Genomic DNA, 119,885 nt, shown 5'->3' on the forward strand with positions numbered 1-119,885 from the left:
GGTTGACGTTCTCTGTTGACCATAGATACTTCGTTGTACTCACTTGTTCAAATTTAAGTTTGTTCTACGAAATCGATCGCTGGCACACCAATCACCTCGGCCACGCAGGCCTTCAGTACGACTGTTGGATTATTACAATAAGACTACAGAAATTCCCATATGTTTACCAATTAGGCTAGGACAATGGTGTTGCAGAATGGTTTCATCAGTGGCATGTGGACGAGCTCTTCTTGACAAGATTGGAAAATGAGGGCAGGCACCTCCCTTGCGTGATCATATATATTTAAACGACATTTTCTGTCTGAAATGATATTAATGACAGTGTTAGCGTTAAAGGTGTACTTATTTCATGATTTGTTTTGTTGTTTTATAACGCCATAATAAAGAATTATTTGCTTATGTACCATGGCAGCCAATCTTACAGGTGGAGGGAACCTGGAGTAAATCGTCTTCAGTGAGTTCCTGGCAAACTCTCCCCACGTGTTACATATGTCATATTGATGTGATTAAGTACAAGTAAAATAACTACTAGGTCATCATCCCTTTATGGTTGTGTTTGAGCTGATGACATTATCGAGTTTGAACGTTTGTTTCTGTCGACAGATAGTGTATCCCGCTTCTCTCTTTGCGATTGTCGCTCAGCACTAGAGGAATACGCCATGTACTGTTTACTGTTCTGTGTCTGATGTCTTCTGCATGCTGCGCCAGTGATGCAACAGTACGAATATGCCTATAGGTTATAAATCTATAAATGATAATTCATTTAGTACGCTATCATTTTCAGCCAAGTATGCATTGTGGATGTCGGAATGTCATTAATAATGAAATAATTGAGCAACTGAAGTTCATTCATTTGAGACATCAGGTCAGAAGAAGGGGCCGGTTCTACAAAGCCGTCGCTGCACTCTGTCGTTCTGTAGGCAACATATAGCAACACAACAACCCATTATTTTGTTATCAGTTTAATACTGATTCTTCATGCACAACCACACACAATTACATTAGCTCGAACTTTGAAAACACGGCATACGGATGGGAGCTTAACACAACACACACGTCTGAACATGTCACCCATTCTGACACAGCACCATTATGAACCAATATAGTGTGTGCACTGTTAAAACAGGAGCGCGTCGTGTAATAGACCGTTCAAATAAGTCCACGTTAGTCTACTAATAAGTGAATAATAATAACAACAGGATAGTACCTTTAGAAGTAACTGTAAATAATAAATTCTCACAAGCTTCCGCTGGCAGCGTTTATCAGCTTAATATGACGAAGAACATTACTATTGTTATCATTAGACAGGTATTGGTCCAATGACAACGAGAACATACGTATATGTAACACAGCAACGACTTTTACACGTTGCAGTAATGCACATAAAGACACCATGTCCGATTATTTGATCTGTACGCTGACTGTGCAAACAGCAGAATCAGTGGTATCCGCTTCCCTTTTTGTGAACTTAACCAGATGACGGGCAAATCCCCAAGTTTCAAAAAACGATTTACGAAAATTCTCACCAAGAAACATGTAGACAATAAAGTTAACGGCGGAATTAACTATGACAAGGGTTCCAGAAATAGTCAGCATTGTAGAATACAGATAATGTTCCTTCTTGTTAAAGCCGTAGGAAGGAACCACCTTAACCAGCAAGTTACTAACAATTCCCGGAATGGTACAGACGATGAAAATGGCGGATATTGCAAGGAGAAGACGAGTGAGTTTATACTCTTCCTGTTGATTGGTCATGATAGTATTTCGGTATCTGGCTGATGTTCTGAGAGAAATAATTATTGCAACGTTACACACAAAGACAATAACCAACGGTAAAATTGCCGTGAAAATCTGACCAGCCAGTCCGTAGTAAGTGTAGAACAAAGGCACCGATCGAGAGAATTCACTAGGCATCATGACCACTAACGGTTTACCAGACGACCCGACTTCTGAGAGGAACACATTAAACCGAAAAAGATTAGGGATATAGAAAATAATTAGGCCGATATATATCAAGCATACAACCGTCCAAGGATACCTACTAAGACAAATTTGCTGAACTTTAAAGGGAAACGTAATGGCAAAACATCTTTCCAACGATAAAACAATTGTTAAGAAAGCGGATATCCTAGTTAAAAGGAGTTTACCGAACAGCTCTGCCGGAGAAAACAGTGCCACCCTCATGCGTCCTCCCACCCAAGGATTAAATTCATCCAAGATTCTTTGTACTGAAATCAGAGCGGATAGCGTCAGCACGAGGATGTCGGCCATGGATAAGCTGATCAAGTACACTCTAATGGCGTCCCTTGGTTTCTGGTTGAATAGTGTTCGCAAAGACAGAATATTTCCGACAAGTCCTAGGCTGGTAAGAACGGGGACGATCACAAGCGAGGATATCGTCTGTATAGACTGCGATGTCTCTTTAGAAACAGACCCTGTATCTATTATATTGACCAGTCCGTTACCATCCGCCGCGATGCCTGCTATATCAGCCGTCCCGTTGCCAGAAATGTTCGCTGGCATGTCCACATACCTGCCAGAACAGTTGACCCCAAGGTCAGACGTATTGCTCCAGACAAGCCCAACGGTACAAGCGCCTGCCTTCATAGATTCACTTAAGTCATTTGCTTCCTGGATTTGTTCAAATACAGTTGGATTCCCATTAATCAGTAGAGCACCAGCCTGCAGCATTACCCAAAATGTCTGCCCGAACAGCATGATTATGTTTCGGGGTTTTTGCCCAACAAATAAGACCTGAAAATAGGCGTGTAAATCAGTTATGTCGGCTGTCTTGATAAATTTTATCGTAAATCAGATTATTTGCATTTTGACACCAATGTACTGAATAGCAGTAACGTTTATCATGATGTTTTGCACCAAACAACATGCACGTTAGACCCTGACTTAAGTAACTGTAAACTGCATTTTACTCATCACGAAAATTTTCCTTTTTTGAAGTCTATAGGTGAAGGAAGCCAGGGCCCAGTTTCACAAAGCGGCGTACGACATTTTTGTATCGTACATTTGTCGTATATGGTATTTCGTATATCAGTATTGTCGTAACATTGTCCTATATGTGTGATTATCGTACACGTACATCATCTTTGTGAAAATGGACTTCATGTTCATTGGTGTAGGAAACCTGGCCTTCAGGTTTATAGGTATAGGAAAGAACCCGGCAGAGCACAGGGAAAAAAAAGCGCACGTAGATGTACTCGATCCTGGCAAATTTCCCAACATAAAAACATTGTAAAACCAGCCACAGATGGCTGCAAACAGGCGACGTTACTGGTGAAAGAGCCAGAGGTCAGAACGTTGGTTCCGTGCATTTACTGAGGAAATGACAATCCTAGAGCTGAGAATTCCCGTTGGCTTTATGTGATTTGCCCATTGTTTTAAATTATTGAGTATCCTGATGATTAATAGTATAATCAGAAATCTGCTGAGATACTTCAGATTCTTTCTTGAATATGTGCTCAGATCATTTGGAAGCGGACTTTGGTATTCGGTTTTTCAAAAAGTCTAAATGGTTAAACGCACTGTAGTATGTCACTGAATGAGTTGAAAAATAACATATACAATATATAATATAGAATTGAACACTTGGAATGAAAAAATAATGAGGCATTTCTTACCTTTTTACACCAGGTTGCCTTTTTCAGATACTGCCACTATTCTTAACTGGTGTCTTGCAAAAGATCGCATGAGCATATGAAGGCATTTTTAACTCAAAAGACCGAAACGCCTTTGAAGGCTTGTGCTTTGTGCCCTGCAGCAAGCATCTGTATAAGAAAATCTCAAATTTAAAAAGCTAGAGAATAATACACCCTACACGTCAAAGGCGAGGTGTCAGAAATGATGACGGAAAGGCGTAAGGATGTGGTCGATCGTCTGTTAAGCATCAGCTAATTACCCGCTACGTCTCCTGCTGAACAATAGGTGAATGTGCACAAATAACAAACCCTTATAAATTCTTTAATCAACTCTTCTTGACTTATTGCCATTTTCATATCTCGTACTAATTAACCCCCATTCTCGAACTGCATTGAAAAAAAAATCCCAAAATTCAAAAGTATCACGAATAATAGATCCTACACGAGTTCACGTGTTGCACATGACGACCAACTGGAGTTGGCATTTTGTTCGACGTCAATGGCCTTTAAATTACCTGTGGTTTTTCTGACGGGGCGCGAGATGGACGTGGACAAGCAACAAAACAATATGCTATCTTTTATTAAACTCTTATCCACGATTCATCGTATCCAAAGTGGAAAACTTATCTTCACGGAAAATATTTTTTCTCCAAAATCTTAAAAAAAAAATAACCGCAAGAAAAAACATATGTCAGCTTTGTTATAGACAGTACATTATATTTTCCCAATAAAACACTATAATTTCCATGTGTTATTCCCCTTTTGTTCGGTGATTTAAAATTTTGTGCCATAAATATACCACGGAACACAGTTTTTAATTGATTAAAATATATTTTAAGGCAAAGAAAAACAAAAAGCTTAAATGAAAGTTTAAAAGACCTTTATATTTCGCAGACTCCCACTCTAACCTTCACGTAGGAGTCCATGAACGCTTCTTATCGCTAATTGTCACTAAAGCCTTGAGAACAGCGGTTGCCGGGAAAATTTATGCCCAAGGCGGGTATTAGCGCCAATGACAAACAATATCTCGCCATCAGATCTACAGGTAATTAAGGCCCGTTGACCACGAACATGCGAACTCTAGCTGGTCGTCATCTGTAATCTCCAACAAAGCAGATATAAAGGTTTATCGCACATATAGAAATACCGGAAATGAATATTTTTCATCATTGAAAAGATAGAATTTTGTTGGAGAAAGCTTAATACAGGAGCTTTTAATGAAGGCCATTGGTTAGAAAAGAAATACACACAAATATCGGAAATGAATGTTACTCACCGCTCAAAAGAGAAGATTTTATATTGGAGAAGTCAGTCAGAAATTTTAACTTTTACTGAAGGCATATTTGGACTGTTGCGGTGTAGGTCAACTGCCGGAAATTGTCAAAATTTTACATAGTAAGCAGAACATAGACTTTTATTGGACAAAATTAAAGGAAGTACATCATTAAAGTTGCGTAAACAAGGGAAGAAGGGAATGTAGAAATTATCAAACTACAGAGAGGCGACTGTGACGAAATGTATAGGCGAAGGGAACATTAACAGTTGCATTCATTTATTTATTTATTTATTTATTTGATTGGTGTTTTACGCCGTACTCAAGAATATTTCACTTATACGACGGCGGCCAGCATTATGGTGGGTGGAGCCCGGGGGAAACCCACGACCATCCGCAGGTTGCTGGCAGACCTTCCCACGTACGGCCGGAGAGGAAGCCAGCTTGAGCTGGACTTGAATTCACAGCGGCCGCATTGGTGAGAGACTCCTGGGTCATTACGCTGCGCTAGTGCGCTAACCAACTGAGCAGTTGCATTCATGTGTTGTTACGTTGGACCGGATGTGAAGCCGAGAACTCCTGGTTTATTTAACAGTTACATTGATAGTGCCTTTCACTGTGTTGTCACGTTGGATCGGATGTGAAGCCGAGAACCACCAGGTTTTTCATCAGGTACATTGATAGCGCCTTTCCGGTGTTGTAACGTTGGATTGGATGTGAAGCCGAGAACCACCAGGTTTTTTATCAGTTACATTGATAGCGCCTTTCCGGTGTTGTTACGTTGGATCAGATGTGTTGAAAAGGGCCAACCGTTTTTTTTTTTACCTGGGTACATTGAGAGCGCCTTTCTGGTACTGTTACGTGAGATATGATGTGAAGTCGAGAGCCACAGATTTGTTGGATGTGATATGAATAGGTGAATGCACATCAACGAATGTATTTATGGATCCATAGGCCTATGTATATGCATTCTTAATGATAAAATGTAGCAGTCTAATGTGTGTTAAGTAGCAAAAACCCTATATGAGGTAGAGAGGTAGCGAAGCAAGATAGGGAGGCAGCGAGGTGAGTCATTTTGCTACCTCGCTGCCTTGCCACTTCGGCATCCGACGAAAAAAATTAGGAACTGAGTGAATCTCACACTGCGAACGAAGCGAGGCAGCGAGCTAGATAAGCGATGCATCGAGGTAGAGAGGTAGCAAGGCAGCTTCGCTTCTTCGCTGCCTCGTTTACCTACTTCGCTGCCCTGCCACCTCAAACGCACACAGTCAGGGACTTAGTGAATTTCTCACTGCTTATCATTGTTGAGGGCCAGTCGTTATTTTCGTTGTCTTATTAAGTATTACTTTAACCAGCACGGCTACGTCATTCAAATTTCAGCATCCGAGCAGGTTATGACTCAAAAGCCTCTCTCCAATGCGGTCCCTGTGAGTTCAAAACTAGCTGAAGACTAGCTCTGACCGGCTTTCACTCTGGCTTCCACCCCAGTCGTACACAGGGATGTCTGTCAGGTTGGTCGTAGGATTTCCGAGGGCTCTGTCTGGTATCCTCCCACCATAATGTTGGCAACCCTCGTATAAGTGAAATATTTTTGAGTACGGCGTAAAGCAACAAATCAGTAAATAAATAAATAACTTTTTTTTAAATAAAGAATAACACAAATTTCAGACTCCTACCACCAGTCAGTCATGAAATAAATATGGCGTAGTCAAGATTTATGGGATGAACATTGATGGATGCTCCCCACATCGCTGCCTCGTTACCTCCCTGTTTCGCTCCTTCGCCCTTTGCAAAGGTCGGGATAGCGAGGAATCGAGGTAGCAAGGTATCGAGACAAGGCAGCGAGTGAGATTATGTTAACCTCGCTACCTCGCTGTCTCGCATCGATACCTCTCGATACATCGATACCTATTAGAAAGGTCAAGGTAGCAAGGTAGTAAGATGTCCTCTGTCGGCTTCCACAGTTATGTAAACATTTATATACGAACGGAGAATAAAAGCCTAACTGAGGAAAACTGAAAAGAGGCCGGGTTTCTGTTACGTGCGAGATATTTGTCGATTATGACAGCGTCATGGCTTTGGTTTTAATCTCCACGCTGTAGTCCTTCACATTCTATCCGGTTTGTTTTCTCATCCTTTAACTTTACTTATGTCGTAAAAGAGAAGTACTCGAAGATGACTTTAACGTCAGACAAATAACCAAAGCTCTAAATCCATACGCGAAAATGTGAAGTCTGCCAGCCTAAATTCAACATACACAGAGTATACTTTTAACATTTTCTATGTTTTTAAGGTGTGACGACTTCGTCTAGATTGTAACCAAAATAAACTGCGGCGGTGTTGGATTACCAAAGTGTTGACCCAAATTTAGTAACGTTGGAACATGTAAAGCACAAGCTTTCGCTAGTAAGTGACGAAGGTAACATATACACTACCAGCGAGAGCTTGTGCTTCACGTATTCCAACGTCATCAAGGCACTATCGACATTGTATATTTTTATTGTAAGATATAAAGACTAATATACGACTACCCACAAATTCCGGTTAATTCTTTGGTAATCCATGATGTTGAGCTTAAGCAGGCTAAGAAGAGACAAAACAGTGGATCGGATTCATACTCACGAAATCCTTGATTAAACGGCTAATGAAAAATGTTTATCCTTGGGTAATTCTCGATCAGTTTAGACTCGCCTCTGACAGAAGGCAAACCTGGACCGATATGGTATTATCTTAATAACTATGCCAGAAATTACATTTCTCATACTAAACCCAAACAGCCAGTGCCGAATTGGAGATTTCAATTAAACATAGCCCGTCAGTACATGGGAAGGACTGCCAACAACATCCGGATTATCTTGGGTTTCAACGGCCTCTTCCCGATTTCCTCCCGCCTCCTCCCACGTATAAGGGCAATATTCTTGAGTATGGCGTAAAACACTAATCAAAGACATAAACAAATCAAACATAGCCTTTCTGTGTGAGAAACAATGTTAGCATGAGTATGAATAAATTGATAGAAAGACTATCAAAGACTAATGTGCACTGACTACTCTATTTATTTCTCTATTTATGTGTGAGAAAACAGTACATCGATTGTCTTTTACAGAATACAATATCAAAACTAGCACAACATATAACTGCTTTCTTGCACTGCTTTCTTGCACTGAATTGAATCAAGGGCCATTCCATAATCACATCACTCTCTCAACAGATTCCTAAATGCCAACGCATATGCATGTTTGTACTCCTTTAATCGCATGTGATTCTCTGATCAGACCCTTCCCCAGAGTGTCTTCGGCATGATATTTAAGTGACACAGCATTATAAAGATGACGTTAGTTACAAATGAATGGTTGGTGTTCTTGACGTTATTTCTATTAACCATGTACTTTACGCATCATTCAACAACAGTCGCCCTCGCCCTGTTAGCACGCCAGCGCGGCACAATGACCCAGGAGCTTCTCACCAATGCGACCGCTGTGAGTTCTAGTCCAGCTCATGCTGGCTTGCTCTCCGGAAGTATGTGGGAAGATCTGCCAAAAACCTGTGGATGGTCGTGTGGTGCCACGGGTTCTGCCCTGTTTCCTCCCACCATACTGTTGACGTGCAATTATAAGTGAAATAATCTTTAGTACGGCGTAAAACACCAATCAAAGAAATAAATATAAGTGGGATAAGGGTCTCGGACAGTATTGGTAACGCCATATATATACACTATTTCGTACATAGTGAAGAGGGTAGTTAAAAAGGTAAGAAATTTGTAATCAAACATATAGGGAAAGACATACAGGGGTATACTAGCATGACTAGCTGGTTATATCCAGCCCATGCGCTTAAAACCCTTGTCAAGGCCTTGTATCAAGACTATCAGTAGACTGTGTTAAATCTGAGTCACTCTGCATATGACTTCGCAGGCACCGGGCGAATCCCCAAGTTTGGAAAAATGCTTTCCGGAAATTTTGACTAAAAAACATATATATGATGAAGTTGACGCCAGAGTTTACAACAATTAGGCTACCGTCAATGCCATTAATGGTACTGTATAGGTAATGATCCGATGCATTAAAACCGTACGTTGGTACTAATTTGGCGACTATGTAACTGACCGATCCAGGGATGACACAAGCCAAAAAAATAGCTGAGATAGCAAGGAGAAGACGTGTGACTTTGTAGTCCTCACTCTGACCGGCCACTATCTCCTTCCGGAATTGGGCAGATGTTCTCAGTGAAATAACAGTGATCAAATTACACAGAAGGACAATAAACATTGGAACAATTCGAGTTATTATCTGACCAATCATTCCATAAAAAGTGTAAAAAGGTTTGGCAAATTTACTAGGTGTTATAACAACAAAATCCTCACCGAACGATCCGTTCTCCATTATCGATATATCATAGCAGAACAGGTTGACAAAGAAGAAAGCAGTTAGGAACAAGTACATCAGAGCCACTACTTTCCACGGGTGACGGTTGAGAAATATGCCTTTGACCGTAAAAGGTAGTTTAACAGCAATAGTTCTTTCTACCGATAAAATAATCGTTAGAAAAGCAGTTGCTCGCGTAACAATCATGTAAGCAAAAACGTCCAAAGGCAGAAAACGAATGGCTGTTATTTTTGCTGCTAATGTACGATTGAACTTCTCAAGCACTTTGTTTACTGACACTATTGCCGACAGAAGCAATACTAGAATATCGGTTATTGAAAGGACAGATGAGATACACTTTGATAGCGTTCCTGGGTTTCTGGTTGAGTAAAGTTCTTAAAGAGAGAATGTTCCCTATGAAACCTAGAACGGTAAAGCTAGGGATGAATACGAAAGTGACAAAAGTAATAAAAGACTGATACGTTTCTTTGCTGATCAGTCCTGTATCTATTAGACTGTTTGGATTGTCTACATCCGTTACGGCGTCAAGCTCTGATGTCGTCACATTACAGGACATGTTCGTTGGCATATCGGTGTCACTGATTGAACAGTTAAGACCAAGATCAGATACATTGCTCCAGGGAAGACCAACAGTGCAGTTCTCCAGCTCCACAGACAGACACATATCAATTTTTGTTGGAGATTGTCCAAACACAGCCGAATGTCTCCTAGGGTTGGAAAGTAGAATTGCAACGAGCAGCATTGTCTGAAATCCCTTCTTGAAGACCATGGTTACTTCCGGATTTGGTGGTCGTCACGGTGCCTGGGCAAATGAAACTAAGTCTATCAAATGTTTCACATGTTTTTTTTTTTTTTGTTTTTTTTTGTTTTTTGTTTGTCTTATTGCTATTATGAGTTTGCATAAATCTTTATGACGAATTTTTAGTTCTGTGATGTACTGCATTCACTACAACAACTAAAGTTGCAGTTAAAACACAGCTGAACATGTGAGTCTAATGTGTAATACAACGCAATAAAAAAAATGTAACCTCCTATTAAAAAAATACATATTTAGCATAGTAACTAAAGTTTTATTGCAATGATGTATCCGAAATTTTAAAAACCAGAAATTTAATTTCAGACCTTTCTCCGGCTTTTCTTTATTTATTTATTAGAGTAAGATTTATTTATTTATTTAGTTATTTGACTGGTGTTTTAAGCCGTTCTCAAAAATATTTTACTTAGACGACGACGGCCAGCATTATGGTGGGAGGAAACCGTATTGGTGAGAGGCTCCTGGGTCTGCCTCCTGGGTCGCTGCGGTAGCGCGCTCACCAACTGAGCCACGGGGGCCCCTAGAGAGTGCGATTTAAACATCTGACTTAACAATAGTTCACTCGTAAAGAAAACCTGGCAGAACCCAGAGAAATCCACAAACCCTTTTCCAATATACATGACAAACGGCCGGACTTCAAGCTGTAACCAAACCAGCAGAAGTTATATTCGAGCACGTGACCTCATGGTCAAAAATCTGTGCATACACTATGACGCTACAGGGTCTTAAGAATACTAGTGGAAACAACGTTCTGTGGAGTAAAAAGCGTAATGTCAGGCACGTCCACAGAATCTCTTGCAATGATACGTTGTCCTAAACATTGTCAGATTTGTTTTCTACACTGTGCGAAAAGTGTTAACCAAAGGGTTAAAGCCGAATGATAACATTATAGCAACAAAGTCAGTCGATACGGGGATAATGGCTTAGATATGAATTCGTACTTTAACTAACAATTTTTCTTGAGGATAACTGTGGTCGACTTGTTTTTTTGCAAATAATCATTTTTCAGACTTAAACATATTCTATTTCACCGTTGCATTTACATTTGAAAGTTAAAGTCACTTAAATATAATATGGATACAGAGTGTGTTAAATAACTAAACAGCGTAGTAACAACTTTTTAGAATTGAGCTTTTTACCTTAAGTCAGTCTTTCCTTTCGGCTTGTTTTCTTCACGTTGGCAAGACGCTGTCGGAAAAAGCGGCACTCCTCGAGATGGTAAGTCTTGATATACTACTTGATATCTCATCTCCTTTGCCCCCAGTGGCCAACCCAGCAAAGTCAGCTTTCTCTTCGACCAATCACATTTCCTTATAGTAATCTTAATATTAAATTGCCTTCAGCATACCACATTGCGCAGCAAGGGGCAGTAACATTAAAGTGCGGGATGACTGAAAGTGTAATGATGATACATTCTCTTGATGGACTCTTGTTCCGGATAAATTATATGTGCTGAAAGGGAAAACGTCAACACCATGGCGTCATGAAACTACTTCCCTACATCCAAATAAATAGAAGCCAACGCTTTTGGCAGAATCAGCTTTCTTTTGCTGCTTTATAGGACCTATGATTTTTTATGGCAGTGTCCTTGTGTTCGGTCGTGTACAAAATGGTTGATGTCGTTTTTTCTTTTTGTTTCCCATATTTATCTTTTACAGCCCATCGCTTCTGGAATTTTGTCCTTGGTATGACAAAGTGCTACAGTTTTCCGCTGTTGATTAGGCTAACGCTTATACATTGATACTTCCTCCTTCTACATGGTTGTTTGTTGGAAGCACTCCACTTTCCTGCGCTATTAACCGGCACGCCGTCATATAAACCAAAAAGCTTTTGACAGGATCTACTTTCTTTTCATGCTTTACAGATCTATGAATCCCTGTGCAAAATGGTTGATGATTTTTTCCTGTTTCAAATATTTTTCTATCACATTCCATGGTTTCTGGAATTTTGTCCTTTGCGTGACAAGGGGTACATTTTCCCTCTGTTCGTTAGGCTATGCTTATATATGGACAAATCCTCTCCCCGCATGATTGTCAAAGCCGGTTGTATACCCCAGGCATTTTCTTCCATTAATAACCGGCACACCGTCATATAAGTAAGTATAAGCCTGCCAGATATAAACACTCCTAATCACCACCCTGTAAATTGTTTTAATTTACTTGATGTACAGGGAAATAAACGAGAGAGGCGGGAGATCGGTCTTCACTTCATTTATTTACACCGCCGAGAGTGATAAACTTTGACAATTAAAAGAACATTTCAGAGGTTGACTTGGTCGTGCGCAATCAGCCACATTGGTACCACGGGCATTTCCATCCTCACAAAGCTTGCCTCTGCCATTTGTCCGCTGCTCATAATTAATCCGCGCACGTCACATCAGCACATTATATCCACCACGAACTCTTTGAGTAAAGTCCTCTTAGCAATGGGGGCCTCCGTGGCTCAGTTGGTTAGCGCGATACCGCATCGTAATGACCCAGTAGTCTCTCACCAATGCAGTCGATATGAGTTCAAGTCCAGCTCATGCTGGCTTCCTCTTCGGCCGTATGTGGGAAGGTCTGTCAGCAACCTGCGGATGGTCGTGGGTTTCCCCCGGGCTCTGCCCGGTTTCCGCCCACCATAATGCTGGCCGCCGTCGTATAAGTGAAATATTCTTGAGTACGGCGTAAAACACCAATCAAAAAAAAAAAAAAATCTTAGCAATGTGCCAGAGAACATTGGCCCCATATTCGTTCGGATGCACATACATAGGACTTCATGAACTTTATGGCTCCGATACACCCTGTGCTGTTGTTATCATTTGTATTTTTAAATGCTTTTGTGGGTTCAGTCGTAGGGTTTTTACCGCCTATCTTCCGATTTCCCAATATCCAACCCAACCACCCCACACCTCGTATAATGAAGTGTTTCTTAATGGTGTTTGTTTGTCTATAATATTAGAATTTAAATCGACATTATTGTTAATCCCATCGTGTTTTACTTTCCCAGGAGTCTCTCACCAATGCGGTCGCTGTGAGTTCAAGTCCAGCTCATGCTGGCTCCCTCTCCGGGAAGGTCTGCCAGCAACCTGCGGATGGTCGTGGGTTTCCCCCAGGCTGTTCCCGGTTTCCACCCACCATAATGCTGGCCGCCGTCGTATAAATGAAATATTCTTGAGTACGGCGTAAAACACCAATCAAATAAATAAATAAATGAATAAATGTTTTACTTTCTAACTGTCATATTTTCTGTGCTATCTTGGCCGTTAGTTCCACACCCAAGAAACTAATTTCGTTACCTCCATATCCATGTGTGCACTTTTAACTTGTAGAAGGAAACAATACCAAATCGGTGCTGTAAACTGATAATTTCTTGACCCAAAACTTTATTGAAACTACCATACGCTTGAACTGAGATCATTTTGGCTATGATATCAAATCCTTTCAGTGGAGAAATCTCTTACACCTTGTAACAAATATATTTTACAGTCTGTTCATTCCATGGGCTTAATGGGACACATAGAACTTACTTGTCAGCTAGTATAGCAGAAAGTGGATAATAGAGCTGGTACGAGACCAAAAACTCGCCACTAGTTCAAGTCAGTATGATCTAGAGACCTAAGCATCCAAAAAAAAAAACATAAGATATCAAACTTTCTTCTTGTTCAACGTGTCTCAATAAATACATATAGTAATACATCCTGACTGGAAAAGAAAATTAATTCTAACCACGAATAACCAACCCTAATTGACATTCACTACTACATCTAGGTGTAATGCCTACATAGGACGTGTCTAAAATATGCATGTCACCCCTGAGAAGGAAGCTCTAAGGGTGAAGTACGACATTCGTACATCACTCATCATGGCAAGACCCATCTCTAAAACAACCCAAAACACCAGTCATCAGTTTCCAGTGATGCACAGAGGTCATTCGATATTCTAGGCATGACATCCTAATGAAATTTCAAACTCATAGTACCCCGATAGCACACTTGGTAGAGCGTCCGCTTCGGGAGCGGTAGATTCAGGGTCAATCCTGGATCGAGTCACACCTAAGTTGGGGATAGTGCAACTACTGGTTGACCCCTATCAGTATAATGGCTCGGGCAAGCGGCTAACTCGCATTCGGTAAGGCATCTCAGTGAAGCAGCACTAGAGCTGTGGAAATCCGTCCTACAACAAGGAGACATGCTACAGTGAGTATTCTTGATTATCACACAAAACTAATGTCGACATATTGAAATACCAATATGAAGACTTTGCCTTTTGTCGGAGTATACTTACTACTCTACCATATACCAACAATTATATTCGTATTTTGGTTTCCACATCAATATAGCTTACAGTAGGCGATTTTTGCAAGGTTAAGTGCCATTGGAAGACAAAGCAGTGGTGGGCTGGTGGTGGGGGGTGGGGGTGGGGGGGGGGGCGTATGATATCAGTCCACGAAGCAAATCGGATTTACAAGCTTATAGCGAAGAATAGATCTTCGATACTAAGCAATACTGATCAGTAGCTCGTTACTAGGAGTCCTGTGGGAAATAAAAAAATCCTGAGTTGAAGAACGCAAGACAGAAATGCATCTTTCATAATTTGGTAGCATGCTGTATGCACATGCTGAAAAGTTGATGCGGAACGCAGCAAACCTTTTTGTCCGTTTTTGTCAGCAGAACATATCTAACATTAGGATCTTCTGACAAAAACCATTGGAGGACTATGGCCGTGTATATAATTATAATCAGCCAATCCCTAATCGTATCACAATATCCCGTGAGTGCAAATGAACACTTGACGCATATACTGAAGTCTGCATTGTAAGAAAAACTAGTGCCGAAAGTTGTTTATACTTGCTAGCTCCCTCAGTTAGACCTATAATACATACTTATCTCGATGAATTTCCCTTGTTCTTGGCTTCCACGCTATTTAGCTATCTATATACTTCATGGCCTACCTGTAGGTTCATATAACCCCGCGCTCAATAACCCTCCTAAAATATTGTACGCATATCTTTGTCATTCGTTTTCTAGCTGCAGGAACCGTTGCTCATAATTATTTTGACCCTTAAGTACATTCTTGTATATATGAAAGTAATAATAAGTGTTTGGCCGCATTCTGTATAGTGGACTATCTTTGAAAAGTTTCAGTGGACCGTTTTCAGTATTCTGGATGTGGCATGCATATACGGTTATGTATACACAATTCTCCAGCAACCGAGAATCTGGAATATTTACACGTGTGTGTTATTCGCCATTTTATAAGTGCTCCATACAAATACACTAAAACTTAATGTTAACTGATAAGTTAATTTTGACAGAAACTATGTAGTCTGAGCAGTAGATTGTTTTGTTAAATATAACACATACATTCTATTAATTCAACATAAAGATTCTGTCAGACTAACAGGATATTATGTTGAATATATATGGCAGAATGTTGTTTTTTAATAACAGAATACATCCTAGCATCACTCCAACAGACTTTCTGTTAAAATTAACACATTAAATTTGTGTTAAAATTAATTTAAACTATCACTCAATATCTCAATAACTCGAACATTTTCTCATTATTTGGTACAAACCCTGCCAATATCTGAACACGCGAAAGAGCAACATTGTGTGAAGATCACTGAGTTAAAACGATTAAAATATCTGTCACATACGTAGTATTCAACGTAAGTTTGGTAGTGTGAGCAGCTGACGGGTTCTGACTGACACCTCCTATGTCTTGAACCTCTCAACCGCGGGGACAGGAATTTAACCGGTTTAACTGCTCGTGGGGTGTATGGTGACAATAGGGTTAAGCCTTCGACGGTGGCCAAACCTTCGTTGAAGATCACTCGTCTTCCACCATTGCGCATGGTACGTGCATATCTGACGGTCAGTGTAACTGGCCAAAGGTCGGTGGTTTATATGCACTGGCACACCGACTTCCTCCACCAATAATAATGACCCCATCGTGTAAATGAGACATTCCTGAGTATGACGTTTCACAACAATCAAATCAGACTAAAATCACTCACTTGGATAAAATGCACTAATATACTATAATGTGTTGACAACCACGACACATAAAAGTCTAATGCAACAAGTGGAGATGCTTAGAGCTGAAGGCATCATGGCGTAGTAGACGTCTATATAAGTACCAACATTAGAAAAGAAAGTAGCGAGTAATACAGCATACGTGTGTCAAAGGTGAAGTCAAAAGTGACGTGCAACAAATTAGAACCGTACGAAGAAACTCCTATTCTACAACTGCATTCACGAAAAAAATCCAATCTTAGCAAATTGCGAATAATGTTTATATATTTCATTTTTCACTTACATCCTGGGGATCAGTTTTATTACTGGTGAAAACCGGAGTAGCTTGGGTAAATTACCGCCGGTGTATGGCAACTAACTGACAAAGCTCACCATGTATAGCTTATAGGCTTGTAAGCCGTAGTGGGGAACGACAAGTCGTCTTCAAAGAACGAATTAAGAATGCGCCAAACGAACTAGGTCGAGCACTTGTTGTCACCAAGACCCTAAGAACAATGAGAGCGGGTGAAATCTACAAATTCCCGGTCCAAGTCTGGGATTCGAACCTCCACCTGATGTGCTTAGTGGTTACTCACTGAGCCACGTCCCGCGTGCACGTGAATAATGCATCCTGTACGAGATAGCGTGATTTCCTTCTTAAACGATTTCACATTTTGCTGAAAACTTTTCAAGTGGTCGTGTCAATGCTACAAACATGTTATTGAAGGAATTAGCGTGGTTTGCAAAGCAAGATGAAATGTTGTAATTGTCGAACTCGCAACAGGAGATGGCATGTTGTCATTCTTCAATCGGCTTGAATTACCTCTATCTTAATTCCTGATTACCCGTGGCTTTTCTGTTCGGGTGCTAGATGGATGTGGAAAACAGCAAAGCAACGTATGTTCTTTGATCAAATATATCTAGTCGCATACTAATAAACTCCCATTCTAGAACTGCAGTAAGAATAAAGGCACTTATATGTGTTTGGGATTCGTTGCCTACGATGTCAAGAACGTGTCAGTGAATATAAAGGGAAAGTTGAAAATACCATTCAGTTGTATGGAGTTAACTGGGTAAGTATATCTAGGTGCCTTTTGCTATTGTATATGTAGCCACTAACACAAAGTATGACAAATGACTGATCATGATTCAATGCTTCAAAAAGTGAAAAAAAGATTAATCGCGTGTAGCTATTGCATGCTAAATCTTACAACGCAAGTGTCATGTATCTGTATAAATTTGAACTCTTCCGCCACGCATTCCACGTTTAACATCCTGGTCGGGTAAGGCCATGAAAGCTCCAATCTTAATAAGTGATACCATATACATACTTCTCGCTTCTATTATCCTCCGGATCAGTCCGCTGTTTTCAGTCGGTCGCTTCATCGTACGATCTCATTGGAATGAAACTATATTTTTCCAAAACACGCCGGAAATGAAAATCTCGCAAGGACACCAGTTATCGGCCAATCAAATTTCTGGCATTGACAATTTGAAAATGACAGAAAAACAAGCAATAAAATTACCCCCCAAGGAAACAACGAGTATTTGCTTCCGCCCTCCTCCCTGCTTCAAGAAATCTCACGCGTGAACTTTAGTGCTTGTCTTCTTACTCTGATTCAAATATTTTTAGGCCATAATTACTAAGAATAGCGTTGAAGTAACGAACTGATAGTCCAGGTACGATATTCTGTGGTCAGTGTAGGACTATGATATGGAGGAACATGCATGTAATACTATGCAGGATATTAATTTATTAAGGCTGTGAAATGTTAACCATTTCCAAGGTATTAACTGACACCATAACCGTATACACCTCGGTTGTCATTTCCGTGAGTACGGAAAATTCTTTTCTTTCGCATTAGCGACTCGTTCCATCTGTACAACATGAGTGCAATGTATTCCGTTTTCACACGAAACGATATCACAAAGGCAGGAATGAACAAATGGATATGTAGGCCTATAGCTTGACTTTAGACGGGTAAGGTTCCTCAATGGCCCAAGTGTAAAATTTTGCATTTGTTGTGTGTGTTGAGGTAGAAGGTGGGTACGTTTTGGAAGGATGGGGGATTGGATTGGGCTTAGTTACATGTTGTACCGACCTATTGGGTTGTACATGCAGACAGGCAACAGCTTTAATCGCATGAATATATACAGGCCTTGTTTTATACCAGTAGCAGGTGAGCTAATATATTATGGACGCTGATTAACAGGATCTACAGACCTGTGCCGTATCAATAATTTGTGAGCTTGCACTGATACTGGATCAGTTGTCCATGTTGACACAATATTGAGCCGGTATTTACTGGGCTCACAAGGCTCAGAGGTGCTGAATAAGCCCTCAGTGGCTGTGAAATGTTGTACCAGTACTTGCTGAGCTCACACGGATGTTGAATAAGTTCTGGATAGATATACAATGTTGTACCAGTGCTTGGTGAGCTCGCTTAGATGCTGAATAAGCTCTCGGTGTCTATGCAATGTTGTACCAGTGCTTCCTGAGCTCGCACAGATGTTGAGTAAGTTCTCGGTTGCTATACAATGTCGTTTCAGTGCTAGTTGAACTCACACGGTTGAATACATTCTCGGTTGCTATACTGTGTTGTACCAGTGCTTGCTGAGCTCGTCCGGATGCTGATCAAGCTGATCAGTGGGTATACAATGTTGTACCGGAACTTGCTGAGCTCACACGGATGTTGAATAAGTTGCCAGTGGCTGTACAATTTTGTAGCAGTAGGCTACTTGCTGAGCTAAAGCGGATGTTTAATAAGCTGTCAGTGACGACAGTGTGGCAGTACCAACCCTTGGTGAGCTCAGATATCATGGATGCTGGTTAAGCTGTTCATAGCTGCACAAACTGTGCTGTACATCACTTCGATGCTGAATATTACGTAAATCAAAAGTGCATACGACAAATCTCTCGAGGTTAAATAATCTGTATGTTGTTTGTTTCACCCGCAAACTGGCTCAGTTCAGCATGCTATCCGATTAATTACCTAAGGTAGATCTACGTCTTAATACAAACTGACATCTGTGTTCCAATGCGCGTTTCATTTCCACGGCAGAAGAACGAAGTTTATTCAGTTTTTCACTAATAAAGCCTCCCTGTTGAGTTGCTGTCAGAGCACTTCAACTCAGCCCTTACCATACCGGAAACTGCATCATGCACGTTATGTATTGGAATCAGCGTCAATAAATTTCTACTGGGTACAAAAGGTCATCATGCAGAGTGAATTATTAAGATATTATGCAGAAATCTCACTGAATTATGTTTATTTTCTATATATCACGCCAGGAGAGATGAAAAGAAATATTGGAAAGTTTATAATCGGTGAATGTACAGATACTTTTTCCAAAAGCCTTAATAAGTTCAAAGTAGGCCTATGTGTGTCAATCGACGTCCATTATTTTTCAGTAAAGAATGTGTGTGTAATCATTTCCAGAGTATAAAAACATCCGCACACAAAACTGTATCTTTTGAATGTGCATTTCTCAATTCACCAAACCCTTATCCTTAACTATTTATTCTATTTTACACAAACGTCTTCAAACTATTCACCCTTTTCCTTTATCAAACTTTCCTGGGGGATAACTCGTGCCTCATCAAAAATTTCCTTCACGAAACTACGCCCCGAAAACCCCAGATTCCACGGCTGATCTTCCTCTGTCAAAACCTTTCCTCAGCAGGCCATTAATTCCTTTGCCTCAACACTGCCTTCCGTCACCAATGCCTTCCCTCATCAGTGCCTCTCCTCGATCTCCACTGCCTTCCCTCACCAAAGTCTTCCCTCACCAATGACTTTCTTCACAAAGGCGCCCTCTCTAACCGATCCCTTCCCACAGCTGGAATAAAACCCCAACTGGAATAAAGTTACAAGGGACGGCACGTGTTAAATTTACACGTGGTTACGTGCGACCATTTGCCACATTTACACTGTCTTCGTTACTGTGGTTTTAATCTCCATGTTGCAGTCTTATAGGACTGGCTTCCCAGGGCAGTTATCTTAGGTCTACACCCAAGACTCAGTTGGGCCAATAGGCTATCTTCTCCTGCATGCACTAGGTTATTTCAATTTTTAGAAGTTAACGTAAGATTTTTGTGAAATACTTTATTGCCCATTTAACATTCTTGACGCAGACTTAGAGCACTAAGAGTTAGTATTATTAAAACTGCGTCCACAAGGAAATAGGGTGGCTGATCGCAACCATATTTGACCGTTGATACTTTAATGCCCATTTAACATTCTTGATGCGGATTTAAGCACTAAAAGTTAATATTGTTAATACTGCGTCCACGGGAAAATATGGTGCCTGATCGCATCCATGTTTGACCGCGACCTTCGCACCCTTCGCATCTTCCGCGGGGCCACGAAAATCGCGTTCAGTTTTGGTAAAACCATGCTCGGTTCGGTTTTTGTTGGTGGTCATTATCTGCCACCACACTAACTTATAAATTCATGTATTTCAGATAGTGTTTTTTTGTTTTTGTTTTTTTTGTTTGTTTGTGTTTGGGTTTTTTTTTTAAACATATGAGGAAAATATATATTGTGGTCTGTCATCTCTGTGAAATTACGTTTCAAAAAGGCAAGGTACTAGTGCCTGCGTAAACGGAAGTTTACATGACGAGTACTGTTGACCACATGGCTGACGTGTTGAAATGTGGAAGAGACAAATCACCAATGTTCGAACTGATGCAATTTTTCCATGTCTGATACTGTGTGGAAGAGCCTGGCATCTCGCTGATCACAACCAAGCTGTCCTGGTAAGTATTTTGTCTTGCGGTTGTTAGTTATCCGTGGTAAGTAAGGCTTTTCATGTGGTCTCTGTTGAATGTTGTTGTTGCATCGCTTGTACTTACGCTAACAGTAACAGGCAGTACTATTTATAGTGTTTCTGTGTTATGCATGGTGTTACCGTCCATCTCTAAACGGTTGCCGTGTTGGAGACACATATTTAAGGCTGCTGGACAGAATGTCAGGGCCATATACTGCTTCCTAATTTTGGTACCCTTCTAGAAAATACCTTGGGAGACACTTACGAAATGATTTAGAAGTTGAGTGATTAACATCACACATTTTCTACATTCTTACATCGTGTCAAGCATGGCATTGACAACGATGTTAACCCCCGAAAGACTCCTTTTGTTGAGTTGGCATAGCGTCGTTAGAGTCTCGACACTTACAATATTAATTTTGTAATTGTTGTTGAACAAGTCTTGCACAAATAAAAGACAACAATCTAAAGCCCTGCTTTCTGCACCCACTGCACCGCCACCATATATCCCTACTAGATTTTTAAGAGATTTATTATAGCCTTGAAGGCTTCCCTGGTGTACGTTCCTCGGCAGATATTGCCATGTTGAACAGCTACACACACATCCTGCTTCATAGTGGAGTAGTGGGAAGATGGCGGCATTCACCAAGGAGCGTATACTGTGGGAGCCTTCATGGCTATAATAAATCTGTTCTAAATCGAGTAGGGAGGTATAGTGGTGGTGTGGTAGGTGCGGACATCAGGTAAACATCTTGTATATGGGGTGAAAAATAAAAAACTAAACATATTAACCAATGTAGTATTTGTTTGTTTATTTTATGTTGTTTTTTCTTCCAAGTTAGAAGAACGATAAAGAAAAAAAATAACAGCAACAAAAGCAATAAAAATCAAGCTAGGACAGAAGTTAAAATTTCACTTATGACAGACATTTAGTGATAGTCCCAGAGTGTTTGAACTCTGGTATGAAAATAAGAAACGTGATAAATTACTCTTGCAGATATAAAAAAAAGCATAATCTCTACTACTCTCAAACCACAGTAATGTCCTTCTTTTGTGATTTATCAAGTTGCTGCATTATGTTAAATAGTTGATTTTAGATTACCCTAAGTCCTCAACTTTTTCCCATATGAAAGAGCAACTTTCAGTTCAGTTTTTGCATATTTTTAATTGATTTTGGAGACAAAACAACTTTGGTTGGGTTGGCCAATTCCATGGCTTCACGAAAAGTATAATTTTATCAGTCCACACAGAATAATGCCTTCAAAATGTGTTTGAATAAACACCTTGCAAACATGCGAAAAGTTTGAAGAATTACGGTAATTATGTGGCGTTTATTGTAGGGAGAAAATTGATAGCAACAAATTTAAGGTAGGTCAGAACTTAAAATTTCAAATTACATCGTGGTACTCCCAAAATGTTATGTGTAAAAATATGAAACATGATAAATTGCTGTTGTAGATATCGGCCAGTTAACTGTCAAAAAACTGTAAAGCACCTGTAATAAGTTACAACTAATCAGTTATCACAACTGAGGAGGTATAGACAGTAAGTTATCAAGGTTTTCAAGTAATGTTTTTATTTTATTTAGGTATAGTATTCAGAACTTATCAACTTTGGACTATAATGGTAAACACCATGAAGATTTTCCTCACAGTGACACTTGTAATGTTCAGTGTTCTGTTCTACAAGATCTGCGTGGAGAGTGCCACATCCCCTTCAACTAACAATGGGGCTTTGACTGTGGTGCCAGACCAAGACAGTGGTGATGAAGGTATTTGCTTTGTGTTTTGTGAGCTCACTTATTTACTTAGTTCATTTTGTATAAAACTTTGCCAACAGCAAGACTGTTGAATAGCAGCAGAACATTTACCATGCTGAATGCTAATGTGTTTCAGTATGGTATGTGAAGTCGTGAGGCGCATACAGTTTACCGTTGTAAAACTCTTTGCTGTGAAGTTGCTGAATTTGCGAACCTCATCATGTAAGATGTACAGTACACGTGGAAAATATGTAAATTCTGTTTTACCATGCTCATTTATGTGCTCCTCAAATTTTATATTGAATGAATGAATGATAATAGCTTAACCCCACGTCGGATTTATATTGATAAATACATTACTCTTGTTAGCATGTCTTATGGCTATGTGTCCATATTTTGCTGGAATGTAGATACAACTGTCTTCTGTCTTTCAATCAAGCCTGCATTTCAATGCCATTTGGTAATTTTCCAGATGATGGAGTGACTGTGAGTGAAGAATTATCAGAAATCGAATACAGTGATGAAGTGTTCTATCCAACTAAAGACTGGCAGAAGGTCAAGAAAGGTAAGCACTTTATTTAACAGCTTTTCAGAAGCCAAAGTTTTAAGACGTGATATTGGCTCATGATAACATCTTGAGCTTGCAAGTTGACATGAAGTATCACGACTTTTAACATTGTGACAAGTATACCCATGAGTATACCAGAAGTCAGTGATTCAGCAGTTAACAAGAAGACATGGAAAAACTTCTTGTAACATCTTTTGAAAACAACTTCCCCACTTATGAGGCGAAAATGACTAACTAGCAGTTCACCTAACGCTCAGCCATTGTCCCAAGCCAGACCCGGACCCTTTTTTTTCCATTGTGTGAGTCATCATATCGATTTTGGTTTGAACAGCAGCAAAGCATACATGATAAAACAAAGTGCATTAGCTGATGTACCAGTATTATTTCAAGAAACATTGTTAATAGTGCTTTTCATTGTGATAATTTTTAAATACCAACCTGTTGCTTAGATATACATGTACAACCTGATATATTGAAAAACTTCTCGATGAAAGATCAGACCGTTTAACTTGTTTTTTATTTTCCTCGTCTGCAGTTCACCCACCTGATGGCAGGGAACTGCACAGATGGTTCATAAACACACAGATTCACGCATTTGTTCCTTTGTGTTTATAGGTCAAGCTGTTCCATCTGGCCTTCATGTAAGACTAAACCTAGAAACCGGTGAGAAGGAGGCCAAGCTGATGGAGGGGGATGATGGGATGAAGTACTGGAAAGAAGGGGACAGGCAAGGTCAGTGCCAGGTTGTAGTACATCAGTATGTGTTTACCTGCATGGTTAGTGTGCCAGTTAGTGTGCCAGCATTGTGCATTGACCCAGGAACCTCTCACCAGTTGATGTTATTGTTGTCAGTGCAAGCCTAACTCGTGCTGGCTTCCCTCTCTGGTAGTGCGTGGGAAGGTCCGGCAACAACCTGCGGATGGTCGTGGGTTTCCCCCCCACACTCTACATTGTTTCCCATCAGAAGCAGCTAAGCTGTTTTTGATATTGTGACCTGAATGGTGAGAGTTGAATTGGGGCGAGAACTCATCAGCTGATTGAACCAGCAAAGACCGAACAGCCTGTTTGAGCCCAGGCCAAATTTAGACCAGTTAACATTGCTGTTGTTAACATTGGAACTATTGCTTTGATATCACACTTAACATTATCTTTCTTTTTTCTGATAACCTGAATTGAAGGTATTTTGGTGTAAAAATTGTGATGTAAATTAGACCATGAATGTTATGACAGCTCAAAACAATCCATTTGGTTTACCCCCTCTTTTAACAGTAAAACCACCGAACATGTAATAAATTTTCATTTGAGAGTTGCATGTATTTAACATAAAGAATGTTTTAATGATGTGTATTTAAACAGGTATGGTCAATCCTAAAAACAAGTTTTTTTCAAGAGATGAGCTGAAGCAAGCCCTAAAGGATTTCAAAGCTGAGGCTGTTGATGAGGAAACTACAAAGGTAAGTCATTAGCAGTTGGGCACTGAGTATATGTTAAATTTGCTGACTCTGAATAAAGTTTATGACTGGTTGCCATTGTATTGTTGCCATGGTAACAGTGACAGAATGATGTGGTAGGAAAACCTGAAAATAATTTCATGTATTTGTGTTCATTTATCATATGTGATATCAGTTCATGCCAATGATCCACTGTTGTGATACTGATGTATTATAGACTTAACCTTCGGATTTGGATTTATATATCTAGAAAAGGCTGTGACATGTCTGGGGTTCGAGATAATTTTAAAAGTTGCTTATGAAAGTGAGGGAGTCGGGGAGTATGGTATCTTTTATCCTGTGTTAACAGCTGATAACTACACGAGTATGATAAAAGTGGGGAGGGAAGTATATTCATGGTGAATTTTAAGTGATTTTAAATGATTGCAGGTATCTTGCACCAGCACCAGTCCAAGCGCTTAAATCATGTCTATCAGAGGATATAGTATGTGAAATATGTGAATGAATTGCTATATGGTTGTTCTTCATTTTAACTTTATTTAAGAGGCGAGAAGAAAGTGTGAAGAAAAAGTTCAGGAAGTATGAGGACCTGAAGAAGGATTTGGCATCCATGAACATGGACATTAAAACTGACGGTGAAATTATAACAACTTTGGTGGAGAGGTTGAAGCAGGCTAACACAGAGATAAAGGAAAAACGTAACACCTTAACAAACCTGGAATTTTATCTGCATCAGGTTGGTAGTTTGGTCGACATTTATTTATTGATTGTCATAAGTGGTGATTGCCCAGAGGAAAGCACTGCACCTCACCGAGGGCCTGGTGACATATCACAAGTATTGCATTTGCCACTCACGTTCTTTGTTTATGGGAAGATAACTTGATGATGTAGCCCATTACTGGGTGATGTAGCCCATTACTGGGTGATATAGCCCATCGCTCAGTGATATAGCCCATTACTAGGTGATGTAGCCCATTGCTTGATGATGTAGCCCATTGCTTGATGATGTAGCCCATTGCTGGGAGATGTAGCCCATTGCTGGGAGATGTAGCCCATTACTGGATGTAGCCCATTGCTCGGTGATGTAGCCCATTGCTCGGTGATGTAGCCCATTGCTGGGAGATGTAGCCCATTGCTCAATGTTGTAGCCCATTGCTCGATGATGTAGCCCATTACTGGGCGATGCAGCCCATTGCTTGGTGATATAGCCCATTGCCTGGTGATGTAGCCCATTACTGTGTGATGTTGGTGATTATTCGGTTAGGTAGCAAATTAATTGCTGGGAGATGTAGCCCATTACTGGATGTAGCCCATTGCTCGGTGATGTAGCACATTACTCGCTGATGTAGCCCATTGCTGGGAGATGTAGCCCATTGCTCGATGATGTAGCCCATTGCTCGATGATGTAGCCCATGACTGGGTGATGCAGCCCATTGCTTGGTGATATAGCCCATAGCTTGGTGATGTAACCCATTGCCTGGTGATGTAGCCCATTACTGGATGATGTAGCCCATTGCTGGGTGATATAGCCCATCGCTCGGTGATGTAGCCCATTACTAGGTGATATAGTCCATTGCTTGATGATGTAGCCCATTGCTTGATGATGTAGCCCATTGCTGGGAGATGTAGCCCATTGCTGGAAGATGTAGCCCATTACTGGATGTAGCCCACTGCTCGGTGATGTAGCACATTACTCGGTGATGTAGCCCATTGCTGGGAGATGTAGCCCATTGCTCAATGTTGTAGCCTATTGCTCGATGATGTAGCCCATTACTGGGCGATGCAGCCCATTGCTTGGTGATATAGCCCATTGCCTGGTGATGTAGCCCATTACTGTGTGATGTTGCCGATTATTCGGTTAGGTAGCAAATTGCTGGAAGATGTAGCCCATTGAATTACCATTGAGTTACTCTCACAAAGACAACATCTATAGAGCACTATGGCCATTTTGGGTGATTGGTGGTGGAGCTGTCTGTAGTGTCACACTTCGGATAGACATCTGCGTTAGTATTGTTTCCTTTTGTGGTCACTTTATTCCTCATAAGCCACTTTATTCACATGAACGAAATAAAAAATAAAGACATATGTTACATGTGTATATATACACACATATTACAGTGTATTAATAACATGTTAACCTTGGTATTCTCTAAAGTGATAATATAAATATTATAGAACCTATCTTTTGAATTCGTACATGTTTTTGCTCTTGTAATGTGCAGTGATGTTGATATTTTGTTCTGCAGATTGACAACGCTGTGATGTTTTGTGACATGGGAGGTATGGCACCTCTAGTTAGACTTCTCAATCACACTCACAAGGACCTGAGGGCAGAGGCAGCTTTTGTGTTAGGCTCTGCTACACAGAGGTGAGTCTGGAATTGTACCTCTCAGTTAGTTGAGGGATTACCACAGAAAAGCCCTTGTGATTAGTGGCCCTCACTTTATTAGTGAGGGCCCTTCCTAGCCAAAGGGTTAAATATGGTAACCCTGTTCTGTGTATTGCATGTATTGCAAAGTAGTCACGACATGTGTCTAATGTAACATCCATTGTAAAATATAGTGAAGAGATACATCAGACAGCACCATGGTACTTAGCATTGGTGTAGTGTTGTAGCATTTTTATGTTTTATTTATTTATTTATTTGATTGGTGTTTTACGGCGTACTCAAGAATATTTTACTTATACGACGGCAACCAGCATTATGGTGGGTGGAAACCGGGCAGAGCCCGGTGGAAACCCATGACTATCCACAGGTTGCTGGCAGACCTTCCCATGTACAGCCAGACTAAGTTAGTATTTAACTTAGCCTCAAGACAATTTCCCAGCATGCAACATGAATGCATCTGCATTGCCTCTCTATTGTCCTTAGAGTCATGTACAGTTTACAAATTCACTGAATTATAACATAGTTTTCTTGCTTTGTAACTGTACAAGTAGAAAAGCAGTCCTCATCTGTTGGTGTGCTCTGTTGACAGTAATCCGAAGGTACAAGTTCAGGCTGTGGAGACTGGTTCCTTGCCCCAGCTCATCAGGCTGCTGTCAACTGATGAAGACATGACTGTCAGAAAACGTGTTCTTTTCTCCATATCGTCTCTAATACGACAGTTCCCATTTGCGCAGCAGAAGTTCCTGCAGCTCGGAGGGCTAGCTGCTTTGTCACAACTTTTCTCTGAGAAAGGCACGGAGAAACTACAGCTGAAAGCTATCACCCTATTGAATGATCTCTTACTTGAGCAGGTAGGACAACTTTTTGTTTTTTTTTCCTTTCCTTATTATTATTATCTGCCTTTTGTCAAAATATATTACGGTAAATGACCTATTGTTTTGCACATGAGTTACTGTTGTTTACTTTCTCACGATCTGAGTTTGTGCCAAGATGACAGAAGAGAGTGATTAGCTCTGGCCCATTTCATTACCCTGCATAGCACTTGACAGCTCTGGCTTCTAATCAAGTCACTGACAGTAATGTGTGCAGGTCTCCCGAAAAGTAGGCCTGCATATTCATGTCTAAATATACCCGTGAATGAAATGGCAGAAAGTAATAAGACAGGCGATGTCTATTACAAACCTTTAAATTCCAAACACTGGCTGAAAGCATGACCACTCCAAACAAGGAATGTACATGCACAATGTACACTGCAGATGAACCGATTATTGGGTTTAGGCCTACGTGGAAGTCACCCCACACTGTTGTCTGGTGAATGGTTGTCTGCTGAGAGCCCTTATTATTCAACGAATATGTGTACGAATGTATTTGAGCTAAAATGAATTTCACTGAGAAATATCTGTCATCAGCTTACCTGGTGGGGTATTATTGACTTGCTTTAAATTTTGTATCTTTATAGTGGCAAGTGGCAAAATTACAAGCAGACTTGTTCAGGACATGCAGGTCTTTTTGGTCAAGCATAAAATTTTGACCAAAAAAGTGCATTTTTGGCAGAAAATACAGATAATGTACTACTTACCACTATGGACTTACATTCTCCCAGTGGGACAACATCCTACCTTGCAAACAAACCTGAAGACATCTTCCAGAAATCATTAGAACTACCACAATTTGGAAAAATGAGCAACTTAATCATAGATGAAATCTTAGGTCATTTAGGGTAAGGGAAGCTGACATTCAACTAACAAATCTTGTAGGCTCTTGGTAAAATGATTGTGTTGATTATAGACTAACGGCTACAGCATGTTTCAATTCACTGTCAAATGAAGAAGCAGTACCTTAAGTTTGTTATATGGAATGACCTAGAACACACAGTGACATTGGTGGAGTTGAACGGCAGTGTTGATCCATTTTTATGTGTTAAATGTTCTATGTGTTGGCAGAAACATATTAAGGAGATGAATCCTGATGACTCCAGTGTAAAATTAAGAATCGAGCAGTACAAAGAGTAAGTAGAACTTCATATAAAAAGATTAAGTTGCCTACTCTGGTGATAGCTGTGAAAACAGCTTTGTTTTTTGGGGGGTTCAGGGTGGGGAGGTGGCGGGTGCAAGGCCCCCCCAAATTAGTCACACTAACCTGGTTCCGTATTTCCAATATGTTCATCGGTGACTTTAATTCTGCATATTTCCGACTATTGAAGAAAAATATGCATAAAATAGAGGGATTTATAAGGCATGTAAAATATACCTCAAAAAGGAAAATTCTTTCCTCATTGTTTTGGCATTTCTTTCTTTATTTTCCTTAAAACCATACTCCTTGTTTTATAGTACCGTTTAGTGCATCCTTTTATAAACTCTGCACCAACTATGTGTTATTGTTCTGTACCTTTACAGAGTGCCGCTGCTGGAGACAATGTTAGAGCAGGGTTGGTGTGAAATGATTCCAAGGCTTCTTGACGCGTCTGAGCATGATGTACGGGAGAAGGTGCTACAGGCTATGGTCAACCTCAGAGACCCGTGTAAACACAGCTTTTCCAAATCGTTTCACCGCTTACAAAAACTTCAGGCAGAATACAAGGAATTGGCAGAAGAAGAGAAGGTTGATGGAGCTGATGATGAATACTTCACAACTTTGCTGAATAGTGTTAATTCTGTTATTGTGAAGGTGGCAGAGAAAGAGGAGTTGTAGACAGATGATGTGTGCATGGGTGTATGTTGTTTGTGTGTGCATGCTTGTGATAACATATTGTTATGTTTCATCCGTCTTTGCTGCAGATCCTTGCTGGTCAAGTGATCAAGAGTGCTATCTTTGACTACTGAGGTTGACGTTTCAAATCTAGCTCCTTATATGTTGGCCATGCGATTGACGCGTCAGGAAATTTGACATTTACATAGCACTGAAGATTCTTTAGTTTGCCTATTTAGTGATACATGGCTCCGTTTCCTCCACCTTGCCTAAGTAGTTTTGCATGTGATATGAAAGTTACATGGAAATGCATAAATAATTTACTGCAACTGACATTCCATTTATTTGTCACGTGGGACTTGTATTGTCAATTCCTTAGTGAGAATGTACATTTACATGTAGGTGCTGTGGACTAAAGATATATGGTTTCCACCATGAATTTTTTGACCATTCCTTCTATCCTTCTCTACATTATCTGATCTTTTTATCTCAAAGATATACTGGTAATGTTGTTTTGCTAGGAAAAGTCATGCTTCAGTATTCTCTTGCGTTGACACTGACCAGCCATAAAGGTGCACTTCATTGTGTTTGAAGTTTTTGTTTATTTATTTATTGTACATAAGCATCCATTTCACTTAGATTAATGTATCATGCTCAGTCGCTTTGTAATATTTTTATTTTGAAATGATTGTACAAAAGAATATGTACATTTTTACGAATTTTCGGTATGAAATAATAGGAGAGTTTCGAGTTGGTACTCTTTTGTCATCAAAGGTAAAACAATCCTACTGTGTCATGTGACATGTGAAAAATGTTAGGCAACCTTTGTTGACATCAGTTTACCGATCACTTGCCTCACCCTGTTCCAGAGGCATAATTGACACCTCTTTCCTTTAGGAACTTCTCATGTTCACCAATATTTAGCATCTCAATTTTCTCCATCATTCATGTAGGCTAAATTACATTTCATAAAACTTTTTTTCATGTGCCAATGTGATCCAAAATACATACATACAAATACACAGCCTAACATTTTTGACAGATCACATAATGCAGTTTTTCTCGCGTTATTGATAAATCAGTTCGAACTCGAAACTCCCCTTTTCATGCTATTAATGTTTAATATATACCAAAACTGTGTTTAAAGAGGAACACTTAGAACTGCTGTCCCTGTCAGGATAACATATTGACACATTGTGAATGTAAATATTAAAAATATATGAATAAAATGAATTATGGTCATCAATATGTTTGTTTGTTTTTATAGATCGTTTGATCCAGTTTGTTATTTAGCCAGTTCAAGATCCCTGTATGCAATACAAAGAATGAGTAAAACAATGTATCTTAAATAAACACAATTATAAATAAGAATCCGAAGTTACATATACTTCTGTCTTTCCTAATCTGATGTGCAAGAAAATGTGATGTTGCTCTAAATGATGAAACAGAATGAAACTGATCTAAAATTTATCACAGATCTGTATCTGAAGTTTCTCTATCTTGACCTCCGCGTGACCATCTGTGAGCTTCTGACAGACCTTGCTGAGAGGCTCGTTGGCGTGGTTAACACATCAGCCACGGAGACGACTCTAAAATGACTGGTTAGCGCTCTGGATTTTGATATCAAATCATGAATGTCCACACTATTGGCTTCCATAACCATTGAATAGGCACCAGAGTGGGAAGGGCTGTTAAGGTGCATACGATTCAATCACTGGGACATACCAGGTGCAGGTTCTAGCCAGCCTTGAACATGGAATTGATTTATTTATTTATTTATTTGATTGGTGTTTTATGCCGTACTCAAGAATATTTCACTTATATGACGGTGAGCAGCATTATGGTGGGAGGAAACCCGGCAGGGCCCGGGGGAAGCCCACGACCATCCACAGGTTGCTGGCAGACCTTCCCATGTACGAACATGGAATTGAACATTCCTCGTACTCACTGATGGTGAGTTCTCGTGGCCGTTTGTGCTGTGTGAGGTTTATTGAAGACACCTCAGGTTCTTTCCACTAATATAGAGTGCATATCCATACATTATTACATGTGGAAAACTTAATTGTCAGTCACTAGCCAAAGGGCAATGGTTTATCCCAAGGTCAAAAAACCCACTACCGTCGTTATAAATTCTTGAGTAAAGTAGTACACAATAAACACACAAATAATTGAGGAATAAAGGCCAATACCTCCAATTTTTTATGACATCAACACTTCAAAAAATGTACAAATGTGTTCATTTTGATTATAGGATTTTAAACTGGAAACGGCAAAGAGCAGTCATGTTTAGACATGTAGTTCACGTCACCTGATACACTGTATTTCAGAGTCATACTCTATTAATACATTCTAACTCCTCCATCCAGCAGCCTGGTTACTCCACCCAGCAGCCTGGTTCCTCCACAGAGGTAATCTAAATGCTGATGTATAAGTGAAAAATTCCTGAGTACAGCGTTGAACAGCAATAAAAGATATATACTCAGCATTGTCTTCAGCAATACATTGTATGTATCATTGCTTTAGGTTGCCTGTGTTGCAGTATGAGAGGTTACATGTTTGAGATAATACAGTAATAATAATACAATTGAAAATTTGTGCAAATATACCCACTCATTTCACCTGATGTTCATAAGTGTCTATGGTAGGATCATCATACCTAAGAATTTATGTCAAAAAGTCCGTTTTCCAAAAATTTTAAAGGTACCGCTTTTAGTTTAACCCATAATTAAGGATGGCAGCCCCCAGAAAAGAAACGTGGGTGTTGTAATAATGTAAACAGTGTGAATTCTGCGGATGGTTGGAAGCCAGAAACGTGTGATTTAACAGTTGTTTGGACTGGCTCAGCAGCTCTTTAGGTAAAGTTGCTTGTCTCAGGTTGTCCCTCTACTGAGTTTATAAATTTTAAACAAACTGATTGTCTGCTTCTGCTGGTTCAACAACAACAACAAACCAAACAGGAATACATTGGAGAAAATCGCTCAGTTTTTTCACCATCATTATGGAATTAGGAAAATTTACCATGAGAATGATGTGTCAAAATAACAAAATAACATGCTTCAGTATTCTCTTGCGTTGACACTGACCAACCATAAAGGTGCAGTAGTTGGTTAGCGCGCTAGCGCAGCGTAATGACCCAGGAGTCTCTCACCAATGCGGTCGCTGTGAGTTCAAGTCCAGCTCATGCTGGCTTCCTTTCCGGTCGTAAGAGTGAAGGTCTGCCAGCAACCTGCGGAAGGTCGTGGGTTTCCCCCGGTCTGTGCCCGGTTTCCACCCTCCATAATGCTGGCCGCCGTCGTATAAGTGAAATATTCTTGAGTACAGCGTAAAACACCAATCAAATAAATGAATAAATAAATAAAGGTGCAGTACATTGTGTTTGAAGTTTTTATTAATTTATTTTGTTGTACATAAGCATCCATTTCACTTAGATTAATGTATCATGCTCAGTCGCTTTGTTTTTCTCCATCATTATGGAATTAGGAAAATTTACCATAAGATAAATGTGTCAAAATAACGACGACAATCATGACGATTTTAAGGCCCTTCTCATGGGCCTTTCTCATCTACTATAGTAGCCTGAATTTTCTGACTAGAACTTAGAGATACTCTGCGGCCGCTAAGGCACAATGTAGTGCAGTTCCAGTCAGAATATCCATACTCGTGCACATCATACTCTTACCATGCGCCTGCAGGTTTTACTCAGGCAGTCACAGAGTATGTAGTCGTAGTTGCGGTACTGTCTGAAAATGTAGGCCTACGTGTACTTATTTTGTGAATTTATGTGGTTGTCATGGATCGATTATGAGTCGGCAAGACTCAGAACAGGTTAGTTGATTATGGGGATCATTCAGTTTACATCGATTTACGCTAGGAAAATTTTAATGAGAGTGTGACTTCGTTACTGTCAGTCTGACACCCATGGGGCTGTTTCTTGTGTAAGTCTCGCAACACTCTCCTGTTGCTCAATCTGAGAGTCCATCTGGATGGACAAAGGTGAAAATATTGTGTAAACAATGTGGTAAACTTTACTTTTTAATACTTCAAGGTGTCGTGAGTCGAAAAGTACTTTTTCTGGATGTTCACAATGTACATACAGTAATTGCATTTGTCCTCACACTGAGAATCAGTCATTAGCTTCAGTGTACAACCTGATAGGAATGGATCAAATCAAACTGTCCAAAACACAACAGAAATGAACCTCTCAAGAAAAAAGGGCATGTCTTTTAGATCCTTGACATCAGTTATCGGTCAATCAAATTTCTGTCTGTGAGAGTTTGAAATGACATCAAATCAAGGAGGCAGTGAACAATAAGATTGCCACAGAGGAAACATCAGTATTTGCATACATCTCACCCCAGCTGTGTAGCTTAAACGTCTCCCCTTGTGTTAAACTCCTTTAGGTTGTAATTCTACATTAAGAATTACTTTGAAGCAATGGACTGATACTCAGGCTATATTTTATGATATGCAGATTGTTCAGCTGTCTAACATACTACATATATCATTCGGTATTATTTCAGGGTTTATAGCTCCCATTGCTGTTCATTTCCTTATATATTCATGTTATCTTTAATCTGTTTGTCAGTGCATGCTGCAGGGAAGTGAAAAGCTGTTGAATAGGATGTGTTGAATATATAATATGACATATTTCTGACTCTATAAAGACCTATTTGAATTGAGAAACACCCACCTTATCTATACCTCGTCATTAATGTCTTGCTGCGTGAAACAAATCAGAACCCACCTTGTTAAGCTGGTTTTGATAGAAAAGGTTAGTTGCCTAAATGGATCATATCAGCGTACCCTGTTATGGAATGAGCAGTTGACTAGCATTAACACAGAGGTGGCTAAGGGGATAGAGCATCATCCTTGATGTTCTTATAAACTAGAGACCCATGTTCAAACTTGAGTGTAGTCAGACATGCCAAATAGACTACAATCTGTCACCTTGCTACTTCTCTGACTTATCACGAGGGGCTTAGCATTTGTACATGTTAAAAGGGTATTGAGGACGTACTGGTCAGCGTGTCATCACTAGTCTGTGACAACTGACATTAAGACATGATTGATATATGGCGGGTGTCATATTGAGACGAAGACCAGACAAGCAAATACATATGTACATGTAGAGTGCTGATCACCAATCAAAAATTGCTCGAAATCCATGCAGGAGTCTCTTTATTTACATGTACCTGGCATTTTTGCCTGTCATTTTTCCACTACCTGTAAATCATACGACCAGCACAAAAGCACGCTATTCTTTAGGAACAGTGTAAATGCCATGAATCAAACAAACATTTGAGCACATTATCCTCGATTTGAGGAATGCGTCATTTATGTGCATCTTTTACATGTTTCTACATAACACTACAAAAGGTTACCGGTAATAGAACGCCTCTTGGTCTTGTTCGTTTTATGCAATGCTTTGAAATCCAGTGTAACACCAATGGTGATTTGCTTTTGTACTTGCAATTTCTGTTATAATTGCTTTCATTTACATGAACCTAAGACCATTGGTCATGCCCTATGTTTTGTACTACAGTTCCTAATTTTTACTGTATTAGAAGTCCTGCTTTGCTTAATAATAAGAAAGTGTCCAATTTGATGGCGCTTTTCTATATTTACTTTTTATTTGACTTGGTTGGGGTTTAATGGTTTGCTAAAAAATATTTCACCAACATCAGGAGAGTCAGATTTATTAATAAAGGAGAATGGAGTGACCAAAAAGTTGTACATTGTAGAAGGTTGGGGTCCATTTCGCAAGGACATAACTACCACGGCGATTAATCACACATAATGTTTCCATACTGTATCCTAAGCACTGATTAGCACTGATCTACTGTCACTCAGTACCTCATTGTTTGTAGTGTGACTGTTCTGCGGTAAAACATGCGCAAATTTGCTTTAGTTATGACAGGCCCCTATAAGATTTCATGTTATTTTGCTCCATGGACTTAGCTCCCAAATTAGATGAATGAGAGTTCCTGAAGAGCATGAAAAATAAAAAAGTTCAGGCCCTGGAAAACCTTTAAAAATAATCCGTTTTGTTGAAAAGTTCAGAATTGTGACCAGAAATATTTTTTTTGTTTATTTATTTGTGTTTTTAACAAGAGCTGCAATATTGTAACACAAAACTTTTAATATTTGCTTTTAGTATATAATTTTAATATAACTTGTAATATACTAATTTAGAATCTGCCCACCTTTGGTAAATTCAGGACTGCAGCAAATAAATGACAGACTTTGTGTAGTAGAAACTTAAAGTGTTATTAAAATTTCTACCCGATGAAAAATGCATGAGTGTAGGTTTCGTTCTATAACTGTTAGTGTTTGACAAATTTTGAGCTGTGTTGGCCTTGATATGTTGTGGGATTTTCAGTCACATATAATTAACCCCCAAATTCTTTAAAAAAGGCCTTGAATTTGGGGCATGGAAAAATGTATAATTTCTGATGAATGTAGGGTAAAAGGTAGATTCTAAGAAGGTTTTCCCAACAATGTGTTTGTACTACAAATACATGTCTATTGTATGAAACATCTTTTATGGAAAGTGGTAAATTTGTTGGTGTTGCCTTTGTCTGTCTTTTGACCCACTTTAATATTCAGCTGTTCATTATGAAAAGCAGTTTTAGCATTCCATACTCTTTACCACATGAAGAAGACAGCACCTTAAACTTTGCAACTATTTTCATGGTAAATACAACAGATTCATAGATACTGGTAAGTTACACATATTATTATGTGTATGACATTCTCATTGTTACACTGTATGTCCGATTTGATAGAGGGGCAGTATTTTTGGCCTTTGTAAAACTTTTAAAGTCAAATCACACATGTTGTTTTGTTTACTTCCCAGCTCTCTCGTTGATAATTCTCCTCTGCCAGTAGAAGACATGAACTTCAAACTCCAGCAGTGAATTAATGGGGCGTGTCAAACATCTATTGAGGAGGAGCGACAACTACTGGAGAGGCCAGAAAATTTCTGTCACAATAGACTCTTTCAATGAAAGATATCAGTTGCTAGTGTTTACCCCTGACATGAAATCTATAATCTTGGCTGTTTGAAACACAGCATGTTTGGTCTTGTTGACAGAACCAGTCCCTGGTTTATTACATGTGGAAATTAGGCAGGGCTTATCTCACGGACGTTTTAAGGGGGCAATTACTCTGTGGCCTGACACCAGTGCCACTCCAGTTCTGTACCAGGCACATTACCTGTACACTCAGACACCTGTCCACTTATAAGCATGGTGCTTCTCCCTGGGGTAAAGCTGTTTACCTGAAGAACGACTACTTGAGGAAAGTCTCATCATTGATCAACTTTCTCAGGTGTGCTCACCTTCATATAACACCTACTATGGCTAAGAGTAAATTTGAATATGTGAAGTCGTTTGAGGCTGATGACAGCTGTCTTCCAAACACCTGGATTGTTGTTCGTGTGGATGGTAAAAATTTCCACAGGTAAGCCTTGCTGGTTGTTTTGTTTAAGTTTTTTTAAAATCCAGCGAATAATTTATGGTTCACGCTGAGAATGGCTTGTGTGCATATGGCATCAATGGGATTTTCTAAACTCTTTCTTTTAGACATGTACATGTACATGCAAGTTGGATCAGTTCATTTCTTATAAATGTTTTTATGGTCTGAATGGTATACCCTGAATACTCAACAAATTGGACCAGTAAAGAATAACTTAATATGCAGATTTAAAGCATAATTCTCAAGATTTCAAAGACTAAAGTGTATCATTCAGCTAAATTTGTTTAGATCAAAGAAAAGATCCACTAATATGTCAAAATATGCACAAATTCCTTTCTTGAATCTGTTGAGGATTTAGGGTGTAGTTTGACAGGAATGCTATAACTGGCATGCTCTGTTATTAATGCGAATATTTCTCTCGCGCACAGATTTTCCGACTCTCACAATTTCATCAAACCAAATGATGATAGGTCCTTGGGTTTAATGACGAAGGCAGCACAGTCTGTGATGGAGGAGTTCAAGGGGGACATAACTCTGGCATACGGACAAAGCGATGAATACAGCTTTGTATTCAGGAAACACACAACCACCTACAGCAGGAGATCTAGGTATGGTAGACACTGTAACTGTATCCATATCATCATTGTAGGTATTCCTTTTGAATGCTTTAGGTGATTTTGTCTGAACATTGTAACTTTGAGTTATTTTGTCATGGTATTTAAGTAAGACACTACTAACCTCTGGCAAATGACAGACACACTTTCCCATTTGTGGCCTGCTTCACATTGGCAGAAATCAAGCATTCATTGAGGGCTTTTGTCTGCTAGACCCTGTAGCCCGTTTCACCATGGAGGTATATATGGAAGGAGGAACAACTCAGCCGCTATGCCTTTCTACTCTGAATAAACCCTTCCGGATTGAGGCAACCGTTGATTTCCAGTGTATGACACCATGCCTCATAGGGCGTCGGCGAGCAGGGCTTAGGGTGAATTGCCTGAATAGGGATCCCATCATACTTACTTTCTTTGATTAAAAAGCGTCATCTCCAAATTCACAACAAAGATGTAGTAAGGTCATATTTGTGCGTTTAAGCAGGCATTTTAATCACATGTAGGACTATTGTATAGGAAGATATAGTTTGTAAAGGACAGCGATATTTATTGAGCTATCGGGAACATTGTTTCACTATTTTCCGACATACATAGTGCAGGTAACATTAGTGTGTGCCATTTACCTGATGCTGATGGATTATGGGCCCCGGAGATCAGTTTTTAAAAAATGATCATTGAAAATTGAGAAAATTGCCCATTTGAAATACATGGGCCTTTTTCAAAAATATCCAAAATTGGTCATGTTTGAGTTCCATAAACTCACATTTCCGCACAACTATCGATCCATAGTGTAGAAAAATAAGGTCGAGGAAATACTTAACAAAATGTGCACCTTTGGCAATTTAGGGCCCCATAAGCGGTTTCTTAACAAGTTTGATTCTTGTAAACACTACATTCCCATATTTCTTGAAAAGCACTGCTGCTCACCATAGGTGTGCATGCACAGTCCCCACTAATTTTTAAAACTGTAACTCACTGAAGAGGAGTACCTGTCGTGAACACACCGCTCTGCTGAACGTTTATTCGTGTCCGTTACCGGAAGGGAAAAAAGTTATTAAAACGATGTAAATTCTTTATAGTAGAACTGTTTGTAAATATGCTTAAAAAAACACTTTTCTAGTGTTTGGACACAAATAAGCAAAGTACCTATTGCATTGATGACAGGCTTGTATGTACATGTATGTATACACGTAGTATCTTCATTTACTGGGTAAGAATGTTAAAATGTAACAAATCAGAAATTGTTGTCTTCATAAGGCATAGAAACCCTGCAAGTGCGGTCATTACTATTCAACTACTGCCAGCATGTTATTTATTTTTAAACATGATATTCTCAAGGAAATTGGCAAAGTGGTTTGACTTCCATTCTGTTGCGGTGGTGAGCCAGGGACACACAACTGGGTGCATTCTGAGTACCTTTTACCCGAGTTGTCAAACACCGCTCTAGAGTCTCAAGAGTACACGCGCAAAGACCTATCACAAGGCAGACAGGCTAATCCCATATTAAAACAAAGCCTGAGTCCAGCTGTATAGGTATCGTACGCTGAACACATGAAGAGCCGGAGTTGTTCATCCTTCTGTATATATACCTCCATGGTTTCACGAACATTACTTAAATGTAGCCGTGAAGTAAACCCTTAACCTCCATGATGCCCTAGTTTTTTAGATATACGAAGTGCACTTACCTAAGGGCTGATTAACACTCAGGTACCCTTTATGAAGCTGACACTTGAATATATTGGATGCAGGGAATCTTGAAACTGTGGGAGAACCCACAAGATTGAACCCACAACGGTGATGCACAATGGGCAAACAGTTCAAGCACACAGTCATGCCTTGCTCCTTCAAAATAATGGTGAAAGCAAACAGGCCTGTACTGCAAGCTTTCCATGTGTTTTTGTAGGAGCCTGCAGTATGATCAGTAAATACATTTGGAGTAGGGGATAAAGGAAGAGGTAAACACAGAGCATATATGGTTAATATGGAGGATAATATCTAAATTTAAACTAAAATTTAACTTTTACATTGTTGCTCACTGCCCTTGCAGGTGGCAGGTGGTATTAACCAATGAGGTGTTTGAATGTACCACCTGATGGTTCAGCAACAGTTGCAGCTTTAGATCAGAAAGACTGTCAGAAACCTAGCAAAGGGTGGCGATTTTTGCTAGTATGTGCCCAGTTCCCTGCATTATACATCTGACTTACCTCAACACATAAGCTGAGTATAAATTCTGGAATGAAACAACTGTCAGATAATACAAAAATAAACATTTCCTAGTTTGAAGGGTTTCTAAATGACATTGTTTTGTTTTTTTTCCTTGCAGCAAACTGATGACAAACATTGCCAGTTTGTTTGCATCGTCATTCGTGTTTTACTGGCCGCGGTACTTCCACAGTCTGCAGTTACAATACCCTCCCTCATTTGACGGGCGGGTGATTGTCTACCCATCTGAGCAGAATCTTCGGGATTACCTCAGCTGGAGACAGGCTGACTGTAAGTATCAGTTTCTGTCCTCCACCAAACCGTGGCAAAATTCTACATGGCCAAGAGAAGCTATAAAACTGCTTGATGGTAACTTCCAGCAGGCGCTGTCTGTTTGTCACACATGTCGCTATGGTAATTACAGTCAGTTACAAAAACTTTGTTGAACTGGATCTTGATTGCTGCAAGACAATTGAATCCTTTCTTCGATTTTGCCACAAAAGTGGTAGTCTCTTGCATTAGTCCCCCTCACAGCTGCAGGATATCCCGCTCACTGCTACAGGATATCCCGCTCACTGCTACACCTATCCCAATGACTACTAAGTGTACATAACCACCCTCTCCCGAAAGCAAATTGTGGGTGTGATTTCACATACTCTGTGTGCTCTACACTGCACAGTTGCCTCACTGTCCACAAGACTTGTTTGCTTTGACTTGTATTCAGTTTTTCATGTGGTAGTCTGCTGGCTGGCCGGATCACTGTGAGGCATTCCCACCTCTAATCCCTAAAACCATTCCTGGAGTCTCCATGGCCAATGTGCTTTGCATGCAAGCCTGGCGCAATGAACCAGGAGCTTCTCACCAATGCCGTAAATAAATAAATGAATAAATAAAAGTAATCTTTTCCTAGATCTATATGTATTAGCTTCCTCTGCACTTATTATTAACACTGATGGCCTGCTACTCTGCCCAGTCCTCAAAGTCACCATGTGTCACCCAACTGTCACCCATTGTTTTGCCAACTAATTTATTAGGTGTGGATAATAGCTGAAGACATGGGGTCCTGAGGCAGCACTACCAGTTTGTGGTGATGTGACCTGCTTGTGACAAAGAAACAGTGTTCTCATATGACTGAAATAATATTCAAAGCAATATGAAAAAACAAGGAAACAAAATGAAAAACAAATCATGTCACCCATATTATATGTACCAGTTCATGTTTACATGTAATAGGTTTGCTCTCTTCTGTTGTAGGCCACATCAATAACCTGTACAACACCTGTTTCTGGAAGTTAATCCAGGAGCATGACCTGACTCCAGCACAGTCTCAGGAAAAACTCAAGGTTCCCTTCTATCTTCAACTGTGTAAACATAATATGAATACCTATGTCCTTTTCATGATGAATGAAATACATTGTTAACTTTTTAAATTATCTGCAGCAAAAATACATAGCACAAGAAAACATGAAAAAGAAAAGTTTAACTGTTAGCCGTTATAAACTTGACATTAAAGACTAACCTTGTCTGCTTTCCAGGTTTTCCTTCTTAAGTTTGTCTTGTTGGAATGAAAGTTATGGGGTATGTATGTTGATATTTTTAGGGAACATTATCAAGTGACAAGAATGAGCTGCTGTTTAGAGAGTTCAACATCAACTACAATAATCTCCCAGAGATCCACAGGAAAGGCACTGTGCTGATCATGAAAAAGGTAACCAATGTATACAGGATTCAGTTAGCATTAGCTTTGGATGTTATATTTAAAGTGATCAAGGCAGCTCAACAAAATTGTTGGTGCTGCATACCTGGAAATATGCACTCTTTCTAGCATTCTTTAATTCTCTACCATTTCCTGTTAATTATTATTCATTACACCACAGCCTCTGACAAAACGATGTGAACTTGTTACAGCTCATGAATACGTAGACGTGTTTGATTGATAACTAGGGCATACAAGTACGTGTAATTTAGTGCCATTCTGAATTAGATCAGGTTTTTGAGATTATAAACCTAGTGTGTTGCCTACAGGAAGTAGCAGTTGGTTACAACCTGGTAAGTTATTGAGAGGTTGTACGAAATGGTTTATGTAAACTAGGTGGGCTCCTGTTGGCTTAGATTGTTAGAGCTGTGGCTTGCTGAAACTATCAGACTGTTGACCCTGGAATCCATCTCTTGCTCCTTCATCTGTGGTTTTGAGCCAGGAGGTTTGTCACATAAACAGTGGCTTACTTCGAGCGCTCTGGTTTTCTACACTCAGAAACCTGACCACCAGCCTGGAAGTGAAGAATTCTTGGAGTATGTCAATAAAATAAATGAAAATAAACTTGCTTTGTTACTGAAATCTTGTACCAGTAGGTCATAAACCCAGCATGTTACTAAAAGTTAACCCGGTTTATGATGGAAAGCTTGTACCCATTGATCTTTCCCATCAGTCAATCAATACTACACGTAATTTCACCAGTCATAAGCATTTATACTGTAGCAAATACACCTGTAGGTCTACTGCATATCCAGGATATGCATTGGTTTAATACATCATATGTCTGAATTATTTATTTATTTGATTGGTATTTTATGATTAGCATTATGGTGGGAGGAAACCGGGCAGAGCGTGGGGGAATCCCACGACTGTCCGCAGGTTGCTGCAGACTTTCCCACAAATGGATGGAGAGGATATGTCTGTTTGATGTCATGGTGCCACATTTTCTTGAGCTTGGCATGATAATTAACATTGCGGAGGGGATTAGCATGCCAGAGCGGCACAGTGACTTAGGAGCCTCTCGCCAATGTGGTTGCTGTGCGTTCAAATCCAGCTCATGCTGGCTCCTGCCTGGCCTCCAGCTACCTGCGGATAGTCGTGGGTTTCGCCCCAGGCTCTGCCCGGTTTCCTCCACCATAATGCTAGCCACTGTCGTATAAATCAAATATTCTTGAGTAGGCGTAAAACACCAATCAAATACATAACACTGTCATGAGAAGGGGTGACAGGATTTCAGGCAAGTGGGATCCATCCACTGAAAAAAGCATGTTTTGAAACTTTCACATTGACAGCTTGCACCAAGAGGTTTAATATAAACTGGTTTGCTACTGAGAGTCTAGAACTTAACGTGCTGATGCAGCACAATGAATGGGAAGTCTCACATCAGTGCGATTTCTGGGGACTAATGTTAAGGTAATATTGATATGTTCTAAAGGAAGATGTTGCCAGTGAACGTCACAGATCCGGCCCTGGTTCATCACCCAAGGACCGTCGCAAACAATCGTCACGTCTCCATATTCTGCAGCTACACTGTGATATCATAGGCTCTCAGTTTTGGCAGGAACATCCGGAGATTCTCTCAGATACAAAGAGGTGACAGTGCTGCGATATGGCCTAGGACATTATTCTGACAGGCAGCAGTGTGCCCGCTTCGGGAAATAGCACTTCTGGTCCCACTATGGCTGGCCTCTATTGCCAGATCTTCACAGTGCTACACTTGAGGTGTAGTGGATAACATGATTTCCCATGCATTCTTAGTGGTAGGAAAATGCATGTCCATATACCTATTCACAGCCCACAAAACTTTTATTGACCAATCAGATGTTAGGGAATACCACAGAAACTTAAGTTTTTACATTTCAAAAGAACTACATTCTCAGATATGGGGAGAGAGGTTGGCTGTGTAAAATGTTGTCAGTGGTGGTAGGGGTGAGAATTTGTAGAATAAAAAAGTTGTATGCAGCATGTAAGTAGTCTATGTACCTGGAATTTTTAGGAACAGTGATGTGTATTTTACACAACTGGAAATTAAACATTGAATGTGATTCTGTTTTCAGTCATTTAGATGTGTTAAACACTTAATACATGTGCATTTGTTTTGTTTTTTTTCTTACATTCCAACCACATTATATATTGGCATGATTAGGAATTTTATATTTAGGGCATAAAAGAGCTAGGTATAGATCAGATTTACCCTAAATGACCTAAAAATTTGACCACAAAAAAGCTTTTTACTTCCACGCTAAAACATACATTTTCCCAGTAGGACATCATCCTACCTTCCAAACACCTCTCTAAAGTCAAGAGAACTCTTAGAATGTGGAAAAATCAGCAACATAGTCATGGATGAAATTTTAAGTCATTTAGGGTATTTGTCATTCAGAAAGTGGATTAAATAACAGTGTTATCATTATTAGGGATATATTACAGCATATAAGTATTTAGAATGTGCAATCCCTAATGACAATAATTCTGTTAGCTTTAATCTTGTTGCCACCGTACGAGTGACCGTGCCTGTGTTATTTCATATACTTAACTGAAGCTATGTGCTACAGCTTTGCATCTGTTGTTTATAATAGTGTTGTTGGCATATTCATATAGTGTTAACAGATTTTAAATAAAATGTAAATTTTGAGCTTTTGACCAGTATTTCACAAGAATGTTTGGTATGTTAAGTGCACTTTCTGAAGCACATGAAGGCCTTAAAATGATACTTTTGATGACAATCCTTAAGTTTTTCTGATAAGAAATTAATCACATTTCACAAAAAAAAGCACATCTAAAGTGGCCCTATTATAGGGATGAATCAATCCAAACGTGTTACTTGCAAAATGATAAACTTTAAGTGAAAGACAGTAATCTTGAATTTTAAGGAAGACTTTACACTGTACACAGTAAAAAGCGATTTAGTCTGTACATATGGCACAAGTTCAGCCACATACATGTATGGTTGCAAAGTTCAACTCCTAGTCAAAATATTTACTGCACAGTAAAGAACATGTTTAGAAGTGAGTGGGCAATTGTTGTTCATGCCATCACATGCTCTTAGTCCCGTACCACCATGATCGCCATCCATCGTACTGAACTGCCACTTGGTTCATGGCTTCACACCAGAACAAATTACACATCAAATTTGTGCTTAGAACTTTCCAACCAATTTGAATAAGTTATCACTGTTCTTGTCCACATATTCTGTTTTTGTTCACAACAGTTCATCATACTGAATTGAAACTGGGTATATGGCTTCACCATAACAAGTTACAGATCAAGTTTGAGTTTCGGACCCCTTTTCTTTAAATTTCTCTCTCTTAAACCATCAAAGCATAAAGTTCAACTTCATTGCTTGCATGAAATACAGCTTAGCAAAGCCTAAAAAACTCAACAAAAAATAAATAAATAAATAAATAAAAACCCCATAAAAAACACTGACAGAAAAGCCACATGATTCTTCCACATGTAGTACGTGTAATTGTATTGTACAACTGCTAATGAAATGTACAACTGTCATATTTTATATACACTTGTCATTTTATGCATGTCAAACACTGACCTCCACACACATCAATCAGGAAACAAATGAAGCAACATCAGCACTTTGATCCTGCCTTTTCAGAAGAACATATACTTGCAGTATAAAACAAGCACATTTCAGCACTTACACAATCAGGACATGTATTTACATCTTGTTTGAACACCAGAAACGTCTCTGACACTTAAATGCTCAATTGCTGACTGATGCAATTGAGAAAAGCATTGTTAATAGCGTCAACGGGTATTGCACGTGTACAAATAGGGGCAAGGGTTAGGATATTTAATGTATTATAAGCATAGAATTCCCAGTATTTCCCAGTATTTACATTCCCAGTATTTATATACATACCTCAACGTTCAGGAATTGTTTTTGCTCATGGCATATTAACGTAACATGGCCTTCAGTCTTTTAACTGGACTTTATCACCATTACCATGTGACTCCTGTTGTCCAAAAATAGGCAACAAAATCACATTTCAAATTTTAACTCAGTTCAAAACTGGCATAAGAGCTACTGACTGTGGAACAGCTTCAGGCATGGGAATTCAGGTTAGCAGAGCAATTTAGACTGGCTCAGTTTAGACCACAAGCCATTGACCACTGATGTCATGTGCTCTCTGGCTTAGCCACGGGTCTACATCAGAGCAGCTGTTAGGTATATGTACCAGACCAATTGACCAACATCATAGAAGTAAAATATTCTTCAGGATGATGTGAAACGCCAGAATTGTTCAAGACAATGGTTAGCAGAATCCAATGTTCCTGGTTAGCCAGACTCATTCTGAAGATTCTGGAGCGTCTCCCTCAGGCGAGTGAGGCGTGAACTGAGGACGGCTGGGTCACTTCCCGGCTGACTTCGCCCCATCAGCCGCAGCAGCTGGCTGTACTCGGACTCCGTGAACTGTGCACCCTTCTCAGCTATGTCATTAATGATTTCCTGAAACAAAACAACGTAACAGAAACGTACGACATGTCAAGTGTTACTATAAGGTCTTGTGATTAGATGCAAAATGGACACAGGTTAATACCAGTGGTCAACATTTCTCATGTCCAATGTCCATGCTGAACAAAGTACATATACCAGTATACTATTAATGATCCATACAAATTGATGTTGATGCTGGGCGCAACGACCCAGGAGCCTCTCACCAATGTGGCCATACGTGGGAGTGTCTGCCAGCAACCTGCAGATGATCATGGGTTTTCCTCTTGCTCTGCCCAATTTCCTCCCACCAAAACGCTGGCCGCATTCGTACATGTGAAATATTCTGGAGTACACCAGTCAAATAAATAAATAAACAAAATGATGTCATCTTACACCCTGGCCCTTCCTTAAGGAATAGCATATGTTAAAAGTTGGGATGTCAAAAATTTGTCGGACTTACCATCCATCCAATTTACATTATTGACATTATATTTGTACAGCTGGTTGTTTCAGCTGTACAAAAATGTCTGCATTAAGTTGAATCCAGGAAAGGTCGCTAAAATACTGTACAATGATTTTATATTAACTGTTAAAATGCATGTTAATACTAACATCTGGAGTAGAGTAGATGAGCTCGTAGAACTGCCGTGCATGGTCCAGGTCTGCCTCTCTGGACTGAGTGATGTTGGTCAGATTCTGCTGCACAGCAAAAATGTTACGACACCTGTGAAATGAAATCCAGATATCCACATAACTCATCAGCAGACAAACACACATCTGGTACAATAAAAAAAGTATTTGCAAGATGCTGACCAACATTTAAAATATAGATGTGCTTTACTGTAAAGTCCACAAAGGACATTTCAATGGATGATGAAACATCATTAAAACATACTACATGTAGCTGGTTGAAATAAAAACAATCTGAAGCTATCAAAGAATGTCAAAATTTCACTGCATAGGATTGGAAAGAGGATTACAATTACCTGACAACCGGTGTATTCTCTCAGAATCTGTGGCTTGGAGGAACATGTTGATACAGGCTGCTCACTACCTGCATTGTGTTCTTGATTATCACATTATTTTGTGTTTTATAACAGACATACCCAAACTGATCACAAATTTCGTACACAACTAACTTGCCCATTTTTCCTGATTCTGACATTTCTGTTGATTTTAGACAGGTCTTTGCTGCCTTCTCCTTCAATGCTTTCTAATGGAATGATATGACTTATGTTCAAACCTGCTGTTGGACTTACATTTTCTTCACGCCATTTTCGTTTATTTTCTTTAAGAACTGAACACTGTTGATGAGGATGGAGGCCACAAGGAAGCCCAGGCTCTCAAAGATGTACCTATACAATATAATACACAAGCAATTCATAAAATATTTGTAAATACACATGAGTAGAAAAGAGTACAGACATTTACAACAAATATTTAGACGTAAATACAATTCATGTATTATACACAAAATTAATTTCCTTCAATTTTCTCAGACAATTGTGTTTATTGATTCATAAGTGCTCTGAGCACATCTCAGTTGCTTTCTATTTATTTATTGGCATTTTAATGCCGTATTCAAGAATTTGTTGGATGCATAAAATTAGACAAAATTGTGCCAATTTTTTAACATTAAACTAAAATTTTTCACTCATTAGAAATTACTTTTTCATTCTTTTTATTTTTTTGACATACCTGAACTTTCTGGGCTGTAGACTTTGTGTTAAAACCTCCTCCACACTGGAGAGATCCTTGTTCAGTTTTAACACATTAGAATCAGGATCCAGGTCATCAATGGCTCCAGCATAATTTGACTAAAACAGTCATCACACCTGATTAGAATCTCATGGCACTGTCATTAACATTATCAACAGAGGTTCGAGTGAATATGTGCTACTTCAGCAATCTGTTTCAATGCACTTGAAGGTTCAGCTGGGAGAAAAAATAGCTACCCAATATTTAATGCAGAGATAAGGAATAAAGGAGATACATGTACATAAAAATACAATACTTCTTGCACATTAAACTTGCTGAAAATACATGTTTACAGCTGTGATAAAGAACAAGAGACAAATCAGTTCCATACTTGCATAACTTGTTTTTAAAAATATTTCCTTCAATCTTTACAGTATTCTTGTTTAGGTTGTACTGGGATATGCTAAAGTTAATGGTTGACATGTCCACTCACTTGTTTGGCCACTGGGAGAAGGTAATAGAAACAATGAACTCTGACCTCCAGATGAAGCAGTAACAGACAAATCTCAGCCAGATTCTGAAAATCTTGAGCTACATTTTTAAGAGACCTGCAAGAATTAAACGCAAGACTATTAAAGCACCCTTTTAAACTACTGTACATGTACTTCATCATATGCCTGTAAATTCGATTGTTTGAGGAGCTCTGTTGTCATTTTTTCATTTTGTGTCACTTAATGACGGGCTTCACTTTCCAATACCTGAGGACAATAAAATCAGTCTGACCTGCACTTTTTACACAAATTACAGTCAATCTGAACTAACAATGGAAACTGACACATTATTACTGGCCTGTTAAACTTGCTATATTATTAAAGCACTCACTGTAATGCCTCTTGAGACACTGGTGGTATATCCTACAAAACAACAGAGATAAAACGCATACATGTATGTGGAGTTATTTCAATATTCAGATTTATTTAAGGATTGACTAGTATTTTTAGGTTTATTGGAGTATGAACAAAACACACTGTGAAAGCTATACGAGTCCGCATAGTGGTTCGGATGAAAGGTACTACATACACACACCATACTGCCTGTGAGATTAATGAAGGTGTATACAGTGGGGGTATGGTATACTCACAGAATGATTCTCGTCTGGACAGGTGACCCCATTTCTGGTACTTGGGGACAAACTGGCTGCAAAGGAGCGTAATCTGCTGCAAAACCATTCCTGCAAAGAAAACATGACATCCAACAGGATGTTAGGTTACCCTGCTAAAGTTAACTGTAAACAAATCTACTGTGTAATTTGCTGTATTTTTCATCTGAGTTTAGGATACAAAAATGCACTTTCAGAAGCAAATATAGGTCTTAAAACTTTCCGACACGACCAGTTACATTTTTGTAAATTAATCAAACTTTCCCCAAAAAACTCTTAAGTGTCTGAAAAAAGTGGATAAATCAATCTAAATCAACAAAATCTGTCATTTAAAAAAATTCTCAATATTAGATGAAATACATCACTTATCAACTGACAGCTTTAGTATCCAATCAAATCAATTGCATATCAAGACTATTTCAACTATAAAATGTGTATGATGCCAATTTATATTACTAGAGGAAACTGGGCTGAGACAAGGAAAACCAGTGATCATGAGTTTAGTGATCATGACAATGGCTCTTCAAGGCCTTCTCCTGACGATGCTAGAATGGTATGATGATAAAATTGTCCACGATAAAATTGTCCAGAATCAATTGATTCTGGTCCAAAATAACTGTGACATCATGGACAAAAACACTGTGAACTATAAACAGTCTCACCTGTAAGCGACACTGATATTTCTCACTTGATCAACAGCTGCTTTTCATAAACATCAATACATATATTATCATTACTTTGGATTGTTCTTTTTGGGCTCAATTGTACATGTATACTGATACCAAAACCACTTTCTATGAGACAAGTTGGAAAGGTTTGTTTGTAATAAAATCTTCCTTGGGATCATCACTTGCCAGACTTTCATGAAGATTTGCAACGGTTCTCATTTGTGTGATGTCAGTGATGATCTCATTCTGAGGAATCAAAGAGTCAGCCGAGGATAGATTGCTGATGAGGATCACAGACTCTTTGGAGTTCAGGGCACGCATCTCCTCCTCAGAACAGATGGTGCGGTTCAACTCCTGACCCTCTGTGGGCTGTAGAGACTTCCAGCTGGGCAAAGACCTAAAACATGTACCAGTGTAACAAAGACCTGAAACATCTATCAGTGTAACAAAGACCTGAAAAATGTACCAGTGTAACAAAGACCTGAAACATGTATAAGTGTAACAAAGACCAGAAACATGTATCAGAGTAACAAAGACCAGAAACATGTACCAGTGTAACAAAGACCTGAAACATGTATAAGTGTAACAAAGACCTGAAACATGTATCCTCACAACAAAGATCTGAAACATGTATCAGCATAACAAGGACCTGAGACATTTATCTGCATAAAAAAGACTTAAAACATGTATCAATGTAACAAAGATCTGAAACATGTATCATTGTAAAAATACATGAAACATGTAAATATGAGGTCATGACCCATGGCCACAACATACATGTAATGTGTGCTACATTTCTTTCTTGGCACAGCATTATGTTTTTACACAAAAAACATGATCTTGCAAATTAGCTAAACATTCTGTCACAATAACTGTATGATGAAACAAATACTCAGTTGGGGAAGAAATTGCTGGATCTCCATGTAACATTACACCTTATTCCTAACTGATTCATATCCATACGTTTTATTAACAATTAAATAAGAGTTGTGTTTGGATGCAAGTACTCTATGTTATTTCAATGATTTAAGACTGGCCAAGTGCAACAAAAGATTAGACTGATGCAATTCAAAAAAATATTTATTAAAGTCCAGTGTTTGTAATAGCAATATTATGAATAGCATTAATATCCAAGGTAGTTTAAGATCTTCATCAGTGGTTCATTAAACAAGACTTAACCTGGATAAAGCTGTGTTTCAGTTTACCTGAGAAAGCGGTTGATGTCATCATCTTTGGCCCACATAGCACTGATGATCCTCTTCTCATCCACCTCCAGCTGTACAATACCTGTGGGCAAGACATGGAAATATCTAAAATACCATCAAAACTTTGACATAAATTGTTATAGACAAATATATAGGACTTGATTTTCTGGCGCAGATGTCTTCAGACAACAGCCACATTTTCACAGAAAAAAAAATGCAGGAAAATAAACCTGTTGGAATCTTAACATTGCCTTACAATTGCTTTTCTGCACAAAACTGATATAAAATCGTTCTCACCATCTACATGTACCCTAAAGGGTATTATTCATTTTATCCAGAGGGTCTTTAAAGTGAAAATCTGAAACCAGGTTTTGTACACTGGATAATGTTACCTCTATAGGCAGAGTGGCATGTTTCCCTGTACTCCTGCAAGATGTTACAAATCATGTTCAAGAACTGGTCAGCATAGTCAGGTAGATCCAACATCAGCCCGTGTAACTTCTGAATGTTCCTATCCACAGTCACTGTGCTCTGTTAGCCAGGCAAAGTCAAAGACAAAATAATTATGATATTAATATATTAATATACCTATGGGTCATAGGTTACTTATGCTTATCAAAATCAGTCTGGAACCTTCCAGTAAGTCCATATATGGATGAAATTGAATTTATTATCCAAAGAATTTGAAGAAAATGGCTTCTCTGCTCAAGAGAACATAAATGCTTCACCAACTTTTATAAACAAATATGCGGTCTCTAAATTTTTTTAAAACCGATGGAGACAAACATGGTACCACCATTACAATAATCCTCTGGTCAAGCTGACCCAACAGTAAACATGGCAGAATGTTAAGTACATCATACAGGTACATGTACATACATAACACATTGTAAGACTTACCTGTAACAGAGGTCTGGTCACTCCAAGCTCCTTCTGGGTTTTCTGGTCAATTGTGTTTCTGAGAGCATCAAAGCCTGTAAACCAATGATGGTCAGTTTTCTAACAACGATTCCAAGTTTTTCATGTACATATTTGTACTTCACAGCACATGAACAGCATAAAGGTACGCTAATACACCCATTTATTAATTCTGATTCTGAGTTAAGTAACTTTTGTTTTGTACTAGAGATGAGGCTGGTATTTGGATTTCAAGTATGACTCAAATTTTAATTCCCTTCTATGAAAACTCAAGTGGGCTAGGTACTTTTTTCTTTTTGCTCGGAGTCAGATCTTGTTTTCAACAAGCATAGTCATGACGATTTTGAAGGTCATCCCAACCATCAAATGTGGTATTTTAAATAATATCAATATGTGTTGGACATGTCAGACTCTGCATTTATTTGAAATGTATAAAAGAATACCAGCAGCACTGTGGTGAGTATAACCCCTGAGAGGAATCTTCATGGGTGTTGACGATAGGTATAGGTATGTGGTTACCATGACAACCCCGCAAGTGGATGAGTATGTCCAACACAAATGGAAACTTTATGAGGAAAATGGAGCTATTGCCCAGACACGGAATCATATCTATTTATATAGAATATACAGGGGAAATGGCAATCTGGTAACCATGACAACCGTGCAAATAGACAAATGTGAGTTGCGACACATCATCATCTGTTTACGTATGTATCCACCAAAAATTAAATCTCTATGTCGAAAACTGATGGAGTTATAGCCCGGACATGAAATCCTATCTATTTACATAGTATATATAAGAAAATGGCTATCTGGTTACCATGACGCCTGCACAAAAAGACAAATGTGAGTCTCGACACATCGTTATCTGTGTATATATGTACCAAGAGTTAAAACTCTACGCAGAAAACAGCTGGAATTACAGTCCAGACACTAATACAGACACACAGACGGACACACAGACAGACGGACAGACAATCGCTATAACATAATACGCTCCACCTTATGGCAGGGGTGTATAAAAACCAAATGAAAATAAAACTGAAAGAAATATGAAACATTATGTGAATTACATAAATTAGTACCAGTAATGTTACACCAGTGCAAAACATAAAGCATGCAATCATCTCATTAAGTTTAACATTGGCAATGCAATGCTGAAAAAAAACAGCCATATCAAAGCATCTGTGAGCAAACCATGATTCAGAGGGAGATCCAATAGTCTAATGGAGCAAGAGAAGGTGCATTAGCTGATCATGGCAACTGGCAACTTCAGGAATTAAACAATGTTATATGTAGCTGATCATGGCAACTGGCAACTTCAGGAATTAAACAATGTTATATGTAGCTGATCATAGCAACTGGCAACTTCAGGAATTAAACAATGTTATATGTAGCTGATCACGGCAACTGGCAACTTCAGGAATTAACCATATATAAAGTTAATGAGCACTGATCTCTACACACCTCAAAATTATGTGTCAGTAAAACTAATTACCATCACAAGTGTTGGCATAAAAAGTATCATTTTAATCAATTTATGTGCTTCTAAAAAGTACTTTCACATACCAAATTTAGAATGGGAAAATCAGTAAGATCACAGCATATTGGTCACATGACAAGAGCATGACAGTTATACAAAAGCTTCAAAATTTTATAATTTAAAGCACACTGTTATTATCTTTTCATCTTCATAACAGCAATATTACCCAGGGTATTAAAATCTAAGATTTCAGATTTTCTTCACTGGTTCTCAGAACAAATATTGTATTTTACCTTAAACTTTGGCCTGAAAAAAAAGGCACTTTCATAACCACAAAAGGCCTTAAAATGATACTTTGAAACCAACATTTTAGTTTTTCCGATAAGAAATAAATCAAACTTCACAAAAAGCTCTTAAATAGCTTCTACTGGTAAAAGTTCTACCAATGACCTCCCTCAAATTACAGCCTATTTTTAATTAATTCACACAGCAATCTGTTAATTTCAACAACTACTAAATCTACAAATATGACATCCATTATTCTCACAATTAATGAAAATTCCACAATATTCACTGAATGTTATATCTGAAATAATATAGAACTGCGTGATTAGCTGAAAACAGGACCTTGTTAACACAAACATGTAGATAAGTATATAAACAACCAGCTAATGAATATTTCATAATGCCTCTCTACCAACGTGAAAACTGTAGAATTACCTGAATCTCGGGGACTGCCTATTGTAAACAAAATGAAGATTACATGACTGATTACTGAAGGACACTTTGCGGTCACAAACCATGCATTGTCAATGTGCCAGACCACGCACAGCTGTGCATACATCATTCAAAACATTCAACAAAAAAGCCAGAAGAAGCTAATGATGAAAAACACTTACTGATATCTGACAGACAGCAGCGTGAAACACAATGAATAAATAATTAACATAAAAAAACAGGCAAAGTTAAGACTTTTTCATTTCAGAATGACTGACAAAAATGTTCCAAATATCACATTGTGTCTTGGTAAGAACACAATATAATTGCTCAAGATCATGTGCGCTTGTGTAAGGTCACATGTGTGCTTATGGACGATAACATGTGTGCTTGTGCACGATGACACTGTGCTCTCGTAAGAAGATGATATGCTTGTATAAGATCACACATGTGCCTTCATAAGATCATGTGTGCTAATGTCAGCCATGTGTTTGTGTAAGATCACACATGTGCCTGCATAAGATCATGTGTGCTAATCTCAGACATGTGCTTGTGTAAGATCATACATGTGCCTTCATCAGATCATACATGTGCCTTCATAAGATCATGTGTGCTAATGTCAGCCATGTGTTTGTGTAAGATCAGACATGTGCCTGCATGAGATCATGTGTGCTAATGTAAGACGTGTTGGTGTAAGATCACACATGTACTAATGTGAAGATCACATGTGCACTTGTGTAAGATTACACATGCTTGTGTAAGATCATGTGTGCTTGTGTAAACAGATATGTGCTGAGGCGACACTCTCAGTAACATTTACAGTACATGCTTTTCAAATTTGCTGCAAGGTTCCATTAGAGTGTATATAGCACCAGCACATAAATATGTACGTATCTTCTTAAACACACTTGCAACTTTATATGTCAGATCAACTTATTGGGTAACAATAATTGTGAAGTCAACAGCTCAATCAACAAGGCTGAAACAGATTTATTTATTTATTTACATATTGGGTTGCTGTTCAACGCCATATTTTAAAATCTTTCACTCATAAGATGGTGATCAGTTTTATGGGTGCAGGAATACAGAGTTTTTGAGGTAAACCACTGACTTTTAACAAGTTACAGACAAACTTTCCCACATGTGATATTCAGATATGCACACCATACTGATGGGAGACAAGTGGGTTAAATAAGATGAGTATGGAACATTCTGACAGATATCGTTTTGAAAATATATAATTGTTATGTGAGAGATGTAACAAGAAATATTTATAAGATCGCAATATCACAAAAAAAAGCATATACATCATTTGATATGTAAGACAATTTGCTGAAAGAAAACATATTTTTCAAATCTATGTTTAAGAACACTAAAAAAATGCTCATCAGGACAAGCAACACAACTGACTTTCATGCAAACTTCAAAATAAAACAAACTTATTTTTAATAGCATAAAGATGCCTTCAAAATAAAACAAACTTATTTTTAATAGCATAAAGATGCCTTCAAAATAAAACAAACTTATTTTTAATAGCATAAAGATGCCTTCAAAATAAAACAAACTTATTTTTAATAGCATAAAGATGCCTTCAAAATAAAACAAACTTATTTTTAATAGCATAAAGATGCCTAACTTATTTTACAAAGAGAATGTTCTTGTTATTCTGCTATATTTCTTTAACCTCTACAGTGTCTCTTATTTTAGCTTGGGTAGTGAAAAGAACCAAATGTATCTCTGTAATTAAGTAAAAGAAATTATGTTTTGTATTTTTTCTATAAAATGCAGTATGTATTCCAGTCTACAGGTAAGTCTTCAGTGCTAAATGTAGTACATATATCAATTTAATTTTTATCTGACTGATGATGTACATGCAAGGACATATGACAAAAATCTTTCTTAACTCTCTTGCAAATGTAAAGAGTATTATCTAAATCTTTATTGTGTCCAAAAAGAAAGAAAGAAGAATAATTGGTCTTTGAATCATTCAAAATATTTAAGAAGGTGGCAAAAACAAAGTTAAAGCTAGCAACATGAACACTGATTAGAAAAGAACTGAATGAGATAGGCACACAAAGGATATGATGATATGAAAATCAAACAGCACACAAAGAGAAGTAAATTGATACTGATGAAGCTATAATAGAACAACAGCAAACTCAACAACAGAGAACTTACTGCCTTCTTCATCTGCCTCTACAGGTACAGAGCAATCATAAAACAGGTGAGAAAAAATCATTACTATTGACGTGTAGAAAAGAAACAAAAATTCTTCTAATGGCCTATAGAATGGAATTCTTGACCTTTCCTTGTTTGGATGTCTTAATGCCGATAGTTTCATCCTGGCTAACTTCCATCAGGGGAAACAAAAACACATCATCGTTGGAACAAAAATAAATATGGTACTTTTCATTCCTTTCTAATTTCCAATATCTATTACAATAATAAGACACATACGCAAAATAATGATTATCTTGCTGGAAACGTAATAAAAGTGATGAGTAAATGAAAGAGGATTCAATATTTATACCATGATGTTCATGATCACTGAAAGTGGTTCAGATGAAAGAACTGATCGTTGTTTTAGACCACATTGTCATCATTTTAGACATACTGTGGTGATTGAATGAAATGACAATGGGTTTTAATTATTATCAGTTTTCCATAGATAACATCTAAGAGAATATGTGACAAATAAATCACCTGAATGACCTGAAATTTCGACCACTTTTGGTGGTGTAACGTACAGTTTCCAAGAAGGATATCACCCAACATTCCAAATCAACATCAAAACATCTTTCTACATTTATCAGAGCCCTCACAAACTGGGAAAATGAGCAACTTGGTCTTGGAATAAATTTTAGATCATTTACACTGGAAGAATATTGCTTTCATAAAATTGTAACTTTCAGAAAATCATATCTATAAGTATGAACATTCAGAATAATTCAGCAGAATCTGTAGGAAAGTTTTTAGGTCAACAGCCAGTAAATGGTCTGTCAATTGTCATGGTGTTCATAAATCTAGGTATGAATTTTGTTCTGTAGTTTTTATTATATTTCTGCTGCATTTAAAAGTGTGTGCATTGGAATATCACACAAATTTAGCACTTGTTATGTTATCATTTAAAGGTACTTTCCGGGTCAGAATTTATTAAATAACTAGTACTGGAGTACATACGGCTCCTCAAAGAAAGTGTTCAAAACAAAGGTTGTTGCCCTGCATGACTTGAAAGTGAACATGAATGTGTCTTACCACACAAAAGAACAGTTACTTTGCAAAGTGTTGCATCAAGAAAATATAAACCTTTTCAGAACAGCCTTCCAAATAAAAAAGGTATTCAGGCAATTGTAAACAAACTTGTCAAAGGATTGTTTCCCTCCCATGAATAAGACTGTAACTTGAAATACTATGCCTTCATATTGTGCTACTGGTACACATATTATCCACTGATGATGGCAAAATGAAGTGCTAAAGTAATGAGCTATAATGAGCCTTTTGTTTTCTCCAGGGTCACTCTATTCATTTTTTAAACAAATGTTATTTGTATTAACTGCATAATCATAAGAACTGTGAGTGGCTTGTAGGATAACAACGCTATTATTTTGACAGAAATCAAATAGGGCCATTTTGCACCGCAAAATATTTTATTTATTTATTTGATTGGTGTTTTACGCCGTACTCAAGAATATTTCACTTATACAACGGCGGCCAGCATTATGGTGGGTGGAAACCGGGCAGAGCCCCGGGGCAACCCACGACCATCTGCAGGTTATTGGTAGACCTTCCCATGTACAGCGACCGCACGTTAACATATTTCTATATCATGCAAATTTAGCCCTTTCAATATACAAAAAAAAAAAACTTGCCAATATGAATAAACCGGTTTGGTAAAAGGTATAACAGACTAGACATCTCATGTACAGGTAACAAATTCCCACTGTGGAGAGTATAAAAGATTACCTTTGGTAGCACTGTCAATACTGTTGGTCACTTGAAAATGCACCTGCACTAAAAACACCTGCTGGACAAACTCCTTCACAAACAGCTGGAGACTAGAAGACCTGTAACAAGAACAGCAAACAACATGTCCAGTTCATCGTCAGTTTTACTCTCATTAAGGACAGTACAGATATATAAACAGCATGTTGAACACTTTCTCACTGTCAGAAAGCAACCTCATTTAGCAGTAGTCGAAATGTTTCACAAAAATTAATGCTGATGACCTCAAAATATTTAAATATTTAAATTTAAATACCGATGAGTTCAAAGTGGAGATATTTGCGATAAAAATTTTACCCTTATGGTTACATTTCATTCAGATTACCAGATTTAAGTTAGGACAGGAATTAATACAAATTTACTGTTAAATTGAAATTTGCTATTAACAATGATTACCTGAACCCTTGGCAATTTGAAGAGTGAAGAAAACCAAGATAATGTTTATACAGTATTTTTTTTACATTTTTAAGAGTTTAAATTTAAGGGGTGTGGTCACTGTGACTTCAAGTCCAGCTCATGCTGGCTTCCTCTTCGGTCGTACATAGGAAGGTTTGTCAGCAACCTGTAGACTGTCGTGGGTTTCCACCGGGCTCTGCCCAGTTTCCTCCCACTGTAATACTGGCCGTCATCATATCAGTGAAATATTTTTGAGTATGGTGTAAAATACAAATCAAATAATATAAATAAATAATTAATTAAACATTTAGTCTTTCTGATATATGCAGTGGTGCATTAAGCAGAAAGATGTTTGAAAACAAATTTCCTGAAGAGGAAGGTCAGCAAATATGTACTATACACTGTAACTCAAGTTGGTTCCATAGTCTTAATCTCAAGGCTTTTCCAAGCCCAAATGCACTAACCCTTGATTCTTCCAGGCTTCTCAAGGCCTGGAAAAGTTTCCTTCAAATTCCAGGGTTTTCAAGGTTCCAAGGCCCCATATGAACCCTGTCACACAGTTTATGAAACAGCTATTTTTTATATCAATTTAATCTAAAGCATAATTTTAATGTTTAGTTGTATATTCCTTATTGTAAATATGTATAAATTTTCATATTTATAAGTCAAATATGACTGCGCAAAATAGATCCCTGGAAGAAAAATAATCCTGAAATAGCTCTACCTACCCAGAGCGATTTGAACTGCTCATGGCTGCATCAATTTCTTTTATGAATGACTGAAGGGGATTGAAGATGGCTGAAATAAAGTTCATGTGTCATGGTTAATGAATCCAGAGGACTTTTCCGAACAGAAAATTAAGACTAGTCTCACTGAAATCCTATACCTGAAAACAATCTGTGGAGGAGAATAGTCAACATTACAATGCAAGGTAAAACCCTCACCCACCCCAAATGTCATTTTCCCCATTACTGATTAATCTTCATCTCGACCATAGTCTTCGACTTCATCACTTCTAACTATTTCAGTTTTCCGTAATCAACACTTTAGATTTAAATGATGTTTGACAACTGCTTCTTTTTCTGTAGTAATTTACAAAGGTTCACTAACTGCATTTAATTGCTAAAAAACACATATTTATATATGGTATAACATTGAGTCTTAAAATCTAGTTATAGTTTGTACAAATGAAAATGTTTTGAGTACACACCAATCAAATAAATACATAAATTCTACCAGAACTTTAAGCAAAAATCTTCAATTATATTTAAACTCCAGATTCTGTTAACTGCAAGGAAACAGTTGAATACAATTAACACACCTGTGATGTTATCAGCTCCAGGCTTACAGACAAACTGAGGACTGCCAATGTCCATTATCATACGGGATCCGCCCACCACATCATCCTGAGAGTACAGAAACATCAGGTCAGCAACCATGTACCCATAAATCTTGTACATGTCATGCTACAAATGTTACATACACAATGTAGACGTTAGTTACATCAAAGTTTTATTATTAAATGACAAACCATGAATTTGCACCTCTAACTACCGGTATATGGTAGTCTAGGAGTTCAAAATTAAAAATGCACTACCAGGTAGCTACCTGAAGGGAAAACAAGATTCATTGTAAGCATAAGAAAGGCTTGTTATCCAACAGTCATCTCTTTTGTCCTAAATAATATAACATTCTCAAAACCTGAAGAGGATGAGGAATGGAAAAACTTGAAATTAGAAAGAAAATATCTTATAAAGTAAGGATTAGATAAGTTTAATCAAACCAATAAACTTTTATCTGGACAAAAAGTTGAGACCAACCTAACTCTTGAAAATGTAAAGATATATAATCCTAACTTACTGGATCATAATGCCTCTGTTCTCGCAGGTAATTATTCATGCTGATTGCATGGGAAGAGGCATCAAATCTAAACAAAGCTGGCTGTGATAGGAAAAGTAAACATAGCATTATGATATTAATTCAAGCATTCCAGTTCCTTATACTGTGAATATTTAAAAAGTTATCTACAAGTTATTTCAAACTTCATGTATTCAACATAAAGGAAGTAACATTCCATTTAGTACTTTATCAGACCAAAAGGCTTTGCACTGTTACTGAAAGTTTTCTGTTTGATGAGTTGAAATGAAGTTATATTAATTACATAATCTTTTCAAACCTTTTTAGGTCGTGTTGATCTTTTCCTGGCAAAATATGTGCCTATATCCTGACTGGGCTCATCAAAGTTGTTGGGTGTTTGTTGGCTGTTGGCTGCAGTGTTTGCGGATATCCAGGTAGTCTCCTAGCAACAACTGAAGCTGAGGTTGTAACAGAGAAGAGACTAATCAGTGAGAAACCACATCATATGTTTGATCAAAAATTAATCAGGCGTTAGTAAATAGATTGTCTAATGATGATGATGGCAGTTGCTTTCGAATCAATCACTGTTAATGAATCACATAGTGATTCGAAGTCTTATAGTTATATGTAGTAGAAAGACCTGATACCAACACCTTTGTTTTTCCGCAAAGAAATTAATCAAACTTCAAAATAAACTCTTAAGCTACCCTACAATGTGGATGAATCGATCAGAATCAAACAAAATGTGTCACTTAAAAAAAGTCAAAATTTACTCAAAAGACAGTAAAGAGACTGCGCTCCCCAAAAGCTCTGTCACAGGAACTCATTCTGTGCATATAACTGAAAAACTAAACACTTACGACTGCCTCAATCTTAGACCAGACATCCACCATGTCATACAGTCGAATTAACTGGTCACTCTTGGATCCTCCCATGTTCTAGAAAGTAAAAAATTGATGATCACATAAACCTACACACACAAACAAACATTTCCTGTATAGTTGTTATGTGAGAGTAGTATACATGGTATGTTGTTTTAAATGTGTTCTGAAACTTGTTATGGTACTTTTTCAAAATACATTTAGAACAAAACTGTAAAACTTTAAAACATTTTCAATTGTTCAAAATTGTTTGTTGTCAAAATCAGTAATATTTGAATTAATTTATTTTGACAACACACACAAATACATAAAGGTAAAACACTGGACCTACTTTCACAAGAATTTTTTTTAATTTTGTCACTATTTTTTTCCTTCAATCCTATAAATCGCATGGCCTTATGGCCAATAGGAAGTTCTACAGTTACTGTCTGTTTCATTTAAAGAAACTGGATTTTAACAGTTTTGTGAAAGTAGCTTTAGCACTGTATCTAACACAATTAGATCTATTTAAACCTGAAATGAAAATAAAACATAAAAATGCAAAACAAAATAACATGCTGTCTGTTACACATGATCTAGTCCTGCTCTACTTCTACTTAAACACATAAGGCTTTGTATGGTATCATTACCATTTCAAGAGCCAGTAAAAAGAAAAAAAAAAAAAACACATAAATTAAAAAGGAATTTCTTGCATTGCTCCCAGCCCAAGTTTTGTTTGTAGGAGATCCTTCTTGGTCATGTACTAATGCCACCTGCTAAATTCTTGGTGGGGATGGGGGAGGGAAGTGGGGGAGGTCGGGGGACAGCAAGAAAGAGAGAGACCCTTGAAGTGTACAAAAGCGTATAAATCAAGCTGGAGAAATCTATTAAGCAGCGGGAACAGCATACAATACAAGGTAAATGCAACTACTGTGAAACACATGAACACTAAAAAAAATATTAAAAAAAACACATCACAATTTTTGCCAAAAGGTAAAGACAAGCAGAACAAAATGCAGTACATGTAGGTCCATTCACTTATATGCACAATGTATATATGGGAAATACAGATGTCCACAGGAGGCACCACAAATTCTGAACCAACTTTTAATAAATTTATTATTTAGCTGATATCCAAAAATAATGAATTAATTAATCATTAAATACGTTTAATGACTTAATAAATCTGACTAGACATGTAAACTACCTTTCCGAGTATATTGAGTAGACCAGAAAAAAACAGTAACCCTCTAACACTGACAATTATTCACAATGTAACACTTTGATATTTCACAAAACTAATTTAATGTATATTAGGCACCTTTCATGAAAATTTTATCATTAGTGGAGAAACAGTATTAAAACAGCTACATTTTTGCCTTGATTGACAGGTCATCGTCAACAGAAATACCAAATATCCAAGATATCTGATGCAACTCTTGACACTGTACATATGAGACAAGTAAGTATTTGTTACTGTTTTAATATTATTTCACCCATGATGCTGAAACTTTGATAAAAGGTGTCTAATATCAGTTAAACAATCTGTATGAAATATCATTATATTCAAAACATTTTGTACAATTGCTTATTTAAGATGGTTAGCATTTGCTTTTTTTCTGGCTCATTTGACACATTACATCTGATTTGATGATTCAACTTTCTAGTGCCTTTCCCATTGGACACCTAAACCCATCACATTATAATGATGAACTTTAGTAAACCTTTCAAGTTAAATCAATAAATCAATCTTATTGCTCCACAATAATCATCCCAGACACTCAAGTGACAAATGCAGTGAACCAAGGAAAATGCCTGAAGGGAATACCGATGATGAAGTGAATGATGGCCACTATAGATGTACTACCTTCTCTGGCTGGTCTTCTGATGAAACTGACTCCATGGCACTGTGCTAATCAACATAATATTACACCAAACACATTACAGCATTACTTCTCACTACAATCTACACAGCACACAGCTATTTAGCTACATTAATAGTTATTTTGGCCTCAGAAAGAAAAGATTTCTAGCAGACTTTTCAGAATTTTTTTTCCATAATTTACATCCAGTTGTCCGATACATGAATGTGTTTGCCAGATGTTTTACTCTTGCTTCAAAAAGTAATTTAGGAAGATGAAAACTTCTAAAAACAGAAAATTTACCACAGAATTTAAACTACATTTATCTGACTTGACAGTTGTGTTAAATGAAATTTTTGACTGAAAATCCCTACAGGATATCACAAACCTTATCACACCTTAAAGTCAAAAGTGAAAGTGATGATACAAACAGGAAACAGGGTAAAACCTACAGTGTAATCAAAATCAGGAAGTGACACTGTCAGAGCTACATGCAGAGTAATTGTGGATGAAAGCTGCAGGCTGTATAACAGTGTATCAAAAAGTGGGCTATATGGAGAAATGGGTTTAGTGTAGATTTACCTGGATTCGCCGCAGGTTGGACAGCATCAGCTTATGCATGGTAGCCACACACCTGAACTGCTGGAACACCATCTCCAGCAACTCCAACAGGTAGCGGGGCTGATCCAGGGTAGATAGGGTCTCACCCTGCTGGGAAGCACTACAAATACACAACATTTCGGAATGCAAAATATGACAGTAATATAAGTATATGATCCATTAAGCCAACAATAGGTACACACTCACTTTTAATAACAATTTTAAATACATAAGCACTTTAAGTTTGCAAGTTCAATGTTAAAGACTTTTCTACAGCGACATACACTTCAAATAGGCTTCTGGGCCAGTCATATAAGCATCTTTAGGTTTAAAGAGATATAGAGTAATGAAAATGAGTTTAGAGAGGGCGTCATGGGTGGACACCATAACATAGTGGGACCAACAATAATGGGTTTATGAAAACATACCATTCAAAGTTCAATATTTAATCAGGACTTTACTTATTCAGATAAATGTAAAGACAGATAATAGTCAGTTAGCAATCAGTGTACAGCGAGTCTGACTTACATATCCACCACTTGCTGAGAGGCTCTGTTTACTATGGCCAACAGTTCTGGGTGAATCCTTGCCTTCAGAGCCTGAAACAGGTAGGGATGATCTTTTCAGTGAGTGTAACCATCAATCTTGTAATTCCAATCTGATCATTTTACATCTTGAAAGATTTGGGATAAAGTTGTATATTGAACACTCAATCAAAGAAAGAACATATTGGAATTAATCATTTACAATGACTGGCCTATTTACAGGTCATATGAATAACATGTAAGTGTTAGTAGCTGAACATTATATTAACACTAGCATCTGAATGGCAAAGATTTTGGAGAGAAATGAAAGAAACAAAAGTTTCTGGTAGGTGTAAGGCTAATTCTTGGTTCAGGTTTAGGGGCAATTTACTGTGAAGAATACCTCCACAGCCTCTGGAAGTTTCCGTAGCACATACAAAGACTCTGTTAAAATAGCCATATATTTAGGAATATTCTCTTCCGGGTCAACATTTAAGTCTTCTGTGATGTGGTTGAACTCGTCCACGTTAGGCATGTCAGTCACAGAGCCTGCTCCTGTACATGTATAAGAAATTAGAACTTTTGTCAGGTCATACATTTTGAACATCTGTTACAGGTAACTAACAGTGGTACTGTCACCATGACTAATTTTTGTTCATTTTTGGTGAAATGTTTATATTCTACTGGCCTTTTCAGGAAGGGTTGTTATATTCTATCAATTCTGTCCTACACTTACTGAACTAATTATGGCAAGTGTCTCTAATGAGAAGAAGTTCCCCCTAAAGTATTGTCTTATGCAAAACAATTTAAGCAAAAGTGTACATGACTGACAGATTAAGGAGAGTGAGATATCAGAGCAGAAATAGCCATGGGCCCCTCTCCGGTATTATGTGAGAAGGTCAGCCAGCAAACTATGGATGGCTGTGGGTTTCCTCCCACCATAATGCTGGCCAATCAATATCAATCAAGTAAATAAATAACCATGAGCCATGCCATTTCTATAAACTGGATAATTGTAAAAGTGAAAGGCAGAAGACTTAAAGAGAAAGCTCCCCATGTATGAAGTTACCCATGTGGTGCACTCAATGGGCGAACTCATGCTCACATAATCTCATACACATGTACATAAAATAATTTTCTTCAGATTATGAAAATTTAAATCCTTCAGAACTACAGCTTTAACATTTTGCATAATTTTCTTACTGCATCTCTATATTAAAAAGTCCCATATAAACTAACAAAATTCAGCTATTTTTTCATATGCAATGCAATCTTATGGGACTGGTGGGTAGGTGTGTCTTAATAAAACAGACACCTTTATGCTTGAAACTATACCAAAAACACTCTTTACATGTACATAGGAAACTTAACAATTACATTTTGTTTTTTACATAATGAAAGATACTCGGTGCTATTCATCAAATATAAATGTTCACAGAAGTATTAAGCTTTAAAAGTGTAAGCTCTGATAGTTTTGCCAGATTTACCTTTCTTTGCCTTGATCGATCCGGTTTTCTGAGGAGCTTTGGCCATTGCGCTGGTACCTTTCACATAAATGACTCTGTTCAGCTCTTCTATAAGGACCTCATGCATTTGCTGACATGAAAGCAAACAATAACATTAAACTTTTTACTCATTCCTAATCGTAATGGGAATAAAGACTGATGACAAATACCACCCAAGTCCCATGAAATCAAATGAATCACAGCAATCATTCATTCTTATTTACATGCAATAATTTCAAATTGAATTTTGAAGATAAATAAATGTGCATAGATATAAATGGTAAAATTTAAAAACAATCACTTTATTACATCTCTGCATTCTTCAAAACTACATGTTCAACTTTTGATTCTCCAGTACAAACCTCTTTTCTTGCATTCAGTTCTGATCTTAGCTCTTTTAATGCATCAATTCCTGATAGTGGACCCTCAAGTTTAGCAACTATATAAAAAACAAAACATTTGCAACAGCTGTGAAATAGAAGAAACACAGAGATTCAGAAGTAATCCCAAGTATAATTACATTCAGATCAGAACAAAACAGACAAATATGAAATGACACGCTACTGTTTCCAACGATACAATCACATTTTCCTAACTCTGAAATCGCTGCAAACCACAGCTTTTTCATACAGCTATTTGTATGCATGACAGACAATTTAATTAATTAATGAATGCATGGTTATGGCTGAATGTCACTTTGCCACTTCTGTGCCCACATTGTGGGGCCACTTCAGTGATGTGTTGCCTTTTACTGGTCCATTGTACTCTTTGAACGAATGTGTCTCTATGAAACGTGTGACATAACTTCTGAGTCACAGAATAATGCTACTCCTGCACCCAATGACTTTTATACTATAAAAGAGATTAAAGCCTGATAAAGACAGTTGTACTTTAAGTTAACAAAATCATGATCATGGTTTATTACAGGTAAACAGCCTACAAATTAAAACTTTTCCACACTAAACTCTGATAGGATCATATATCAATATCATCAGACTAAACTATACAAATCAACATAATGTGAAAACATCTCCACTCACCTGCAGAAACCATCATGTCTGTAGCATGAAGATAATGTTTTCTGGCCATGTGTTCATCAATTCGTTCCAAAACTTCCTTAATATCTTCTCTGTAAAACCAAACACACAGATCGATTTAACAACTTAATCAGTAATCTTAAATATTAATCATGTCAAGTGGAAATGAAATTTTTAATCTAAGAACTATAATTTTAAATAATTTTTGTACACGTACATTTGGTCCAGCATGGCTACAACTGTTTTGTGCTCCACTCCTTCTATCCATAGTCTTCGTAAGTCATCTCTTTTGCAGTGCAGTAAGGTTTTACAAGAACTTAGATCTTCCTTTATTTTCTTAATTTTTTCTCTTGAATCTGTGAAACAAATACATACCAACAGCACATGAGAATAAGTCCACATGATCACGAGATGAATTAAGTGCTTCATGATATCCTATATTTCTCAGGGTACATTACTTTCAAGCAGAAATTACTTCATTAGATAAAATACAAAAAAAAAAATACATAACAGGTATTGTATTTATGTGATAATAATAATAAAAAAGACATCACTGGCAACATTTTTACTAGCAACTAGAAGTTGGTTATGAAGCCAACATCAACTAATTAGAACCAAATATCTGTCATGTTTTATCACTGAAAAGTCAAAACACCAAACCTCACACATCGAACATACCTGTAATTTTCTTGTACACTGTGGAAAATGACTGTAGAATTGTCATGAGATCCTTGTAGTTACCTAAAATCAAAACAAGACACCAACTAAATCCAAAAATCATTCCTCTTTTCTCACTTCTATGACTAGAATCACCAGATGTATGACTTACAGGTTATACTCTGAACTAAAAACCATACTTAAACATACCTGTGACCAGTTCACCCAATTTCTTATCACTTTCACGGAATGCCTTTTCAATTCTAGCTTTCTCTTTTTCTCTTTGCTCGAAGTCAGCACTGAAAATAAAAAAAATATTTTAGTAGCTTTTGGTAATAAAGGATATTAAATCTTACAAAATATATTTGTGCCAAACCCAAGACTATTTTAATTTGGACAATTTTAAAATTAAAATATAATATGTTTGATGTTACATGACCGACCCTTCAAAAAGGCCCTGACCAAAATTCTTTTTTTGTGTTTTTACAGATGCCAAATTTTTTTATATCCTTTCATTGCATTACCTTTTCTGGTTATAACTGGCACGAAATGTTCAACAACACTGATGAAATCTGGACACAGGCCTATACCATCAAGGACATGTCACTCAAGCTATAGCTGAGGTTCTACGTGTAGAACTCTTACATAAATCCCCCTAGTTTATGTTTTGTGAATTAAATTAATTCATTCATGGACTGGTATAATCAAGGTGACAAATTGAGACCAAACTTACATCATAATATCTGCTGTAACATGATCAAAATGTAAGATTTTTGTTTTAAATGTTGTCAAAGAATCCCCAACAGGGTCCCTTTTATGCTGGCATCCGCCATTGTGTTACTCTCATTTCACACGTATCAGAGGTCCCCACATGACCCCCTTCTATTGGCTTGGAAAAATAATGTTTGAGAGATCCCAAAATTAAAAAAAAAGGTTAGTCAGGTGTGTATACATTTTCTCCCCGTCAAAACTCTATGATGGGGAGTATGTAGCTGAGAATATATTGATATAATTTCCTGAACTGTCATTGATATCGCCACATCCAGATGCCATGGTGGATAGATTTATTTATTTATTTAATTGGTGTTTTACGCCATACTCAAGAATATTTCACTTATACGACGCCGACCAGCATTATGGTTGGAGGAAACTGGGCAGTGCCCGGGGAAAACCCACGATCATCCGCAGGTTGCTGGCAGATCTTCCCACATATGGCCAGAGAGGAAGCCAGCATGAGCTGGCTCACAGCGACCGGATTGGTGAGAGGCTCCTGGATCATTATGCTGCGCTAGCGCGCTAACCAAATGAGCCATGGAGGTCCCCTTATGGTGGATAGAAATGAAGTGAAAACAATGGTAGTGACACTAGTAAGGGCAGGTGCATTCCTAAATGGATGCATAGAAGTTCACAAACAAACACAAAGCTGGTATGTCCCATCCGTAAATCTTCATGCAGCCATACATGATTTTGGCTCTCCTCTTCCTCATATATAAATGTTTTGGACAGTGTAAATTAGGTCAAAGTTGGTGATCTGGGCTGAGGCTCACTTGGGTACTTACACTTTTCACACTTTTAGACAAGCATGTACACTGATAAACAAGCATAAATGTTTGATCCTTAACATGAAGGAAGAATCCCCTAAATCTCACCAAGTTTAATTAAAATAACGAAAATTAAGGAATCGAAACGGATTTCTCAGTAGAGATTTTATTTTCTAAGTCATGAGGTTCTGCTTCACTTCGTCAAAAGCATAAGCTGGATAGGATTTTGGGTACATTTTCACATGCTTGTCTCCTCTGTACAGGATCTGAACATGCTAGCACAAACTGTTGACATAAACTGTTGGCAATAGTATTCATACAAATGTTTAACAAATTTTTACCTGTTAGTTTTATTGTAAAGATCTAAGAATATTTATTTTGAGAATTGCCAAATACTGGGTGACATAATTTAGTACTGCATTCTGATCAATGGTGAGAAAGTTTTATTGTGATCAACAAGATGAACAGCATTCTATGATTGTTCTTCCCTTCTGAGAAAGAAAAACAAAAAAATGACAAAAAAAGCCTGATCTACCTACCCTCTTTTGTTATAAAGGCCTTGTAACATCAAACAAACAATATTTAAATTTTGGCCCAGTGTGGTCAGTTTTATGACTGGGGAAACCAGGCAAAGCCATGAGTAAAATGCAACACCTTGCCATGTACAAGGCCTAATATCTGATGCAAGACCACATCAAGAAGGTTAATTTACGCAGTTTAATATATGATAATTCGCTTACTTAGAGAAATTTTGTATTCTTACACATAAAAATTCATATTCTTACCTTGATGACAAAGTTCTGACAATTGACATTAAAAATCCAGACTGTGGCTGAAAGGGAAAAAGGTTAAACTTTAACACAGCAGGAACCACTCACATATGTTACTTTGTCAGTTAACATTTACAGCTAACAGAAAATTGGTATAGGTTTTTCAAAACATTGTTAATATATACATGAAGTCATCTTGATAAATATTAAACATTATACTTTAGATACAAGTTTGTATACACTATCTAGTTTGTACAAGGATAGAGTTTAAATTTGTCCCCTCAAATGTACCGTATGGCCAAAACGAAAAGTGACAAACTGAAACATCTAAGAGCTACTGAAAATTACTATCTTTGAAAAGTTTAAGAGTTACTTTTAAAAGTATTCTGTGCAAGTTATTTTACTCCACTATATTAAAATTACAACAGCTGTAAGCAAATAGGACAAACAACATGGAGAATGTTGGAGATTGCTAGCAATGTTTATAATCACATGATGCTATTTTGGGGTAGTATCCACAAATGATATTTGAATGATGAGTAGCTCTTCAAACATTTGTGTACAATTTTCCATAAAACCATAGTCAGTAAGAAGGCTGGCCACAAGTAGCAATGCCCAGTTGACATACATCAAGTACTTTCAAGTTTCACATGGATTTTAGGTACTGTTAGTCATTGTTTATGTCCAATAACTAAGGACACTTGATTCCTAATTTACCCTCATGTCACTTTCTACAGTCTATGCATAAATAGGCACTAAGCAATTAATTTGAAAAACTTATCAGCCGCATCATCACAAAGATCAGCTTGTATCATGAATCCAAATGACAAAAATTTATAACGCACAATAAATTAAAGGGGTGAAGTAATATTATCAAAAATGGCCACCTGTAGGTCTCACATGATTTACTGCAGGACAACTCCTGATAGATGACAACTGACTTGTCATCAGCCTATGATGGATATGAACCTGTACGGAGTCATTCATTCGAGCAAGGTGATCATTACAAGAGAAGAGGTTTTGTATATAGCCGATTTAATTGTGTGTCATTGTTGTCGCGAATGCCGCTATATTAGTACTGGGTGACTTGTTGACGTATTGACCTCGGGCAAAGAAATGAGATTGTTCTTATCGTCGCCATAGTATGCAGATCTACCCACAGCAGCGACTAATCTCACCGTCCTAGGCGCCTGTTGACGCCCACTTTGCTTTTCCTCCTCGGTGCTTGCCATTTTGACGAGAGAGAGCTCTTTGGCAATGGAGGCACTTTAAACCTCGTCAGGTGGCTTGTCTCCCCTTATTCTGTCGTCTGCTCCTCGTGATGATTTCAGAAGGCATGGCTTTCTCCGATGAACAGCATGAAATGTCGACTTTCAACAATGAAAAATGCTCTGATGTGCATAGAGCGGGGAATCTGGTTAGATTGCGTATAACTGCAACTGTGAATTAGTCTATTTATCATCTTAAAAGAAGAAAAACCCATGTGGTCCACCGACCATTTCCATCCATAAAATTTCTTAGCTCTTTTGTGCATCGCTCTGCATATTTTCTAATTTTGAGAACATTAAGCTATCGAACGCAGAGTGTTAATTTGTCATCGACGATTAAATCTTTATCACTTATTCACAAAAGGCTTTCAGAATGCACAAATGATTCATTGTTTCCACCATTATTAAATGCGACAAGGTGCGTAAAATCTTAATATTGTCTGAGTTGTCCCTCTTGGCTTACCTGTCGCATTTTTTGCTAACCATCAGTATGCCCACGAACTGGATTGCTCGATTTGTTATGGGATAAGCCACTCTCTTAGGTATTGGCTATTTATTTCTTATTATGTATATCTTCTTTTTTTCAGGAAAAAGTGCTATCCACTCAACTTTCAATAAAGGAAAGTATGAAGACATTTGGCACTAACAGTGTAAGGAGTTTAGGATCCTTTATGGGGTTATCAGAGAACAACTCTCAGCCCTTGTCTTTGTGGAAAGAAACATGGATAAAGAGAGTTAAGGTAACAGATAAAAAATATTAACCAGTTCTTGGACCCGTTGTGATTGGTGGGGTGATCATGTTCTCAGATTCTGTAGTGATGCATGATTATGATGTAAGAGTGAAAAATTCAAGTTGAACAAAAGTATAACGAAACAGCACCATGAATGTTATTGTTGGCGCAAAACTAAATATTTTCAACAAAAGCAAAGAATAAAGATCTCTTCATCCATCTTTGGTATTTCGATGATTGAATAGCTTTAATAACATACACACAATGTTGTACAAATGGGTTTAAAGCCAGTGGACTGATTAGTTCTAACCTGACTTTACTCTCAGTATATTTCAAAGCAAAGAGCTGTCCTTTTGGGAAGTCAGAGTGACATGCCTTGTATTACTTTTGCATGTGCTTCATCTGTCTGAGTTATTAATTTATTTCAGTCAGGAAATACAGGAATCTCTCTAGAGGTCCACACAAGTGAAAGAAAGCCAACTCCAGGTGATGAAATAGAGGACACACTGTTGAAACTGGAGAGGATAGAAACTTCTATCAATACTGATACACTGTTTGATAGCCAAGAGGATTTGTCTTTGCTTGATGCTGGCTTATTTTTGCTATTAAAAGATGTCCAAGATGATAAACAAAATTCAAGACCTGCAAAACTGTTTCAGGACACTGAAAACAGTGAACCATATGGTATGGAAGACAGTGAACTTGCAAATTTAATGTCTTTGTGCAGAACTGATCCAGTGGAGGAGAGCCAGTTTGTGTCATGTACAAATCTAAATGTACATTTAGATGAAGCCTGTGAACTGAGTTCTGATCAGCCGAAAGGAGTTGAAGGCACTCATGAGAAAGAGGTCAGAGTGGCACGATCTATTGAATCAAAAAAACAAGGGCATAAATCTACCTCAGCAGCTGACACAGATGAGGTATGATACCAAATGGCCAACCAGCCTGATGTACACGTATGTTCCTTACATGCTATCAACGAAAATATGCCCTTGCTTTCACTATAAAATATAAAAATCTCAGATATAATTGCATTATACTATGAAAGCGATCATAATCACAAAATAATTATGTTTCAGTATTAATGAGAAATAACCATATCTCTTGAGGTCAATAAAAATTTTTGCAAGTGTTGACTGTTAACTGTGTTCAGTTTTTATAAGTACTGGTATTATTAGTACATGCATATACATCTACAACACCAATATCCCCCATAGGTTATAGTTCTAGCTAGATTTTGTCACAGCCCTTCTCCTGAGTGATTGTCAGTCTAACACAGAGTGAACAAAATTATGTATCTCCTTGACCCAGTTAGGTCCTACACATTATTTTGTGTTTGATAAATGGCGTTAAAGTCTTACAAACAGTGACATTAAATTGTGATGTGGTGTTAATAATTTTATTGGTACTGGTACGGTACTTTGGTTTGTATTTGCTGTCTTTCTACAGGTTCATGTTGTTGTTGCTGGAGAGGCCAAGAGAATCAAACCTGCATTAGATGGCAAATATGTATATGGAAAGGAAGCTCTTCAGCATTACAAGTTGCTCAGAGAGGTAAAGTACATGTTCTAATGTTCTAGGAAAGTTTTCATATTTTATGATATATCAGCGGTCAAAATGTTTGGTCATTCACTCAGTTTTAAGAGCTTGTAATAAGAATGACCTTAAATTGAGCCCTAGTCAACACAAAGATGACTTTGTGTCATTGTATGTGGTCTTCTTTTGGTGTTCTACAATGTCCATAAATGGAATCTAATGTGGCCCAGACCTTTAAATCTTACTGGGTGATGTAAATTTTAGTGGAGTGGATCACTCTAAAGAGCTTAGAATATCCAACATTTTTTTCTTTTACTATGTAATCATAATCTTGACAGAATCATGTTATCCTTTGAACTCTAGTTAGAAAGAATAAAACAAAGAGAACAGATTCACATGGAGAAGAAAAAAGTTGTGGAGAAACTTGAATGGCAGCTGCAAACTCTAGAGAAAGTTGCAGAAGTTGGGAAAGGTGAGGAAAATTACGCTACTCAGTGGAACTTTTCTGGTGGAGAAAACTAAGAGCCTCACTAAGGGCATATTTCTTCTGATGAATGGCTATTCCTCAACTTCACTTCTAGCTTTGTTTTCCAAAATAAAACGTCTTACATCTGTGATAAGAGCTGTTAATTTATGTTAAAGAATGCTTATCGTACATTAACGCCCCTTCTTCACTGCTCATAACCTAAATGTTGGAGATGAACGAGTCAGTTTGTTGCAGAATATTTCTATAATCCAAAAGGAGAGGCTGCTAAAAAATGGCATGACCTGCAGAAAGATGTGACTGATAAATGTGGTGATCAGCTTCCACTGGAGGACCAGCTGGGAAAGTTACCAGTTTTCTTTCCGCATTTTACATGTTTTATAGTTGTTGTAAGTACCATGTATATGATTTTGGTGTTCATTAGTTGAAAAAAACACATGTATTCTATTGTTCATACAGATTTATTTCGCCAGCAGTCTGAAATGCCTTACCAATAAGTTATTAGTTCACCAATGGTACCGGGTAGGGGCTTTCATAGGTCTACTCCTTATCTTTCAGTCCATCACGTACCAGAACTTCTCAGAGGATGGAATTGAAATTTAATATGTGGTTAGACTATTACAGGTTGCATGTACAAATCCTGTTTGAGTTTTGGGCTTTATGACCCATTTTTTGACAAGATATTATGGTTGCTGTTTCCCTTTTTTGAGCTTTCTAGACTTTTTCAAACTGATTTCTCCCAGTGAATTAAAACTTATTATGTGGCTTAGTTTGGCAAGTAACAGATCAGTTTTGAGTTTCAAGCTGATTTGTTCATTTTTTATGAAGTTTTGGCTACTTTGTAGTGGTATTGTCGACTGTTTTTCACAAAGGTCCATTATTCTGAATTTAAACTTTGTTCATGACGTGACCAAGACAAGCTATTGACAAAATTATGAATTTTGGGCCATCGATAAAGTTATGGTCATTTATGTTGTGTTGTGGAATTTGGCATACATGTAGCTGGCACATACTTTCATGGGACATATATTGCAAAAGCAATATGGTACAATATAACATACTTTTTTTTTTACAGTAGAACATCTCTATTTCAATATGACATTTTGGGATGAAGTTTAGATAACCATATTGGTTCCATGTAGCGTCCCTTTTAATGATGATAAAGGAATCAATAACTACAAATATTTGTACACAAAATTGGAAAGTTTACAATCCCAAAACAAGCAAATGTCATAAGTAAAACAAATGAAACAAATTTCCTCCTCTTGGAAGTTATTAGGTCAGCCTTATGTGAGCGGATTATCTCATTCTAAAATAGAACTAATCCTACTTCCATCGTTGGTCCTACATCAAGATAACTCAGTTTTTTCTGTAGGAGTCCTTGCAAGAATGTGATTCTGGGTTATAACTGATAACTGAACTCTTTAATGCTCTGGGTATATAAAAAAGGTTGTGTCTACTTACTCAGAACAGGAAATAGACAATTTGGGATCAAGTTAGACCAATAAGCCTGCAATGAGGAAGATACAAGAACCTTTAAAATTGGAGCAACAGCTCTTGTTTCCAAAAAATTATTGTGACTTTATTACTGGTCCAATGAATCATAGAATATCTATTTTCAGCAGTAGTAAATAGAAACGTATTGTTGAGTAACCATAGGTAAATGTTTAAGTTCTTTATTTCTTTAAAATCCTTCAAATCCGAAGTCCCTGGTGTGCTTACCATATGGACATAAATACATATATAAATACTACCTATGTTAGTTCAATGTTTAGGCACAGATTGTGACCATTATAGTGATGAGTTCCCTGGCAGGTGTGACAACGATTGGCTTTGAACCACAACTGGAATTCATGGAAAACATCAAAACATTTTTGGGATCAGAGACAGTGCACAAATTAGTTGTGCCCAACCCATGGATCGGACCAGCAAGTTCCTCTTTTATAGGTACCTGTAATTTTAAAATTTCAGGGTGTTCTACACTGTACATGTATATGAGCAGAATTATTGTCTCTGCCTTTTCATTAAGTACTTTTCTTACTATGAAATTACATTTGTGGAAGTTACATGGTGTACTTCTAAGGGGTGTATCGGTAGCAAATGTTCAGAGTTTGTGACAGAAAGGGAATGAAAATATAGTAGAAAATGGTCAAATGACATAACAGGTGGAGTACTCTTACACTTTAGTACTTCAAAATATCACCTTTTGAAATGAGCAGTACAAATACATGCACTATGTACAACATGCAGAAAGTATCATTGCAGGTTTGGGTGCAATGTTTGCTCCATGCATGAGAGAGGACTATAACCTTAGTGTAAAACTTGTGCAGCAAAACTACTCCCTTGAAGAAGAGCTGGGATGTTGTGAGATATTCACTAGGAACACAGCTGGTACCACAACAGAACAGGAATGTGACAAAGTAACAAATGGTGCGTTCAGACTTTTGTCATCATAGATTTTTGTATAGGTTTGACAAATTAATCTGCTTAAAGTTTTTTGAGTAACTGTAAAACACCAATGAACTAAATAAGTCAAAGTAGGAGTGACCATAAGGAGTGATCATTAAAATACTTCATATTCGTAAAGCATTGATAAAATAACCATTTACCCATTTTCAGTCTTACAATAAAAACCTCAACATTCCTGCTTGTCATTGAAATTTCACCAGTGGGCTCATATTGGCTGTCTCATTTTAATAGAGATATTCTGCCCTATTCAGACCTATCCAAACTCTCCTGACTTGTTCAAACAATGTCACATGATAAGAATTAAAGTGAACAGATCAAATATTATATCAGCTTTGGTGTATTGTAATACTGTTGGTTTTCAGGAGCTGGGAGTTGGCATGGAGGAACACTGTGTAGTCAGAGATCCAGTGGGAACAACAGCATACGACACAACATCAAACCTTGTTGTGTTGGTATCAGAGGCAGTTGTTACATGACATCACATGAGCATTGTATTTTTCTGGAGGGCCTTTATCACGTCACAGGAAGTGAACACTGCAGTCAGGTGGGGTCCATAAGGCTTTGTCATATATCCATTGTGTTATTCGCCCATAAAGGAAGCATTTTGAACCTGATAGTACTTTACATTCACCCGTATCGCATGTTCTAGAGTGCTGAAAGTAATTAGGCTTTGCCACACCGTAATGTCGCATTCAATTATAAGAATCTTACATGCATGTGCATCACTGTTGTTTACTGTGGCCTCTGACTGCACTTAATCTACGCCAGGAGGCAAGGCGTGGTTGTTTTCTCAGGGCTCTACCATTCACAAATAGCTTTTTTGGAAAGTAACACAATGGATATGTAAATAGATTACAACCAGGTCATATTGAGATTAGGTGTATCACCCGAGTGATATATTTACTGCCTATTTTCCTCCCACTTGTTAAATCAAGTAAGATCACGTAAGAATATCTATAAAATCTTTTCAACATAGAGTTTGAATTTTTGGTGGATACATACATAGATACACACAGATACACCACTCATAGTTGTCCTTTTTTGTGGTTGTTCTGGTAAGCATATAGCCATTTTCTTTGTATATACTATATAAATAGATATGATTTTATGTCCAGGCTGTAACTCCAGTTGTTTGTTTTATAGTTTTAATTTTTGGTGGATACATACATATACAGATGACGATGTGTCGCAACTCACATTTGTCCTTGTCTGCAGTTGTCATGGTTACCAGATTGCAATTTCTCTATGTATACTGTATAAATAGATATGACTTCGTGTCAGAGATGTAACTCCAACAGTTTTCTACAGTTTTAATTTTTGGTAGATACATAGATACACAGAATACGATGTGTCGTGACTCACATTTGTCTATATTCACTGTTGTCATGGTAACCAGTTAGCTATATTCCTTATATATACTATGTGAATAGATATGATTTCATGTTTGGGCTATAACTCCGTTTTCTGTGTAGACTCTTAATTTTTGGTGGATATATACATACACAGATGACGATGTGTCGGGACTCACACTTGTTCATTTCCACACTGTGGACGGTTAGAAGATTGCCGGTTTCCCAGTACATACTCTATAGATAGATATGATTTTGTGTCCGGGCTATAAATCCAACTGTTTTCTACGGAGAGTTTTCATTTTTAGTGGATTCATTCATGAAGAGATGAGGATGTGTTGCCAATCACTTTTGTCTATTTGCACGGTTGTCATGGCTACCAGATTGCCATTTTCCCAATGTATACCACATAAATAGGTACAGTTTCATGTCCAGGCTACAACTCCAACTATTTTCCACGCAAATGTTATATTTGTCCATTTTCGCATTTGTCATGTTAACCCGGTAGCTGTTTTCCTTATATATATATACACTATATAAATAGAAATGATTTCTTGTCCGGGCTACAACTCCAACTGTGTTCCACATGAAGTTTACATTTGTGGTGGACACATTTGTCCACTTGCGCAATTGTCATGGCAACCACATACCTATCATCAATACTCATGAAGATTTCCCTCAGGGGTTATACTCACTACAATGCTACTTGTATTCTTTTATACATTTCAAACAAATTCATTTGTTAGGGCATATGTTGTGTTCACCTGAACTCTTGTTGCCTCATTTGTTTTAAGAATGGAATATAACTACCTTTTGAACCATCTCAATGACTGGTAAGTGAAATCCATGGATCTGGTTAACTGTTTGAGCAGCACATGTGGGCTGGGTGGCCTGGAGACGTCTCCCGGCCAACCGTGGCTAGCTGTGTCCCCTAACCAATGGTGGAGAGTTCTCCTCTGCCTGATATACAACCAAGGCATCCTTCAGATGATTGTTGTCTGCACAGGACATCTACTCCTGACACGCAGGATTGAGCCTATAGCAGGATGGCTGAGGGTGATGATCATATACCTATGGGCTGGAATACTAGGAGTCCTGGTGAGCTTTTTTGCTACATCGTTCATATTGTCTGTTCATTCATGTTATTAGTACAAGTTTCCGACACTTAACTCTGTAGATCCCCTTGTGGTATTCTTTCAAGAGACTTTCAGAATTTTTAAATGTGAATGACCAGTTTATGAGAATTCCTCAAACAGTGCCTCATCAGCAATTTCCTAGACTCTTGTTCAAATCATCTATCTCAATCACAAACTGTTTAATTGTCAACGGTTTTTCTGTTTTAGGCTGGAGCAGTTTTCAGTCCTTATGAACCTCACTTTGGCACAGTGGGAGGTTTGTTTGCCTTTGTGGGAGTAGCCATAGTGGAGTTCTTACAATCATGGAAGCTTGTTGAAAAACCTTTGAGAGAGCTTGCAAAACTACTGGCTGTCATCTCTGTTTCATTGATATGTGGAACACTGCCATTCCTTAGTAACTTTCAGTTGCTGATCAGCATGTTAACAGGAATGCTAACATCAGTCATCATCCTACCCTATGTGACATTTGGACATTGGAATGAAAAATGTCGAAAGATTCTTGTGGGAATCAGCATTCCTCTTCTCCTCCTTCTGACATTCATCATAATGTTTGTGTTCTACTGGGTACAAACACTACAGCACTGCCAAAGTTGTCAAGTTTTTGAATGTATTCCATACACCACTAGGTTTTGCTTAACAGGATACTGATACTGATTGATATACAAGTATAACATGTACACATGTAATTTCAGTGATCCCCTGGTCTATGCATGCTGTTTGATAACCTTCTGTACTGTTGCATTTAATGCAAAATAAACCCACTGATCACTGGTACTAGTCACATCTACATGTAGTAGTGTGGAGAAAATGCGATGAAAGGTGAAAATTATTTTTTGGCAAAAGTTTCCACCATTAGACAGTTTCCATATCTTATCTGTGAGGGAATACAGAATCATCGCTGATTGCCTTGTGTCAGACATATCCAAGTCCAGGCTATGCCTAGGATAAGCTGAATATGAGGTATGGTGGACTGATTCAAGCGTAACCAAAGCTTTAGGTTTTGACTGCTAGGAAATCCTATCTTCATTTCATTATTTTCTAGTATATGTATATGTGAAAAAGCCGTCACTGCTCGCACTACTTTACTTCTTCTTTATCCTCATCCTGCAGAAAATGACAGACAGGACATTGGATTATATCTACAGTGAGAAGTTTATACAAATACAAATTTCAAAGTTAATGTTCTCTTAGATGTATTCACCTGAGGATAATAAAAAGTTTGTAGTGTTATCTTTTGGGAAATTTGTTATGGTAATATTTGCTTTGTTCATGTTAACCACTATCTCCTCAGTCATCAACACCTGCACTGATTGATGCTGCTGTTCATTAATTAATTAATCGGCTAATTCTCTCTACAGATAAACATGCAGAAAAACTTAACAAGATCAAGATATAACCTCTGTATCAATATGGAAACCTTTTCCAGACCCATTCTTCTTGTGACTGCAAATATCAATCAGAAGGTACAGTTGACAACCCTAAAAGTCTTAGTCTTGGAACTACTCAACAATAAACACTATGTCTGAAATATACAGTATATACCTGTATTAAGTTACAATTTGGCATGACACTATTTACATGTCTGACATCAAAAGAACCTAGCACAAGGTAGTCTTAATTTGTCATGCTAGTGTAAAATTAAATTCACGTATGTACGTAAATACACAACCTCAAAGCAAGAGCCAACAGAAGACAGTTTATCCTATAGTGTGTCATCAACAAATAATATGTGAAAAATCAGATCTCTCTCTGAAATCTTACTTTATAATAGGTGAGGAAGGTACATCAGTACAGAATTTTTTACATGTATACAATAAAGAAAGAAAAACAAGACCAAACAACAGAAGATGCTGCAGCCCTTTACTGTAAGCATCAACAGCACAGCTGGTCTGTGAAGATCAACCGAACAGATGATCATTCATTTTAATATACCCTAATTCTTCTAATTTCTGGGTCACCTTCTCTGCTATTTTCAGTCTATATACATGTAATTGTGGCAGGAATATTTAAGTTCTTTTTTTTTTCACATGGTTAGTCCATCTACTGAACAACATATTCATGTCTTTACTTTTCCATAAAACTGAGAGAGAAATGTAACCCTTTGCTTTTCAGCAGTAGTACTAATATCTGTCCTAAAACGGGAATAATTAGGGTAGTTATATTACAACATAGTAAATCCCATAAGTTATCTGACTGGAGCCATGGTCATACCACTGAAGACACCAGATATGACACTCAGACCAATCTGTTTATTCACGCTGTGTTTTCCACTCTGACTTGATGTTTTTTTCCCTCCGTTGAGCACCAGGTAAAGCCTTAAGGTATAATGAAATATTGCTATTCTCAGAGTGTAACCCCTATCTTGCTCTTTTTACACTCTGGTTCAGAGTCATCAACTTCTGGGAAAACTTTAGATTTCAAGGGAAGTGTTGAAGCTTTGACTACAGATATGGTTGACTTTTCTGCTTTCCTTGACTCTGAAAAACAAGAATACAAACATTAAATGAATATGATGTTGTGATAAAATTTTTAATGATTTTGCACACCTTCAGAACAGCCCAACATTTTGTTCTATTGAAAAGCTTACCAAAACATAAAACTTTCTGACTAATTCTTAACTTCACACCAAAATGCATTTGATTTGGTGTTTTAATAATGCTTTAGATTACTTTCAAGATAACGATCAGGTTAATGGAGGAGTGGAGGGCACATACAAAATGCATGTATCGGTACCTCAAAAAGATACGGCTGAATGATATTTTAGATTAGATTATTTGTTTAAAGGTTAATGCCATGGTCAAGAATATTTCACTTATACAACAGCAGCAAGTTTTATGGAAGCATGTGTAAATTGCTGTCCTTTTGCCAGGAAAGTGTCACAAACTTCTTGCAATACCACCTAAATGGCCAGAAAAAGCTGTCAACTGCTCAATGCAGCCAAGGCCTAAAGAACAATGGAGGAGGATGAATCTCACCCATCTCCCTGTCCCAGTCAAAATCAGGGATTCCCTGTCTGAGACTGAGATTTACCAACACCCCAGTGTCCTGGGGGATGACAGAACCTTCTCAATAACCCCACTATTTCAAGTTGCTAAAGGTGCAGCACAATGTATTATCAGGAGCTGATCTATAGGGTGGGTCAGAGGGGTCCTGACCCATCCCAAGAGGGTCAAAGAAAATTTTTTTCATTTGTAACAAGGTACATTAAAGGTTCCCGTGGTACTTTCCGCAAGTTTTCACAGTGAACAAGTTTCCTGTAACGCACAATTTTGAATGAGGTATAGTATTAAACTGTAGTACATGTATTTTAATCTGCATGAAATAGTCTATCTATCGGTGTAGCGTGCGTTTTGAACATATTGCGGAAAAATCTGATATCAAAATTCTCTGCTTTTATTGTATTTATAAAGCCCCGTGTCACCTAGTTACACTGCGCAATTTGTGTGTTGTGATCCTGTAGAAGCTTTGACATCAGAAGAAAGCATGGTTTATTGTTGCCGTTTTATGTGGTGGTATACAGCACAATCAGGGTGTGAGTGTTTATTTCTGATTATTCCTTATTCAAGCAGACTAAGTGCCTATATGATTGATTTTTATTTATCTATAAATGCATCTGGCTAAATACACAACTTCGGCTACTACAGGCCTACAGATTCTCTTTTTTCTTTTCATAAATGCCGTGAAATCAAAAAGTATTCATATTCATAATACTCAAATATTCATATTAAGAATTATGAAATTCTTTGCTATCTTTCAATCAGATAAGTCTATTATACAAAGCCTTTAACATAGTGAAAAAAATTCACCAAAGACATACATCTGCGTGTGGCTGCCATTTAGAAGTTTGGGCCCTGGCTTATAAACTTTTGCCTTTTAAATTTTTGTCAGTTTTGTAATATGTAATATTTCATTCAACTGAAATATTTCGCATCCAGTCCGTTTATTTGATGCTTTCTACACAATATACTGGCATTTACATAAAGGCAAGCCTGGTACGACAAACAGCGCTCACGGCACGATTGCATAAAAATGCTATATATATATACCATCATTATATAAAAGTCAATACACTGTGTAGAAAACAAAGCAAATGCAAACAACCTGACCAGAGGTGGAGTAAGATCGCAGTTTCCAACATAAAAATACGTTGACGGTGGTACTGTTGTCCACGACAACTTCTTCACAGAGCTCTGTAACACCTAATATGTCCCAAGGGAAGCTCTTCAAAGGCAAAAAATATTAAAGTACACAAAACAAATTCATCTCTTCCAAAAGGACGCATCTGAGATATGTTATCTGAGATTGTAGAGCTTCCAAGACCTAGGCGGCCTCTGGACCCTCACCAGATGTGCTGTGATACTTGGACCCCCTCCCCTCCCTCCCTGTCATTCTCCAGTAGATTCGCGCTTGATTATGATTAAGCTTTAATACCAAATTAATGCTTGCATGACACTCCATTTCTAAAGTCATTGCTAAACACTTGAGTAAAGAAGAAAGCTAAAAACTTAATATCAGAAGACCAGATATCAATTCCACTAAACATTAAAACTGCATGCCATGTGTACACCTGTCCCATAAATTAAACTCATAAAATACAAAAATAAGTTTCACGTTTTGCTTTTTTAAATTTCAGTTAAATTACCTGCATGAAAAAGAACAGCTCGACAGTTCTTAGATAATGCATCCTTGGCTTGAGCTTGTGTTAAACCAAACAAAAGACCCCTGAAGAGGGATTAAGGTAATAATGACTAGTTATGTGCTTCAAGACAGCTTTAAATGATCTTCTTAAATATGAAATAGATGACAATGACCTTTGTAAATAGGAAGTAGATGTTGTGACTTATAATCTTGCAGAGCGGAAACAGGAAAAAATATGTGAAATCGTAACTCAACATTAATCTGAGAATTTTTCAAGGTAATGTAAAGTCATTATCAGCAATAAAAATGCAAGAAAAAAGATACAGATTAGCCACATCATATGGACCTCGTAATGCAATGCCCTGAAAACAAAAATAGCATTTACAGCTTAAAAAATGAAATAATAACCAACTTTTCCACAAGGATCTCAGGTAGATCAGGAGTATTTTATAAAATACAAGAAATATGTTCAAAAATTATAATTATCAATATATAATAAATTAAGCTTTAAATAATAAAAAAGTGATCATATTTAAATCATAATACTCTTATGAAGCATGTACATGTAAAACATGAATGAGATCAGAACAAACCTTTTTACATCCACTGCTTATGATGATATTCTGTTAAAGAGTGAATAAAAACAACAATAAAATAAACTAGACAAACATTTGACAATCTTTCATCTTTATCTCTTTGGCACTACAACTGACAATTTGTTATTTTGCAATTTCTGCAAATACAGCATAGTAATACTGATGATGTGCTTTACTTGCCCAACATCAGTATGTATCCATCAGCTGTACGACTGCAGTCTTACAACAGGATGTCGCAAGATGTGTTAATTTTTACCAGGCTCAACAAGGTTTTTTACACTCATATACCTAAATGCTGTCATGTAACAAGTGATAAGTAGAACAGCATGTCACAAAAAACTCTGCTAGAAAATAAAATCAAAGGAGTCAGATCTTGAACATACATCTTCTTCAAACACAAAATGGCCATGATAGATCATACATCCAGATAGTGTCCATAATGGGTAACATGACTGACCTTGCTACTATTAAGTTTTTGTTGTGCTTTTGATGCAATCTTGTTTCTTATTTTTCTCTCAATGTTATTCCCTTAAAAACCCTATGGGGGCCTCCATGGCTCAGTTGGTTAGTGCACTAGCGCAGCGTGATGACCCAGCAGTCTCTCACCAATGTGGTCGCTGTGAGTTAAGTCCAGCTCATACTGGCTTCCTCTCCGGCTGTATGTGGGAAGGTCTGTCAGTAACCTGCGGATGGTCATGGGTTTCCCCCCGGGCTCTGCTCGGTTTTCACCCACCATAATGCTGGCCCCTGTCGTATAAGTGAAATATTCTTGAGTATGGCATAAAACACCAATCAAATAAATAAATAAAAACCCTATGTTTTTCATTAGGAAAAAAATTCCCTGGCAACCCTATTTTTCCTGATAGGGTTAGCTTACCCTTGATAAAGAATTTTTTAAGGATGGCCCTATCAGCCAAGGCAATCCAGTTGAAATGGTGTGACTTTAATACATACCTTTCCCTTGCATATAGTCATTAATGCAAGAGCATTGGATATTGTATTTCTTCTACATGTGCTGTCCATAATACATGGACTATAGATGATTTCAAAGTGGATCCCTCTTTCAATTGCCTGTTTCAATGAAAATTACAGGAGTCACACGTACACACACATATATAAATGTATACCAGTACTTCCCGTCAACTTCATTCATATTTACTGACATGGAACAGCCATTAACAAACTTAAGCGATTGCTTTTTTCCTGAGTATACTGAACACTAATCATCAACCTTTATTTCAAGAGCAGAAATGATGTATTATTGCATCAAAGCAAAGAGAAAGCAAAGAATTCCTCTTTTACTAATGTCCAGTAAACTTGCAGTTATCTTAACTAATCCACTTGAGGTCTATTTATTTGTAGGTCTTGTTTATGTTCAGCTACATCTACATGCAATGGTAAATCCCAAATGCTCGTGCTTACCAAGCTTATAGAGGGTCTCCGGAAAAGGAATGGAAGCTTCTCAGTTAAATCCAACGATATGATATCTACTTCAAGAGTACCACAGGCCAGCTGTCATAAACCACATACAGTATTCTAAATATATGTATTAAACATTTTCCCAAATTTAACAGATATCTTGACAACAGCGTATTACAATAGCAATCCATACTTCCAACTTTATACCTTGTGGAAAGCTCTACATTTTTACATGTAATTAATATAATTTTTCATTCTTTGAGCCAAAATGAAGCTTTGCTTTTGAGTGAGTGCTTGGTGTGTAACGTCGTACTCAACAATTTTTCAGTCATATGACGACGACATTGCTTTTGAAAATAAAGAGGAAATGTTTGTCCCAGCAGGAAAGGAAACTTAAGTTAACACATAGAACAGGAGTAGTAAAGCTCAAGATGATAATGAATGAATGAATGCTTGAGATTTAAAGTTGTACTTAACATTTTTTTCAGTCATGTGATAACGATCAATATAATAAGGTTCGTCAAATATGAATTCTTACATGTGTCAATCTTTTAAGTATTTTGATAGATATTAATTCCAACACTGTACATAATTTACTCTCACATGAAATGTCTTTTCAGATGTCGGAACAACAGCCAGCAAATCATAGGCTTGTATTTCAGGTGATGTCTGCTGAAAGAAAAAAAAAAAAACATTTGTATACATGTATAATACATACATGTAAATATGTATCTATAAATGTAAAAAATTACCAAGGAGCCTCTCACCATTCGGTCGCAGCGAGACTAGCTCATGCTCGCTTCCTCTCTGGCCATACATTGTTTAAAAATATACGTCTACTTGTCGAAAAAGCTTAAAGCTACGTCTATCCACCTACAACAGCAATTACAAATCTTCAAGACTCTGGGCAGATTCAGTGGCCAAAGGAGAACTCTTGCAAGAGCTAGTTCAATGATTTATTTACTTGAGTTGTGTTTTATGCCGTACTCAAGCAAATTTCACTCCTACGACGACGGATAGAAATACAGTTGGAGGAAACTGCTCAGAGCCTCGAGGAATCCCATGACCTGGGGCTTATATTATGTCCAATTGGCAACACCCTGCATGGTAATTTTGGGCCAAAATTTTAGCGCATCCAAAATTTAAAGGTACATCTTTACTCACGTAGAGGCCATTTACTAGATCAACTGACTTGATCTTGCCACTAACTCACTACTTTGAATGCTTTGTATTTTGCTCACTCTTTACAGTCATGGAAAAAGCATAATATAAAGCTGTGACGGCCATCCGCTCACAAACCTTCCCACATACAATCAGTGAGGAAATCACACAGACTGTATTAGTGAGAGCATCCAGTCATTATGCTATACTATCATGCTCACCATTCAACTCATCACTGCTCAACATTTACTATTGTAAGGCATCCCAGATATGTACCCCATCCAATTAATATATTTTAAGATTTAGCTTGTACAAAATTTTTTTTTTACAGTTTACCTGAAGCTTTTCACTCCAATCACCCAAAATACATGTACGTCACTCAAAAATCAAGCAAATGCTGTCAAAGCTTTTATCAAAATTTTCAAACACGGATGACTCAAGATATTAAGAGTAACAGCATCTGACATGAGTGTTTTCGTAAATTTAAGAAGAGTATTCAGCATGTGGGACGTGAAATGCTTTAGTACATTAGGTAATAACTGTTAATCTTGACAGACCCAGCCATACATGAATGTGCAAAAAAATATCACATTCAAGGATCAGGAAAGTCAGTTATGTTTCCAAGAGACTGTTAAGTAGAACAGATCTACAAGCACTTCACTAGAAGGCCCACTTCCTTGTTATAGACTACAAAATTGGCTCCCAACTTGGAAATACATGAATAAAAAAATATCAAATGCCAGTCAGAAGTTGATAAATTAATTTAGCTGTATTCAACATTATATTTTCATTATCAGAAATATCAGCAAAAATGAAGTATTTTCTAGAAAATGAGGGCACAACCAACATACCAGTTTGTGGGTTTGGGCTGGGTCATTTATTACTGTAGTGAACCTGGACAGCTGACGAAAAGATTTCCCAGTTGTTTTCTGCAAACAACACAACCATTCAAATTCAACAGCAGTGAAGAAAAAATGTGTAAAAAGACAGAAAGAAACCAACATCAACAGGCAATATCAGTATACTACGCTACAGAATATTACGCTAGTGGCACTTGATTCTTTGTTTTCTGTCTGCATATTTTGGAAAATTGGTGCAGGCATTTTTCATGATCAATATTTCATAATGATGTCCCTTTCTAAGACAATGTCTGACCAAAGGACAGCCTTTTGCAGGAGGTAAATGACTTCTCGATAGTGTCGGGAAACAAAAATCAGGTGTAATTGGCCCTGATGCAAATTTAAGCTGCTGGGTTGACTTCATAAAGCAATTTTAATTTGTCCAAAGAGGGATTTTTTTATTTAAGCTAATGGGAAATAAAATTATGAATGCAAAACGATAGGGAAATTAAGAAATCCATTTTTACAAGAATAGAAGTTTAAGTTATTAATTACAACATCAAACCTTCAGTTCTGTCATGTTCTTTTCATCTAGCACAACCTCAGCTGGGGATTTTATCTGTGGATGAAACATGTCAAATTACACTTGCTTGATAATTCACTGAAGTACTCTTCTGATGGAGATAGTGCACATTAATCTCACAGATTCAACTCATTAGCAACTAAAGATATTAAGCAGAATATTCATTTTAACATATGTAATGCTTAAACATAAATACCACATCACACAACAGGATTCCATACCAAGGGATGAAATTTACAGCTAATGAGGGTATATAAGTGGTACGCAGACAGACTTTATCATGAAGGAAACACACTCCTATTGTACAAGTTTTGGAATAAAGACATTAACGATGGCTTGGTACATACTATATAGGAACTAAAATTTCATCCATGATTTAGGGGCCTCTGTGGCTCAATTGGTTAGTGTGCTAGCGCAGCGTATTGACCCAGGAGTCTCTCACCAATGCTGTCCCTGTGAGTTCAAGCCCAGCTCTTGCTGGCTTCCTCTGATCTGTCAGGTCTGCCCAGTTTCCACCCACCATAATGCTGGCCACTGTTGTATAAGTGAAATATTCTTGAGTATGACGTAAAACACCAATCAAATAAATAAATAAATAAATTCATCCATGATTAAGTAACATATTTCATCTGATTCTGAGACTTCTATTGGTCTTCAAAAGGTATCCTGAAGTTTGCTATAAATGTAGGATGATATCCTGCTGGAAAATGAAAATTTCAGCATCTAATTTTTTTTTTTTAATTGATTAGAGTTTTATGCCATACTCATTAATATTTCACTTCTTCAGCCGCAACCAGCATTATGGTGGGTGGAAACTGGGCACAGCCCGGGGGAACCCACAGCCATCCCAAGGTTGCTGACCTTCCCACGTATGGCCCTAGAGGAAGACAGCAAGAGATGGACTTGAATTCACAGTAATCACATTGGTGAGAGGCTCTTGGGTCATTGTGCTGCACAAGCACACCACCCACTAGGCCATGCAGTTTCCTCAACATCTTAGGTAATATTCTGTCAGATAGGATATGGTAGTTGAACAGATGCTTAATTCTCACTGGAGGTTCTTTCCCCTTCTTTCCCTTGAGTTCACCGCCATCGTAGTTGATGGCAACTACCTGGTAACCAACTGAAAATGGAGCAAAAAATTCAAGGATGGAACTGACTGTCCTACTATCTCATATTTGGTAATTGCCTATGAAACTTCTGTGAGTATTTAAAGTATCTTGTGCCTCATCAACTGCTTATATTAACCTACACAGAGGAATCAACAAGCCCCTTGTCTTAGGCAATTTTTGGAAATTTCTGACAACAGCAGAGTCACATTAATCATTCAAAGTTTATTGTGTAAGTAAATTACATTTCTTCAGCTGTTGAGCAGCATTTTTCCACTTCCCTTCTGACTGAAATGAATGGCCAAATTAAAGCACCCATTAAAGCCCCTCCCCCCCCAAAAAAATAAGTGGATGTAAAGGTTAGGTTACTGTTTGGGTCAAGTTGTATAGGATTTGATGAGTGGATTAAGTATAAACAATTGCAGCTACATGTACCTAGCTGAACATATACCCTGCAGCTGGAATTCACGGCTCAAGACCTATCAGATAATCCTATTAATGCCTCAACCCAAGATTTGCCTTACTATATAAACAGGTATAACAAAGTCTAAGCTTTCATGACCATTGGCTGTATTCGAATTCATGTAAGTGTGTAAGTAAAGTGCAGTGTTCTCACGTCAGCTGATACGAATGTGTAAGTGGAAAACAGCTCAAATGTCACTTTGCTTCAATGTCGTTCCTGTAGGAAACAGTACCCACCCTGGAGAAATGGAGAGTGAAAATCTTGTTCCCGAAGTGATCTGTTACACTTGCCATTTGAAATCTTGTTCTTGTGTTCCTCCTCACCGAGAATGATGCATTGAAACAACAGTGTAACACAAGGCCACTGTTCGTTAACGAAATTTTTACTCCACACTTCTCCAAATTTGGAGCAAGGTGCAACGAGAGCGATATTGAAGTAAGCCTCAACTTGTGCTGATTTTGCACCTACACATCCGGACTCAAAAACACCCATTATGTCAATGGCACTCAAGCTGAGCTCGTCATCATACTGCCTCCACCAGTGAAGCTGACACCTGACATAGCAATGTACTAGCGTAAATACCAGGTCTTGGTATATTAGTACATCGTCAGATTATTTGAGCCACACGCGTGCGGCTAGTCATCGTACATATATATCATATTGGCGTCCTAGCGACTAGGCTAAGCCCAACACCAGATTTGCCTATCATTAAAAACTCAGTGCTTCCATTTTTGGGGTGGAAGAGTTCCCAGTTGATTTTTTATAAATGATGCAACTTGCTGTTTATTAATGCTAACGTTTGATGGCCGCCTGCAATATTTGTATCTTGGAGTTAGACGATAAGTCCTTCCCGGGTAACACGTTCAAATCACTGAAGGCTGCCATATTGTTCGACCCAAAGGATTGTGGGAATCCCTAAATATATTTTAACAATAAAACAATTAAAATAATACTTCCAAATACACCAATGAATGTTCACTTAAAGTTTTAGGAAGATTAGATATTTTCATAAAAGATACTGGATTCGCACAGTGAAATCTCGCACAAGCGACAGTCTGACGTCACTTAAAAATTTCCCGAACAGGCAAAGCGAAATCGGTCATCGAATTTGGGGCTTTCGTGGCTTGCCCAACACTGTTGGCTTTTTTGGCCAACATGATGTCAATGGAAAGCACAATGGAGACATGTGGAACATCAGAAGATCATAGAACGGAACAGAAAAGGGTAAGTTGACTCTAAGAGCCTCCAAACGCCGAGGGTGTCGCCCGTTGTGTGTTGGCCAATGTCGCCATTTTCCTTTCGCTAATAGAGCACCAAGTGCATGATGAATAGCGTACTTGACTGCTGTTGTTAATGATGACTGTGCTGTTGTGATTACCTGTGCTAGAGTATGTATACAGTTGTCTTCAATGTGTGATTGTAGAGTTCAGATTTTGTGGGTTAATAGTGTAGAGAATTTATGATATGGATAGACTAAGTAATAATTAAGATTCATTTTCATTATTGTCAAGTATCACTATCTGAATGTTTTAAACTAAACCTAAGGTTATACGATGAGCTCACTTTTTGACACTTTTGATGACAAAGAAACTCTGTTAAGAGCTTTTTTAGCCAGACACATAAAATAAAGATCTCTCTCAAGAACAGTCCACTGATTTATTGTAAGACTAATGCAGCACGATGACCCAGGAGACTCTGGCCAGTGTGGTTACTGTAAGTTCCAGTCCAGCTCATGGTAGCTTTCTCTCCGGTCGTATGTGTGAAGGTCTACCTGCAGATGGTTGGGGGATTCCCTTGGGCTCTACGCGGCTGCCTCCTAAAATAAGGCTGTCCGCCATCTTAAAAGTGAAATATTCTTAAGTATGGTGTAAAACACCAATCAAATAAAATTTATTAACTTTGTCATTTTGACAATTTGAACTTTATTACGTCATCAGAAACAACAGTGGAAGATCAAATTTACCGCAGTAACTTCAGTTGAAAGTTAGTAGCCTGATAATGTTGTGATTCTTGAAATGGGAATTGTGCTGAATCTGTCTAGAACAGTCTAGCTAACGGTGTGACCAGCTGAGCACTGTGTAGCTGGTTAGTCACACAGACTGGCATCGAGATATCATGGATGGCAATTGTTTCATGAAGAAATCAGAGTTTGTGACATCTCTGAGAAAGTGCTAGGCTGTTTACAGTGTGGAATATGTAAAAAATGAGCTCGTTATGAGTTTTAATGTTTATTTTTATTTATTTCAGGCGGAAAGTGCAGCAGTGATAAAAAGCATATCAACACCACCCAAAGAATCCTCGCCAGAGTACATCAATGAAAGAGACATTTGTACACTTTATTTCAATGGGTGGGCTGAACAGGAGCAAGTTGCATTCATTGAGCATTTGCTCTCGCGCATGTGCCACTACCAACATGGACAAATTAACTCGTTTCTCAAACCTATGCTCCAGAGAGATTTTATTTCTGCACTTCCAGGTGAGTCTGTTGTACATACATACTAGAAAGCTTCATTAGCATTTCAGTTTGCTGTACGAAAAAACTGAGGGCATTGTGGTATTTCACTTAATATTAATAATTGTAAGACTTAAAGATTGTAAGATGTAATTGTAAGATTTTGACAGAATTTTTTGTTTAATTTCTTGCTAGGTTAATTTTGTATAAATCCCTGTCTTTTTTGTTTGACAGATTAACAAAATACAATTCCTTTCCCATCAATTTATTTTTTCTGATTACGCTCAGCAAGGACTTCCTTACCCTTAAAATGCTGCATCCTATCTGGCATTGACTACATGTAAAAAGGAATTACAGACAGAACACCCTCCAACCAAAATGCCCTCTCTATATAATGCATTGTCTTCGATGTGGGCCTACGATCAGATTGTATGGATTCTATATGTGTTATATATATATATATATATATATATATATATATATATATATATATATGGCCATTTTACAAAAACACTTTTTAAAGTTATTTCTGGACTTTAAAACTGATTGCATGTAAATATGATTGTTGTTGTATAGAGAAATGAACATGGCGATCTGTTGTGGATTTGATATTTCTGACAAAGATAGCACAGTTAGGCCTACTGATATTTGTCACATACTTCCAAAAATACCGTTGCTTACAGGGACGGGTACACAGCTTTCGGTGAATAGCCAGTGTTGTTGTTGTAGACCGTCAACTGCATACACATTGGACCTCTGACATTTAGGGAAGAGGGTGTTTTGGTAGAGTGCGTTCTTGCCAGAGTGCGTTTTGACCTGATCCATTTAAAAAATTTGTAAAATATTTGAGGCTTAATCTTTTGAGCACAACCATTTATAACTCTAATAATGCTTGTGTAATATTCTGAACATCATTGTCCAATACAGGTACTGTATCATTTGGTGTTAAAGTAAATGATAAAGGTATTTTAACTCAATTGGTCTAATCTTGCCCTTCTATTTGTAATTTGTAACATTTGAAGAATGGGATATTTAAAGGTCATTTGAATAAATAATTAATATTTTGCTTTTTATTAAATTTGATTCCTAATTCAACATAATATTTTAGTTGTCAAGGCTTTATTGAGTATTTAGGTGAATGTTCAGTGTGGTATGTCAAAAAGGTACGTAATTAATGGAACTCAAGTTTTGTATACAGGTGAAGTGTAAAAACGCAAAGGGTTGTTCATTATTGATGCCCTGTGTGTGTTAGTTTCCATAAATCACAAATTTCATGTTCCTCCTTTGTCTGTTAGAATCAGTGTTGATGTATATCATACAGAAAGTATATCAACAATTATGGAATGTAGTGGGCACTGATTTTGTATTCTTGTAAAGCAGAGTAACACAAGAGGATTGTTTAATCATGAATGCCTGTGTTTATGTTGCTGACTGTAAATTACAAAATTCCTGACATTTATAAGAATAATTGTAAATGGTGGTGTCTCAAAAATTACTGAATGTGTTGAGCACAAGTTTTACATGCATGTGAAGTAGAGTGATATGTGGGGGGAATGTTCTGTCCTAGATGCCCTGAGTTTGGGCAAATTATAGTAAAGTACAAAATTCGTGACTTGTCTTTTTTTTGTTACTTCACGTTATGCTAAATTTGAATGTTAGCATCTCTGAAATGCTTTATGTATTTAGTTTACATGTATATTATAGGCTTGGTTTATCAATTACAAACTTCAAAAAAAAATATTTGAATGCAGGTAATTCCCATGGTAACATTAATGGGCAGTTTCTAATTTTGCCAATTTGGTGAATTTATTTTTACATCGAAGTCAGGAGACCCAGGATCAAACCTTGGATCATACCGATTTTAGTTTTATTGGCTTTGTGAATGTCATTTGATTAATAGACTGATTTTGATTGATTGATATTGTATTCTGTAGTAAACACTTCTTCTCTACAAAGCCTGCATGCAAGCCTACAATATCTTGTGACTATTTTTTTTTTTTTTTAGACTTATGGATGTTCCCAATTTACGTATTTCTTGTAATCAAGAAAACTTTCATGTTGGGCAACACTTTTTGTACACAGGCCTACTTGCATGTAGGAAACCAAGAAGAGTAATAATAATCAGGTTCCTTTGTGAATTTTACCAGATTTGTCATCATTTTTCTGTTTTGTGGACTCAATCTGTGCTCCTGCAAACACATTTTTGTGTAAACCTTTCATGTAGGGCTACATTTATTATGTAAACATCTATCTAAAGAGGCTTATTGTCTCTCTAGCTACTTCACCAGATTTATGGCGTGTCAGAGTTTACCCAGTTTTTTTAACTTCATATTTTCTGGTATACAGATTGTATGTAGAAAGTTTTCCACATCTACATTAGCAGAATATGATACAATTACTCTGTGCAAGAGCCTTCAGGTGCAAATCTCTTGCATACATGGAAGCACTGGCAAGTTTGTACGCTTTTCACAGGTTTTCTTGGAAGTTGTAAATTGGACAGGTGTTCATGACCTACCTCACCAGGCTAGGTTAGTATCTGTCATGCTGACTGCTGAGAACTTATGAAGGCTTATCTTTTAAACCATTTTTACTTCTTAAAAAGAGGACTTATTTGTACCCTACATTGACTTTACCATAATTACTGGATTACTGCATAAACTTCATTGTGTGTATGTCGTGGGTTTCCCCCCGGGCTTTTACTGGTTTCCCCCCACCATAATGCTGGTTGTTGTCATATAAGTGAAATATTACTCGAGTATGTATAAGTGAGTATGGCGACACCAGTCAAATAAATAAATCCATCATTGCGTGTACAGGTATCCTCTCATGTGTAAGAAGGCCTTTGTGCTTCTTAGTTGCTTTTCAGGTTGTTTAGGAAGGAAGAAAGGCTGTTTTAAAAAAGAGGTTTTTTTTGTGTGTATAATAACATGAAGTTTCATTGAATTGCTGCATTATGATGTTCATACATTATAGTTTGACAATGCAAGGTTTTGAAGAACGTATGTTTCATACTTTTGTTCGGTTGATTCCTTATTCCAAATAATTCTGGTAAAGTGTACAAGTTCATAAATTTTATGTGAAGTGTAAAATCGTTTTGAGAGGACACTTGTTGTCAGTAAGACTGCTACATCAGGAACAGCAGCAGCAGCTTGCCTCCCGTTCTGCAGCTTCTACCTCTTAGCAGCTGTTCCTTTGGGTTTGAATGATTCACCCAGTGGACTGCATGTCAAGCCAGTATCTTATTGAGCTATTGATATTGCTCAAGGCAGGTCAGATGGATGTCAATATGGGCCATGTGTACTGGCATGTGACCCCTTGAATGGCTTTGCCTCTGCTCGCTCAAGAGCCAAGGACCCTCTGGCTTAGTCCAGAACAAACACTGGTTGTCTATAACTGCATAGGTTCATGGAGCTTTTACAAGACTTTGCTCTCAGGCTTTGTTGACAGTAAAATTTCTTCTATCACTACAGAGATAATTTCTCCATCACTTTGATCCTCTGTTTTTAAGATCTGCGAAATGGTTCTACTCTACCAAAAGCTGTACTTTGTGGTCATCATCAGGTATATTAGATATTACCATTAAGTCTGTCTGTGGCATTCATATGAGGCTGACACCTATATAGTTCAAAGCAGTTAAAACTGTGCAAATCACATTCACGTATACTAATATGACAGATCGACGTCTTCACCATGTTACACTGTAACCCAGGAACAGTTTTGTTAAACCAGTCCCTGCTGGTTGGGTCAATGTGATCACAGGGATAACGCGATATATTGCAATTATTCAGACTTGTCTAATTGACAAGGCTTGATTGATCACAGCATGCAGTCATTCTGGTAATCTTGGTAAAGCTCATCATGCATTGGTATTGTGGTAAATCAATGGGTTTGGAACAGGATAAAAGAGTAGTGTTTGACCTTGTCCACTTTGTGGTAGTCTTTGTGTTAGTTTTCAGATTTAGTAAAAAAAAATATATCCCATAACTTCTAACAGTTTTATAGTTTTTCAAAACATGACCTATTTCCTTTGAGTGATGATTTACTGGTGTGGAGTCTGTCATGTTGATTTTCAAGCAGATGATAAAGAAAAATATATGCTCTGTTGAGTAACATCTTGGATGTCTGGTTGTCACGTAACCCACATATTTATATTGTTTTACAGTCCAGGCAAAAAAAAACTTTTCTAAAATATGGTCAATGACAGAAAAATGACATTGTATGTTATTGCATTATAGTGTAAAACCAACACGATCCTAAGTTTAGTAGTTATTAGTAACAGCCTCTCATCCAAAACTGCAGAAGTGTCTGAATGATAGAAATTTCTGGTAGTTTCTTCTCAAGACTTCATTGTCACAATTTTACCAAGCAAAGACAACCTGAAAAGCATTGGACAAAAGACTTCATGATTATGTGCAATCACTCCATTTAATGTTTAATTATATACATGTAAATTAGATTTTATAGCGCTTTTCCAAGATTGTGTCTTGTTTGTACCTGCCTGTTTGCATAATATCTCAAAATTACAGGGACGTGTAGTTTTCTGTGCACATTCTTTTTTAAAATACCGAGGAGTGTGTTTGCTTGACAAGCATAGGCTTCAGTGCAGCATGTGATTGATTTGCAGTCATACAGGAAAATGTACTGTCTGTATTATCAAGGTCCAAGAATATCAACTTTGGTACTTCAAACCCCATATCCTTTTTGCCATGTTTCCACTGCTCAGATGCAGTGATGAGTTAGAAGGACCTGCTTAAAGATGCAAAATAAAGGTTTCATTTTATTCTTTTATTTAATAAAACTATGGCCAAAGAGCCAAGCTGTTCAGATTGCCTAGTTTGAAACCCTAGTTTTATTTTTGCAGCATTATTTGACATTTTTTTTTTTTTTTTTCAGCTAAGGGCCTGGATCACATAGCAGAAAGCATTTTGTCTTATTTGGATGCCAAGTCTTTATGTTCAGCTGAGCTAGTATGTAAGGAGTGGTACCGAGTGATATCAGAGGGAATGCTGTGGAAGAAGCTGATAGAGAGGATGGTCAGGACAGATAACTTATGGCGAGGACTGGCTGAGAGAAGAGGATGGTAAGACATGTCTTGAGCTTTTGTCAGCTGTACTGTTTACTGGCTCTGCCAGACAGGCTTAGCCTGAATGAAATGTTTACATAAGGATTTATCTAAACAGTGAGCTTGTTTAAGTTGGCTAATGCTGTTAAGCAGTTCAGAAATCTTGTCAAAGAATTTCAGGTATTTTGTTGTGTTTTATAATATGTGAACAATTTTCCTTTTTTGGACATATACTTACGTGACATTAAACCATAATCGTTCACTCTGACATTCTGCTTATTATATGAACTTTTGTTTGTCTGTATGATTTTTTGTTTTATAATGATATATCTAACATTATGTCAGAGTAATGTTTAATTTCTTTTCTACCTGTATTTGATGATTTTGGGCTTTTCCTTATACATATACTTTTATTGTGCTTTGTTTTATAGGGGACAATATTTATTTAAGCCAAAACAAGGAGAAGTGCCAAAGGATCACAAGTTCTACAGAGCTCTCTATCCACAAATCATTCAAGATATAGATGTAAGATTGAGTCCAGGTTGATGTCATATTGTACATGTATTTAAACCAGTATTTCATCAAGTAATATGTTGTTTGAAATTTTATATTTAAGTTATCTACTTTGAGAAACAACATCTGAAGATACATCCTGCAGAATATTTTGTCATTAAGATTGTCTTTTGCTCATTCACAAGATAGCATACCAAACTAGAGGTTTTTTCATTCTTGTAGAGAATAGAAAATAACTGGCGGACTGGCCGGCATACATTGCAGCGGATTCACTGTCGAAGTGAAACCAGTAAAGGAGTGTACTGTTTACAGTATGATGATACAAAAATTGTCAGTGGTTTGAGAGACAATACAATAAAGGTAAGTGACATGTATGGGTATTTATTTTATTTGCTCGTGGACTCCAAATTTGGCAATTTTCTTGTCTTAATATGTGGTATAAAGCTGATGTGTGACCATGCTCAGAAAATTAATGCAGTGTATATGTTAAGAAAAGTGGAAAAGGCATTTTGTTATGAACCAAATCAATCCAATAGTTGACAGAAATAACAGCAAATAATCCTTGGTGTGTTTTTAGATCTGGGACCGAAACTCGTTGGAGTGTGTGCAGGTGTTGACAGGTCATACTGGCTCAGTCCTCTGTTTGCAGTATGATGAAAATATCATCATATCAGGCTCGAGTGATTCCACAGTCAGGTCAGTTGATATCACACTGTAGAGAAATCAGTCCAGACATGTAATTCATGTACAGCTAGAATAACTGTGAAAATATATTTGACTTTCACCAATTGGTAAGATATCAGGATATCAGGCTTGTAGGAACACACAGTGTGAAGCCTGGTCATATTATCGATATATTCAGTAGTACCTTGTTAAATGTCAGATAAATAATTGTTGTTCATGTCTAAAATTAACATTTATAAAATTTCATTAACATTGTAAAATTTCATTTATTAAATTTTAATGATTGCCAAGATTATGGTTTAAGTGATATTTTTTATAGGTTTAGTCCTCTTAACTAGTAATGCTTGGTAGTTGAAATTAGCATGTCAATTTACTAGTGATCAGTATTTGATAGTATTTGTTGCTACACACTATTTTACATTGTAAGCGGTTGGTGTGCTGGTGCATGGCAATAACCAAGGAGCCTTTCACCAATGCGGCTGCTGTGAGTTCAAGCCCAGCGCATGCTGGCTTCCTCTCCATCTGTATGTAGGCAGGGCTCCCAGGAACCTGCAGATGGTCATTGGTTTCCGTGAGCTCTGCACGGTTTTCTCTCACCATAATTCTGGTCACGGTTACATAACTGAGATAATCTCTGTACAACATAAAACACCAACCAAGTAAATATATGAATAAATTTACATTGTAAATGGTTACCATGGTATCAAATATTTGCAAAATGTTGAGGTATTAGTAAAGCATTGTTTCACTGTATAGAAATAAAATGCAAAATTTTCTTTTTGTATATTAATAATGCATACACATTAGTTGGTTTTCTGAAATCCATCTGCTGATAATTCTGGTAAAATAAAATCTACACTTTTGGTGAATAATAATTTTATGTTTCTCTTCAGGGAACCTCTGTTGTAGCTTTCAAATTTTCCCCAAAACTTTGGTAGAGATTTTCTTCATACATTTGTATGTTGTTTGATGTTTTGAATTGTGAATTCCATGCTGATAATTTACGTTTTTCTATGTAGGGTTTGGAATGTTAGGAGTGGAGAAATGCTGAATACACTCATCCATCACTGTGAGGCTGTTCTCCATCTGAGGTTCAATGATGGCATTATGGTCACCTGTTCAAAGGTAGAATATCATTGTTAAAACATGAGCTTTTATTATAAATGCTAATCATTATCCAAATTCTGAACTGTTGTATAGTGAAGCCTAATACAAAGGTTTGGAGATAGGATATTTCGACAACAGAGTGATGTCACTTTGTAATATGTCATCACTTTACGGCACAGTCATGCCAGTCTTTTAATTTTAACATGGGATGGTATATAGAATGTAGAAAACTAATGATAAAAGATAAGAATGATGTTCTGAATTAAGTTTTTTGGTTGGTTTGAGTTCCCAATATTTAAAAAATAATGATGTTCTGCCATTTCATTGAGCTGAACACAATCACCATCATGTTAAAAGATAGGCAGGTAACACTACTATGCCATAAAGTGGAGACGTCATTTTGTACTGAGATGTCATTCTGTTGTCGTAATGGTGCAACTCGAAAACTGAGTATTAAGAGTACTGTCCGTTAAATCAATATTTATTATCCATTAATTCATGTCCTGTCTGTCGTATATCTAGTATGTTATTTTGCCTACTCCAGGACCGGTCAATAGCAGTATGGGACATGCAATCTCCAACAGACATCAACCTACGCAGAGTCCTAGTGGGTCACAGAGCTGCCGTCAATGTTGTGGACTTTGACGATAAATACATTGTGTCTGCCTCTGGTGACAGAACGATAAAGGTGAGCTGATCAATGCTGCTTTTTAAGTAAGCATTATGAATTATGAATGTTACAGGAATAGACAAAGCTGTCTTGTGTATTAGCAGATGTAATGAATGTGTGGTGTGTGTTGCAGGTTTGGAGCACATCATCCTGCGAATTTGTGAGGACTTTAAATGGACACAAGCGTGGTATTGCTTGCCTACAATATAGGGATAGACTTGTGGTCAGTGGAAGCTCAGACAACACTATTCGGTAAGAATTTAGTTTTGCATTGGCAAAGAAACACTTACCTCATAACATGTATAATGTGAAAAAGTAGAGTATTAAGTTGCATTGACCGAGAAACACCTACCACATACAACAGTATAATGTGGAAAAATGGAGTGAATGACCTAAAATTTTGCCCATGACTAAGCTGCATATTTTGCCAGATTTTGAAAGTTCTGTTATCTGGAAAGGTGTTTTGAGGTTTGATTAGAAGGTAGGATGATATTCTACTGGAAAAGTGTAAGTTGTATCACCAAATGTAATATTTTAGTGGCATTTATGACACTAAAAATGCAATTTTCATGCAGAAACTTTAGGCCACTTACTGAAAATTTACTGTAAGGTAGGTTGTTTTTACATTTGTTTTTTACATCTTGGGAGTTGTTTTGCATCGAAATGTGTGTAATGTGGTTAAATACGGAACCTTGGTTATTTTTTTTTTTTTTTTTCAATATATGTACCTAATATTTTATCCATGACCACGTGTCCCAATTTCTCTGATTGTGAGAGTTTTGTTAATATTAGGAAAGTTTGTTGATATTTTATTGTAAAAAGTTGTAACACCAAAGGTAATATTTTATTATCTTTATGGGTGAAAAGAGTTGTCAAAATCTACTTTACAGGTTAAAACCTTTATCACCTGTAAAGATGAATGAACAAAGAAGACAGTAATTTTATTATAGCCACCTTCTCTTTACTTCAGATTGTGGGACATTGAATGTGGGGCATGTCTGAGAGTATTGGAAGGTCATGAGGAACTAGTCCGCTGTATAAGATTTGACAATAAGAGAATAGTCAGTGGTGCATATGATGGGTAAGATGAATGATTAAACAGTACAATTGCATATTAACTGTCATACACCAGTTAATGTCTCATGTTTTCAGAAGTTACTAGTATGCTTTAATCAACAAAAACAGCTGTGTAACTGTAAAATATTAAAGGATACAGCTGAGCTGATGAAGTTTACAGGCAAAAAAGACCAGAATTAGACCAGATCATTGGTTTATGTCTTCGTAAAATGTAACAGGAAAAAAAACTTTGTATCATAGAAGGGTTTACAGTTGTTGTAAGAAGTAATCTTGTTCAATTTGCAGAAAAATAAAGGTGTGGGATCTTGCTGCGGCATTGGATCCAAGAGCACCAGCTGGAACCTTGTGTTTAAGAACCCTAGTGGTAAGTATTTGTATGATCCTAATTACATACTTGCCTTTAACAACTAACCACTCTTTGCATGTTCATAATCATATCATTGTTTGCATTACTCAAGTATGTTTTTATGTTCGTCTTGATAAATCGCTAGCTTTATAAAATATGTTCATGCACTAAGCTGCTTGTTTTTGTTTGTTTTTTTTTTGCTTCATTTTCTTGATTATATTTTATGCGTTATTCATAATATACATATATATATATATATATATATAGAACAGCCACTAACCTGTTTTAAGACCTTCATGTTAATGGACTTTGATGAAGTCTTGATCAAGTGTACTATGAAGAGATGTCTTAATCCACTCTAGCTTATAAGTTCTTGTTGAAAATTGTTTACCATTTACAAGTACTTGGTTGTACTCCTTACACAAATGATATTACTACATTTGTAATGGCATTTTACTGACAAATACTAACAGCGATCAAAATTTCTTTAATTAAAAAAGTAACTTTAAATTGAAACTTTAAAATAAATGTGTAATTGTTCGTTAGTCAAACTGGTATAATTAAATAGAAGAAAACATATTTTAAAAAAACAAATTTAATATTAGACGGTTTGATATTTATCTACAGTTACTTCACATTTCTATCTTTCTAAACATGTAAACAATTTCTTTTGTGAGATTGGACTTTTAACTTGAAGATACTAAAGAAAAATCATTATGTCACTAAATTTTTAAGACCTGTTTTAAAATTAAAATTTGCTGTTTATCATTTGCCTTGTATGACATTAATATATGTATGCAGTGGTGCTCATCACTCGTAGTTAAGGAATGATTGTGCTGAGTGCCACTGTACCTGCCTGATGTATTAATCGTTTATTTTTTGTTTTTTTGTTAATTTTTCTAGTTTGACTTACAGGAGCATACTGGCCGAGTCTTCAGACTCCAATTTGACGAGTTTCAAATTGTCAGCAGCTCCCACGACGACACTATTCTTATTTGGGATTTTCTCAATGTTCCTGTGCCCGAGGGCTCCTCTCGCTCCCCCTCAAGAACGTACACATACGTGTCTAAATGAGGTGCACCTACCCCCTCCTAATATGGAGTTCTTAAGTTCCAAGCACTGCATGGCTACATAAAAACTTCTCCACCTTCTCTGGACTTTTAAGTGCTATGACACTGTGCTCAACTTGTGCTGACCACTACCGCATCCAGCTGTCAGGTACCTAGTGCAATGGGCAGAATTTGATTCAGCCCTAGAGAAAATTTCAAGCTCAGTGGACAGTATGGTGGACTGACACTCGTGCTCTGTATCAAGCCTGACGTGCTGTTATACAGGAAGGACAGATCCTGATCACTTCTGTTACAAGTAGATTTCTTCTTTTGGGTTTGCAGCTCTTGCAGTGTGTAGGGTGCATTAAGTGCTTATCATGTACATGTACTTTACAAGATGTGGAAGGATTGTTTAAAAAATAATTAAATAAAAAAAAAATGTGTAACTGACGTATGTCCCATTACGGAATGATATTTAATGTGTATATATGCACAGGTATGTAAGTATTTTCAGATGTTGTCTGGAATTTCTGAATGGGCAGTCCCTGCACAAGAGTAGCCTTGTAGTTTGATGAATTCTTAGTCTATAAGATTGAAATCCCCAGTATCTCACATTATCATTTCTTGTCATGCTGCAGTTTGTGAAAAGTGCGGGGAATAAACTTTAAATGTGTTTTTCATGGAGACTTACAGGACAATGCAAGCGTTCCAGCAATTTTCACATTATCGTCCATTCTTCACTTCAATATTAAGAAGTTAATCAACTACAAAGGCCAAATTTGCTGGTAGGTAGTTCTTTGTAGATCACATTTTCCATTGTGAACATTTGTGCTCTTTTCTGTGTAATAATATAAGCAACAGGCTTGAAATATTGTATCTGTCACTATCATGTTGCTGGCAGGTACCCAGAATGATTTCTGCCTGTATGATCTTGTAGCAAATCACTGCTTCTGTAGTTAGGATTACATACACTGTATTACTGGATGAATACTTTCAGGTGTGTTTAAATGAAATGTAAATTCACCATGATATTTTGTTTCTTAGAGCTGTGTTCTTACGTGGATCAATTTTACACATCTTTAGGTTAGGCAGAAATGCTGAAGACATGTCATAGACAGCTGTGGAAAGCTTGACATTTGCAGATAGTAGTTGTAAACTTGTAGTTCACTCAGTTCAGGATTTGATTATTTGTTGTCAAAAATTGATTACATGTCTTTTATTATTGTGAAAATTAAAATCACCAAAGTCAAGAGTTCCACTATTCCAATTATTGTATTATCAACAGATTATTATATGTACATAGTAAATAAATTAGTCTGTTTATTGTTATTTGTTATCCATAGGTCTGTGTTTAAGTTAAGTATGGTATGACATTGAATGTTTAAACCCAGCAGTTTCAATTGTACTATATCCCTTTCTTTGTGGCCTGTTGCATTGATCTCTGTTTATTTTGTCACATTAAGGTGTAAAATAGTGCATGTGTGAACATTCAATCTTGCTTTCAATTTTCATATTTATTGATGTGTATTTAGTTGTTTATATGGGAAAGTGTGGCATGTAGACAAATTGGGGATTCTGGTAGTCACATTCTTTTCTGTTCCTTGTTCATTTTCCATCCATCATCGCCAAGTCATGTCCTCAGGTCATGTCATTCAGTTGCTGGTTATCAATCCTTGCCCATGCCTCTCATTGTGGAAATCATTTGACATTAAATCTGTTAAAAACTAGACTGCCTAGAATTGTCTGTCATGAGATATTAGTGCACTTGTATACAGATAACTGAGAAGTACATGTACTACATAAATGAGAAAGCAAGGATTTGTTATCCAGAAGAAATTTGAAAGAAGAACCTAGATCTACTGTGTTGTGTGCATATAGGCTACACTGCTCCCTGAGTTACCACTTTCTGATATCTTGGAGCACTAAATTATAGATTTCCATGAAGTGAATGATACCTGTGTATCACATATTTAAGGTGATGGCTGTCAAATTATGTTAAGCTTATACTTGATTTGCAGCCAATGTACTTCTTACTGGAGTCTGAATGTCTAAATTAGTGTTCAGTGGCCAGTGTAGTTGGAAAACTCTGAAACTTTGGTACTGTGTGTTGTGAATTTTACATAATTCAAGTGTTAGTATGCTTTCAGTTTAAGGACAAAAAAGAAATTATCAGCAATTCAAATGCTGACTAAAAGGTAAAATATAACTGGTTTAAAAACACATCTTCTGTTTGCATTTTCGGTGTAACTTTTCAGTCACAAGTGAGATTAAATTTGATGACAGTTGACTTAAATTCAGTATTGTCTTACAAATTTATTCAAGCTAATTGGTGCACAAATTATTTCATGTCCTGTTGGTCAAGTCAATACTTTTCATCTTGTATTCCCAAAGGAGTGCATATAGATTCTGCTGCGGACGTTTAGTTTGATCTGTCATGAACTGAATAAAGTATGTGATATGCTTTGACATTAAATGCTGTATAGGCCATTGTATAATTGCATTCATTGTTTTATGTCAACTTAATAGGAAAAGATTTTTAGCAATCTGTATGAAAATTTACAACAGCAACCCTTTCTTTATTGAGATCTGAGACCACTCCTAACCCAAGCATGGTCAGTCACTGCATACCAGTTTAACTTGGTAAACAGGGTGGCTTTTCTATAACTTGGTATTTTGCCAAATATCATTGCATGCTATTTCTTCCCATGCAGTCTCGTAAGCAAAGCTTTTCTGAATAAATCTGTATATCTCATCCTATATGTTTGTGTTAAGTATCTGTAGTGTTAAAATATGCTACCAGGGGCAAAATATTGCAAGGCTTCAGAACAAACTGAGTAGCCTATTTAGATAATGTCAAGGTTGCACTTCCTGGATCCTGTTTTCTATCGTCTGGGTCTCCTGATGTCAGATATCCACAATTTCGTTTTGAACATATCTTAGTTTATGCCCAACAATAAAAGGCTTAAATAACCGTTATCAAACAGTGAGTCATATGAATGAAAAATTCTAAAGTATGATGTTAAACCCCAAGCACTCAGTCACTAAAACAGTGAATGTGTACAAAATATATAAAACCACAAGTAATTAAAATTAATCTAATTATGTTCAAAGACAATGGCATGGACTAAAGCATGCACATTTTTATATTTCTCATACATGTATAGACTATCACGTTAACACGTGTGTTCCTGAAGGGCCCCCCCCCCCCCACTTTCCACTGTGCTTTTGAAAATATTTTATATCATTAAACAGCTGAAGAAATTTAACTGACATAAACTGTAAATTTTGAATGATTAATTTGACATCGTTATTGTTCGAAATTTCCAAAATTGTGGGTAGGGTGCCTTGGAGGGTTGCACAATGCTTGTTTAGTGTCATAGTCTGCATCATTAAGTTTGAAATTTAGAAAGTTCTACATGTTCTTGTCCATGCCGTTGTCTTTATGCATGACATGATTATGCCAAATAATTACAAACGATTTAATCCGTGTATATCCCTGAAATGGTCTGTATATTCAATGTGTTCTGGGGATTATTTTGATGGGTTGGTTGTGCTGTGTAAAACAGGGACAAAGATACAGTCAAATACAGATGGACACATTTTCTGACCAAACAGGATACCCTTAAAGTACCAGTACTTTACACTGTACTTACACCGAAAGTGCAAGTTGCATAACAAGTTTCATAAAAAATTAAAAAATACTATACTGCTTTCGTCTGCTTCGCCAGAGGTGTAGAGATTAGATACAGCAAGAAACAGAACTGTTATTAACAATTTTTGCCCTTAAAGTCTCGCCGACAAATACAGATTTACAGGCCGAATGGCGAGAAATATTTAACGGCGCAACCACAGTTAATGTACATCCATGTACGTGTATAAATTTTCTTCACGTTACGGTATGCGGCTATGAGTAATGAGTATATCAAAGTGGAGAAATGCAATAATACTCAACACTAGATAATCTCTGCCCTTTAACTGTGACACATTATTATTAATTGAATTTAAACGAAAGTGAGATGGACTGAGCATGAATATGTCTGGATATCAGAAGATGTGTATGTCTCCAGAGTTCCCTCCCTTACCAACAGGTGGGTGGGCGTCGAAGCCAGCACGATCGCAGGACCACCATAGAAGGGCTGCCACTGTACAAACAAGTAGGCCTACACGGTTGTACAAGTTGGAGATGGTGTGTGCCTTTATAATACATACACTGTTGCCGGGAACTTGTAGAGTTCTATATTCACGGAGATTTGCCGTCGAATTCAGCTGTCAAGTTGAGTTTGTAAAAGAAGATGCCACCGCCAGGAAAATGTCGTCAACTGACATTCGGCAGCGAGAGAAACGTACTGTTGAAAGAATCGCGGCGACTGTTCACTCTGAGTATCAGTTCAGGCGAGCGGTAGCTGGTAGCTTTGTGGAAGATGATATGCAGAGATTTAACAACGAGGAATCTCTTCCTGATTTCGAGTACGGAATTATTCGACTACCCGCAGGCAAATTTTTTCAAGACGACAAATCGGCTGTGTGGTTAGGGGCAGGTAACTCTGGGTTTACCATGGTTTGTGACAAGGGAGAGAATTTGATGATGGCTGAAAGTGTGTTAAAACTAGTGGTACGTTTTCTTCAGGAGCATACCAGAATCCTTGGCCAACAAACAGAAAACTTGCTCAAGTGCGACAGAATTACCATGGTTGTGGAACAATTTTTGCCCAACGGTATTCTGTTATTCATGAACCATAGGGTCATCAGGCAGATGGAAAAAGAGCTTGAAACACTTATGAAAGGATGATCTAAAATCAACCATCAAGTGACTTTAAATTGTGTATTTTTTTTTTGTATTTTGTAAGTGTTTAATTCCATTCAGAACATTCATATGTTGATGATAAATTCTGCATAACTCAGTTCATGTCAATTATTGAGATCAAAATTGTAATATCCATACATGAAAAATGTTTATATACGCCTGCATGTATATTCTCCGACCATCATAATATATAAATTTGTACGCTTTTTCTGGTGCCAAGGGCTTTAAGTTATTCTAGTTTTGAAGTTGGTGGTATCTGGATTTAATTTTCAGACATGGATGGAACGAATTGATGTGCCTGAATTTTGAGACTGGGGTCTACTCTCAGCCAGCTGTCGCTATTGACCAGCAACTGTTTCGATACTTAATTTGTCCTCATTTATGCTCAGAAAAGCCCGTCTTCCGGGCCCATCCTTCCTCTTGTATTGCGAACCCATTTACATAGCAGTCTGATTTACTAAATTAACATATGTCCTTGACAAATAGCCCATAATTAAGTTCCGATCTGTCGAAGCTCACGCACTTCAAATGATGTACATAATAACTGACTTCGTTCAGTGGCATTTAGAGGTTGAATTGGATAACATAACAACTTTATGAATCACAGCTTCTATTTATTCAGTGGGTGATGTTTTGGTTAAATGTCTATATGCACCTATATGACTTTGTATATTCACCTCCCATCTTGATAAAGGATAACATAAAAAATATAGCTTTTATGCTTTATAACAGTTTTAAGTACCTACACCGATACATCGCTCACTGAATAAATAGATCCATATATGTGTTATGTTACATAATGATTTCCTTGGTCATCATACACTATCCGCCTAAAAAGGATGGGCAATAAACCTGATGCATAATGGCGTCACTACGTGGAAACCTTGTCCGCCTGTAAGATGACGATTTGTGGGCGTCAAGAAAACAATATGGTCAATTCAGTTATACCTCAGTCGCCATTGCGTGGGAAAAACTACCACATTGTCCAGGGGTAAAATATAATTGTATGCATGCCACGACTGCATGATCGACGATGCTCCATATACAGGTAGATCTTTGGTGGGTTGTCATAAACTTTCATAAATTGTCATAAAAACTGTCATAAATTTTCGAAATTGGTCTGCGATTTACTATTGACCAGGAACGCCCATTATGGCTTACCATAGATACATACTCATAACTGCTGCCACGCTTAGATTCGGATTTTTTGAATACAAAACCATATTATTGTTTTTACTGGCGTCCAAGTAGATCCCTTTGCTGATCACAGCTGTGTGTAGGCCCCTACATTTGTCCTAAGTTCTGGAAATCCAAATTTGGCATTTTTAGGCTTACACACCTGCATGCATATAGCAACAGAAACGCGAGGATTGGAAGCTTACAGCTGGGTTTAAAGAAAGATTAAGTCCTAAAAGTAAAACCGGACAATTCAAATATATACAGTTCATCCTACCTATAAGATCGGTTGGTCATGTTCTTAGCTTACAGCTTCCACATTGTATTTTTAAAAGCTACGCTGGGAAGTATAAACAGATTTCAGATCTAATTTTATGGGGGCTTTCTGTACAATTTATGCCACCATGCGGTAAATGTGTTAAACATATTTCCGGTTATCTGAAAGACCAGCGCTTCCGAGACCCATACAGGCGACCCCTGGACTTTGGCCTATATAGGACTGAGATAGCACACATGTATATATATGTCCTCACACTCAACATGGTAGAATTATACAATGTTATGGACAGAGAAAAGGGAAAACTTGCATTTTAACTGGAAAAGTTTTGCTGCATCAAGACCCTAAAACACCGAAAGGCCAGTTTATCCCTCTTTCCTACCATGATATGGCGACATGCCCTCGTTTTACTTCCATACTTTCAGTCAATGCCATACACCTTAGCATCCACTCCCCTTTCACTGACATAATCAGTAATATCTGTATAAGTATGGCCAATCACCAAGACTAAGGTTTATAAATCATATGGAGATAAACTTTAAGGTGTGTAGATGTCCAATTTGAACTTATAGACTGAGAATACGCCAATTTGAAGTCTGTGTCAGATAGAATACTACTAAACACTCGTCAAGCGAAATACTTTATTTTTCTTAGAAGATTTTTTAACGAAGTAAATTTCCTTTGAATTTCCTATTCTACTATGAAGCGGCCACTCATCATTCATTACTTTGATATCTCTGACTTCGACTCCATGGTGTCCCCGACCATATATAATGCCGACCGTCGTCGTATAAGTGAAATATTCTTGAGTATACGGCGCACAACACCCATCAAATAAATGTATAAATACATGGTGTCGCTTGGCGTCGAAGTTTGTAATAGAACATGTAACAGTACAACATAAGTAGATCTAAGTTCCACTTAAAACGTTTCTTCATAGTTCTTCACAAAACATTGCCTTGATGGCGATGAAATTTATCATGTAGATTCAGCTGTAATGTACAAAGCTTGCTGAAGATGACAAAATACGTAGAACAGCAATTCAAAAACTTGAAATAAAAAATCCTTGCCCTACTCAGTACGGTAGGCCTACAGACCTCGTTGCTGCAGACATATATTTCCACAAGCCATGCATATATATAGAGTCTTCAGGCAGAAATATTGTGCAGGTGAGGAACAGAGCCTTACAGACTGAAGAAGTGCACGAAAACACACCGAGAAAAACTCATGAAGAACTTTTTTCCTGTTGATAAGAAATGAAATTCCAAATGACTGCCCTTGGTTGATCTGACATCCGGGATTGAGAGGTTCATGAACTCCATGATTGAGAGGTTCATGAACTCCATGTGCATTGCCAAATGCAAAGCGTCTATTTAAAAGCTTGTTCAGGCAACAGTTGGAGAGTAAGTTGTGTGGGTCACTTCACAGTTTTTGGGATGAGAAGAGAAAGATTCTTCTCTAACCACATAGTCTGTCAGTAGAAGAAACACCTGCAAGAAACAGCTTGGGATTTACTCCAGGAGGCCCATATTATATGGTAACCTTTGAATACGCTCTCTCAGATCAAAGGGGGCAACGTTTTTAAGCTCACAATAGCACAATCACAGTTTTTGCCATGTATTATTGTTTTATTATTCCATCAGCTTCTTTCAAATGTTGACAATACTGTACAGATGGATAGAAGCAAGAACAGACTTATGATTTTCTACCGAAGGCCGATTACAAACTGTAAACCCTTCTTCCTAGATCAAAAAGAAGCCCTTTATAAAGGCACGAATTTATTACTACAATTCTAGTAAGTAATCTCCATTTCTGGTCTATAAGTTATACGCAGTGAAACCATATTTTCAATACGATAGAAACAGTAAAATATTCCAATAAAAAAGTAGGAACGTTTATTCCTTTCCATGACAGAAAATATTAAGGAGAATGTTACCATATACGCATACACACCATAAAACAATATTGTAGTGCATCGTGTATGTATATGTAAACGCTGTATATAGTGCATTACGCAAACCTCATGTACTTTTATGTGTAAGGGTTTAACACCGACGTATCGGTGTTTGTTGTGTAACCCGATACCGCTGAACATTGCTTCGTACCGAGCCAAATCCCGAGAATGCGTAACATTCGAGGGATTTGACGAGGTACGAAACAAGGTTCAGCGGTATCGGGCTACACAACCAACACCAAGCCGAAGGTGTTAAAATCTATTCTATCCCCCCCCCCCCGCCCCCAAAGAAGAAAATGTGACAAAAACTGCAATTTTTCAGGCTGCCATTCTGTTTTACTCCCTCCACAGAGGTCATGCATTTTAGACCACACAACGGCAAGCTTAGGCCATAGCAGTTGACCTAGATACGGCAAAGCTGCGTATATATGACGTATTGTCTTATTGTTGCGTGACGTACAAATGTAAAAGTTTAGTGTACATGTATTATTACGTCATAGCGCTGAGCTCAGATCGGAACGTCCTGAAACAAATATTTCTCTCTCAACGTAATGGCGTCTGTGTGTAAAATATTAAAAATTGTAAAAACAAAAGAGATGTCTATAAACTGCACAAAATAACACTTTTATCACTGAATTAAATTTCCATAGTTCACCTTTATGCAAATTCAGAAGCAAATCTAACCATTAAAACAAAGAAGTAAACCAACTTAAAATCTTTTATTTGTAGACATAAACAACATGAAATGATATTGCTCGGGGAGGTCAACGTACCGGTCAGTGTGTTGCGTGACACACTCGATGTTGTTTGAAAGATCATCTCTATTTAATATGTATATTTGCACACGGCCCGCAACTAACAGTGGCGTAAAATTTCCGCCCAGCCTAGAACACAGCATCAGAATCTCCACTCTGTCATTCTTCGATTTGTCTATACTGAATAACACCCATGTAACGAAACATGGTGTCAGAACTGACTCGAACTCTCTCTACTTTCGTATGAGATATTTCTATAGCGAATTTAACTGGTAAACTTGGTTCTAACTTCTGCTGGTGTTTGCGGTCAGCGCATCGGTATGTACACAAGCTCTTGGCAGTCTTGCTACTGAATTTACATGTATAAATCTCCTGGGGCGTACTACTACAGTTGTACAGACTTCATGGACTTTGTGACAGTGTGATTCATGCTGTTTGCTACGCTTGTCACCATACACAAACCGATCTGTTTCCAAGTTCCTGTGTTTGTGTTTACCTTGTTAAAACGGTAAATAACCGCCATAAACTTTTCTAAACTCTTCCTGTTACTATTGCTACTTTTGCGATCCCAACCACTGCTCTCATACAATAATCCATCAGTAAAATTTTAAAACTGTGGAAGCCCAGAAGGACCTCCGTGTGTGACACTTTTGGAAATTACCGATACTTTTTGCCACCACTATGTGCTGAAATTTTGTGACTGATCTACTTCTACGGAAGTCAGGACTGACCATATTGACACACCGAAAAAAAAAAACAAAAAACGCAATGAGTGAAGAGGAACCAGGCTTAGTGGGGGTTCTCCACGACTGGGGATGAGGAGTGTTCCTCTCCGAAAAAACTACAAGTTAATGGAAATTTGAAAGCTAATTGGACAAAATGGAAACAGGTTTGGGATTCCTATAAAATTGCTACTGCACTGACAGAACAGCCTGCCAAGTACCTTGTTTCCACATTTGCCACTGACCTGACGCGCTTGATGTCTACAATGGCCTCCCTTTTCAGTCAGATGAAGAGATAGGCAATATGGAACAGGTTTTCACTCTTATGGCAACTCACTGTCTCGTTAAAACTAATGTTATCTACGAGAGATACGTATTCAATAAAAGATCTCAGCTGCAGAAAGAGAATATCGACGCTTACGCCACTCAACTTAGGACTTAACTTAGGGCTCTCAATCCTGCAACTTTGGAACTCTACAAAGTGATCTGATGGGGGACAGAATTGTGTGTGGGTTTTGGACAATGGAATCAGAAAGAAATTGCTCAAGGAACCAAAGCTAACTCTGAACCATTGTATCGACATATGCCGATCTGCAGAAACTACAACGACTCAAGTCAAACTTATGTCAGAGAATGCCGATATTCATGCGGTGGCCAAAAGCACCACACAACAACGTCACAAGTCTTCTAAGTCGAAACAAATTTCGACCCCACCTGTCCTCAATTTTAACTATAAGTTCTGTGGAATGAAACATGAACTAAACAGGGCAAAATGTCCAGCCTGTGGCAAAAAATGCTCGAAATGTGGCCAAATCTCACACTTTGCCTCCAAGCGTCCGTCGAAAAAAGCTACCAGAGATAAAAAAAAAAAAACAATATGTACACACAGTTGACACATCAGAATATGAACCATACTCTGACAGTATTCTTACCGTGGGAAGTGTGAACTCTCTTACTGACAAGGTCTTTGCTACTCTTTTCCTTGGAGCTGAGAAAATTAAGTTTCAAACTGACTCTGGTGCTACGTGCAATGTTATTTCTCGTGCGGATCATCCCACTGAGGCATCAATTGACAATTTCCCAGTCGAACTGTATGTACAACAAAATAAGCCTCGAAGCTTAGGAAAAACCAAACTGACACTGAGAAATCCCAAGAACAATAAGAAGTACAAAGTACACTTTGTTGAACAAAACATAACACCTCTCTTTGGCGTGCAAGATGCTCAACAAATGCAACTAATGAAAATTCTGCATGAGAGCATATTGATTGCTCTTCCTTTTGACACCTGTAGCTCTGCAACTAATGCCCTTTCTAGCTTCCACTGTCCTAGCTTCAGCTGTGTCCTCAACTGCCAACCAACCTCTTGTGGGCTTACTTTCCAAACCCCTAACAAAGGACTTTATTCTTTCAACTTTCACAGAGGTGTTTTCTGATTATGTTGGACTTTTAGAAGGCAAGGAGCACTTGGAAAATGATAAATCGGTGCCCTAAGTAGACAAAAAATCTTCTCGAAATCTGATGTGTGTCATGGATTTTGACATGTTCCTGTAGCCACAGAGTCAAGCTACCTCACCACATTTGCGGATCGTTACCGCTGGCTAAGACTTCCTTTTGGAATTTCCCCATCTCCTGAAATCGCCCAATGAAGGCTGGGTGAAGCGCTTCAAATCTTACCTGAGACTCTCCTTGTGGCTGACGACATACTACTGGTGAAGGTGACCATGTTGGAAACTAAGATGAATGTTTCCTACAGTTCATGCATCGTTGTAAGGAAAAGAACATTAAACTCATTGCTGATAAACTTGAGCTATAGACTGAGGAAGTGCCATTCATTGGACGCATACTTACTTCCACTGGACTAAAGGCTGGTCCTAAGAAGATTGGCGCCATTCTACGCGTCTGTGCCCAAGGATGTCCAAGGTGAGCAAAGAGTGGTTGGTCGTGTCAACAACCTGTCCAAGTTTCTTAAAGGACTCTCTGATTTGTGCGAACCTCTGCGCCAGCTGATCAAGAAAGAAAGAGTGGCGTTGGACGCACCAAGAAGACAAGACCTTCCAGGACATCTAGCTGCTGTCAAGCGGACTTGTGTTCATCGCTACTTCAACAGTAACGAGGAAGTTACGGTACAATTTCACGCCTGTGACACTGGACTTGGAGCAACACTTCTTCAGAAAGGACAACCCATTTCTTATGCAAACCGTGCACTGACTCCTACAGAGAGAAACTACGCTCAGATTGGGAAGAGCTTCTCATCATTGTCTTTGTCTGCTCGAAATTTCACCACTGCATATACGGTCGACCATTTTCAGCCTAAGGCGACCACAAAACCATGGAATCTATCCAGAAGAAAGCACCAATTGCACCTCCTAAAAGGATGCAACATATGCTTTTGACACTTTAGAAATATGACCTCACCATCACCTATAAAAGGGTTCAGAAATATGCCTGGCCGATAGCATCTCTCGGGCATACATCCAAACTACGGAAGGACAAATTGACTATGATGAAATATCTGTGGCTGAGGAAGAAATCCGCCATGAAAAAATGACAAGCTATCTACCTATATCTGAAGCCCGGTTGAAGGAAATTCAATAAGCAACACAGAAATATGCAAGCCTCCAAGCTGGCAAACAACTGATTCTACAAGGTTGACGTCCTCTGTTAAACTTGCGCTTACCTTCTTCCGTTCTGAAATAGATTTATTTATTTATTTATTTGACTGGTGTTTTACACCGTACTCAAGAATATATCACTTATACGACAACGGCCAGCATTATGGTGGGAGGAAAGCGGGCAGAGCCCGGGGGAAACCCACGACCATCCGCAGGTTGCTGCAGGCATTCCCACTTACGGCCGGGGAGGAAGCATGAGCTGGACTCGAACTCACAGCGACCGCATTGGTGAGAGGCTTCTGGGTCATTACGCTGCGTTAGCGAGCTAACCGACTTTCTGAAATAGAAAAGAAGGAAGAGGGAAAGCAAAAACGCCTCTACAATTCTCATGCCAAGGATCTTGCGCCGCTCATAGTTGGCGAAATAGTTCGAATACAGCCGTCCTCGCCTTCTGGTAAAGAGTGGAAGAACGGATCTGTGTTGAAGAAAGTCAATACCCGCTCATATCAGATCCAACTTAACAACGGTAAGATCCTGAGAAGAAACTGATGCCATCTTCATTCCACCGTGGAATCTCCATCCCGTGTGACAGAAGATTTACCTGATTTTCCAGAGGAACAGGATCCACCGCTTTCCCCGCCAAAGCTGCTCCCTGTAAAACAGGTCTGTGAAAAACAATTCGTAACAACTCGAAGTGATCGAACATCTAGGTCACCTGCTCATTTGAAGGACTTTGATGTTACCTGTGTGAACGCAAAGTGAGGACATTTAATCCGGTTTATTTGCCCCAACTAGCGACGGGCTTTGAGCCAGTTTCAGGGTTTGAGCGGGTTTATCTGTGCGGTGGGAACGGAAACTGGATTAAATACTCCGGGTACGTGGAGGTCAGGATGACGTCGTTATTATTAAACCGGCTTCAATGTGAACGGGCTAAACCCTGAACTGTCTAAAAACCAGCTTGACCACACGAGAATGCACTCATTTCCACAGTTGCCTTCGATTTAAACCAGTTCAGATTTGATCCGGTTTAAATTTTTGCGGTGTGAATGGGTTATAAGATTTAGGTTGGAAAGTGTTTTCAGTGAACTTTATTTTCAAAGACTGTTTCTTCGTTCTTTACGGTTAAAGATAACTTTTGCTTTCTTTTATAAAGGGAGATGTTACGATATACGCATATACACCATAAAACAATATTGTAGCGCATTGTGTATGTATATGTAAACTATGCATAGAATGCATAATGCAACCCTCATGTACGTTTACGGCCTGGACTAGAAGACAGCATCTGGATTTCTACTCTGTCGTTCTTCGACCTATTTATACCAGATAAAACCCCCATCTAACGAAACAGAGAATTACAAAATTTCTACTGCCTTTAATAAGCAGAAATGCAAGTTGAAAATGTAACATTGTCATGGATATGTGTATGACGAATAATGACTTTGTGTTGTAATGTTCTAGAAGCTGTTAGTTGAAGTTTTAATTCAAATCCATTTTTGTGCCTTGAGGAAGACACTGTCGCTATTTCCACCTAAAACTCGAATAAAGTGCAAATTGTTGATGAAGTGCTCTGAATAATTTTGTAGTTTTAGTGTCATCAGTATTGAAAACAGCTTACAGCAGAATGAGAGACGGAAAATAAATAGCGAAATGAACACTTGCAAATACTTTAGTTTCAATTACGATTTCAGTGATGTTAACGGATCGTCTTGGTTCCCATTGCCATTAGGAAAACTTGATTCGGATTTGTTTTCTAATAAGTATTTTGAAATTAATGCTGTGTTTTGTCCCCAAAGACACACGCGATGAATACACGTGGTAAGACAAAAGACCACCTGCTGTGGGATCGCCTTCCACCCATCAGACAGTGTGACCAGTGGCTTTACATGTGTCACATAGCAATGTTTACGACTGGTCTGACTGATTTTTTTTTTTTGTGGTCAGGCTGCAAAGTAAGATGTGTTTGTCTCACTTGTCTACCGTAAACGTCAGCCAGGAGAAGTATATAAACCTGCAGGGCAGGGGCTGTTTTAATAACCCACGTCCCGCGTGACCCATGTTTCCGGGACATCAATCCACTGCCACATCTCTGCGCAATTCTCCTTAGCCAGACCACAGAACCGTCGTCATGGACATCAGATATCATCGACAAAGTGTTGCTGCAAGGAAAGCGATTTCATACTGTCAGGATAGCCAGGCTGACAAAAGTCCGCGACAGGCTCCATAAACCCCGCAACAAGCGAATTACCCAAATTTTCTTTCCGGCGGACCGAGTACTTCGTGGAAGTTTCTAAAGTGCAGGTGCGCCTGTTGCATCTATTGTTTCCAGTCATGTAATGACAAGACAAAATCTGTGCTCTCTAGTAACTGCAAAGCTGTGCTGAACGTTTTTCGGGATGTCCATCACTTGTCTATATTTTTATTGGAGGACCTGACAAATCAAGACAATGCAGTCACTCTGTATACAGTTGATCTTCAAGTGGATTGCCACACGTGGGCAGACCGCTCATTTGATGTACACCTTGCGAGAGTGTAAAGTTCTTTGAAGTCTGGCGTAAAAAGTGCTTGTCTGTATGGATTATGTCCTATATCATGTTGAATCGTTTGTCCAAAACCCGTGAGAAATAAAAAATTAGATCTGATATGCTAGTTAACTTGTGTTGAATTGAATACTTGTTTAGGTTTGAATTTTTGTCACACTGGACAGCTGTCGCTTTTTCTCCGTGTAAAAAGAGTAAGGTTCACAAAAAACATCCATGCACTGAGATTCTGATTAGTTTATTTGATGTCGTGAATTGGTGAAACAGGACAATGCCTGCGAGAGAGATACAGTTTCGTTAGAAACTTGTAGTATGGTACAATAACACTTCAGGTACACATACAGCACTTTTTACTAGGTAACAGCGGTACTATGACAGCATTTAACGCTTCACCTCATCCACATGTATATTATACCATTATGCCATGTATAAAACTGTGGGTTTCCCCCGGGCTCTGCCAGGTTTCCTCCCGCCATAATGCTGTCCGTCGTATAAGTGAAATGTTCTTGAGCACGGCGTAAAACACCAATGAAATAAATAAATAAAATATAATAAAACAGCATACAGTTAGAGTACGGAAATGCGTTACACACGACAACATGCTTAATTTAACACTGTAATAATACGTTACACGCAGTGGCAGTACCATAAGACGTGCACATATCTTCGCTCCATGTACGACGTAGGAAATCAGCGGTACTAAGTCAATCTCATATAAAATTGTTCAGTGAACATTAGTGCCAATACAATTACATAGATAATTAATAATGAAAATAAAATCTCAATACTACAGAATTACGTAGAATTATCATTCCATAATTACATGAAACATTGGTTGTGTTAAAGAAATTACCCAAACAATCGTACCCCAATCTGTCATTGCAGGTAGGCTACGAGAGGTCATTAGGTCAAAAGCTAGCGTGGAATTTTCGTACCATTACGATATAAAGCTAACAGACAACTTTCGTAGCAGCTAACACACTGTCAAGACTGGTGTGGTGGAGTATCCCTTGCACCCGTCCTTCGAGGTAACTTTAGAGCACTTTAGAGACTTCCACGAAATAACCAATTAGTGCAGCCACGCAACTGAGCATCAACAGTAGAAAGATATTAGTAAATCCTGGCCACCCGATAAAGAACAGTGTCATTCCTCGTTTCCTGCATTATGCTTTTGTATATTCAGCTTACTGGAAAACGTCAGTGCGGAAACCACTTCTGACACAATGGAAAGTCGCGCCCTTTCCTTTGTACATTGCTGTTTTCGGTGAAAAAACCCCTTCTGTTTACTCGTCATCCACTAACATGGAGTCAACAGCTAGTGTGGGTTTGAAATAACCTCAGTTGAACGTCCAAAATAAACTCAATTCAACGTCCGAAAAATTCACCAAAATAGGGGTTGTGTCCTTTGTCTTTTTTTTGTTGACCAAAAATGTTCTGCTATCCTTTCCGCCAATCTCACCTCTTCACTTATCCCGTTTAGAAATTGTTAGGGTTAAAATGTGTTCCTGTACAACAACTAAACTGGTTTGTGTCTAAGCTGCTTCCATTAGTTCAGTATTCGAAGTATTAATATAGGTAATCACACTGTTTCTGAGTTGACTAAAGATTTACAGAGCAATACTATTTGCATGAATTTGTGACTTTGCACATACAAACGAGGGTTATCATAATGAAACATGATCTAAGGCATGCACCAAGTTGAAAACACCAGTTAGAATTGTCCACCTTTGGTATACCAATATATGGGATTTTGGTCCTTCGCCTTGGTTTTGGCCTATGGACTTTATGGTTGAATGGTGGTAGGTTGGCTTGCGGAGTGATGATGTAACGTGCAACTCTTTGTAGTGTTTTAGAACATATGAAGGCAGATTCTATGGTTAAATATCTTGGCAAACGTGGTGAACCGAGACCAAGAGCTGCAGTTGAATTCTCTAAATATGGGGGCTTCTTAAAAAAATGAAACACATGCATTTGTGTATCACATCTCTCATCAACGTGATTGCTGTTATTTTACCGGCAACATATTTGTTTTCTCTTTTCCATAAACAAAGCCTGACTGGACCTGTATATTTGCGTGCTTGAGAGTAATTAAGTACACGTCACATCGACCATGACCTAATGGTGGCTAGAAACGCTCATTACGTAGTCGTATCAACAGTATTGTTCATATTTATTTCATTGGTGTCTTAAGCCGTACTCAAGAATATTTCAGTTATACATCGGGTGAAATCCACGACCATACACAGGTCGAACAAGTCTTTTAACCTATATGTTATTTGTTGGCCGATATAATCAATGTAATGCACTAAAACTACACATGTATATATGGCCTGTAGGCCTGCCATCACTAATCGACTTTCTATAACAAGTGAGCAAACAAACACAGCCATACATGCACACAAAGTTTATCTGAACTAAGATTTTTTCTTTTGTCTGTCCTTATAAACTGAAACATTTTTTTTGGTTCTTGTTTTATTATTTATCTTGTATTTAAATCTTGGATCTACGGTACATGAGCCAGTACTGCATGCTTGCTTCAAATAAACAACACGAACAGTGACAATGTAGCCTATAAACATACATGCACAGTACAGT

At 37.7% G+C, this 119,885-nt stretch overlaps 7 protein-coding genes across 9 annotated transcripts; 5 read left to right on the forward strand and 2 right to left on the reverse strand.

The window, feature by feature from the left end:
* Positions 1 to 20,756: 20,756 nt before the first annotated feature.
* Positions 20,757 to 31,117, forward strand: LOC135468037 (nucleotide exchange factor SIL1-like). The gene is made up of 10 exons (XM_064746045.1): positions 20,757 to 20,882; positions 22,482 to 22,664; positions 23,125 to 23,217; positions 23,836 to 23,952; positions 24,577 to 24,674; positions 25,216 to 25,407; positions 26,918 to 27,039; positions 27,650 to 27,911; positions 29,004 to 29,068; positions 29,457 to 31,117. The coding sequence occupies exons 2-10, from the start codon at positions 22,517 to 22,519 to the stop codon at positions 29,749 to 29,751; spliced, it is 1,392 nt and encodes a 463-aa protein (XP_064602115.1). The 5' UTR covers positions 20,757 to 20,882; positions 22,482 to 22,516; the 3' UTR covers positions 29,752 to 31,117.
* A 1,364-nt stretch (positions 31,118 to 32,481) lies between these two features.
* LOC135468310 (probable tRNA(His) guanylyltransferase) lies at positions 32,482 to 44,240 on the forward strand. Its single transcript, XM_064746492.1, has 7 exons — positions 32,482 to 32,603; positions 36,605 to 37,209; positions 37,653 to 37,832; positions 40,159 to 40,328; positions 41,292 to 41,380; positions 41,638 to 41,745; positions 43,229 to 44,240. Exons 2-7 carry the CDS (start codon positions 36,863 to 36,865, stop codon positions 43,388 to 43,390), a joined length of 1,056 nt encoding a protein of 351 aa, XP_064602562.1. The 5' UTR covers positions 32,482 to 32,603; positions 36,605 to 36,862; the 3' UTR covers positions 43,391 to 44,240.
* A 954-nt stretch (positions 44,241 to 45,194) lies between these two features.
* On the reverse strand, positions 45,195 to 70,936 carry LOC135468066 (exocyst complex component 4-like). The gene is given in 32 exon segments (XM_064746096.1): positions 45,195 to 46,261; positions 46,862 to 46,973; positions 47,509 to 47,604; positions 47,948 to 48,066; positions 48,441 to 48,555; positions 48,830 to 48,861; positions 49,089 to 49,178; positions 49,961 to 50,171; positions 50,980 to 51,061; positions 51,372 to 51,510; positions 51,880 to 51,953; positions 54,101 to 54,118; positions 56,276 to 56,293; positions 58,061 to 58,161; positions 59,224 to 59,293; positions 59,817 to 59,901; positions 60,356 to 60,436; positions 60,672 to 60,773; positions 60,775 to 60,810; positions 61,213 to 61,290; positions 63,080 to 63,124; positions 63,657 to 63,795; positions 64,203 to 64,273; positions 64,602 to 64,753; positions 65,686 to 65,794; positions 66,066 to 66,142; positions 66,744 to 66,832; positions 66,958 to 67,096; positions 67,419 to 67,481; positions 67,608 to 67,696; positions 69,724 to 69,770; positions 70,887 to 70,936. Coding segments are annotated over 31 exon segments (2,832 nt in total). The 5' UTR covers positions 69,753 to 69,770; positions 70,887 to 70,936; the 3' UTR covers positions 45,195 to 46,090.
* A 62-nt stretch (positions 70,937 to 70,998) lies between these two features.
* LOC135468067 (inactive rhomboid protein 1-like) lies at positions 70,999 to 79,913 on the forward strand. Its single transcript, XM_064746097.1, has 11 exons — positions 70,999 to 71,125; positions 71,564 to 71,716; positions 72,136 to 72,627; positions 73,157 to 73,261; positions 73,607 to 73,715; positions 73,986 to 74,116; positions 75,503 to 75,674; positions 75,993 to 76,157; positions 76,559 to 76,739; positions 78,400 to 78,643; positions 78,889 to 79,913. The coding sequence occupies exons 1-11, from the start codon at positions 71,030 to 71,032 to the stop codon at positions 79,327 to 79,329; spliced, it is 2,289 nt and encodes a 762-aa protein (XP_064602167.1). The 5' UTR covers positions 70,999 to 71,029; the 3' UTR covers positions 79,330 to 79,913.
* A 135-nt stretch (positions 79,914 to 80,048) lies between these two features.
* LOC135468068 (ribonuclease P protein subunit p30-like) lies at positions 80,049 to 90,375 on the reverse strand. Of its 3 annotated transcripts, none has more exons than XM_064746101.1 (11): positions 90,287 to 90,375; positions 88,970 to 89,040; positions 87,900 to 87,953; positions 87,347 to 87,424; positions 85,938 to 86,006; positions 85,338 to 85,427; positions 84,870 to 84,986; positions 83,913 to 83,942; positions 83,644 to 83,681; positions 83,324 to 83,403; positions 80,049 to 81,158 (listed from the first exon to the last, which is right to left on the reverse strand). In XM_064746101.1, exons 1-11 carry the CDS (start codon positions 90,372 to 90,374, stop codon positions 81,025 to 81,027), a joined length of 849 nt encoding a protein of 282 aa, XP_064602171.1. In that variant the 5' UTR covers position 90,375; the 3' UTR covers positions 80,049 to 81,024. The 3 variants fall into 3 exon arrangements, with proteins under 3 accessions (XP_064602171.1, XP_064602170.1, XP_064602168.1); XM_064746100.1 differs by lacking the exon at positions 90,287 to 90,375 and adding an exon at positions 89,726 to 90,263 and having other exon boundaries at positions 85,938 to 86,003; XM_064746098.1 differs by lacking the exon at positions 90,287 to 90,375 and adding an exon at positions 89,726 to 90,259.
* Positions 90,376 to 90,572: 197 nt separating this feature from the next.
* On the forward strand, positions 90,573 to 105,201 carry LOC135469183 (F-box/WD repeat-containing protein 1A-like). Its single transcript, XM_064747726.1, has 12 exons — positions 90,573 to 90,713; positions 91,737 to 91,965; positions 96,835 to 97,021; positions 97,435 to 97,528; positions 97,739 to 97,876; positions 98,094 to 98,212; positions 99,220 to 99,325; positions 99,852 to 99,995; positions 100,111 to 100,229; positions 100,948 to 101,058; positions 101,340 to 101,418; positions 102,304 to 105,201. Exons 1-12 carry the CDS (start codon positions 90,645 to 90,647, stop codon positions 102,472 to 102,474), a joined length of 1,566 nt encoding a protein of 521 aa, XP_064603796.1. The 5' UTR covers positions 90,573 to 90,644; the 3' UTR covers positions 102,475 to 105,201.
* A 1,229-nt stretch (positions 105,202 to 106,430) lies between these two features.
* LOC135469025 (AP-5 complex subunit sigma-1-like) lies at positions 106,431 to 107,490 on the forward strand. The gene has a single exon (XM_064747542.1). The coding sequence runs from the start codon at positions 106,477 to 106,479 to the stop codon at positions 107,236 to 107,238; it is 762 nt and encodes a 253-aa protein (XP_064603612.1). The 5' UTR covers positions 106,431 to 106,476; the 3' UTR covers positions 107,239 to 107,490.
* Positions 107,491 to 119,885: the final 12,395 nt, after the last annotated feature.

The sequence above is a fragment of the Liolophura sinensis genome, chromosome 6 (assembly GCF_032854445.1).
Source record: "Liolophura sinensis isolate JHLJ2023 chromosome 6, CUHK_Ljap_v2, whole genome shotgun sequence".
NCBI classification, from domain to species: Eukaryota; Metazoa; Mollusca; class Polyplacophora; order Chitonida; family Chitonidae; genus Liolophura; species Liolophura sinensis.

Coding starts and splice junctions, on each gene's coding strand:
- LOC135468067 (XM_064746097.1), top strand. CDS start 71,030: ATGATTTCAGAAGGCATGGCTTTCTCCGATGAACAGCATGAAATGTCG. Junction 72,628..73,156: donor CAGCAGCTGACACAGATGAG/GTATGATACCAA, acceptor GTCTTTCTACAG/GTTCATGTTGTTGTTGCTGG. Junction 76,740..78,399: donor GGAAGTGAACACTGCAGTCA/GGTGGGGTCCAT, acceptor ATCCATGGATCT/GGTTAACTGTTTGAGCAGCA.
- LOC135469183 (XM_064747726.1), top strand. CDS start 90,645: ATGATGTCAATGGAAAGCACAATGGAGACATGTGGAACATCAGAAGAT. Junction 97,877..98,093: donor TGAGAGACAATACAATAAAG/GTAAGTGACATG, acceptor GTGTGTTTTTAG/ATCTGGGACCGAAACTCGTT. Junction 99,326..99,851: donor TTATGGTCACCTGTTCAAAG/GTAGAATATCAT, acceptor TGCCTACTCCAG/GACCGGTCAATAGCAGTATG.
- LOC135468068 (XM_064746098.1), bottom strand. CDS start 89,981: ATGGGTGTTTTTGAGTCCGGATGTGTAGGTGCAAAATCAGCACAAGTT. Junction 87,425..87,899: donor AGAACATGACAGAACTGAAG/GTTTGATGTTGT, acceptor TGTTGTTTGCAG/AAAACAACTGGGAAATCTTT. Junction 85,428..85,937: donor CATCTGAAAAGACATTTCAT/GTGAGAGTAAAT, acceptor GGTTTATGACAG/CTGGCCTGTGGTACTCTTGA.
- LOC135468037 (XM_064746045.1), top strand. CDS start 22,517: ATGGTAAACACCATGAAGATTTTCCTCACAGTGACACTTGTAATGTTC. Junction 23,953..24,576: donor GAAAGAAGGGGACAGGCAAG/GTCAGTGCCAGG, acceptor GTATTTAAACAG/GTATGGTCAATCCTAAAAAC. Junction 27,912..29,003: donor ATGATCTCTTACTTGAGCAG/GTAGGACAACTT, acceptor ATGTGTTGGCAG/AAACATATTAAGGAGATGAA.
- LOC135468310 (XM_064746492.1), top strand. CDS start 36,863: ATGTGGAAATTAGGCAGGGCTTATCTCACGGACGTTTTAAGGGGGCAA. Junction 37,210..37,652: donor GATGGTAAAAATTTCCACAG/GTAAGCCTTGCT, acceptor TCTCGCGCACAG/ATTTTCCGACTCTCACAATT. Junction 41,381..41,637: donor AGTCTCAGGAAAAACTCAAG/GTTCCCTTCTAT, acceptor TGATATTTTTAG/GGAACATTATCAAGTGACAA.
- LOC135469025 (XM_064747542.1), top strand. CDS start 106,477: ATGAATATGTCTGGATATCAGAAGATGTGTATGTCTCCAGAGTTCCCT.